This window comes from Musa acuminata, chromosome BXJ3-6 (assembly GCF_036884655.1).
Source record: "Musa acuminata AAA Group cultivar baxijiao chromosome BXJ3-6, Cavendish_Baxijiao_AAA, whole genome shotgun sequence".
Classification (NCBI taxonomy): Eukaryota; Viridiplantae; Streptophyta; class Magnoliopsida; order Zingiberales; family Musaceae; genus Musa; species Musa acuminata.
In genome coordinates this window covers 13,664,830-13,807,250 of record NC_088354.1, presented here as the reverse complement: position 1 = coordinate 13,807,250, position 142,421 = coordinate 13,664,830, and the positions used below count along the sequence as shown (strand labels likewise).

At 37.8% G+C, this 142,421-nt stretch overlaps 10 protein-coding genes and 1 long non-coding RNA gene across 23 annotated transcripts; 7 read left to right on the top strand and 4 right to left on the bottom strand.

Annotated features, from left to right (window-relative positions):
- Window positions 1–22,194: 22,194 nt before the first annotated feature.
- LOC103988135 (protein WVD2-like 7) lies at window positions 22,195–32,185 on the bottom strand. Of its 7 annotated transcripts, none has more exons than XM_009406666.3 (10): window positions 32,012–32,184; window positions 29,488–29,613; window positions 26,961–27,689; window positions 26,150–26,488; window positions 25,575–25,639; window positions 25,380–25,475; window positions 25,083–25,173; window positions 23,132–23,212; window positions 22,573–22,658; window positions 22,195–22,469 (listed from the first exon to the last, which is right to left on the bottom strand). In XM_009406666.3, exons 2-10 carry the CDS (start codon window positions 29,557–29,559, stop codon window positions 22,445–22,447), a joined length of 1,584 nt encoding a protein of 527 aa, XP_009404941.2. In that variant the 5' UTR covers window positions 29,560–29,613; window positions 32,012–32,184; the 3' UTR covers window positions 22,195–22,444. The 7 variants fall into 7 exon arrangements, with proteins under 7 accessions (XP_009404941.2, XP_009404944.2, XP_018683899.2 ...); XM_009406669.3 differs by lacking the exon at window positions 32,012–32,184 and adding an exon at window positions 30,327–30,447; XM_018828354.2 differs by lacking the exon at window positions 32,012–32,184 and adding an exon at window positions 30,411–30,432.
- Window positions 32,186–32,188: 3 nt separating this feature from the next.
- Window positions 32,189–32,776, top strand: LOC135640066 (uncharacterized). Its single transcript, XR_010497146.1, has 3 exons — window positions 32,189–32,427; window positions 32,500–32,601; window positions 32,676–32,776. It is a non-coding gene; the product is annotated as an uncharacterized LOC135640066 (long non-coding RNA).
- Window positions 32,777–33,219: 443 nt separating this feature from the next.
- LOC103988134 (uncharacterized) lies at window positions 33,220–43,210 on the top strand. Of its 3 annotated transcripts, XR_010497804.1 has the most exons (14): window positions 33,220–33,636; window positions 35,233–35,379; window positions 35,550–35,576; window positions 36,026–36,116; window positions 36,518–36,561; window positions 37,043–37,141; window positions 38,054–38,111; window positions 38,199–38,251; window positions 40,164–40,265; window positions 40,603–40,668; window positions 41,580–41,701; window positions 41,782–41,953; window positions 42,295–42,416; window positions 42,868–43,210. XR_010497804.1 is itself a non-coding variant. In XM_009406664.3 (13 exons), exons 1-13 carry the CDS (start codon window positions 33,496–33,498, stop codon window positions 42,364–42,366), a joined length of 1,194 nt encoding a protein of 397 aa, XP_009404939.2. In that variant the 5' UTR covers window positions 33,220–33,495; the 3' UTR covers window positions 42,367–42,627. The 3 variants fall into 3 exon arrangements, 2 of the variants coding, with proteins under 2 accessions (XP_009404939.2, XP_009404940.2); XM_009406664.3 differs by lacking the exon at window positions 42,868–43,210 and having other exon boundaries at window positions 42,295–42,627; XM_009406665.3 differs by lacking the exons at window positions 40,164–40,265; window positions 42,868–43,210 and having other exon boundaries at window positions 42,295–42,627.
- Window positions 43,211–44,936: 1,726 nt separating this feature from the next.
- Window positions 44,937–47,865, bottom strand: LOC135641843 (ras-related protein RABA2a-like). The gene is made up of 2 exons (XM_065157606.1): window positions 47,632–47,865; window positions 44,937–45,563 (listed from the first exon to the last, which is right to left on the bottom strand). Exons 1-2 carry the CDS (start codon window positions 47,821–47,823, stop codon window positions 45,078–45,080), a joined length of 678 nt encoding a protein of 225 aa, XP_065013678.1. The 5' UTR covers window positions 47,824–47,865; the 3' UTR covers window positions 44,937–45,077.
- Window positions 47,866–50,514: 2,649 nt separating this feature from the next.
- LOC103988132 (succinate dehydrogenase subunit 6, mitochondrial) lies at window positions 50,515–54,009 on the top strand. 2 transcript variants are annotated; one of them, XR_010497303.1, is made up of 5 exons: window positions 50,515–50,779; window positions 51,241–51,343; window positions 53,160–53,303; window positions 53,500–53,655; window positions 53,810–54,009. XR_010497303.1 is itself a non-coding variant. In XM_009406661.3 (4 exons), exons 1-4 carry the CDS (start codon window positions 50,585–50,587, stop codon window positions 53,824–53,826), a joined length of 459 nt encoding a protein of 152 aa, XP_009404936.2. In that variant the 5' UTR covers window positions 50,515–50,584; the 3' UTR covers window positions 53,827–54,009. The 2 variants fall into 2 exon arrangements, 1 of the variants encoding a protein (XP_009404936.2); XM_009406661.3 differs by lacking the exon at window positions 53,500–53,655.
- Window positions 54,010–61,262: 7,253 nt separating this feature from the next.
- LOC103988131 (peroxidase 47) lies at window positions 61,263–62,629 on the top strand. Its single transcript, XM_009406659.3, has 4 exons — window positions 61,263–61,511; window positions 61,604–61,792; window positions 61,867–62,029; window positions 62,107–62,629. The coding sequence occupies exons 1-4, from the start codon at window positions 61,308–61,310 to the stop codon at window positions 62,502–62,504; spliced, it is 954 nt and encodes a 317-aa protein (XP_009404934.2). The 5' UTR covers window positions 61,263–61,307; the 3' UTR covers window positions 62,505–62,629.
- Window positions 62,630–63,252: 623 nt separating this feature from the next.
- Window positions 63,253–68,385, top strand: LOC135640538 (fructokinase-2-like). The gene is made up of 5 exons (XM_065155059.1): window positions 63,253–63,592; window positions 66,547–66,957; window positions 67,647–67,781; window positions 67,919–68,035; window positions 68,112–68,385. The coding sequence occupies exons 1-5, from the start codon at window positions 63,401–63,403 to the stop codon at window positions 68,241–68,243; spliced, it is 987 nt and encodes a 328-aa protein (XP_065011131.1). The 5' UTR covers window positions 63,253–63,400; the 3' UTR covers window positions 68,244–68,385.
- A 917-nt stretch (window positions 68,386–69,302) lies between these two features.
- LOC135641508 (guanosine nucleotide diphosphate dissociation inhibitor 2-like) lies at window positions 69,303–78,620 on the bottom strand. Its single transcript, XM_065156884.1, has 13 exons — window positions 78,408–78,620; window positions 76,163–76,225; window positions 75,674–75,757; window positions 73,701–73,808; window positions 73,415–73,587; window positions 72,610–72,721; window positions 71,574–71,654; window positions 71,441–71,503; window positions 71,199–71,300; window positions 70,912–71,036; window positions 70,576–70,786; window positions 70,415–70,489; window positions 69,303–69,612 (listed from the first exon to the last, which is right to left on the bottom strand). Exons 1-13 carry the CDS (start codon window positions 78,492–78,494, stop codon window positions 69,562–69,564), a joined length of 1,335 nt encoding a protein of 444 aa, XP_065012956.1. The 5' UTR covers window positions 78,495–78,620; the 3' UTR covers window positions 69,303–69,561.
- A 7,716-nt stretch (window positions 78,621–86,336) lies between these two features.
- On the top strand, window positions 86,337–91,855 carry LOC103988128 (formin-like protein 1). 2 transcript variants are annotated; one of them, XR_671946.3, is made up of 5 exons: window positions 86,337–88,106; window positions 88,198–88,400; window positions 89,376–89,620; window positions 90,112–90,977; window positions 91,459–91,855. XR_671946.3 is itself a non-coding variant. In XM_009406656.3 (4 exons), exons 1-4 carry the CDS (start codon window positions 86,614–86,616, stop codon window positions 90,922–90,924), a joined length of 2,754 nt encoding a protein of 917 aa, XP_009404931.2. In that variant the 5' UTR covers window positions 86,337–86,613; the 3' UTR covers window positions 90,925–91,392. The 2 variants fall into 2 exon arrangements, 1 of the variants encoding a protein (XP_009404931.2); XM_009406656.3 differs by lacking the exon at window positions 91,459–91,855 and having other exon boundaries at window positions 90,112–91,392.
- Window positions 91,856–92,419: 564 nt separating this feature from the next.
- Window positions 92,420–98,532, bottom strand: LOC135640959 (BTB/POZ and TAZ domain-containing protein 3-like). 3 transcript variants are annotated; one of them, XM_065155852.1, is made up of 7 exons: window positions 98,357–98,532; window positions 97,960–98,034; window positions 95,779–96,148; window positions 94,939–95,069; window positions 94,173–94,479; window positions 93,183–93,496; window positions 92,420–93,096 (listed from the first exon to the last, which is right to left on the bottom strand). In XM_065155852.1, exons 3-7 carry the CDS (start codon window positions 96,100–96,102, stop codon window positions 92,967–92,969), a joined length of 1,206 nt encoding a protein of 401 aa, XP_065011924.1. In that variant the 5' UTR covers window positions 96,103–96,148; window positions 97,960–98,034; window positions 98,357–98,532; the 3' UTR covers window positions 92,420–92,966. The 3 variants fall into 3 exon arrangements, with proteins under 3 accessions (XP_065011924.1, XP_065011923.1, XP_065011925.1); XM_065155851.1 differs by having other exon boundaries at window positions 98,382–98,532; XM_065155853.1 differs by having other exon boundaries at window positions 95,779–96,127; window positions 98,382–98,532.
- Window positions 98,533–108,050: 9,518 nt separating this feature from the next.
- On the top strand, window positions 108,051–110,554 carry LOC135639491 (transcription repressor OFP8-like). The gene has a single exon (XM_065153255.1). It carries the CDS (start codon window positions 108,865–108,867, stop codon window positions 109,513–109,515), a length of 651 nt encoding a protein of 216 aa, XP_065009327.1. The 5' UTR covers window positions 108,051–108,864; the 3' UTR covers window positions 109,516–110,554.
- The last annotated feature ends 31,867 nt before the right edge of the window (window positions 110,555–142,421 follow it).

The following is a 142,421-nucleotide window of genomic DNA, read 5'->3' as shown; positions in this document are numbered from 1 at the left end:
TAATTCAAATAATTATATGATGGGGTGGATGTGACTGTTCTTGGATATCCTTGCAGCTTAGGGTTGTATACCCAAAGGTAACAACACTATTCCATATGGATGGTATCAGTCCTCCATAAATATTCTTGAGTGAATACTAGATATATCAATATTTCACCCAAAGGTGTAATATAGATGATATCAATAGTTCATCAATTTTTGATAAACTCAAAGCATTAATGTTATTCTATATTTTTTGCAGTGGTATTTCCGCATATACATTCATATGCTTCAAGTGTCCCTGTACTCTTTGGATCAAATTATTTATAATGGTTAGAGCATGTGCAATTTACATTGGGTGTATTAGATCTTGATTTAGCATTACTTGTTGAAAAGCCTGCAGACTTGATTGATGAAAGTATTGTAGAACAAGTAAATGAAATGAAGGCTTGGGAAAGATCTGATAGACTTAGTTTAATGTTCATAAGAATGACAATTGCAAATAACATAAAGACTTCATTACCGACTCAACTAGCGCAAAGGAATATTTAAAGGTTATTGAAGACAGATTTAAATCTGCTGATAAGTCATTGGCTGGCAAATCAGTGAAAGAACTGACTATGGCTCAGTATGATGACACTCGAGGAATTCAGGATCATATCCGGTTGACAAAGCTGCAAAACTTAAAACATTAGGTATGAATTTTTCCTCGTGCAATTTATTCTCAATTCTCTTTCTTCTCGGTTTGGCCCATTCAAGATTCACTACAATACAAATAAGGATAAGTGAGACTTGAATGAGTTGACTAGCATGTGTGTTCAGGAAGAATTGAGATTAAGACAGGAAAGTTCACATAATGTCATGACCACTACTCAAGGAGCTGGTAATAAGAAAAGAAAGTTGAAGCATTATCAATCAAAGAAACTTGTCGGGTTTGGAAATGTTAAATAGACTATTGAAAAGAAACTATTTATTGTAAAGTGCTTTTTTTGTGGCAAGAAAAGACACGTGAAGAAGGATTGCATTAAACGTAAGACTTGATTCGAAAAGAAAGGTATTAACTCGACCTTTGTATGTTTCAAATCAAACATTACAGAAGTTCCTTCTAACACTTGGTGGATTGATTTTGGTGCTTCAACTCATGTTACAAATAACATGCATGAATTTATTTCAATTCGAAAACCAAAAGAACATGAAAGATTCATCATTATGGGAAATCGTCTTAAAGCGAAAGTGATATCAATGGGAACTTATCGTTTACGCTTAGAGACGGGTCACTTGATGGATCTTGTTGACACATGTTATGTCCCTACAATTTCTAGAAATTTAGTTTCTCTTTCTAGAATTGATGAGTTAGGATATTGCCTTTCTTTTGGTAGTGGCAAACTCAGTATGTTTTATGATTCAATAAAAGTTGGTTTTGGAATTCTCTGTGATGGTTTGTACAGAATTAATTTGGATCTTGAGTTTGCAAAGACATTAATGACCCTGCAATCAAGTGTTGGATTGAAACGTAGTTTCAATAATGAAAGATCTTCTATATTGTGGCATAGACGATTGAGGCATATCTCCAAAGAAAGAATTGAAAGATTAATGAAGGATAATATTTTAGAACATTTAGACTTCACTGATTTTGATGTTTGTATAGATTGCATTAAGAGAAAGCAAACTAAACATATAAAGAAAAATGCCACAAGAAATAAAGAACTCCTTGAGATTATTCAGACTGATATCTGCGGACTACTCCATATTCGTTGTTTTAGTGGAGAAAAATATTTCATCATATCTGCCATAATGTCATCATACAAATAACATGCATGAATTTATTTCAATTCGGAAACCAAAAGAACATGAAAGATTCATCATTATGGGAAATCGTCTTAAAGCGAAAGTGATATCAATGGGAACTTATCGTTTACGCTTAGAGACGGGTCACTTGATGGATCTTGTTGACACATGTTATGTCCCTACAATTTCTAGAAATTTAGTTTCTCTTTCTAGAATTGATGAGTTAGGATATTATCTTTCTTTTGGTAGTGGCAAACTCAGTATGTTTTATGATTCAATAAAAATTGGTTTTGGAATTCTCTGTGATGGTTTGTACAGAATTAATTTGGATCTTGAGTTTGCAAAGACATTAATGACCCTGCAATCAAGTGTTGGATTGAAACGTAGTTTCAATAATGAAAGATCTTCTATATTGTGGCATAGACGATTGAGGCATATCTCCAAAGAAAGAATTGAAAGATTAATGAAGGATAATATTTTGGAACATTTAGACTTCATTGATTTTGATGTTTGTATAGATTGCATTAAGAGAAAGCAAACTAAACATATAAAGAAAAATGCCACAAGAAGTAAAGAACTCATTGAGATTATTCATATTGATATCTGCGGACTACTCCATATTCGTTGTTTTAGTGGAGAAAAATATTTCATCATATCTGCCATAATGTCATGGCCACTACTCAAGGAGCTGGTAATAAAAAAATATTTCATGCTTCAACTTTCTTTTCTTATTACCAGCTCCTTGAGTAGTGGCCATGACATTATGCGAACTTTTCTACCTAAATCTCAATTCTTCCTGAACACACATGCTAGTCAACTCATTCAAGTCCCACTTATCCTTATTTGTGTTGTAGTGAATCTTAAATGAGCCAAACTGAGAAGAAAGAGAATTGAGAATAAATTGCACGAGGAAAGATTCATCAACATTCATGCCTAATGTTTTAAGTTTTGCAGCTTTGTCAGCCATATTGAGGATATGATCCTGAATTCCTCGAGTGCCATCATATTGAGCCGTAGTCAGTTCTTTCATTAATGTGACAGTCAATGACTTATCAGCAGATTTAAATCTGTCTTCAATAACCTTTAAATATTCCTTTGCACTAGTTGCAGTCGGTAATGAAGTCTTTATGTTATTTGCAATTGTCATTCTTATGAACATTAAACTAAGTCTATCAGATCTTTCCCAAGCCTTCATTTCATTTACTTGTTCTACAGTACTTTCATCAGTCAAGTCTGCATGCTTTTCAACAAGTAATGCTAAATCAAGATCTAATACACCCAGTGTGAATTGCACATGCTCTAACCATTATGAATAATTTGATCCAGATAGTACAGGGACACTAGATGCATAAGAATGTATATGCGGAAGTACCACTGCAATAAAATATCGAATAACATTAATGCTTTGAGTTTGTCAAAAATTGATGAACTATTGATATCATCTATATTACACCTTTGGGTGAAATATTGACATATTTAGTCTTCACTCAAGAATATTTACGGAGAATTGATACCATCCTTGTGGAATAGTGTTGTTACCTTTGAGTATACAATCCTAAACTACAAGGATATCCAAAAACAGTATCATCCTATCCTATCATATAATTATTTGAATTAGATTCTCTTTTGAGATTATTTAAATCTCCTAATTATATGTGTCATTATGAATATTATTTCCTTAATGTCATTTAGGATTAATTCCTTAATATTATTTTATAAGTCATTAGTCTAGGTCACTTTGGTGGCTACAAGACTAATACAATAATATAAAATAAAAAATATCCTATAAATGATAAAACTTTTATTATAATTCATATCACAAAAGTCTATCATCCTAGACCACTTTGGCAGCTACTAGTCAGATAAAACTTAGAGAAATGAATTACAAATAATATTCATCAATTTATTTAATTTTTGCTAAGCAATTCAATAATAAAATAACCATAATAATTATTGAATATTAATGCTAAGTAGTTCAATAATAAATAACAATAATAATTATTAAACATTAATGTTAAATAATTTAATAATAAATAATAATAATAAGTATTAAACATTAATGCTAAGCAATTTAATAATAAATAATAATAATAATTATTGAATATTAATCAGTACAAAAAATCATATGATAATCATGATAACATATAAATCATGCCTTCATGTGAAAAATAAATATTATTTCACAATTTCATATATATACATGTGAATAAATAAATAAAAGTCCAAAAATAATAATTAGAATTTAATTTTATTTATCACATGTAAAATAAATAATTTATATAAATCATGCATTCATGTGAAATGTATACATTATTTCACAATTTCATATATATACATGTGAATAAGCAAATAAAATTCCAAAAACAATAATTGGATTTTAATTTTATTTACCACATGTATAATCAATAATTTATATAAATCATGTATGTGAAAGTTATATATTATTTCACAATTTCATATATATATACATGTGAATAAATAAATAAAAGTCCAAAAATAATAATTGGATTTTAATTTTATTTATCACATGTAAAACCAATAATTCATATGAGAAAACTATAAAGTAAACCATAATTTTTTTTAATCAAAAATTAAATCCAATCAAATAATCAAAAATATAATTATGATTAAAATTAATCATAATTATAATAAATCATATTTATCAATTTATAATTGAGAATATGAATTAAATTTCTCAATTTTGATAAAATCGTAAATATTTGAAATGTTATAAATCAGAAATATGCAAATGACAGAACTGTAATTTTGGCATAAATTAACCTCGAGGGTAAAACCGTAAATATGTTGACAGAACATAACTTGAAATTACGAAATTTACGAGGGTAAAACTGTAATTTTGTAAAAACTAGCCTCGAGGGCAAAATCAGAATTATGCCAAAAACCCTAATCTGCCTTCGCCGCCGCCGTTTGCGAGAGCAACGCTGCCGCTGTTGTCTGCGGCCCGGCCGCCTATACGCGGCTATGGGCTACCGCTTGTACACGGTTGTCAGCGGCAGTTCTAGCTTGCACGCGACCGCTACCGCCACGACGCTGCCGCCGCGGGGCTGCTACTGCTCACGCGTGGCCACTGTCGTTGCGGCGGTTCCTGCCCGCGGGTGGCTGCTGTCAGCGCGCAGCCGCCGCCTGTGCACGGCTTACTCACGCACGGCCGCCACTTGGGCTGTCTGCCTGTGTGTGGCCGACCGTCGCATGGACGGGTTCTGTGATGCCCACATATGGGACAGGTTCTGTGATACCCGCATACGGGACGGGTTCTGTGATGCCCATATACGGGACGGGTTCTGTGATGCGCACGCTACCCGGCGTAGTTGTAGATTCGCAGCGAGGTCGACGGTGACCATTGTTGCTTAGCAATTCTTGAAAGATAAAGGTAATTTTATGCATCGTAAATAAATTTACAGATCTAATATATTTGATCTCAAAAACCGGGCTCTAATACCAATTGAAAACATAAAATATATAATTATGCTATATCTGAAATGCGGAAATAACTTATATGCCAAGATTGAAATCAAGTGTATAGATCTAAATTATTACGATATGTACCTTTTGATGCCATCTCTTCAATCTCGTTTTGATCTGCTATGCACCGTCTTTGATCCAAGATTGTTGTAGGCACCATCTTTAATCCAAATCCGCTACAGAATCTGCAAGGAGTGCAACGAATAGATCCTTTCTCCTCTCTTCCTATCCTTTCACAGGACCCACTTAGATTGATGGATTTTGGGGAGAAAGTGGTTTTGGGGTGAGAAACTGAAATCCCTAACAGAGAGGTACGTCTGTACGTAATGCCAACGCTCTTCCGGCCCCTGTCCTTTTTATAGGCGAGAGCAGAGGGTCTACGATAAGATCTCAGGAGATTTCCTCCCATCAAGGTTATCTCCCGATGAATCGTTCCGTAAGTGGACTTAGTCTATTGGATAAAATATCTGAACGGAACCCAATTAGTTATTATATTATATATCTTATTCAATTATAAAAAGGCCACATAATCTAACATTCTCCCACTTGGCCCATTAATTGATAAGATATAAAAGAGATATTCAAAATCAAAATAACCAAAACAAAATTTGTTTAAAAATAATTTTACCTAATTGGATTTCAAGGAATTTTGAAAAGCATTTTATACAAGACCATGTTTTAAAATAAGTCAATAAGTCCAATAAACACAATAATACTATATTAAGTCCAACTATCAATACGAGTCATAGTGGTTGTATTTCATCAATGTCATACTTCCTTCTATGTACCACAACATTGTTAGTCTTTCCTAATATAGTCCATAATGACCCCTGTAATTTGTATTATCAAGACAATCCTATTATTACATTCAACCATAATATGCATAAACATAAATGTAAACAGGATAGCAGAAACAGATAACTTTAATTAAGCAAGAAGAATGTCAATAATAGCATCTACATAAACATGCATCACCATATCCTTTATGACTTGCTCACAAGCCCCATTCTAAGAACATGTTCTTTGAATATTTTACACTGTAATGCTTTTGTCAATGGATCAGCAATCATCATAGTGGTGCTCAAGTTCTCAATTAACACTTGCTATTTCTGGACTCTTTCTCTAACCACCAAGTACTTTATCTAAATGTGCTTGGAACCACTAGAGTATTTGTCATTCTTAGAGAAGAAAACTACTGTAGTGTTATCACAAAATATCTTCAGCGGCCTGGCAATTGAGTCAACCACACCAAGTCCTGAGATGAAATTTTGCAGCCATAAAGCTTGATTTGTGACCTCAAAGCATGCCACAAATTCAGCTTCCATTGTTGATGATGCAATAAGCGATTGCTTTGCACTTTTCCAAGAAATTGCCCCACCAGCTAACATAAATATAAATCCTGAAGTGGACTTCTTACTATCGAGGCAATTTACAATCGACCATTTTACAATTATTGGGCAATTCAACGAGATCCCAGACACCATTCTGGACCATTGATTTTAACTCTTCTTTCATTGCATCATACCATTTTTCAAAATCGTTACTTTCTCTGGCTTGTGAAAACGATAAGGGGTCTCTTTTTATTCCTATATCATAATTTGATTCTTGTAGATATACCACATAATCATCAGAAATGGTATATTTTCTTTTCCTTTGAGATCTTCGCAAATCTGCCAATTGTGATTGTTCTACAATATCATCAGCGACGACATCAACATCATGTGAGAGTTCTTCGATGTTATTTTGTTGTTCACCCTCATCAATACTCTCATTGATTTAAGGAACAACAATCTCTCGAATAGGAGATGATATAGGAGAATTAACCTGAATCTCCTCGATATCAAAATTAATCCTTCGAGATTTTTCACTTCTACTGATTTCGTCATTTTCTAAGAATTTTGCATTACTAGATTCTACTATTCTCATACTATGATTAGGACAATAAAATTTGTATCCCTTGGATTTTTCTGGATAACCAATAAAATATCCTGAAATAGTTCTTGGATCCAATTTCTTTTCATGTGGATTGAATACTCTTATCTCTACAGGACACCACCAAATATGTAAATGTCTTAGACTAGGCTTTCTACCAGTCCATAACTCAAATGGAGTCGATGAAACTGACTTACTAGGAACCCTGTTCAAGATGTACATAGCTGTCCTAAGAGCTTCACCCCACATCGACTCAGGTACAGTGGAATAACTCATCATGCTCCTAACCATATCCATCAGAGTACGATTTCGCCTTTCAGCAACACCGTTCTGCTGTGGCACACCTGGTAATGCATATTGAGCACAAATACCCCGTTGTTCTAGGAATCTAGCAAAAGGACCAATATTCTGACCAGATCCATCATATCTGCCATAAAATTCACCACCTCTGTCAGATCTGACAATTTTAACTTTTCTATCTAATTGTCTCTCAACCTCATTTATGTATACTTTAAGAGTATCAATGGCTTGAGACTTTTTATGTATTAGATAAATATAGCCATATCTGGACAGATCATCTATAAATGTGATGAAATATTTTTCTCCACTAAAACAAGGAATATAGAGTGGTCCGCAGATATCAGTATGAATAATCTTAAGGAGTTCTTTACTTCTTGTGGCATTTTTCTTTATATGTTTAAGCATTTTTCTTTCGTAATAAGAAAAGAAAGTTGAAGCATTATCAATCAAAGAAACTTGTCGGGTTTGAAAATATTAAACGGACTAATGAAAAGAAAGCATTTATTGTAAAGTGCTTCTTTTGTGGCAAGAAAAGACATGTGAAGAAGGATTGCATTAAACGCAAGACTTGGTTCGAAAAGAAATGTATTAACTCGACCTTTGTGTGTTTCGAATCAAACATTACAGAAGTTCCTTCTAACACTTGGTGGATTGATTCTGGTGCTTCAACTCATGTTACAAATAACATACAGGGATTTCTTTCAATTCGGAAACCAAAAGAACATGAAAGATTCATCATTATGGGAAATCAGTTTAAAGCGAAAGTGATATCAATGGGAACTTATCATCTACGCTTAGAGACAGGTCACTTGATGGATCTTGTTAACACATGTTATATCCCTACAATTTCTAGAAATTTAGTTTCAATTTCTAGAATTGATGAGTTAGGATATTATCTTTCTTTTAGTAGTGACAAACTCAGTATGTTTTATGATTCAATAAAAGTTGGTTCTGGAATTCTCTGTGATGGTTTGTATAGAATTAATTTGGATCTTGAGTTTGCAAAGACATTAATGACCCTGCAATCAAGTGTTGGATTGAAACACAGTTTCAATAATGAAAGATCTTTTATATTGTGGCATAGACGATTGGGGCATATCTCCAAGAAAAGAATTGAAAGATTAGTGAAGGATAATATTTTAAAACATTTAGACTTCACTCATTTTGATGTTTGTATAGATTGCATTAAGGGAAAGCACACTAAACATATAAAGAAAAATGCCACAAGAAGTAAAGAACTCCTTGAGATTATTCATACTAATATCTGCGGACCACTCCATATTCCATGTTTTAGTGGAGAAAAATATTTCATCACATTTATTGATGATCTGTCCAGATATGGCTATGTTTATCAAATACATGAAAAGTCTCAAGTCATTGATACTCTTGAAGTATACATAAATGAGGTTGAAAGATAATTAGATAAAAAAGTTAAAATTATCAGATCGGACAAAGATGGTGAATTTTATGGTAGATATGATGGATCTAGTCAGAATATTGACCCTTTTGCTAGATTCCTAGAATAACGGGGTATTTGTGCTCAATATGCATTGCCAGGTGTGCCACAGCAAAACGGTGTTGCTGAAAGGCGAAATCGTACTCTGATGGATATGGTTAGGAGCATGATGAGTTATTCCTCTGTACTTGAGTCGATGTGGGATGAAGCTCTTAGGACAGCTATGTACATCTTGAACAGAGTTCCTAGTAAGTCAGTTTCATCGACTCCATTTGAGTTATGGGCTGGTAGGAAGCCCAGTCTAAGACTCCATTTAGGGGTATCCTGCAGAGGTAAGAGTATTCAATCCAGATGAAAAGAAATTGGATCTAAGAACTATTTCAGGATATTTTATTGGTTATCAAGAAAAATCCAAGGGATACAGATTTTATTACCCTAATCATAGTATGAGAATAGTAGAATCTGGTAATGCAAAATTCCTAGAAAATGGCGAAATCAATGGGAGTGAAAAATCTTGAAGGATTAATTTTGATATCGAGGAGATTCAGGTTAATTCTCCCATATCATCTCCTATTCGAGAGATTGTTGTTCCTCAAATCAATGAGAGTATTGATGAGGGTGAACAACAAAATAACATCGAAGAACTCTCACATGATGTTGATGTCATCGATGATGATCTTGTAGAACAATCACAATTGGCAGATTTGAGAAGATCTCAAAGGAAAAGAAAATATGTCATTTCTGATGATTATGTGGTATATCTACAAGAATCAAATTATGATATAGGAATAAAAAGAGACCCCTTTACATATTTGGGGGTGTCCTATAGAGATAAGAGTATTCAATTCCAATAAGGGGTCTCTTATTAGGATAGATCTCAAGGATTATTAGGATTGTCTCAGAAAGGATATATTGATCATATCTTGGAAAGATTTAATATGCAGCTTTGCTCAGCCAATGATGTACCTATTACTAGAGGTGAAAAATTCAATCAAAACCAGTGCTCAAGAAATGACTTAGAAAAGAATCAAATGAAGAATATTCCTTATGGGTGTGTAGTTGGAAGTCTATTATATGCTCAAACCTGTACAACACCAGATATCAGTTTTGTAGTTGCAATGTTGGGAAGATACCAAAGCAACCCAAGAATAAAACATTGGAAAGCTGCAAAGAAAGTAATGAGATATCTGCAAGGGACGAAAGATTATATGCTCACATACAGGAGATCAGATCATCTTGAAGTGATAGGATATTCAGATGCCAATTTTGCAAATTACCTCGACAGTAGGAAGTCTACTTCAGGATTTGTATTTATATTAGCTGGTGGGGCAATTTCTTGGAAAAGTGCAAAGCAATCGCTTATTGCATCATCAACAATGGAAGCTGAATTTATGGCATGCTTTGAGGCCACAAATCAAGCTTTATGGCTGCAAAATTTCATCTCGGGACTTGGTGTGGTCGACTCAATTGTCAGGCCGCTGAAGATATTTTGTGATAATACTACAGTAGTTTTCTTCTCTAAGAATGGCAAGTACTCTAGTGGTTCCAAGCACATTGAGATAAAGTACTTGGTGGCTAGAGAAAGAGTCCATAAACAACAAGTGTCAATTGATAACTTGAGCACCACTATGATGATTGCTGATCCATTGACAAAAGTCTTACAGTGTAAAATATTCAAAGAACATGTTCTTAAAATGGGGCTTATGAGCAAGTCATAAAGGATATGGTGATGCATGTTTATGTGGATGTTATTATTGACATTCTTCTTGCTTAATTAAAGTTATATGTTTCTGTTATCCTGTTTACATTTATGTTTATGCATATTACGGTTGAATGTAATAACATGATTGTTTTGACAAGACAAATTACAGGGGCCATTATGGACTATATTAGGAAAGACTAACAATGTTGTGGTACATAGAAGGGATTATAACATTGATGAAATACAACTGCTATGACTCGTATTGATAGTTGGACTTAATATAGTATTATTATGTTTATTGGACTTATTGGCTTATTTTAAAACATGGCCATGTATAAAATACTTTTCAAAAATTCCTTGGAATCCAATTAGGTAAAATTATTTTTAAACAAATTTTGTTTTGTTTATTTTGATTTTGAATATCACTTTAATATCTTATCAATTAATGGGCCAAGTGGGAGAATGTTAGATTATGTGGCGAATAACCTTGATGGGAGGAATTCTCTTGAGATCTCATCGTAGACCCTCTGTTCTCGCCTATAAAAGGACAGGACCTCTAGGGGCTAAAAGAGCGTTGGCATTACGTACAGACGCACCTCTCCATTAGCGATTTCAATTTCTCTCTCCAAAATTCATCAATCGTGGCTATAAGTTATTTCTGTATTTCAGATATAGCATAATTATAAATTTTATGCTTACAATTGTTGCTCCAGCAGGTGAGTGCTCTAGAGTGTAGTACAGGGTGGACTCATAGAGTGTACATTAATACTAACACCAGATAATGAACATCCTCCAATACAAATGAATAAATTACAGGTAATTATATGTTTGTTCCTTGCTATTATCATGTGATTCTTATTTGTTTCTTTTACTGTAGGTTTTCGATAGCTTTTGGTCATTTTAGACAGTTTGGGTGATTTTGAATAACTTTTGATCATTTTGCATAGTCTTTGGGTATTTTTGGAGGGCTATAAATTAATTTGACAGTTCGGTCATTTTGAAAGACTGCAAATTAAATTGGTTGTGTTGTGGAAAAACTCTAAATATTTTGTTCATATTCATATTCCAAGTCTCTTTGACGAATGCATATTTGTGCGGCTCAAAAGCAGTCTCTTCGATGAATGCATATTTGGTGCAGATCAAATGTTCAGATTGAATGTACCAATGTCTATATTCCAGATTTATTGAGATGAATGCTTTGCATTCGTATTTATTCAATTTCATATTCCAGATCAAATGTTCAGATTCAATGCAACAGTGTCATATTCCAGATTTGTTCAGATGAATGCTTTGTATTCCAGATCAAATATTAACATTTGCATGCTTTCATCATATGAATATGTAAATTTGTTCATGCTTTCATATTTCAGACATGTTCATTTGTTCAGATCAAACTATAGCTACATTTGTTCAGTTTTCAGCAACAACAATCATTCAGTGTATACATCCAATTCAAGAATTCAATAATTCTTTCATGGACCATAAGAATTTTTACCCTTTCTTAGATTCACAAAAAGAAAGGATCTCCACGTACCTCCGAATCCAAATAGCAATCAAGAAACCAATAATTTCGTAATAGACGACGAAATTATTCTTCCTATCAAGTGAAAAATGTGAAAGATTATGTATCAATCAAGAAACCATAGACGACGAAATTATGTCTCTCCTCTCTCTCTCTAGAATTTTTTTTTCTTTTTCCTCACGAATGACTATTATAACGTTAAATAATTAATATCTTTAAACAGCGAGATTAGTAACTATGAAATTACCTTGTTATCTTTTTTTTAAGGTCATTTTCTTCACGTGACAAAACATGTGGTATCTTCTGTCGATATAATCGATTGCATGAGGAGAAACAAGATTAATTGTTTCACTTTCATAAGTATAAGAATCATAGTATAATCTTTTAAATGTAAAGATTGTAATTCTAAACATGACTAAGTATAAGAAATAATCTATCATTAACCTCACTTTTAGCTTAGTCAATAATTACGCACAAATGATTTGGTCACGTTCCCAAGCTCATAATAATGTATCTAAAAAGAAATGAGAAAAAATAGTTCACATCGTTAATAAGGTGACATTAAACTTTTTTATATGAATATTCAAGCTCATGAATACAATGGTGATAGAAATACAGAAGATGATGAGTTTCTCCCACATAGTCGAGGAGTAGAGAAAGGTTAAGACAGTTTTGTGCACTTGTGAGAAGAAGAAATGGAGATGGAATGGGAGTGACACAACCAAACACACTGCAAACACAACTAGACTCGAGGAAAAATGAACACTGAACAACTAATTAGAAGTTGACCCAGAGCAAAATAAGAACCAATCCCCCCCAAAAAAGAATCACCATCTTGATCCAAGGATTCTTACCTCTGCAGGAAAATGAAGTCTTATGCTTGCATAGAGAAACCGTGGCCAAATCCATCGGAATGGAAGTATTATTGACTCTTTGTTGAGTTCACCTTTGAACAGACACCAGCTAACTACTAGGATCAATTAATGTCAAATATTTGCATAGACATTGAGTCAGTGAATAGTGAAGTTAGTATCTCCAGGAGGTGAAAGAAAGAAATGCCAAGATATGGCTGTTATGGAGTCCCAACTGGCCTTAGAAAAACCCCATTAAGAATGACAACAATTTCCAGTTTAGAACATGCCCTCGAGTCGTCTATAATATTGTGCCACCGTGGTGATCCCTACCGGTTTCATAATCCATCCAAGCCAGCACAAAGCTCAGTTGATGTTATCACCTTTGTCATACACTCGGAGACCATTTAAAGTTCTGTAAAGGTCCCCACCCACATACCGCAGCTGATAAAAATTTTAAGAATCTCAATGCTATAGAACTGATTTCATCAGTTGCAGAATAAACCCATAAATGTGGACCTGCAGTTTCTTCCTAGTAACTAGGAACTTCTTTAAGAGGAAGCATGGGCCTTGCCGGTGTTGGAGAAAACCCTGAGAGTGAACCAATTTGAAGAGCACCTTGAAAGGACAAGCTGGTCTCATCAAACCATCTGAGCCAGGGGTCTCATCCTTGATCATCATGCGAAAAGATAAGCAACAGAGTTCCTCCGAGTGTCAGGGCAGCTGGTTGGCCACAAGTGAAGCACTGTCTTTCCTCTAAGTCTCTTAGGGCTGTCACGACCCAAGCCTTATGAGCTAACTAGTCTATCAATTTCGTTTGGTCTAAATCACTCACCAAAATATTTAAGCTGAAGTTGATAGTAATACACTCATCAGACCCCTATAAGTCAATCTTAATATTGCCCACTTTCGATATGAGATTAATCAGGGATGTTACAATCGCCCCCACTCAAAGACCCAACATCGTGATGAGTCATCTGACTCCGTCTATGGATAGTCCTTTCCTACTCGAGCTCCCTCACCATGCCCAAATACTAGGTCGGCTCTGATACCAAATATCACGATCCGAGTCTGATGAGCCAATCGACCAATATCACGATCCAAGTCTGATGAGCCAACTGGCCAATAACTCCATTTTGGTCCTTCAACCACGGACCAAAATGCTTAAGCGGGAGTTAACGTAGTACACTCATCAGACCCATATAAGCCAATCATACACATTGCCCACTTCCGATACCAAATCAGACTAATGGGATGTTACAATATCCCCAACTCAATTAGTTGGGCTCTGATACCAAATGTCACGACCCAAGCCTGATGGGCTAACTATCATATCCATTTCGTTTGGTCTAAATCACTGACCAAAATACTTAAGCTAAAGTTAATAGTAATACACTCATCATACTCTTATAAGTCAATCTTAATATTACTCACTTTCGACGTGGGACTAATCTTAATATTAAATTTGTCACATCCCGAATTAATAAAAAGAATAATAAATCGATAATTTATTATCCATAATTTATATAATAAACTCCCTCATTTTCTTTTCATTCGTCTTTTGAATTCAAATAATTGACTTTACGGTAGTAAATATTTTATTAGCTAGAAAAATGACATCTTCTTCATAGGGTCACAAATCTCTTCCACCCAAGCTTTAGATCTATTACATAGTAGTAGATTACTCTGGAAATGAATATAAAATAAAAACACATCAGCAACCACACATGCCGGTAGGAACCTCAGAAAAATCATAAAAATAATATTCAATATTCATGAAATATAAACAAATATCAATAATTCAATATGAAAAATATCTATTCATCATAAAACTTATGCATCAGAAAAATGATGATAATTTCTTGTGTAATAAACAAAATCATGCATCAGCCACATGCAATACATACATAATAACAAAGGCGTACATCACCCAATGGTGCACTCTCCCAACAGCGAATGGAGAGGCATATTCTACGGGTTGGATTCCTCCAAACAGCGGATGAAGATAATCCATATCGCACTCCCAACAACGGATGTAATGGTATCCCTCACCCGCCCAAGTGGGGACACGTTCCTCTCAACAGCGGATGGAGGAACTGTCTAACCATCATGTTTGACGGCTCGTTAATCCCCGAAGGAAATTGCCATACCTGCTCTCGGTACGGATACATAAACATCTATGATCATTCATTTACACTCATACAATCACTCACGCATACATGATTAAATATTATGAGAGACCATACTTGATGTAAATCTACTAGACTATATTCATTAGTGGCTTCGCACTATGATGGGCCCATAGCTCCTTTCACAGGTTGCACTCCCAATGTGAACTACTAGTCTAGTCACATCTACTACATAATACTTATCATATCAATATCATAAACATAGAAAACCAATAATCATTTTCAAACGACATCTTCAGATAAAACCTTTAAATTCATCAAATCATAAAAGCATGAAACATCAATATCTCAATAGTCCTCAATCAATCAAAACCCTAATTGAAATGACTCAATTGATCTAACAGAACCAACATCAAATCCTTATAGAACTGATCTGGAATCACCCTAGACTGGTCTAATTTAGATTTGATTGATCTCGATTAAGTCAAATATGTTTGAATTAGTCGAGTTAGTCTGGAATCACCCTAAACCGGCTTTAACTGATCAAACCTGTTTGATTTAGTCAATTAATGAGCTCAAACCAATAAAGAGGGAGGAAATTGGACTATGTCGTACAATGCTAACCCAAACTGAACCAACCCACCTGAGTCTTGGACGGGTCACATACACTGCATATACCTATTCCACATACACTGCATATACCTGTTCCAAGTACTAGGTTGAGTTGAGGTACAATGGGCTATATAGAAGGAGCGACGATATGTCTAATGCCAATCGCGTAGCTGGGCAAACTTAGCTTCATGAACTAGGCTAAGTCTCACTTATAAGTTGGGCTGAGCCTTACCATTTGAACTAGGCCTTGTTTGGCTCGCGAGTTGTCCTAGACGTATGAGTTGGGGTCGTATCTAACCACATGAACTGGATCGTACCTAGCTGCATGAGCTAGCTAATGCGTGACCATATGGTTGGGTCATACCTTACCATATGAGTTGGGTCATACACGGCTACATGTACTAGATCGTACCTACTCACATGAGTTGACCCATGCCTAGCCACATGGTTGGGTCGTACCTTACCACATGGGCTAAGTCATACATGGCCACATGGACTAGATCGTACCTAGCCACATGGGTTGGGTCATGCCTGGCCACATGGGTTGGGTCGTACCTTGTCATATGGGCTGGCTCTTATCCAACTACATAGGTTGGGTCATGCCAAGTCATATGGGCTAGATTGTACTTGGTCACATGTGCTAGGTTGTACATGACCGTATGGGTTGAGTCAATTCGATCTGATCGATTAACTTGATTCAAGTCAGACCCCAATTAGACTCCTCTTATCAAATTAGATTTCAACATTTAAAATTATTAAAGAAGGACTCAAATCCATTAATAAAAACTTTAAATTCATAATCTTAAATTTAAAACTAATTAAATTCACATATAATTCTTGAAACATAGATATATCTAATTAAATAAATTAAAACTATTATGGTAATCCAAAAATAAGAATTTTAATAACTAAATCAATATTAAAATTTATTTAAACTTAAGAGATCAATATTAATCAAATAATCATTCTAACATCACAAAATGATTATCATTATTTATTAATCATGAATTTGGAAATTAAAACATCATTATGCATAAAAAAATTATAACAATCTCAAGATCAAGATTTCAAAATATAAATCAAAACTAGTTAAAGAGAAAGGATCCTACCTCTTTTCGATTAACCCTTCCTCGATATCATCTTCCTGGGAAGTCCTCTCCTCAATCCTCCCATTGTTAGGCTTAGTGGAGAATGAGGGAGGAGTAGCCCCTTTATATAGGAGAAGATGAGATCTCCCCGAAAGATAAATAATAATTTAATTTAATTTTTAATTTATTTCACTTTTACTTTCATAAAAAAAAATAATATAATATTTATTTCTTATAGTTCACACATAATGTAAACTATTTACTTCATAAATATCAAATCACTCGTTAGGAAATAAATTGATTAATAATTTAATTGATTAGTAAAATTCCTAACTTATTCGTATAATTAGAATTCAAATTTAATTATTTCCTTAACCATAATACACTAGAAGTTAATAATAAAATAATATATCATTCATAATAATTAATTTATGTGAACGGATAAATTATCGGTGATTACAACAAAGGCCAAGAAAACAATCAGCTCAAAAGCCAAGTTGCCTTGGATGAGGAAGGACAGAGAAACTGAGAAGCAGCAACCTAACTGGAAGAGAAAAAATAACTGAGGATACCAGCAAATAGAGACTCCGGAGCAGTCGTTTGTTGATCGCTGAAGACAATACATGCATTCCGATAAACAAGGCATAGCTGATCAGAGCAGCATGAAAATTCCCAAGAAGAATAGTGCTAAACAAGGGATAAGTGCAAACACACTCATCCCCAATCAAAACACCAGCCTCTACAAAGTAGTTTGCCTTATTTGCTCTCCCATCACCCTTCTCCTTGTCGAATAACTTGGGTCCAACAAAAACCACAATAAATTGCATGATGGAAATAGGAAGGCAGAAAAGGAACACATGACCAATGGCCTTTTTGCTCCATCCTTGGTTTAGAGCACCCAACTCCCTCTTCAGCAAAGAGGCACGTAAAAGGAACACAAGAATTAAGAAAATGGAAGGTTCTGAAAACCCAAGGTTGAAGAGGATGTAGAGCTTGCACATATTCCTCTGCCATGTTATGATGGAGAAAAGACTTCCTTTCAGAAAACCTAATCTAGCAATTTCACTTAAGCTCCAGAAAATTGCAACTAGAACAAGAAATATGCAAGTAACCAAGCTGCAGAAAATTTTGTTGCAGTATCCGCACTCGTAAATAGGCAACTTGGTATATGCATCGTATAGCAAGGACATCAAACAGAACAACAAGAGAATTAACCGTCATACCAAATGCATCGGCTCTGAATTTGGCCAGGGGCATCACACGAGACACAGATTCCACGCATGCTCTCACCCAGCATCAGTACTTGACCTACAAATACGAGAACAGTTGATACCTTCAAGAAGGTCTATGATTTTTTTTTTTTTTCTTGTATCTTTCCGCACAAGTAATAAACATTACTTTATTCATCGTTCCTAAATATTTATTACAATTCATTTATTATAATTTATTTATTCATCGAATCATAAATAAAAAAGTAAACATAATGACGTTAACTTCAAGAATCATCCAAGTGGCTCTATCTAGAGGTAGAGGAAGGTCCGCTCTCAACTGGAATCCGATTTAGTACTAGAGGGAGGTTACTCTGAAAATCAAAAACAAAGAAAATTCAGTAACGCTGAGTAGGAATCCCAAAATTCAACTTAAAATGTATACATGATCAAAATTCAATTATCTCATTGGTGTATATCAAATACTCGAAGGAGCACTCTCCCAACAGCGGATGGAGAGGCTTTATCCTATGGGATGAGTTTGTGTTCTCCTAACAGCGGATGGAGGCAAACTCATATCGCACTCCCAATAGCGGATGGAGTGGTGTCCCACACCCGCCAAAGTGGGGACACGTTCCTCCCAACAACGGATGGAGAAACCGTCCAACCGTCATGTCTGACGGCCCGCTAATCCCCGAAGGGAATCGCCCTACCTGCTCTCGGCAGGGAAATAATATAATCTCACACTGATCATGTCCATATTGGGATGAAATAATACATTCAAAACATCTCTTTCAAATATCATCAATATCAAATAATACAAATTAGCCCTCAATTGACTTGAACTCTAGTTCAATCGATTAAATTGAACTCAATTAACTAGAACATAATCGAACCAATCTCTAATCCTTATTTAACTCGTTTGGAACCACCATAGACTAGTATAATTTGAATTAGATTAGGTTCAATTTAGGTTAAACTAACTTGAATAAGTCAATCAATTCGGAATCACCCTGAATTGATCTAGACTAATCAAGTCTAATTTAGTTCAATCAATATTTGGGCTCAAATCCAACAACAATATTGGGCTAGATTGAGTTAGCCCTTCTACTGATCATGTGCATTATACATGATTGAGCATGCATCACACAAAGTTGGCCCAGCCCTAGCCCATGGACTGGTCATGTGCGTCGTATGTGACCACCCATGATGGTTGGGCTGGGTTAGCCTATGGGCCAAGGCTTGACCCGTGGGTTGGACTTGGCCTATGAGAAATTTCATTCCAATTAATATTCAATTTCATATCACAACATATATCCATTAACAACATAAATAAAAACATAATAACATATTAAAAGATAAATAAGGAGAAAAGCTTTAATACAAGGAAATAATATTTGAATAGAAATTATAACACATTAAAAATAGATTGCGAGATAAGTTTTAATACAAGGAAATAACCTTCTAAATTCAAATAGAAATCATGCTTTCAACACATATAAAATTTCAATATATTCTAGTCAAATTTTAAATCATTCAGAATAATATATTTTAAATTTCAGATCAAAGAATATCAAAAAAAGATTTTAGATAATATATTTTAATCTAACAAGATTTTAATCCAGATAAGATTAAAGATGAAATGTAATACCAGAAAATATTATATAAAACATATAAATTTTTAACATATTTAAATCTATAATAAAAATCATAATCATGGATCAAAAAATATTATGAAAACTTTAACTGATTACTTTAATACAAAAATTTTGACATTTAAAGAATTGATACATATTTTTCAAACTACCTCTCGTCAGCAGGATATAACTTCTCGTTCCTTCCGCTGCCAGAACGAAGGAGAGAAATCCCTCCCCTTAAATAGGAGGAGGTGAGCCTCCATTAAAAGAAATATTTTTTTTTCATATTTATTTATTATAGATTATTTCTATTTAATATATTAACAAATATGATCTTATCCTATATGGAAGGCTTAATAGTTATTTTCTAATTTACATTAACAAATAAAAAAAAAATTAAGATTTTCTAAATTACAATGGCAAGTAAGAAAAATAAAATTTAAATCTCAATCTTAAATATTTGATTTGATTACAGTCTACTGATCCAATGCACACTCAATGTCACAACCAATCCGAGGTCCATGATAAGGAAGCCTAATCTTTTGTAAAAATTTCATAAATTGTGTCTAGTTGAAGGATAGAATATTGTGCACTGCACAAGAAGAGTCCCACCAACAACCACGACTTGAACATACAAACTACTTAGAGGAGTCCAGTTGGCTAACCCATAACATACACCTTCAGTCATGGCACCTAAAGAATGCTTAAGCTACTAGGTAAGTACAAAAATCCAAGAAACTTTAACATGATCACATTAAGGACATAAATGGAAAAAAAGAATCCATCCTGCTGAGTCCAATCCTATCATGACACATATACCAGCAAGAACTTTAAAAGCTTCAAAAGCTGGCCAGATGTTATGTAGCTTTAGGTGCATAATCATATGAATTTTTAAGTAACTAGACAACAATCCAGGGTGCTTTACCTCACTGTGACATGAGAAAAAAAAACAGAATATTGGTGTCAAGTCACTTTAAATAAGCAACATAAAACCACCATTTCTCTAACCAAGCAGTAGAATCTTGTATAGGTTTAGCATGATAGCTAACAGAACAATGCAAGTAAAAATGTCCCAAGACAGTGAGATCAACCCAAAAATCAGGTGAAATATCATCACAGCTAATTCGTTTGATGATAACAAAAATGAAGCTACAGCCTGAGAACAACCATACATCTAAACTTCTTCCATGACAAGCAAGTAACATTATTATCTTTATTAAGAAAAGAACTTTCAATTACTTTCCATTTATGCTCTCCTCAACATTTATAATATTTTCTTAACCAAATCGCACTCGCACCCCATACAAATTCCGTAACATGCTCGGTTAGCTTTTACTCGAGAGCACATATACATCGCTCTTTTGGAACTTCCTACCTCAACTACCTCACGTTTTAGAAGTTCTATAGCTCATAAATCTGCAACAGAAACTTCATTGACAGCTCCAAAACTACTTACGATCCAAGAGTTTCGCTCATTTCTCAACCCACAGAGGCGAAAACGCGTACCTTTACAATGTAGGCAAGATACAGAACTCATCACCCACAAAGAAAGAATGAAATCTAGCAAATGAGAAGAGACCACTAAAGGCGAAGGAAAATAACTTTGGCAATACTCTGCAACAGTTAAATTATACGACATACTCGAAGAAAAAAGACGAAAGAAAAGATGAAAAAAGGACGAACCTAGAAAGAGATCAGAGCAACCCGGAGCAATAAAAGGGATGAGAGGGGGAGAACCCTAAACCTCAAACACTCCGGGCCTCTAAGACTGGATCAAACCAGGCGAAGCGGGGCTCGGAAGAGAGCTCGGAGGAAGGGAATCCCGATCTAGCAAGCGGTCGAGGGGATTCGGGCGTGTGGAGGGACGAAGGAATAGCACGAGCGACAGCGAGTCGGAGGTGGGCAGAGGCGAGAGAGTGAGAGAGAGCCGAGGGCGTTGGGTTTGTTGGCGGCAGAGTCCGTCACCAGCTGTCGGATGGCTCGACGTCCGGTTTGGTGTTTTAGGCGGAACGCCAAGCCGAGGTGGCATGTGGCAGTGTTGCTTTTGTCCCGTGGTGGGGAAGCGGGCGTAGTCCCCGTCCGTTGACCGAGTCATTCTCGTAAGAAAAGACAAAATAATATATATTCTGACATCATAAAAATGTCACAAAAATTAAAAAAATAGAAATTACTAACCTAAAGATAAGAGAAAAGATATATTACAAATTAAAGAAATCAAAGTTGAACGCACGTAATTATAAGTTTTACTTTATCGAAGAGAAACGATAAGAAATGTATTTATCCGAATAGTTCTAATCTCGGAGAAATAAATATACTGCACATATACTTATTTGCTGATCTGTCGACAAACTTTAGGCAACGGTTAGTCCCAATAGCAGCGGTACAGTGAGGTCTAGTTTCGATTCTATCCCTGATTAAACTTGAAATGTGCAATTATCAGGTTACCTAAAATTGCATTTTAATTGAAAATTTGATTATACAAGGCGCCAAAACTTAACCATCATAAGTCCGTGTAATCTAATAATGCATAGCCCTTTGAAATCTAAAAATACAGCCATAAACAAGGGTGAGTGGTTCAGCTTACAAGAATCTAGGAGGTCAACAGATGTCTGGTTCATATGGTACAGAAGCAACTTGCACAAATCAAGGACTCAATCCTGGATAAGTGCAAGAGATGCAGTAGGGGCAATGCAGATGCAGGTGATACTTAAAATGTAGTTTACTTCCGTCACAGTTCCGGTCGCTCTAGAAGTCGATTCATCGCCACGGCGGTATCGCTCTCCTGTTGTGAAGAGATGAAAATATCACAAGTCAATCATACAAAAACGAAAATTCAGATATGGTAATAGTGTAGGGAGTTCAGTTTTGGTAAAAGAATGATGCACCTTGTCTTCCTCCCATCGAGTGAAAGATCATCGAGCCCTGGTTTTCTGCCACTGCATGATATATCTGCCTCTCGGGTTGAAAGTACCTGCGATTTTAGGAGAGTGTGAGCTCAGGGCGATACCAGTAATGAGAAACATGGTATGGTAAAGCTGCTCTGTTCAGAAAGAGAATAGTAGGTAGACTAGGTACAACTTCATCTAATTTGAAACAAGCTTTAGCTCATTCGAAAATAAATGTGGATCCTACAACCTAAAACATGGATAGAGATCAGTCCAAGAGTTAGCAAGTCTTAGCCAACCAAATGGAAATTATAAGTTCCACCAATTAAAATTGTGGATCAAAGTAATCTTGGTCTAGAAAAAGTTAGTCTCTAGGATAAAAATTAAAGGGAAGTACTGAATTAAAACATTACAGAATTTTAAGGCTGCACAATCCAATGAAAAAGAAAATGGAAAATGAAGTCCATGATGTGTTGTCCTACAGTTTCTACTACAAGCATCATGATATGGACTAAAAAGAGCATATTATTGATATTTGCTACATTATACAAGTGTTAACCTTCTTAGTTCCCATTCCAGATGTGGAAGGGCCAGTTGTCTTTCCAGTAACTCTTTGAGACTCCCTCATTCTGGCATGTCCCTGTTGGATATTTCAATGAGATTCATCATAATCGATTTGTACAATATGTAAAAGAAATCCATGTTTTATGAAAAGTTCACTTCCAAAGGCTTCAATTATTATACTCTTAAAAGCACTTGAGTTTGGTTACAAGTTTCCAGTGAAATGTTGAGCATCTTAACATGCTCACAAATAGTGATTGTCACTTCATGACATGGTACATGGCAATCCTATTATTTTAACATGCTCACAAACAATAATTGCCACTTCATGGCACAGTACATGTAAGTGCTATCATTTTAACATGCTCATAAATAGTGAGTCACTTTATGGCACAGTACATGGCAGCGTATGGCAGTGCCATTTTGGCCAGTAGGCCCTCCATGCCGGCTGGCAGAATGCATTTATTAAATGTCTTGCATATATGCAATGTCTCTAGACATGTGGACAATGAAATGTTTTATCCCACTGGATTCACAGCAAAAGTTAGTACTCCACAAGAAAGGACTTGAGCATGTTGATGTACGTTTTAAACCTGTAGACACTTCCATTTTAATAAGAAGAATAACTTCTTATTAAAATGAAGCAGATATTGAAACAGAACCACTATTTCAAGATTCTTACAGTGTTACGGTCATGATCAAGAGCAGAAAAAAGTAAATAGGAACCAAAACAAAAATAAGCAACAAATTACTTGTTAAGAAATTTCTGCAAGCCTTTTCCCTATCCATATTCCAGTACAAAAGAAATGAATATCCAACCCACATAGCAGATATCGTAGGTGCAGGGCATAGAACAACTCCAAAATACTTATATCCGAGCAGATTAAGGCAAGCATCAATATGGTAATTTAATATAATTATAATCAAATACTAACAATACCAATATAAGAATTTACTAATTTTTTTCCTTTACTCGAGCAATTAACACCACTCACAAGACTCCAAAGTTACCCTGTGATTCTCTCACAACCTTGCATCACCATTCACATTTGACATGCAATCATCTATTAACTGCATATTGACTATTAAATACTGACCATTTGCATAGCCATCTGGTTTATAGCTCCCATCATGCTACTGGATAATCCACAGTCCCACTACTCTTTATTGCTAAAGCTAGATGGACCCAGAAACCACGGGAGATATCCTTAAAAGTACATCAAATTATTAGGTACAGCTAAACCCAAAAGATCAAAATTATTAGGTTATTGGCCAACACCATCATTAGACTAGCCACTCCCATGTGACAAATAAATAAATCAGATAGAAAATTCAGATGCACCTAGGCCAAGTGCAACTATGTTACAATGATTGTCCTTTGTGTTCACAAGCTTGAATTAACATACTGGAAGTTGACCTCCGTGTTTTGGAAGAAACTAATGTTGAACAGTGAAGAATTTTATTATACCATTACAGAAGCCAATTTGATCACATCAAATCTCAACCTTTTCATTTATTGGAAGTTGGAAAATCGCATTAGACAAAACTACAGAAAGAAGAAAAAAAAAAAAAATTTACCACAAGAAACACCTTCACAGATGATGGTGCTTCTTGTATCTTGTAATTATACTTTCAATCGAACAACGGTTGGTGTTTTTATAAAATCAACAAAAAGAAAGTTCATATACATTTTTCTCTATTACTATGATTATTAGGGAATACATATAGGATTTAAAGTTGCTTCTTTATTCTGGTGCACATAACTAAAACCTCAAAAGGAATTAGGAAAATGAAATGACTGTTCTAAAAAAAGTAACATTCCCAAAAACTGCATGGAAAAGATAGAATAGTAACCAACAGCTTTATGGGGATTAATTTATGTTCTAAATACACGAAATTGATGCAATCTAAACAAAGCAAAGTCAGCAAAACAATTCATTTTTCATTACCTCATTTTCATTGGTTCCTTTGGCAGTTGCAATTTTGTACTCCGTTCCACCATTACATGTCGATTTGTTCCTAGCAGGAAGGTTAACAGACCTGAACGTCCAGATCAAAGGGGGTTTCAGATTCTAAAAAGTCCAGTTAATTAGTGAAAAATTATAAGACAACAAAAACTTACTCAAGTGAGAAATTAAGTTACAACTGAGAAGGGGCAATCTTATGTACCAAAATTGCAGAACTCAGCAAGATACAAAATTTACTAGGTAATATAAAACTCAAAAAGGTTACATAACAATTATCACCTTGACTTGGGTGGCCCAACATGTGACTCAGTTATTTTCGAGCTTGCATACCGACTGTCCACAGCCAAAGGCTTCTTTTTTACTTCTTTTAAGTCCCTAAAATTTAAAGCAGAACAATAAGGAACAATATTTTGAGGATCTAAAGAGCAGGCAGTATCATATTCTGAATATGTTAAAAATATATTTTTTATCAACCTTTTAATTTCTGCTCCTCTTCTGCTAGTTATTTCACTAGTTGCGGACGTTTTCCTCAACATATTCTGTGAAAAAGGAATAAGCATAGACAGACCCAAAATATTGTTACTTTGGAGATGATAAGAGGAAAAAAAAGCTACTCATGCCACTAAGAGAGGACAAAAAGTTCCCTTAGAGATAAATTCAATTCATATGAAAGAATCAGTGAAATTTTACAGCAGATAAGCAAATACATGAAGGTTGATCAACTACTTTTGAAAGAGTATTTATGCCCATTGAATAGTAGTTAAATAACACAAACAAAATATGAGAAATATATACTAGCAAATCATATATACAACTTTAACAAGATTGAAACTTCAATAGTATTTCACTTGAGATGACTAAATCTGTCAAAATTAATCAAAAAAAGCAGCCCAAATCAAATGATAGGAAATAATCAAAACATGTGGAACTTGGACGATCATATCTAGTAGTCATGAACACTAAGCACTGGATGAAACTATCATAAGCACCAAGCACTTGATGAAACTGTGTTATGACAAGCAACATGCTAAACATTGCATGAAATTCACCTGTACACTTAAACCACCCTTAGCATGACTTAGTGATGATGCTTGGTTGTTTAAACTTCCAGGGTCCAGCTTTGCTGCACTTCCTCTACTGTTTGCTCTTCTTTCCATTACAAGAGTAAATGGACCTGGGCTGGTGATATTAGAGCAGGCTTCTGTAAGTGGTGCTTTTGAAGCATTCATGGCAGTCCTAGCATTGCTTTCTATTCTACTAGCTGTACTCTTGCATGGAGTTTGATTGGCCATCTTTTGTGATGGATTTTTTAGTACCTTTGATGGCCGAACCACATTTAACTTAGTTTCCCCCTTCACATTTTGACCATGTCTAACTGCAGCAGAATCCTGAACACAAGAAAAAAGGATAGCCCAATTATATAAAATACAAAGAGAAGAGTGCAATTATTTTGACACACTGTCCAATTTTCATTACTTTGCATATTTGCCTTTGATATTCAAATCTACTTAAATAAAGCTGCAGTTTGGGCTAATGAAAGACAAGTTGGTAGAAAAATAATGACTAGATCAACATAACCTTCCCACAGTAATTGATACTAGATGAATCCATCCAATAGTCTAAATGTCCATGTTAGGTTTCAGGAATGTTCCAACAACAATTCTTAATATCCCATAACAAGTGTATAGTGATCAATAAATCCAACATACACCACTAAACTGATACCTATGATTCATTCAATAGCTTCTTAGCATTTTCTAGAATTTCTTATGCTAATTATTGAAGGGAAATTGTCCAACCTATCTATGTGGAGATTAATGGTCAAAGAAAATAACTGCAGGAGAGCATCTGCCAACACACCTTAACATTAGAAAGTGATTTATTAGCCAAAGATTTTCTTGACTGCAACTGACGAGACTTTGTTTTGGTAGCACTCGATGCTGTCTCTTGTGTAACACTTCTAGACTCAAAATTTGACACGAGGTTCTTATGTTTCTGCAAGGTCTCTTCATTGTCAAGATTGCTGCTACAATTTGATACAATCTCCACATCTCCTGTAAGTGGCAATGAGGATTCTGTTTCCAATGGTTGCACCAGCACAGTGTCAATAGAGGTTTTATCTGGCTCAGTTTCTTGCAAAATTCCTCTTGAAGAAGTAGGATTTTGAAATATCGATTCTGGATCCAAGCATCCTTGTTGAGGTCTATTCCAGTTAATTTCCTGTTCGAAGCTTGGACCAGGTTTCACTTCTTCTGAAGATTGACCAGTGTTTGCTGCGGCATCTCTGGCACTTTCATCTAGTGAAGCTGCTCCATCTTCTTCTCCACTTTGGCTAGAAATACTGCCATCACCACTATAATCCAATGTGAGTTCTGTTTGTTGATTCTGTTGAGCCTTCATAGCTCGAATCCTTCTATAGCGCTCTTCAAAATATGCCTTCTTTTTGGCAACTAACCCATTGAACTTCTCCAGCTCCTCCTGACACCTGTTGTGAACAAACACTGACTTCCTTTCCCATGACAATGATTCAATTGGAAATCTTCCAAAAGAAATGGAACCGTGTTCAAGCATTTGAGACACTGAGGGTTCCTGAAAGAACCAGTAAGCAGTAATTACCTAAAACAATGGTATCCGTAACTTTCTGCAGAATCATAGGAAATATTTTCTATATAGAGAAGAGAAACAATCGCCAACATGACTATGTCATATTTTACTGACCCTTTTTAGGAAAAAAAAAAAACCTAAATAATGGCATGCTCTGTTAATTCCAGCTTTAACATAGGGAGTTGCATGCAATATCTACAAAACTAGAAAAATCCACCAGACCAATTACAAGTAGCCATCAAATACTGCAAGTTTGGCTTCTCAAATTATAAAGTAAGATATGAAGCAGATCTGGATTTATCCTTATTAGGCAACTCAAATGTTCCAAGTAATTTTCACCTGGAAAAAGGAATGGAGTAGTCTGTATTACACATCCTATTTAACATGTTAACTAATTTCAGAATGTTAAATTTGCAGTTTTATATACTGACTACCAAAATGCACAAAATTGTTAGCAAATCTTAAATTTTTAATCACCTTCAATCCATCTAAAACCTTAAGACATTGGACGAAACATGATCTATTAGTTTATGTTGTTAACACTCGCCCTCACATGTGATTGACAAACTGACTCAAACCCAACACTTGGAGATGCATATTTCTTTTCTTAATGTGCGGCATGAATAAGATGTGAACATTGGAACATCCACTCTGATATCATCTTAAAAATTCAATGACAATTATTTTATCCAAAAGTTTAAGCTAATAGATGAGACATGATCTATTTATCGATATTCTTAATAGCAAAAGAGAATGCAAGAAAGGAAAATTTATATTAAAATAATACATAAAAGGAAGAACATATGCTACAAATATCAGCTATGTCAAAATGGTGAACTGATTTTTAAAATTTTCAACCAGCCCACTTAGTCCCCATTGTTTTCCCTTGTGGGAACTTCCATTTCAATTACCCAACGTTTTTTGGGACTAAATCCCCAACATCTGCAATGAAAGAAAAACTCTTGTACAACCTAACAAAGGTCTAATACATGTCATTCTAAGTACAACCAATCTATCTTAACGAACATGTAACCTTTCAAGCTTCGAAAGTTTACAGGAACTCCTTTTTCCTTTTCATTAAATCTTCTGTGCCTGTGGTTATAAGATTTGTTCACAATGCCCACTTTATTTTAGTTCATGATCCCATGGTTCCATTCTTGTTTTTCTTATTTTTAATGCATCATATGTAGTTCCATACTTATGCCAATCACCAATACATTTGTTTGTTACTTTTATTTTAGAATGTTTTCTTATTTCAGCTAATAAAAATTAGTGTATATTTCGTCATCATATTTGTGGATTATGTACATCATGTACTTTGGTTTGTTTTATGGTACCTCAATCACACACTTTACTTATGTTTCTATTTTTTTTTCCAAATTTTGTATTTGATTTTTGTCATTATAAATTATTGCTATATTTATTTTGTACTAAATTCATATCCACAATTAATAGTTATATTAGCACAAATTGAGCACTGTGTTCCTCCTCGTTCCTCGATAAGAAAATTGACCCCCCTTGCTTGTACATAAATGGCAAAAAATATTCACTCTATTTATGACCATCAATAAACATTAATCACTTTTGATACTGTTTGAAATTTGAATACTATTGATAGCATTAGGAATTAAATTTCAAGACAAAAAAGCTACAATATGATATGATGCAGTTGTTCAACGCCATCAGAACAGCAACTGAAGGAAAAATTAACTTAAAGGTGATCAAGAAGGGAAAGAGAGAGAGAGAGAGAGAGAGAGAGAGAGAGAGAGAGAGAGAGAATTACATGAGACTCATCTCCTTCAGGCAATTCCACCTGTGACCAATCTCGGTATGCTTGATCAACATCAGTTGCCATTTGATTACTTGTCAAGTTGAAGAAGTTGCACACCTAACCATGGAAGTTGCACAACTACATAATGGTCAAGAAAGTCAAAACAATCAGTTATTGAACATACAAGAGGAAATTTGAATATGCTGTAGCATCAGAAAAAGAGAATAAAACACTGAATATTGTTGATGGCTAACTCAAACAGTAACTACAAGACAAAAAAATTGTGGGGATGATAAACAAAAACAATTGAAAATTCTGGTCTAACTAGATATTGAAAAATTCTATGCATTATAAACATGTAGCAGAATGCTATAACATTCATGAAAACATCTAATACACTAACACAGATTTTGAAGTAATTGGGAAAATAACAGATCTCCAAATCAATGCAGTTCTTGTTATTTTTTCAAGAAATTGCTTTATTGTTCGTACAAGGTTTCAACACCTTTTCTTCTAACCCTCTCACAACCTTGGGTTCAAACATTCCAACTCTAATCAGTTCATACAGACACCTCAGCCCACCGAGCCACTTCCATCTCACTACCAGGAATCTGAAAATACCACTGCCAAGCCCAAGAACAGGGTATGAACTCAGAATTTTGGAACGCCATTTTCCCACTGAACGACACTTCACTAAGAGCACGAAGTAAAACACACAAAAAAGTGTTCAGCTCCGCCATAAACATGTAAAACCAAGACTCCCAATAGTAAAATAAAGAGAAAAGTATACTATGGAGAGAAGAAGGCACGGACAGGAGCAAGGCAAATCCTAAGCAACAAAAAATCATTACTTCGAACTTCACTAGGAAGAGAAAATAAGAGAAAGGAGGACAGATTGCATTAATTTCTTCTTGTCCGCTCTTCTCTTCTCATACCAAAAAATCAAAAGAACCCGCCCGAGCTGACCCGCAATAAATCAACCGACAAGCCAGTACGTACGAATCCAATAATGATATGGATACTCTACTGTGTTTGTCCACCAGAGTCAATTGTTTAACCAGGAACCCCGCTGAACACGCTACGACGATGATGGATGCGATCCAATGGCAGATAGATAGATTTGGGTTCGATATATGTGGATTTGGATCCGCTAAATGGGTTATCGGATCCATTGGCTACTTTTGTTTTCAGTTCGTGAAGGGCCATGACGGACCTTCCCTAGCGGAAACTGCCGTCTGGCGCCGCAGTAGACCATCATGGCCTGCGAGAGTGGATGGAGTAGAGTTCCTGCGCACCGCTGTCTCCGGCTATTCCCGGAAGTGTATCTTTTGTCCTTGTGTGGAGCAATTGAGGCAGACCACGTGCCGTGATGTATGGGTTGGGCGGACATGACCACACGATGAACAGGAGCGTTGATTTGGCGTTATGTTCCTTGCATAAAGGCACAGCCAAGTTGGTACGCAGCCCACCCTGTGACCACCTTAGCGATAGACTGTAAACAATAGATCCACCTATTTCTATTATTTTTCTAGAAGAAACAGTATGCTTCTTCAAATCATGATCGGGCAAAATTATCATGGCAAACCTTACTTTTAGAAATCTGCCAGAATCGTGTCCCCTTTGCCTCAGTCAGCTTCGTTCATCTTTTCCGGAGTAAAAGCGCCCGTCTGGTCTCCAATCCACTTCCACTAAGATTTGTATAGCTTGATTCCATGTGGACGCATGTGCATCTCAATGGCTGGATAGAAAGACGGGTGCCAGAATAATTTCAATAGAAAAAGTTGCCTAGTGCACGTCTTTTGACGAATCGCATCCTAATTGTGGGTTGGGTGTGGTTCGTAGCACTAGACTGCATCTTTTTCTTGTAAACAGATTTTAACCTTTTTACTCCCTGGCCCACAGAAAGGAAGTGTCTAAGCCCCCCCACATATCATTAACGCATCACCCATCTACCTCGCTTTCATCCTACAGCGGCAGCTCAATCAACCTTCCTCGGCACATCGAACGAGATGAAAAAGCCATCACACAAAAGGTTCACAGGCTTCACCTTACAGCCCACCGTGACAGCTGCGATTCGCCAAATCATCATCCCTTCAGTACTAGTTGTTGGACTTTAGCCATCAAGCGCTACATCAGCCAGAGACTCGTGACGGCACGCTATTACTAGTTACAGGACGACGGATCCGATCGCGTTTCCCCGCTAGAAAAAAACAGACGTTCGCAAGTGGACCGACGGAAACAGATTACGTCGTTTCCCCAAACCCCAGATTCGAACAGCTCACTGAACCGAGTTCATCTCCCAGATCGAAGTGGAAAGGAATGGAGTTCTTGAACCCCTTTTCCCCTAAATCCTACCTCGATTTCGGATACATTTCCACTCATCGAAACGCTCTTTGTTTTCCTTTCCATTTCCTCGAATGTAGTCCTCAAACCAGTTTGAATCCAGCACCAAGTTACCCACCGATTCGAGAACTTTTCGAACAGAGTGAAGGAGGTAAAGCAAGCGACAAGAATGAGAGATCCGGACAACGCGTACCTTCTTGGAGACGTAGGGTGTGATCCGACGAAGAGCACTTGGATCCGAGCCAGGGAGGAGAGATCCACGCAGTCTGCCACCAGAAGAGAGGAAGCAGGAGAGATAATGAGGAGAGCGAAGTGGAATGAAGAGCGTTAAGCGAGCTCGTCCATGGACTCGAGAGCTAATAACACGGATGGGGGGACAGAGAGATCAGGTGAGAGGTTTTTTATGTTTGGCGGAAAGGGAGGAGCAAGGCGGGATCAGAGAAAGGGCGCAGAGATCTGACCGTCGATCTGGATAGGTTCCTGATGTGGGTCGTCGGATCGAAGCTTTGACCAAGAGACGCCCGGTGCGACACTCTGGTTCAACGCATGTGCCTCGTGGCTAATTTATTGTGCTGTATTCCGCGACATCCCCTAATCCTTGTGCGCCCCGTAAGTGTTTCTTTGCCTCGTTGAACTGTCAATAGGCTGGGATCCAAATAAGGTGACACGGTAAATACACAGGGCGAGACTAAATTGTTTCTACTTGAAAATGTTGGCGGCATCAATTGAAATCGAGTCGATTCCGACCGGCCCGGACCGGACCGGACCGGACCGGACGACCAGGTTAGATTAATTTTGACCTTTTTTGTGAAAGTCAATATGGGGTCAAAATTTCCCACTCGAATTGGCATGTTCAGATGTTCCTGAGAGATGGGAGGAACGGTGGGGCAGTCCATCAATCGAGTACGGAGGCAGGATTTGAGTAGGATTGGGCTCACTTCCAAGCCAAGACAGGTTTGGCCTTTTTGCCTCACTTTAGGAATATTAGTAGGATTTTATGTCTATTGCTACGTTCGAGTGGTCAGCTTATTGATGAATTAGGAATAGCAACTCGTACAACCTATATAAAAATTATAAAGTGAAGATTTACTTTTTATTTTTCATTTTAACATTTCTGCGTAGTATTATTATTTTTAATGTCTCCAACTAAACTATCCATTGAAATTGAGTTGCTTTATTTGACTATTTACATTTGATCAATTGTCTCTTTCTATTATTTAGAATCAAATCATTCGTTCAATTTGCAGTCACAGTTAAGATGGTTAGAAATAAAAGAAAATTACTCAATCTAATAATTCAATTATATTTTATATTTTTATAGTATGATCGTTATTAATTTTTTATCATAAAAAAAATACTTTACTAGTAAGTGTCATAAAAAAGGGACGATAAAAATAAAAGAAAAAGGAAAAAGCACCCGTAGAATTGTCGACCAGAAATCGGGGGGAGGCGGACAGTTGTCGGGGACCGCGTCGCACCGGCCACACGCCCCGCCTCGGCGCCTCCGCCGCTCGGCCCATGTCCACAAAAAGAAACCGAGGGAGGGCGTGACCGTGCAGAACACGACGGAACCCTTGAAACCCCCCACGTCCAACGTCCAATCCTTCCGATTTCGGTTTCATCCTCATCCGCAATCCTCAGCATTCCGTGTCGGGAAGCCCTTACACCTCGATCTACATGGCGGGGGTTTCGGATCTTGCGGTGTCGCGCGGGTGGGGGCGGGGCTGGACGGTCGCTGGTGTGGGGAAAGGGTCGGGTGTTCGTGCTATTGCGCTTCTCGATCCGAGCGCTAGATGGAGGGTTCCGGTCCGTCTTCAGGTTGGACTCCGACCTCGAACGAACCCTGTCTTTGTTCTTTTTTGGCTTAATTAGACACGATCTTCCTTTTCGTTTGATAAATTTCCGTTTCAGATGAACTAATAAAACGAAATCGTCATCATTTGTTAATAGAATTATGGTTCTTTACGGACAAAAGTTGTGAACTTGTCGGCTAATTTTGGCTTTCCAACTCTTCCCCTTTCCTATCAGTGATGAAAGTTTGTGTTTACCGTTGGAGCTGCTGCCCCCAAAACTTTCGTCCAGTCTCTTGTTCATGTTTAATTAGGGTCTAAGATTCTGGGTCATTCTTTGATTATCTTTTTTGCAAAATAAAATTAACAATAATTAAGGTATGGAGACTTGCAGTTTCATGTGAAAATTATTTTGTCTATCTAGAAATTTCAGCTGGATGTACTTTAATTCTAAACTTACAGTAATCAATGATATTCGTGTAAATGTTTGCCAAGAATTTGCTCTGATCTTATCTTTTACAATAAGCAATAAGCGTAATGTGTAAAACCGATATTTCAATATATTGTGTTTACTAGGATAACTAGTTGGTGTGTTTTATTTGTCATCCTTCTATTTGTCTTTTAAAACAACAGTTTGGTAATTCTGATGCATGGAAAGTCTGAGTGGTTATTTCATTGGTGATGAACACATTTCATCATAAATCATATTCTAATATTGGCATTGGTAGTGTTGGTACCAAGGAATGCAATTTTGGATTCTGGACTTGCACTTGTTGATTAAGATCCATGTTTATGAGATCTGGTGTAGTTTTACACTGCCATTTGGTGACCTAATGCAAGTCTCCATCGTTTTTATCCAGGATTGGGCCCTAACAACATATATAAAAAAAATTATGTTGTTGAGATGAGAATATTGATGTGGATGTGTGGAGTTACTAAGAAAGATCAGAAAAAAATATTTTTATTCATGAACAATTAGGTATCGTTTTGATCGAGGAGATGGAGTAGTGGTATGAGGAGTGATAAAGGAAGACCTAGAAAGATTTTAGTAGAAACTATAAATAAAGATTTAAGTATTCTTGACTTAACTAAACATATGACTTTTTATAAATTTAAATGACAACAAAAGATCCATGTAGTCAACCTCGAATAATTGAGACTTTCGGCTTTGTTGTGGTTGTTGGACTTGTTCCAGTCAATGACCGGACTGATATTGGTTCAGTCCGCGTGTGTACCAATACATAGTATGTCGGGATGTACCATGGTCCAAGGAGAAAAAGGAAGACGAAAGACAAAGGAGGAGGAAGAGGGTGGACAGACGATAGCATATGATGGTGGTCGAGCAATGAGGAGATGGAGAGGGCCTTTAAAAGATTAAATCCGCAAACTGGACCAGACTGGACTGGTCCAAAATGGGGTGGTCCATGTATTGGTTCATGCTCGAATCGGTAACCTCGAGTCACCAAAGATTGGTCTGGACGAAATCGAGTTTGTTGTTTGATGCAACCTTTTGCTTATTATCATCATCACTGATTAGATGATTGGAAAAGGAGAACTAAATTTGTTTTCGTTACATTGAAGTCTCATTTATTGTCATTTACATTCATATTTTGTTTGGTTGCAGGATTACACATGCCATGTTGGTCGATTTTCTCTACATGATCCAAAGATAAAATATGCTTCATCTCATCAAAGATTACATGCGCGCATGGCGTTAGTTGATGATAAAATTGTTCAGCCACCTAATGTTGTGAAACCTAACTTAGCGCTGGTCAGTAATGAATTTATTAAGATTATGCATTATAATATTTAGAACATCGGAGCTAGCAGTGACATAGGAAACATCATTTTGCGTAAATACATGCAATATATACGATAAAGAATTTCTTATTATTGATCATAACGATTGTTTAACTTGATATTTCTTTTAATCTTATGCAGGCATATGATCTGGTCCAAGGAAGCCTTGTAAGCCAATTGCTAATTCAGTCTCCTATTGTTATGTTAGATGCTTATTTGCTTGTATCTTTGTCCTTGCATTTAATTTTTTGTTGGAGGCCACTACTCCAAATGGTCGAAGTTGATTAAGTCAGACGTAAATTGACTTTACTGCTACGATTCATCTGAAGTTTCAACTGTATATCATTATTAGTTAGTTTTTGTTTATCAAAACAACCATTTGATTCGTTATTCGATCTTCTTATCAATTTGAATTAATTTGTGTGTCTATGTTGTTGCCATATTAACTTATTTGAAAAGTTATGTGTTGTATTCACTTTTATAGTCACTTTTTAAGAGTTTCAAACTAAATTATATGATTTAGTGGAGTTATGTGTTGTATTCTCTTTCTATTTTGGAGTGCCCAGGTGGAATCCTTATTGACTACATAGTTTAAAAACTTACTACTTTTTGTGCAGGTAAGTTGGAATTCTTTTACGGACAAGTCAATACCTGATCCACCAACTGCTGTTCTCCTGCATGGAATTCTTGGTTCCAGGAAGAACTGGGGTGAGTAAGCTACTTAGGCTTACAAGTTGCTGACTTTGTTGATTTGAATTGTTTCTTAAAAGCTACCATAAGATAGTTATCTGCCTATTTCTTTATTGCTTTATTCAGTTTATGAAAGCATGATTTTGTTATCTTGGCCTGGTTATTAGCTATCTTTCATTATTCTTATGCATTTAATTGAAAAAAATAGTGCAATGCTTTCCAGATTTCTTTTTCAGTAATGCCTATGCTTGGAATCCTGAGGCTTTGTAATTTGTCACAAATAACTATTATAGTGTAAAAAAAAATCCATCCAAATATATATATTTATATATCATGATGGTGAAAGTGAAATTAGATGCAAAATTTCATAAGTTATTCTATTCGGTTGATGCTGATGATTTGTGGTTAAAATATTACAGGGTCTTTTGCTAAGAGATTGGCGCAAGAGTTTCCGACGTGGCAGGTATGTCACAAACTACATAAAGCTTGACCAGCCTCGTAGCATCTGTCCACATGTTTGTTGATATCCAAACTCTGACCTAGATAATAGCTCCTCCACTGAGATAATAAGCAGCTGTAGTAAACTTCTCTTTCTTCTTGTTTCTCCATGCCTTTACATGGACCGTTCTTTAGAAATGATTCCTTCCTACATCTAAGTGATACATTATATCATTTTCTGTGAAATTGCTTGTCTTTGCATGTGTTCATAGCTAATGCAAGTCTATGCAGCATAGCATCTCTTTTAACTGTTGCTTGTCTTTTCAACATAAAGTTGAGTATTTAGTTGCATAAAGTTATTTTTTTTTTAATTTTGACAACCTCTAAATAAATATTGGTAGAAACACAAATACCTAATATCCTTGATAGTCCTCAAAGGATGCATCTTATCAATTATTTGTTCTTTTCTTTACACTTCTGTTGTTGCTATACTCTTTTAAATGCAGTTTCTTTTAGTTGACTTGCGTTGCCATGGTGAATCGGCATTGATAAAGAAAAATGGGCCTCATACTGTTGCCTCAGCTGCACTTGACGTTTTAAAGCTTGTAGGTATTTTATAGCCGCCACTTAAATTTTGCACAGGTTATTTTCTGCATTTCACGCACTGTATTCAACTACTTGTTTTTACTTGGCGATATTTAGTATATTTTTATGTCTTCTAAAAGGTTAACCATAGAGATCTAGTGTTGTCATGTCAGAATAATTTTTTTCTGAAAATCCACATAAATGGTAGATGATGATGTACCTGATGAGTGAGCAACTCAGATCCATGGATTTCTGAGGCTTCATACTGTTGCCTCAGCTGCACTTGACGTTTTAAAGCTTGTAGGTATTTTATAGCCGCCACTTAAATTTTGCACAGGTTATTTTCTGCATTTCACGCACTGTATTCAACTACTTGTTTTTACTTGGCGATATTTAGTATATTTTTATGTCTTCTAAAAGGTTAAACATAGAGATCTAGTGTTGTCATGTCAGAATAATTTTTTTCTGAAAATCCACATAAATGGTAGATGATGATGTACCTGATGAGTGAGCAACTCAGATCCATGGATATTGGTCCAACTTATTACTGGCATGCAATAAACCATATTAAGTATGTCAATACTTTAAGCCTTCAATCAAGTCTTTTATATACTTCTTTTTGTTGATATATGCTGTATTTCAATATTATACATTACCAATTAAATCTGAGAGGGTTCAGTATGGTGTAGGAACTTGAGTGTTGATTCCTTGATCCATATAAGTATTGTATCTCAATGGTTATAGTACCAGCAAAATTAGTATCCGAAATTTGTTTTTTTTTATTCTTATTAGATATTAACTATTTGGTGCTTTGCTCTTTTGTTAAGCAATTACTTCTTAAATTTTCTTATTGTTAAATTTAACAAGAAAATTGTTAAATTTTCTTGTTGTTAACTCTTTTTTTATTATCTGATATTTTTATCTCAAAACAGGTTGCACAACTTAGAGTGACACCTCGTGTCTTAGTTGGTCACAGCTTTGGCGGAAAAGGTATTTCTTCACTATTTTGGTTGTTTATTGATGATCATTCAATTTGTGTACTCTAATGTTATTTGCATTATAATTGTCTTCTATCAGTGGCCTTAAGTATGGTAGAACAAGCTGCAAAACCTCTTGCTAGACCTGTCAGGGTAAGATCGTAGTTTACTTGATGCTTGCTTGTAAATATATGTTTATACAATAATAACAACAACAACGAAGCCGTAAGTCTCAACTATTTAGGGTTGGCTACGTGGATTTTTTATCGTCATTGAGATCTGGCAAAAGTCATATACTCAGTTAAGTTTAGAATACTTAAATCTTTATTTATAGTTTCTATTAAGATATTTTTAAGTCTTCCTCTAACTCTTCTCATATCACTAACATTAATTATTTTCACTTCTTCTGATTACCGCATCTAGAGGTCTCATAAACACATGCTCGTACCATCTTAAACGATGTTCTCTCATCTTATGGTATATCGAAGCGATACCTAGTTGTTCAAGAATAAAGGTATTTTTTTTCTTATATTTTCTAATAACTCGATATATCCATCTCAATATTCTCATTTCAGCAACACAAACTTTTTGTATTTGTTGTTTCTTAACTGCCCAACACTTAGATCCATAAAACATTATTGGTCTCACAACTATTTTACAATTTTTTTTTTAATCTTAAGGTATTCGATGATCACACAAGACTCCTAACGCCTCTTAGCATTTTAACCATACGATTTTTTATTCTATGAATAATATCTTCATCGATCTCTTCATCTTGTTGACGATCTAAAATACCTGAAGCTTTTATTCAAAAAGATTTTTTGTCCATTCAACTTAATTATATTTTCTTATATATATATATATATATATATATATAATCACTAAAATTATATTTTTTTATATTTAATTTTAGTCCTACTTAATCTAAAATCTTTAATTTTTAAGACTTGCCACTATAGCTTAAGTTTATAATTAATTCCACTTAAGCGCTCATCAATTAAGACAATATCATCAATATATAACATATGCCAGGAGGTCTATCATATAAGTGACTAGTAAGTTCATTTATTATCAATGTGAAAAACTAGGGACTTAATGTAGATCTTTAATGTAATCTTATGCTAATAGCAAACTCATCAAACACACTCCCTATAGTCTTAACTTTAGTAGCTATTTTCTCATACATATATTTAATAACATTAATATAATTAATAGATACACCTTTCTTTTCTAAAACCCATAATAATAAATCTTTAGGAATCCTATCATATGCTTTTTCTAAGTTAATAAAAATCATATGCAAATCTTTCCTTTTCTCTCTATACTTTTTATTAATTGTCTTAATAAATAAATAGCTTTCATGGTTGATTTTCCAGACATAAAACCAAATTAATTTTTAGAGATATTTATTTTAAGCGTTATCCTACTTTCAATAATTTTTTCCTGAAGTTTTATAGTATGACTCATGAATTTAATTCATCTATAATTTAAACAATTTTGTATGTCACTTTTATTTTTATAAATTGACACAAAAAAGCTCTTTCTTCATTCATCAAACATCCTTCCGAATTTTATAATTTTGTTAAATAAGATAGTTAATTAAGCTACTCTCTTGTCCCTTAAACGTTTCTAGATCTCAATAGGGATAACATCATACCTCATACTCTTTGCTATTTTCATCTTTTTTAATGCGTCTTTTATTTCATTAGCTCTAATTTTATGAGCAAAGCTATAATTATTAAATCTACCACTATTATTTATCGTTAAATCTAAGTCATGTGTGGAATATTCATTAAATAATTTATAAAAATAATTTTCTTTATCTTTCCTTAATCTCATTATCATTAACAAGTACTCCTTGATCTTCTCTTTAATGAATCGAATATTATCTAAGTCCTTATACTTTTTTTCCTTAACTTTGACGATTTGATATATTTCTTTTTCACCATCTTTAGTACCTAATTTATTATAAAAAATATCATAAGTAATTTAGAGCTTAAGTTCTTACCATCAAAGCCATAAGAAAAATACATAATAAGTAAAAAGTTTGACATTATCTTAAAAGGTTTGGGTTCTTGATGCTACTCCCGGGAAGGTTCGAGCTGGAGGAGATGGTGAAGATCATCCTGGAGAATTGATTGCTTTTTTGAGTATGATGCCAAGGCAGGTGTGTTTCTTTGAAAAGAGTTCTTCTCATTGTCCCTAATGCAGAAGAAGTTATTGGTCCTATGCATACTGTTTGTAATTGAATTTTAGGTATACCAGTTTACCAACATATAAAAAATTCAATCATGTTATTGATATTTCTTGGAGCTGGGTTCTTACTTCTTAAAGCTTCTTGGAAGTAAATTCCTAGCTTACCTGTGAACTTCTAGGTTTAAAAATTGCTCACCAGTCCACAAAAATTAATCGATTGCTTTTGTTGTCATGATACAATGTGTTTTCTGTGGATTCTAATTCTTAATTGCAAGATCTGTACACTTTAATGCTTACATGCTTATCAGGTCTCTTCAAAGCAGAATGTTGTAGATGCTCTGATTCAGGAGGGATTTTCTAAAGACATTGCCCGGGTATGAGTAACCTCAATGCTAACTCCCTTAGTTAACTACAGTTTCTTATATAAACTTGTACTCTGGAGCCTTGTATGTTCACACACATTCACCATCAAAATAACAGAGCATGTTGCCAGGATGTTAACTTGTTTTTTTGGTTTTATATGTTAAAATATGGCAATGTGGTTGTATTTTTCGAATGGTTCCTTAGACAAATGCTTCATATTATTCTCTTTCCAAATGGCAAAGACAGTATTAATTTTCGTAATGCCTATGCATTCATTTATTGTTATGTTCAACATGAGGTTATCTTAATGATTGTTGAGGATCTATCTAGATGAAAATTCGAGCATATCACCAATTAAGCTAAGTTTGAATGTGAGAACTTCACTCTTATGTTATAAGAAAACCAACCTAATCTGGATCATTTTCAGGTAAAGATTCAATTTACTAAGTTATTTGACATGATGTGAAGTGTGAAGATTAACACTAAGCATAGCCTGTTATTTCCATGGTGTATGAGAAAAAATTGAAATTGATGCAGATGCCAGTTGATCCAGTTTACTTCTGAATGATGTAACAGCTCTCTAAAAGTACATCAACTTTGGTTGAAGACATGCTTTCTTTCTGTATTTTTTTTTTTCTTGCTTCTCTCAGTACAAATATATTTTTGGTTTTATAGGCTGTGAATTGGTCCTTGTGGCCATAGAGAAACTAGAGTAAACATGCTAAAGCTAGAGTATAAATGAAAATCAAACATCTAGTTGTTACCGTCAGGTATATGCTACACTAGGAGACACCTAGTGTATCTTTAATTGAAATTTTGAATAAAAGGTATAGTTTAAGTATTCTGCTTTGGTTACCGCCATCGGTTTCTAGTTAATGTATCATCCATTGAGCATGATCTTTTTAAAATGTTCTTTTCCTAGTGGATGGCCACAAATCTCCGGCCAGTTAGTCAACCTGGTTCACCATCATCGGGCTTCTCATGGATTTTTGACCTCAAGGGCATTGCTGACATGTACAAGTCCTACGAAGAAACAAATTTATGGTATAGAAACATTGTTTCTAGTTCACACTGTTACATAAATATCATTAGCAATTCCTTATGTCTGATCTACATATTGGCAGGGAAACCGTGGAAAATGTCCCTCGTGGTGTTCATGTGAATTTTTTGAAGGCTGAGAGAAGCTTACATAGATGGGCTCTTGAAGATCTTCGAAGAATTCGTGCTGCAGAAGAATTGGCTGCAGATGAGGGAGCTGGGGTTCAGCTACATGTTCTTGAAGATGCTGGTCACTGGGTATGTTTCCTACATTCTTGTGTCATTATGTTTCTCACCATTGTTATTGATGTGCTGTTGTTTGGGAATGTTCTGCAATTTGTCTGCTAGACAATGAAGAGTAATTGAAAAAAGAAAAAATCCAAAGGTGGAAAATCATCATGAAGGATATTGTTGGTTTTGGTCCCGCGAATGCTGTACATTTATAATGTTCCAAATGAGCTCCACTAGAGTTATCTTCTATCCTAGGCATTTCACGGATCAAGGAATATTCGACGAGAAAATGTTATAGGCATATTTAATCATTAGCATATAGTTAGCAAGTTCCTGTGCACTTGACATGTAATGTTTTTTGCTTTCAGGTGCATGCTGACAACCCTGATGGGCTCTTTAGGATCCTCTCGTCTTCCTTTCTGGGATTGAGAACACAATAGCAGGAACTCACATGATTGTATCAAAATGGTCACCTTGGGGAGCAACACTGGTAGGCTATTAGTATGACTTTTATGAGTTTTCGCATTGACAATGTTTTCCTCATCTGCATGATTTAATTGATTAATATATCTTTTCTTCATCCTTACCTTTTAGTTTGCATTTTGTAACATGTTTGCTACTAATGATAGTTGTTCATTGTATACACACCTTTTTGGTTGGTTCAGAAACAACTTATGATATATTAAATTCCTTTTCGGCCATGCTTCAGCTTGTATCATCTGTAGTTTGAACAGTTTTGTTTGAAGCAATTATTTTGCACCTAAAGCTGAGTACAATTGGGTGATTACTGAATGTGATATCCGCTCTCGATTAATGTAGAACTTCTCTGATGATTTGTTTTTGGAGAAATTGTTACAATATATTGTGTTGTAGCTCATTCAACATTTATCTGTATTTCTTCTGTAAAAGCTCAAGATTATCGATGTTGTTAATTTTTCTAGGTTTTCTAATGCACAAACAAACATGTTGCTCCAAGTACATAATTCCAGAGAGCAGTGATTAGTATCATTATCTGATGGTTGTCATTTGAGACTTCTGCACAATCATGCTTCTAATGCACAAACATGTTGCACCAAGTACATATTTCCAGAGAGAGCAGTGATTAGTATCATTATGTGATGGTTGTCATTTGAGACTGCAGCACAAATATTTCTAATGCACAAACAAACATGTTGCTCCAAGTACATAATTCCAGAGAGCAGTGATTAGTATCATTATCTGATGGTTGTCATTTGAGACTGCAGCACAAATATTTCTAATGCACAAACAAACATGTTGCTCCAAGTACATAATTCCAGAGAGCAGTGATTAGTATCATTATCTGATGGTTGTCATTTGAGACTGCAGCACAAATATTTCTAATGCACAAACAAACATGTTGCTCCAAGTACATAATTCCAGAGAACAGTGATTAGTATCATTATCTGATGGTTGTCATTTGAGACTGCTGCACAAATATTTCTATTGCACAAACAAACATGTTGCTCCAAGTACATACTTCCAGAGAGCAGTGATTAGTATCATTATCTAATGGTTGTCATTTGAGACTGCTGCACAAATATTTCTAATGCACAAACAAACATGTTGCTCCAAGTACATATACTTCCAGAGAGCGGTGATTAGTATCATTATCTGATGGTTGTCACTTGAGACTGCTGCACAAACATGTTTCTAATGCACAAACAAACATGTGTTTCCAAGTACATAATTCCAGAGAGCAGTAATTAGTATAATTATCTGATGGTTGTCATTTGAGACTACTGCACAACAATGCATGATCTCATCAGGGAACGAAATTTATTTGATATGGCTTCTGATGATAGTTTGGTCAATTTATCCTATTATTTCATAGAAAGAGGAGAAGAAACACATGGATGCATGGAACAGAATGGCATCTTGTGGGCTTTAGGCAGGCCAAATACCTAAAGCCTAAATGATAAAGCTAAGACATGACTTTCTTCTCGGATTCACTGTACATTGCTGCATCCCCCATCTGGTGAACTTTGATTCGAATGCTTCGGTCATGATTGCTGTGTTGTAAACTTGGTTTCTAAGAAGAACAACAAACTTGGTTGGCCTAGAACCCGACCAACTCGGCTCAATCCACACTAAATTGTCTAATAAATCTCAAGGAATCGACATGGTGATTGATTTGTGTTTAGATTATGTGATTCCTAATTTAGTCTCTTCAATACTCAAGTTAGATGTGATTCCTAGTTTAGTCTCTTCAACATTAAGTCAGATCCTGAACTCAAGTTAGATGTGATTCCTAATTGAGTCTTTTCAACACTAAGTTAGGTCCTGAAGTGTGACACTAAAGTTAGATCCTGAAGTGACGTACAAGAAAAGGAAAAAAAAAGTAGAGATGAAGAGGATCTAACCTCAATAATTATGATCTAACTGGCTTTTTAAAGTTAGTCCCTTGTGTTTGCTAGTGGTCAGGAATCAATCACGACCGACCATATAACAAACACATGGTAAGAGGAGAAGAACAGCAACACAATAAAGCAAAAGCCCACATTGTAAAATGAAACAATCATCAGTCGGCAACAATGCACAGAATAAAAGTGCACTTACAGGGAATCCGATTCAATAAGCTGAGCCAAAGGATGGGTTTCCGAAGGAATCGCAAGAATATGGGCAAGAAGGTGACAGAGGAGACCATGTGGCAATCGAGTTTAGGGTTTTGTTGAGACGGGTCACACGAAGAGCTCATCTCGTGCTCAACAGCACGAAGATGGTGAGGCCGAGCCTTGACTTGGTTTTACGAATCCAACTGATCTGTCCCACATCAATCCTTGGACCGGGTCTTAAACCCACCAGCTTGTTGAGCCAAGTATGAGCTTTCACTTGCTTAATCCAAACAAACAACAATATCATGATAAAATACCTTAAACATTGGTCTAGTGGTAATGTATCAAACTAACTTATCCATTACGCCACCTTGCTGCTCAAGCATTGCAGGTGGTGTCCCCGACAAGAATTGCTTTATGTTGCTCATCCAAAAGAATTCAACCAAGGCTCACAAGATATAAACCAGCCGTTCCTTACAGATATATCTGGTGAATGATATGACTTCCCATGGGAATTATGAGAGTCTGCAGATTACTAGCATTTGAGCAACACAATCCCTATTAGATTCGTTGTACATCTATGTGGAGCAGCACCTAGTTTGTGTACTGCTTGTATCAGACCCTGAAACCACAATTGTGCTCCCTTCTTTGATTCCTTCTGTAGGAGGCTGAGTTGACGACGCCAAGGACTTCTTACTGATGATCCGATATATCTCCGCGAGAACGATCTGAAAGGCCTTCTCCACGTTTGTGGCCTCGAGCGCAGAGGTCTCGACGAAGGAGAGACCTTCCTTCTCAGCGAAGCTCTGTGCGTCCTCGGAGGCGACGGCACGAAGGTGTTTGAGATCAGTCTTGTTGCCGATGAGCATGACCACGATGTTGGCGTCGGCGTGATCACGCAGCTCCTTGAGCCACCGGTCGACATTCTCGAAGGACTTCGGTTTGGTTACGTCGTAGACGAGCAGTGCACCAAGAGCACCGCGGTAGTAAGCACTGGTAATTGCCCGGTATCGTTCCTGGCCTGCTGTGTCCCATATCTGTGCTTTCACTGTCTTGCCTTCTACCTGAGAAAGGTAAGAAGAGGTGGAAAAAATACCAAGTGAAAAGGATAACATATTGAAGAAATAAAAACAAATAGGCATTCAAACCATCAACATACTATAAAGAATGTAGCTTAAATTTCCATGTGACCTTTCTACATGAAAACATATCTAGAAGATCGATGACTGTCTACAAAAAATAATTCAAGACCAATCCAGTTGCTAAATTATTAACTCTCACTGCTTGTAGCTTTGCTCAACAACTTAATTTATCCTCCATACCCTTCTACATCACCATGATCATTATGAATCATAGTTACTGCAAGAGATGCTAACGAGAAATCAAATAAAACAAAAAATAGTAGTACTACATCAAGAAAGGAATGGTTAGATCAGTGAGGACATTTGAAATGTGCAACAAGCAAAAAAGAAGAAAGATTAGTCGCAAAATCTAAGTACCATTTCACAAGACATATCTTGTTTATTATGATGAGTTACATAACAATGACACACGATTTTTTCTAAAGTAACAAATATGATATTTGTATATGTTAACACCCATATTAATCGATTCACATCTTTGTGAATGTCACTCCCTCTTGAGTTTAGATGTTTGATCCAAAGTTGCAAGGTTAAAATGAAGTCTATATTAGGATTGTTAAACTAGGTTTCAATTAGACAATTTAAATGGACTTTTAAGTGTGTCCATTACTACTTTCATCTAAAACATACCAGAATAAGTGAAAGAAATATAAGGTTCAGCAATTGTTTGTCAAGACCAATTAAAGACTTCCAGGTTCAGCCTTCTCACGAACATTATATGGCATGCAGAGAACTATGAGAACAGAGCAGACTAAAGTATAGATTGGAGAAGGAGAGATGCCAAGATTACTGGCAGACTAACTGCAACTTTCACCATCAAATCAAGACTACCATATTGATTTGTGTATGCTGTAAAAAGTCAAATTATCTTCTAAGATGTGTTAATCTGTTATTTCAAATACTAACAATGAAGATTAGTCAGAGAGAAATCCACATAAAATTTTCAAGTCATGCAGGAAATTAACCAGAGGCAAATACTGACACCAAGCAAAGAGAAAATACTGACTCCTTATGGAGACAGTTCTTTTTGCTGGAAAGGCAAAGGCAGAAAAGCAGAATTGATATGTCAAACCAAAACTTGGGTAAAAGATAACGATCTAGGAAATTTCAAGTATCACAGTAGACATGTCAACCAAATATTTACAAACAATAGGGTCCTAACAAACTAATAGGCAACATTCATTACATAAAAGTACAACCGAGAACTTTATATAAAGAAATGAACTATGTAATCTACCTGATGATTTTCCAAGAAAAAAGAAGAAATCATGCATTGATATTGTAATTCCAGCCACAACCGAGCCACTTGTTTGGATATCTTGGTGGGGGTCTCAGAAGGGTTTACTAGAGATAAAATCCAGAGTAACTACCCATATATCTCAAGAGAAGGAAAAAAAGAAGAACGAGTATCCTGTTTCTTGTCAAATTGTGAATTTTCTGTCTGAAGAGAACCTCCTAGTTTGCAAATTCAATCTCCACATCCATTTACCATCATTTGGCATGTTCGCTTACAGTAAATCTAGGGCTGCTCAATTTTTATGCCAGAATTCAAGTAAATTTATCCATGAAGCTCCACTAGATGACAATGAAATTAAGAGAGAATAGTCAACTTAACAAATCCTTACTATGAAATTAATTCAATTTGAACCATGGCTACTAGAAATACCAATCAAGAGACGAGTTTTGGATTCAAGGAATCAGTATATCCAACTAAGGAACTTCTAATTGAGTCACGGTTACTTTCTGGAAATAACAATCAAAAAACGAGTTTTGGATACAAGAATCAGTAAAATCAGAAAAAGAACCAAAATTTCCATCAAAAGTGGCATGTCTGCATGTTCAGAGTCGGATCAGGCTCAGAGAAACACATACAACTCGGAAAATAAATGAGATAAGAGAACATGTCGCGAGAGAATCATCGAAGCGACGGAGGGACATCAAAGCGGACCCACTTTGCAGCTCGCAGAGGGAATTAGAGAAGGGACTGGACCTGGAGGGTTCGTGTGGCGAATTCGACGCCGATGGTGGACTTGGAGTCGATGGAGAAGTGGTTGCGGGTGAAGCGGGAGAGGAGGTTGGATTTGCCGACGCCGGAGTCGCCGATCAGCACCACCTTGAACAGATAATCGTACTCATCCTCCAGCCCCCCTCGCCTCGCCATCTCCCTCCGTCTGTCCTCCATCTCCGTCGTCGAGGTTCGTTCCGTTGTGCTTCACACGCCATCGGCTTCCAATAAATCTATCTCCCCCAGTCTAACTAACAACCCGCGTGGTGGTTCGACGTCTGGTGGGGCTCGATGTGGGACCCGCCGATCGCTCGTCTGAGAACAAAGCAGGTAGGTGGGAAATAAAAGAGTACCACTCCTGAGATTAGAGCCGTTGACTTATTAAATTGGGACATGATTGGTTACATGATCGATTCCTCCCAATCTACACCACGACGTACGTATGTATGCGTCCACGTATACGCTCGTGTCTATTCATTCAAGTGTTTGCCTCTTTATTTATTTATTGCTGTCGACAAGAGGATATTTTTATCGATTGGCTGCAAGTTGATAATAGTTTTGTTTGCAGAACAATGAATTCTAAAGCTCTAATTCAAGTGTTAATCATGATTTTGCAAGATTCAAAGCTCTAATTCAAGTGTCATGTTTGGATAATGTACAAGAGATACCCGACAAGACAAGGGTTTGGATAGGTGAGGATGATGAACATGAAGATTGAAAGCAGCATGCATTGCTGCAAGTTGGAAAAAGAAAAATCGTAGAAAGCTTCAGTTTCAGTTACTGAAGGCGTCACTACTTCTTGGAGAAAATCTCGACTTTATTAGTTTGAATTGGTGTACCTGTTGATTGATTGATGGTAGTATGATATGTACCGATCCATATTTATTGGTATGGTATGTCGATACCATGAGATTTTGATAAAAAATAATTTTAAAATTTTCTAAAAAATGGATTAAATAATTTTGTACTACATTTCGAACTATCTTTCCGTTGATATTAAATTATCTATAAAAAAATAATTTAAATTATTAGATTATTTATTAAATAATTTAAGTTTTTAGATTCGATAGATATATCTGTTTCTATCAAAAAAAATCAAACTCCATAAATGATAGATCAGGATCTTCGATTTTATGTATCTATATATTAATTTGATATGTTTGTTGGATCCAATTATGAAATTAATCTAACAACATAGTATATTGATACATCGTATATTATTGATGTATTAATATGGTGATAATCATAATTTGATCATCATGATTGTGACATGTATTAATATGAAACATAGAAAATAGTAGAACTTCTATTTCTATAACTGATTTGTTATTTTGTATCATAAAATCAACTATCATGCTTTAAGAAGAATAATCAACTATTACTATAATGTTACTTAGAGAAAAATGATCAACTATCATATCCATGATGTGAATTTTGGATGACATGCATAAAATACTACTTATTGGTTCATGTATCATCCTTAAACTACGTAGACATCGATATCACTGTTATCGTTAGCCGAGATATTATTGTCCACGTCACTACTATACCTCTAGATTGAATGATTATTGAATATGATTGAAAAAATATTTATGTATCTTTGATTTGATAAGTCTTAATCTAACTTAGATGTTAATCCTTCCTAATTAGCCTCACAAGCTTAATTCAATCCATAAATCATAACTTTATGATGTCTTAAGAGAGTATAAATGTGAGAAAAAAAAAAAGGTGAGAAGGAGACAGAGAGTATGAGATAGTGAAACAGGATAAAAGAAGTCGTCTATTGATAACAATTAAAATATAACTATTAGTAACAATTACAAAGAGTCACATTTAAGTCATAATGATTGAAATATAATGATCAAAATGTACATGCTTGTATCTAAATGAGGAAGTTGTTTATGGAGCAAAGTTGTCTTGGGGCTTCTTTAGCTTTCCAGTAGAATTAGTCAAGGCACCGATCTCTTGAAGGTATACAGTGAACGTCCAATGCTGAAGCTGACCAGTTTCGGTTGAAAAGGGAGAGTAATAAATCAGGTGGAGACAATAGAATTGATGATTACTAACAGTTCTTGCATGAAGTGCCAACCTACATCAATCACGAAATCCATCTTCTTCCTCTGTCTGTCTCCAAGACTGCACACATCCTAAAAGTGCAGCATTGGACAAACGTCCTTTGCAGTAACTCTCGATCATTGCCACAAGTGTAGAGATCATTGGATCTGTTAGAACAGCTCACAGGTAGCTGAAAAGAATACTGATGGAGTAGAAAGTCAGCAGACTGTTCTCCATTGTACTGCTTTCTAGTGTTGTAGTTGGGCATCAGATAGTTATCCAACTAGTAATTGCTTCTCATTCCCACTAAGAAGTTGCAGTGACAACATCAGCACCCAAGTCTTCAGTTAATATGATAGAGAGGTTAAGGTTGCCATGACGAGAGAGGGAGAGAGAGAGAGGGAGAGAGAGAGAGAGGATGGCTACTCTTTCTATAGTTGCTTTTTTCTCACTATATATATATATATATATATATATATATATATATATCTTTTGAATTCCGATAATTAATTCAAAAATAAGATTCATAATTTTTTAGCTTCACCCGTCATTCGACTTCTTAATATCTGCACTCCTAAAATTATGCTAATTTTTTATTATTTTTGGATCCGAGTCAGGTCTAAATCCGACCCGATAGTAAAATTTCCGACCCAATTCGACCGATACCATGAAGTCTTACTCACTTTTTTTTCTACCGTGTTCCTATCCGCCTTGTTATTGGATATTTCTATGGCCCCACAAGTGGGCCATTGATTGCGTATGAGCGTTCCGTTACAATGGTTATAACGGGATCAGTCGTACCGTCATTAACCCTCTTCGGCTTCCGAGATCAGCCGACGGAGAGAGACTGAGAAGCGATTGGAAGAAAGAGAGGAGGTAGCTGATGGCTGAAGGCTCAGATTCGTCGGCGATGGGGTTCTTGGGGAGGCACTACGAGGAGGTGAAGGAGCACTGGAAGAATAATTTTGCTTTCTTGGACTACTACAAGAAGACCTTCGGCCGCAGGAAGCCGCTCCCCAAGTGGACCGATGCCGACGTCGAGGAGTTCATCGCCTCCGATCCCGTCTACGGCCCCCAGGTTTCACTTGATCGCTCAATCTCTCCTACCTTTCTTACACTTCTTCTTTTACCCTTTTAGTTCGGCCTGTTTGTTTCCATTCCGTTCTTGTTCTTGCCCGATCTCGTCTCTGGAAGGAGCACTCGGTCGATCGAGATTTTCTTTTTGTTTTAGATATTCACGTTTCCTTTTGTCCATGCCATGATTTGGGTCCTGAGATAGAAAAGGCTTCGATTTTTTTCCCCCTTGATTAGGGTTTAATTTGTTTTTCTATGATCGCAATTGACGAGTTCAGTTATGTAGCTTGTATGATCTTTTATGCACGTTCTTATTTGATGCGCTTTTGTTCGGCAGCTGATGATTAATTTCTCATGTGCCTTTTCCCTCCTTCTTATCTCTTTTTTCCCTTTGATTTCTAACTGCATTTCTCTTTTTTCGGATTGTTCAGTGGTTATCTATATGTTAGTTTTGATTTCTTTCAGTTGAAGGATATAAGGGAATCGAGGAAGTATGCAATTTTTGGAGCTCTACTTGGTGCAGCACATCTAGGTGGAGTTTCCTTGAGATACTCGAAGAGCCCTCATGGTAATATATTCCGTTCTTGCCTAACACTTCCTGGTGACAACATTACTTGGACCTTGAACTACTCGACTCTTTTCATATAAAATTATTCTAAACCTTATAACTCAAAGAATTTCTTATGATTGTTTTGCCATTTGAACCCAAAGAGTATTTAAACCAATCTGAACCAAGGTTTTACAAGTGTGAGTTAACATGTATAGCACATAGGAGAATTTTTATATTTTTATTTGTTAAACAAATTAATGGATTGTAAAAAAATGCTTTAATCTCATGTTCTTTTGAATAGAGTGTCGTAAAAGGCCTATATTAATATTAGTGGACTGTATAATTTATATCCTTGATCTATGCAACCCTATACTTTTGAATTCTTAAGAGTTGAGATAGGTTTCTAACATAAATAGGGTGGGTAATGAAAATTGAGATCTAATGAGATTAAAGAGGAACTTCTAATTAACGGTAATTTCCCCCACTTCCCAGGGATGATGCAACGATGCACCTGACCTGGGGACCTAAGCAAATTATTTGAATTGTACAAAAGTCATTTGCAACATGAAAACATGCGAGGGTGAGAAGAGTTGAAAATATGAGCTATGCGAAGAGAAAAAACAAAAGACTTCTGGGAACTCTTTTAACTCTACATCATCCGGTAATGAGTGGTGTCAAATATTGTATCATCCCAACCGTCTTAAATCAAATGATCTTGTACAAAGAATCCTGCAATCCACGTAGTCAAAATCTCGTCTCACAGCACATCATAACTTCCATAAAGAGTTTTCAAGAATACACACAACCCCCAAATAGAATAAGCCATGTACACTATAATAAGCATATTAAGTTTCATCAGACATGATAACCAAATGTCTTTTGAAATCCAATGCCTTAATTCTGATCTATAAGTTGTATGAAAAATCTCACTGTTTGTTTCTGTAAATCAGCGAAAAATCAGCTTTTGATAATCTAGTCTGGTTTATATTGGCAGCACTTTTCTTCGAAATGCATTTTTAAGCTTTTTGTGCAAGGAAGAGCCCTTCTTTTGTAATGTTGTTTTCAGAAACATGTAGTAATAAGGGATATTATTATGTGACAAATCTAAAAAGGCAGCTTCAGGAGCTGCTAAAAGAAACTTCTTGCTCAAGCTTTTGTGTTTTTGGTGGCATGGCTTGGGTCGATTTCCCATAATGAGCAGAAAGGTCTGTCTATAACCTGATCTTTTACTGACAGGTCATGATTTTTGATATAATCCATTGGCAAAATTTGTTGGTTGGTGGATTGACCACTGCTTTATATGCAAAACTAGTGAAATCCGTGGGTGGGGTATGGTTGGATCAGTCAGATGAATCCCCATAAGACAAATAACTTTGACACAATCCCAACTGTTTTTTTGGTGTGTCATCCAGTCTGACAATTGGGTTTGTCTAAAAATCACTGGTCATATTTATTTCCATAGTCTTACGAGAGGACTTTCATAAGTGTAAACTGATTTAGTACAATTTAATTGATATCAAGATTCAAGAAAACAAGCACATGACCTATCCAGTGACTCAGTCACCTGCATATCAGATCTGCTGCATAATAATTTCTGACGACATGGGATTTTGAATATGAATGTTGCCTTATAATTACATCAAAAAAGTTTTGACATCTGTGAAAGCCTGTAAAAGAAGAAAACATAACTCAACCAAACTTTTTTTCAGATGTTATTTTCCTTGGAACACTTGGTTCTTATGTCATCAAAATATATGGATATGTAAATAATTGGAGCTACCATTATTGTTTTTTTCTGTTTTTTTGTTTTGTTTTATATGGTGAATCGCTGCAGGCTTTGTTTTGGCTACTGGGTTTGGAGCCCTCTGTGGTGGTGTCTTGGGACTGGAAGTTGCTGAACATTGGAAGCAGCTCTACAAGATTGATAAGCAGGCTGCGAATCTCAGGTTCCTTTACTGGTGGGAGGACAAAACTCTAGGTCAGTGATATCCTCTTTGCTTAACATATAAAGTTAATCTGCTAGAAAAGCCTTGTCTACCCAACAAGTGGTCTATTTAACAACTGGGTCCTTTTCTTGGTCCAAAAATTCTTCAAAAGGTAAAAACTATTGGTTGCAATGGTACCTGCAATTATATCATAAAATTGATCTCTAGGATCCCTGGTGTATTTGTCAGGCAAAGTTATCACTGGTACAACCAGAGAAGGTCAAAATTAATACTTGGACAATGGTCTCATGAGGCTGCGGATTGAACGCAGGAAAATACATGCTGTCAAATAGGACCTCATTCTAGTTGAGAGCATTAGCTTTTGGTCCTACCTGCAATAAAATGGTTCACTACTTTTTCTTCCTCTGATTCTGTCCACCATTTTTTATGCTGTCGGTTAATCTTTTTCTTTTACTGACCAATTAATTAATGTGGTTGTCTTAAGTATTTTGCTTAACTATGTTTCTTCTTATTCTTAGACTTCAATGCTCATCTACAGGAAATCAAAGAAACTGATCTTTGCTCAGGCAGCTTAATCTCTTGCTTGTTGAAATCACTTGACGGAGTGAAGCCTTGTCAGAAAGAAGTAGTAAAATAATTTCCCCTTTTCAGAATAAAATAGTAGCTGTGATGTTGACGTCCAGTTAAACTGAGCATTTTTTACATTGAACGAAATTTATATCCTCATGATTCCATTAATGTTCTCCTGGGTAGCTTGCGCATCTATTCTTGGTATGTTGTGTTTGCAAAGAGACTGCTGCAGGCTTCTGGTTTAACTAAAGAGTTCTATCTTCGAATAAGGGTTTCAATTCTTTTAGTTGAGACTATTTCTGGGTCCTATTTCAATATTGTTATTTTTTTTAGTATCATAACCCTTTTTCATAGTTGTTAATTTTTTTTATTTTGACATAATTTTTGGATCATTTGAGATATTAAATTAATAAATGAGTCAAAATGGTTAGAATTAAGATATATAGAATTGACCACCACAATAACACAAACGTATTTAGATTTGAAGTTGTATGTCAAACTCAATACATGTGACTAAAATTTTCAATTATCAACAATGTGAAACTATTTTTGATCATTTTGCAATCTTCATCTCATATTATATTTGCCCGAACTAAACTTGTATCAGAATTCCTTTGGTATTATCTTGTGCACTTCCACTTGTATCGGAACAGCAGTTGAAAGTTTTCCCTCATCACCTCCCATGGAATCTATTCGTCCATATCCCGCCGACACTGCCTTTGGATTATGATCTTCTCTATGATCACTACTGCTGCATCTTTTCATTCTTTGGTTTCTCTGGCCTCCATGGCGCCTATGGCTGACATAGATGCTGTCGTTTCAAACCCGGAAGCATGAGGTGGACCTGCGGTAGGTGAATGCCTTCAACCCCTCCATTGGTTGTAATACATAATTGATATGTACATTGCTAAATCAATTACTTGCTCAATCAATTGATACTTACTGCAATTTCATCACATGGCTGTTGCAAAGTAAAATAAGTAACTTCTTTTGAGGCTAATTATATATTATCTCTTGTATTTAGATCCCTTTAGTATTTTGGTCTTTAAGACTTAAAATTTTATATTGAAATTCTTATAGTTATCATGAGAGTGAAACATTTAATTTCACTTATCTTAACATCATGTTCTAATATCAAAACGATAGATAAAAAAATAATTTTAATATTTTAGTTATATTTTCGATGACGGTGGATGATAGCATTGCTTAAGGCCGCGAGTGGTTGTTGTGGTTATGGTTAGCGAGAATGATGTATTGTTTGGTGAAAACGTTAGGAACTTATACGACTTCTTGTGGGGGGAGGAGGAGGATGAGGGAGAGCTTCGACGAGAGATGAGGCAAAGGGAGAGAAGGATGAGACGACGCATATGCCAATGCTTTTACATTTGTGTTGATGTCGCTTGGGATCGGGAATGCGGTGGTACCAAGCATCACTCATCCTTCTCCTCCTTTTGCATCGCTCATCCTTCTTCTCCCTTTGCAATACTCTGCATCGATGCCGATGCAGATGCCAAGTTGTCACGGACTTAGCTGGTTTTGCCTAAGTCGTGCGGCACCCTTGCGTGTCCGTCCGCAAAGGTCAGCCTCCCCGAAGCCTCCCATTGTCCCTTAGGACCAACAAAAGAGAGAACGGGTTAAAGAGAACACCTCAATCGGGATCCATAAGCAAACATCTCCGAAAAATACTTCATAGACAATGCAAATTACAAACAGACTTTACAAGCTCTGAACAGTTGCACAACAAAGGGTAAAATGGTCCATTACAGATCGAGAATCTCTCGCACGTGTCCACATGACATAACCTTTATTTACAAGCCTAAAGAGGCCACCAACCAAACTAAAATGGGACTATTAAGCCTTCAGCCGCCCCTCTATATGTTGTACAAGGCATGAACATGCCAAAAGACACGGACATATATAAGCATTACATCAAACATCTTGTTTAGAAGTTTGTCCGTGACATTCTCCCCCACTTATTCCTTCGACGTCCTCGTTGAAGCCTTTGTCGACACTGCAACTCCTCGCCTTTGCTGAGTTTTCAATCTTCTGCTCCAGCTACAATGCGCCTCTTGGCTCTCGGCTGCTCTCCGCTGCTATTTTTGAGTAGTCGAACCTTTGATCCGCCATGCTGCATCAACTCACCAATGACTCTGACTCTGGTGTGGGGTTGGTTGAGTTGTGTTGATCATTGTTGATTCCTGCGGATCCCCCAAATGAAGGAAAAGACCATCCTTACTGCGCCAGTCTCTCAAATTCCTCATGCTGCTTGAACTCGGTGGATGTTTGTTGGAGCTTTAACGAGCATCGTCTCACAAACTTCTGAAGTTTTGGGTCCTTCCTCCATAAAATTTGCTCATTGACTCTTCTTTCACTTAGTTGTCACATCCAAGTAGGTTCGCATCACTTCCGCTTTCGATTGGCATTTCGTTGGGAAATGAAGCGGACAATCTACTCTTAGTAGCACTGATCACCGTTGGTGAGGATTTGACAACTATTGTCTTCCATTATCTTCGAAGGGTCTTTGAACTTGTGCAGAGCTCCTCTGCTGGATAGATAAGAGAATTGGGATACTCGGTTTCGCTCGTTCTCTTAAGGGTTGAGAAGGCAAAGGTTACTTGACTTCGCCCGCCTCCTCGAGGTTATACTACATGCATCGAGCTGGTTACTAGCCTTTACCTGCTCTTTGCTCACACTTCTGAAGCACTTGAAGTGTTTGCACTCCTTGCATTGAGTTAGTTACTGTGATTCACCTTCTCAATGCCATCGAACTTCTGGAATGCAGGAAGTTTTCACCCTAACTTGGAGTAATTCTCTCATAGGTTTGGTCGCCTCTGGGATTGTACCGTCTTCTCCATCAACCCTGTCGCCTACTCCACTGAGTAGCAAAGGTACAACACCACGTACTGCTTGCTTCGTTCCTTGGTTATGCACTCTTGCATGACCCGAAGTCCTTCACTTTCGGCTATCTTGATGAGAAGCTCATTGACACCGGTCTTACGAAGTTCCTCGGCCTCTGCCCTTCAGCCTTGTCTCGGTACTTGGAGATTGCCTCTGCATGCTCCACCTCCTCGGCCCCTTTCACGACCAAGCGCTCTCCCTCCATGAGAGCAAGGGATCAATGACTTTCACGGAAGTCCCGCCTCTGCGGTACCATGGCGCTGCCATGCCCATGGCCCTACTATCCGTCGCCTCGCATCTGCATCTCTTTTCTTCACGATCAGTAGATATGCCTCTGTGACACTCCTCTGAGTCCACCTCCATTCTAACTGATGCTTGGTTTTGGGTAGCTAAGTCCCTCTGGACTCGTCGTCGCTTCCTCGCCCCTTTCGACCCCCTGCTTCAACACCTCTGTATTCTCCAAGCAGTCTGTTTGGTCGATGGAAAGACAGACTACAACTCCTATGCATGGCCTCTGCCATCGCGTTGTAGGGTTTGCACCGATTCTGTTCTCCTTAGCTTCCTTGGTAGCAACGTTCGCTTACTCGACCTTGTCCTCTGACTTGCCAGGCTCCCTTAAGCGAATATGAGCTCTGGAGCAGTCCAACTCTCCAGCTGCTTCGATCATACCTTTGCATGATCAAGTCCCTCCCATGGAACTCACTGGTACTTGCATTCGAACTTTTCCCTTGGTGGAACCCAGCCCCCATATGCTGATAACCAAGGTTTTCATCCGATGCAAAATTCGATGCACGCACAGAAGACCCGTCTCTATGGTACCATGGCCTTCACTCCTTGAATCCATAGCCCTTCTTGTCGTCGTGTTGTTCACTGAAGTGGAGCTTCCAGTAGCTCCCGATCATACCTCCATATGATCTAGTCCCTCACGGGACTGTGTCGTGTATATCGCATTGCCACGAATTGTTCCACCATGATCCGCTGCACCATGTCGCCTCCTGGTGACATCTCCATTGCATTCTGATCCTTGTGGGGTGAACTCGAATTGTGAACCCTCCATGTGTGGCCTATGCTAATACATCGCAAGGTCTCCTCCACCTTCGATTTTGTTCGCTCCTTTGGCAATCGACTTTCATCCACCCACTCTTGGGTCACACCTAGATGAAGCACCACTCCAGGACAGTCCGTCGCCTAGTAGCTCCTGAAGTCCACCGACTTCACTGTAATTTGTGCACCATTGTCTGGATCCTGGGCCTCTGCCCCTACCAGCATAATCTCCGCTGCGCACTGCTTCCTTCATGGCAACTTGAATGGCAACACTGTGGCATATTCTTCAAGAGCGCCTGCCTCTGCATCCTCTTGCCCCATGCTAAGGCATTCTGAACCCAACTTCGCCTCCGCAAATTGAGTCGCCTTAGTTCCTCCATCAAATGCTTTTCCGAGATAAGGTGCATGTGCCCAGAAGCTCCCTTCGCCTTTGGCACCATGCAAGATGAGTCCACTCCGTCAGAATAAAGGACCCATGGAACAACATGATCCTACTCTTGCCTTTGCAAGAGTTCATGTCCTTGACCTCTGTCTAAGGAAAGCACTGTGCCTCTGCTCCATGTTCCAACTTCTCTGCTGGCTCCCTTCATGCGGCTTGGGTACTTCACCAAGTTACACCCAAGTTACTCCGCTCCTCGTTTTTGCATTGAGTCGATGGTGGCCCTCGCGCCCACCATTCCACGGGTCAGCCCTCCCTTGAGTCCGATCTCCACATCAACTCCAAATGTGCCTTCATTTAAGTTGCTTTGGGTCGCTCCCCCACTTGATCTCGCAATGCATCCACCAATGTATTCTCACATGATTCTCCATCTGGAGAGCCGGGACTTATCCCTCTTGGATAACTGTCCCATTGGAGCAATATCTCTCTTCGTTTCGGAGACCACCATCCCCTTGGACTACTCCGATCTGCTGAACAAACTATGCATTGTTCTGCCTCCTGCAAACGCACTTGCTAGATTGCGACTCCCCGTCAATACAACCCCCGCTGCACCCCTTAAGGCCTAGCGATATGCTGAACTCGTTGCACACTTCAGCCTCCTACGGACGTATCCTTCACATGCCGAAGAGAAAGTTTCAATGCTCCATGGCGCCGAGTTTCGGTCGCCTTGGGATGGCCACGAACATTCCATCGTCCGCATACAAGCCCATGCATGAGTACCGAATTCTTTGAGTTAGCAATTCCCCTCACCTCTGTGAGCTTTACACAACTCTTTTGATCGCTGAGCAACTCATTCCACCTTGTATGGTCTCATTCTTTACCAAGCGCCTCGCTTGCCTTGAGCACCATCAAGTATGGTTATCAACGTTGAGCCGTAGCTCAAACTCAATCATCCCAACCTTTGTGCGCTCTGCATTCTTCCAAGCTTGTCTGTTCTCGTAGTGCCTCTTGCACGAAGGGTTGGCCATTCCTCTGAATGCCAATCTCAGATGCTCGCTCCTCCGAGCGACTCCTTTTCCCTACATCTCCATGCCCGTTTCCCCCAAACAGTCGCGCGTGTGCTGACTGCCCTAAACGCAGCCCCACTAGGTCCCCCACGTTTGCATGCTAAGTGTTTCTATGAGTGCTTGTCCCGCTCTGATACCATCTGTCACGGACTTAGCTGGTTTTGCCTAAGTCGTGCGGCACCCTTACATGTCCGTCCGCAAAGGTCAGCCTCCCCGAAGCCTCCCATTGTCCCTTAGGACCAACAAAAGAGAGAACGGGTTAGAGAGAACGCCTCAATCGGGATCCACAAGCAAACATCTCCGAAAAACACTTCATAGACAATGTAAATTACAAACAGACTTTACAAGCTCTGAACAGTTGCACAACAAAGGGTAAAATGGTCTATTATAGACCGAGAATCTCTCGCACGTGTCCACATGACACAACCTTTATTTACAAGCCTAAAGAGGCCACCAACCCAACTAAAATGGGACTATTAAGCCTTCAGCCGCCCCTCTACATGCTGTACAAGGCATGAACATGCCAAAAGACACGAACATACATAAGCATTACATCAAATATCTTGTTTAGAAGTTTGTCCGTGACAGAGTGACGCTCTACATTTGTATCTATGTTAGCACCTATGTAGATCCTGAGAGGCCCTTTTGTCACTTTGCATCTACGTCGGCGCCGGTATAGTTATCGAGCGATGTCGACATAGTTGCAAAGCGTCGATATTTGCATCGTTCTCTTTCTCCCTTTCCGCCTCACATCTCATCACCACCTTTTCTTATCCATAACAATCATTTATAGCCCCAACAATGCCATCGTTTATCATCATCGAAAACGTAATTGGAACATTGAAATTATCTTTTTGTCTATCGTTTTCATATCTTTTTTGTATATGCTATATCTTCAGTCAGTAAAACTGATGACGTTAGGATAAATGAAGTTAAATTATTCACTTTCATAAATATAAAAATTTTAGTATAATTTTTTTAAATCTAAAAATCGAAATATTAAAGAGGTGGAAGATAATTTTTTAAATCTCTGGCCGATATGCTAATCTTAATCAGCTTGAATGATATGCTAAGGTGCACGAGTTGAACAATTTGTCAAAGGCAAATACCTTCTTCTTTTTCGGGTTGGGAAAGTCAACACAAAATCGATCCTTTTGCAGACCGACCAAAGCACTATAGATCACAAGTTACATCATGCAGCACCAAGAGTTTTGAGAAGGTGAGATTGCTTCCCCCTTTCTGCTGCTCATCTTAGTCAGACTCCATAACACTGCTCCGTTGATTCACTATCTTAATCGCTGCATCAACACCCTGCAACTCCGCGACGCATCATCGACGGCCAGGTGCCGACAACAAGGCACTCGAGCTTCCTCATTGTGTAGTGGTGGTGTGGCGGCTACCCAAGTTTGAATCCTTCCAACATTTGGAAAATGTCGATAAGCCTGAAGAATACAAGTGCTGCACATTTCTTCCTTCTGCTACTCCCACCAAGGAGATATCTGATAAAGAATGCCATCGTTTGTCTCCTCATGAGTTCAGAGCTTCTGCTCAGGCCTTCATGGCACACACATCTTGTGGCCAATCCAACTTGTCATTGTCATGGTAAGCGTGTCCATCTTTTCCGAAAGAAGAGTGACAGCGAGAGGAGGGGGAATTCTGACCATGGAAACCAGTTGCACTAGCGCCACTTCTGTTGACTTAGGCCTAATCTTCATGTTCTCCTTCCCAAAAGCTTTCCGACATCAGTTGTGCTCCATTCTATAATTCCTCATTCACTACTGCTCTTCTCGAGTGCCTTAAGCTTGAATATTGCTTCCGGACCATGTTGAGAGCAAACAAGTGGAGGTCGGTGATGATGAGGTGCGCATGCACTCTTGCATGCAATTGCGCACCAATGTTGGCACACTATTAGTTGCTTGATTAGATGTGGCACTGAATGCTGCTGCATCGATTGATGATGGAGGATACTATAATCTTGATTCAGTCATATAGTGTGCACATGCTTATAAATACCCAGCTCGTTCATTCACAAAACCTGCAGTAGATCCTTAAGAGTTAACAGATCCAAAGCATAGAAGATGGTTGCTTCCTACGTGGTGGTGTTGTTCCTGCTAATTGAGCTGCTCATCAGTGGTGCAGAGGCTTTAAGTATGGATTACTACATGATGAGCTGCCCTTTCATGGATCAAATAGTGAGGAACACAGTGAATCAAGCTCTGAGACAGGATCCCACTCTGGCTGCGGGGCTTCTGAGACTGCACTTCCATGACTGTTTCGTCCAGGTAAATCATCATGTAGATTCATCTTACTGGTTCTCTCCATTATGCCCCAAGGACACGTATGTTAGCTGTGAATTGCTTTTGGCTGCATGCAGGGATGTGATGCGTCCGTTCTCATCGATTCCACGGAGGATAACACTGCAGAGAAGGACTCTCCTGCAAACCTAAGTTTACGTGGCTATGAGGTCATAGACACGGCAAAGAAATCCATCGAGGATCAATGTCCGGGAGTCGTCTCATGTGCCGATATCGTCGCAGTGGCAGCTAGAGATGCCGTTTTCTGGGTATGTAAGCAAATTTTTTGGCCACCTCTTCATCTTCTCCATCTGTTACTGGCAGCACTGTTCTTGGTTCTCAGGCTGGTGGCCCCTTCTATGAGATCTCGAAAGGGAGAAAGGATGGGAGAAGGTCCAAAATAGAAGACACGGTCAACCTTCCTGCCCCCACCCTCAACAGCACAGCCCTCATCAAGGTGTTTGATCAGCATGGGTTTGATGCACGGGAGCTGGTGGCTTTGTCTGGTATTCACATACGTCTTCAACTGAGATAATGTCATATATCTGATCGATGAAATGCCACCCGTCCTTGTCGTCCCCAGGTGCGCACACTCTGGGCGTTGCGAGGTGTGCGTCGTTCAAGAACCGGCTGAGCAACTTCGACTCCGCCAACGACGTCGACCCGACGCTGGACTCGAGCTTCTCGAGGACGCTGTCGAGAGCGTGCAGCGCCGGCGACGACACGCAGGTGCCGTTCGACAGGACCAGGAACTCCTTCGACACCGGCTACTTCAACGCGCTGCAGAGAGGCATGGGGCTGCTCTCCTCCGACCAAACCCTGTTCACCGACCCTCGCACGCGGCCCGTCGTCAGCGGCTACGCCGCCAACGTGGCCATGTTCTTCCTCGACTTCCAGCAGGCCGTCATCAAGATGGGCTTGCTTGATGTCAAAGATGGCAGCCAAGGAGAGGTTCGGCTCCACTGCCGCAGGGTCAACTGATGCGACTGCCTGAGTTCATGTAACCTTGAGCTGTAGCTGTGTTTGAATACTGTAGTATGAGCGGAAGTTATCTGCATCAAGCTATACTACAGATAGAGACTTACGTATCATACATGCTGTTCTGTTGCACTAATTGCATGCATTTGTGGATGCTGAAAATTCAAGGAAGATGGATATGGAATATGGAAGTGGGATCTTTAGAATCAGCATTCCAGCTATGGAGTGGGAGGCATAGAGCATCTCCTGCACTGCTGAAAAGAAGGTTCAACAAGCTCAGTGCACTGATAGTTCAAACCATATACACAAAAAGGAGAAGAGAACTTGTTCACACGTATGATATGAACATTGATTAACAGTGCTTCACTACATATGGAAACAGTATTGCCATGTGCTTCGATGTCTAATATAACTCTTGCTGAAGAATATATGCTCAGTGGTGTGGAAGCCACTGTGCTGATCGAATGCTCTGCAGTGTTTGCGTTAGCATTTTGAGTTGCAAACAGATAAGGATGAAGCGTATGAAGTCGGAACAAATCATTCTACTCTTCTAATTGAGAAAATGCTAAATTTTGTTTTTACAGACGATAGATAAACAACGGAGATAAGATTCGAACTCCACGGAATGTTATAGTTGGAATATTGATAGTAAGGGAACGATGGATGTCGAATTCCACGGAATGCAGGAATGACATCAAGATAATTCAAGGGTATTCTTTTGGATAATTTCATGCTCAACTAAGACCGTAAGCAAGAACTATCGACTCTCATGATTAGATTTCTCGACTTTGCGTCTTGCTCTCTCTATAAAAGCCCATCTCCACCTTTCTTCTCTATCTTCGTTGGAGATATTCGATAGCTTTAGCTTAGTTTCGTGGGAGAAAGAGGCGGTGGTGGTGATGGGTGAGAAGGAAGGAGGGGAGGCGGGGCTGGTGGTGTCGTTCGGGGAGATGCTGATCGACTTCGTGCCGGACGTGGCGGGGGTGTCTCTGGCGGAGTCGCCGGGCTTCCTGAAGGCACCCGGCGGAGCTCCGGCCAACGTCGCCGTCGCCGTGGCCAGGCTCGGCGGCCGCTCCGCCTTTGTTGGAAAGGTAAACTACCACAGTCCGGTGTCGAAGAGTATAAGCCTATTGCCACCTCGAATCGTCACCTCTCGAAGCTGCTGCTGGATCCTCCGATCTTGATCGGACGGCCGAATGAACCCTCTGTTCTCTGTTTTCCTTGTGCCGTTTGCCCTTGTTTTTCTTTCATCTATTTTACGAGATCAAAGAACTTCAAAGAAGTCATTCTTCTTAATGAATGAAAGAAATATACTTCATGAAAGAAATGAGGAAACTTTCTACTGATGTTTTTTTGTTTTTGGGCCAGTGCTGCTTAAATCAGTTAAACATAAAAGAAATGCTTACAAGATAAAGAAGTCATTTTTCTAATGAAACCATTAATATTAGCAACATTGCATCACATGTTGAGCAGAGTCTATGGAATTGAACAACATGTGTGAGTGATTCCTTATAACACTATAAATTTGAATCTCTCTTTTCCCCTTCCTTTGTAGCTATAAGTTTGGTGTCCATATAATAGCCATTAGTTGATGTTCTCTCTTTGTTATGGTGTCTTGTGATTGCCTAACAAAAGTTTAATATTGTAGTGACAAGCAACTATTCGATATAAGCTACATGATTGAGTCTTTTTGTTTTATAAATCAATAAAAAATCATGTTGACATGAGATCTGATAAAAGTCTTATGATATAACTTGATACAAGCTAATGGTCGAGAAGCTTTCACATAATAATCAGTTGGTGCTCAACTCGACTTTACTTCGATATTTTGAGTTTGGAAGCCTCTACTCAAATTGCCAACAAAGTTGCAGGATTTGATAGAATAATTTGCAAAAACCTTAGGTGGTATGTTTGAATGATGGTAAAGAAACTTCAAAAGGGAAAAGGTTTGGCATCCTTATTCTCTTTTTCCTACTTTACGATTTGAGAATATGAGATGATCTTTTTCTTTTCTTTTTACTGTATTCTTTCCTTTCCCTTCCCTTTTTTGCAAATAATTGTAAGAAGATAATTGTAGAATTATTTGAATTCTACAAACACCGATAATTGTATGAAGATGTAATCATTTTCCTTTCCCTTCCCCATTTTGCAAACGTGAATAAACAAGTAATTGTGATTCTTCAGTTCTACCGGAACAAATGTGGAACAATTTGTTTTCAGTTTTTCTTTATTTGAAGCAACTTCTGTCTGAGCATAGGTTTTACGACAGTCAGCACTGCAAACAAATTAGAGTCACAATGATCAGTTTTTATGCCTTAGCTCCGTGACAATGAGATTTCAAATATAGATTTTTCTCTGTTCTTTTTATGTACATGTAATCTTGAATGACTTATGATCAATATTGATTCCTGTGTCAGTTCCGAGTATATGATGTTAGACCATTGATCAGTAACTGGACCTTCAAAAGAAGCCTCCATTTTCTTTTCTTTTTGCTGTAGTCTTTGTTGCTGATGAGACAGTTTAATTTTAACAGGCCTTTTCACTTTGTTGTTTCTTTTTTTCTCTTGGGCTTTGTATTCATTTCAATTCTTATGAGGTGAATGGGAATATTATTCCTCTTTGTTAAAGAAATATCACACTATAGCATCAAACTGCAGCATTCAATTTTCCTTGCTATGCAGAGTCAGATCCCATCTCCAGTTGTTTATTCGCATCAACTTTATGTTTGATAATTTTTATTTCTTATATTGTTTTTTTGTTGTGTTTGAAAGTTCATGAGTCATTGAAATTCAATTGAGTTCTCACCCGGCTAAAACCCGAGTCAAATTAAGGCTTCGAACTATTCCAGTTTATTCTCTTATTTTTTTACAGATATGAACTTCTAATAAACATTCCTTAATTTTTAGTAGCATGAATGCAAGATTCATATTCTTCCTTAACCTGAGTCAAACTACGGTTTTGAACTATTCTAGTTTATTCATTTTTTTTTCGGATGTGAACTTATGGTAAACATTCCTTAATTTTTAGTAGCATGAACGCAAGGTACATATTCTTTCTTAACCTGAGTCAAACCAAGGTTTTGTACTATTCCATTTTATTCTCTTTTTTTTTTCAGCTATGAATAAACTTCTGGTAAACATTCCTTCAATTTTTTGTTGTGTGAGCACAAGATTCATATTCTTCTTTGACTTTATTGAATAGTCTTCAGAACTAATCACATATGTGCTCTATGTATTTTGATCATTTCCCTAGTTTTCGAATTTAAAAGAAAAACTAGAGAGAATGCTTCTTAGTCTTCCCTTGGAAAATTCGGATGAGGAATCATACAAAAGAAAAAGATAAAGATAAAAAGGAATAACAAGAGAAGCTGGAACAAGGAAAGAAAAGATTCCTAATCTTTACACTATTGCTATATTTCAGTATCATCTTTTAGAAGTTCCATAAATCTGTCAAAACCACTGAATCTGATTCCCCATAGCTGATCAAGAGAGTAGCAGTAGTATTTCTTATCATATTAGAATGAAATAGATTCTTTCCTTCTCTTTTCCAATGCTCTAAATCATTGGTATTAAAAATAGATCCCTTTGTGTCACCCATCTCTAGTCAGCTAGCACTCAGATAAAATCTTTTGCAGATGACCGGCAATAATTTAGGTCTAAATATGCCGTGAAGCAAAATGCTTCACTAATCCCCTTCCAAACTGCTATAACTATCACAACTATAGTTGATGATACAAACTTGTGTGTACTCAAGAGAAGTTGAGAAACAAAAGCAACATAAATAGATTAGTCCAGCCTTCTTCAATGGTGATAATTACTGAATATTGTAGTGAAAATAAAATGAAATGAAGAAGCAGAATCCATTTTTCGAGGGAAGAATTTACTTCTCATCGAAGCTTCCTCTGAGTTGTTTCTACTAGAGAAACATCAGCTATCTGTATTATTCATCGCAAATTTTATTCCATATAGAAATTGAAGTATTTCCAATTCTAAATGTTCAAAGTATGCATAAACATTATAGTCAACTGAGATGCTTACTGTTGCAGTTTGGTGATGATGAGTTTGGGCACATGCTTGTCGACATACTAGAGGAGAACGGGGTGGATATCGATGGCGTGCTGTTCGATCCTCATGCGCGTACTGCTCTAGCCTTCGTCACCCTCAAGAGGAATGGCGAGCGAGAGTTCATGTTTTACCGCAACCCCAGTGCAGATATGCTCCTGACTGAATCAGAGCTGAACCTTTCCCTCATCAAACGTGCTAAGATATTCCACTACGGCTCCATAAGTCTCATCTCTGAGCCCTGCCGATCTGCACATCTTGCCGCCATGCGTGCTGCCAAAGAAGCTGGTGCCCTGCTATCTTATGACCCCAATGCAAGGCTTCCTCTGTGGCCATCGGAGGAGGCTGCTCGTGCTGGCATCAGGAGCATCTGGACTGAAGCTGACTTCATCAAGGTAGTTACTGTATGTGAGAAAAATCTACAAAGGTTTGATCTATACAAGTCTAAACACACATTATATATCAGCTCAGCTATCTAGTTAGATATGTAAGAGGATCAGCCCCCAACCTAAATTCCTTGCAGTAATAAGAATAAAAACAGTAGAATAGACAGAAATTTAACTCTACCTGGTTGTCCAAATTCATCTAAAACCTGGCACAGATAACTATTTTCTTATCTGCATTAACAAGTATAGTAATCAGATTTACGTAGATCAGGCAGGTGCAGGTACTTGAAGTTATTGTTGCCATCCTTATATTGATGATAAATGACAATAAGTAGAGAGTTTGTAAGCTTTTATTGTATTTGTCTCCAAACTCGATTAACAAGTACTTTGATCCTGCTTAAATAGGTTACTTATGGACACTCATAAGCATCTGAATTAATAAAAAGGGTGTATCCAATGCACGAGGCTTCCGTCAATGCAGAGTTTGGAGAGGGTCAATATACGCAGCCTTACTTTTAAATATTTGAAGAGGCTGTTTCCATGACATATATTAACATATATTGATAGTGAATTAGTAGTTAACATATATTAATAGTGGTAAACTGAAACTATGAATATCTTTCACCTTAGAGTAGTAGAACTCAAATATCAATTCTCTGTCTGGCTATTTAGATTAATGAATGGATGGATTATGGCAGATTAGTGACGAAGAGGTGGCTTTTCTAACACAAGATGATCCGCAGAGTGAGGAAGTTGTAATGTCACTGTGGTCTGACGGGTTAAAGCTGATGGTTGTCACTGATGGAGAGAAGGGATGCAGATATTTCACTAAGGTATGCTTTCTTTCAAACCCTCTTCTTGGAACATTGCATCAGCTTTCTTTTTGGCCTTGTAATTGTTGAAACGAATGAATCAAACATGCAAGGGGTTCTCATGTTTGTCTCATACAAAAATTTTTGTGAGCATTTAGGATTTCAAGGGACGGGTTCCAGGATATAGAGTAAACACAGTGGATACTACTGGTGCTGGGGATGCTTTTCTTGGTGCTCTTCTGAACTCCATTGCCAATGACACCTCTCTCTTCCAGGTTTCTTCCTCTTGACCCTCTTAGCTACTCTCAGTCTAGCCTAATTTTGAACTGTATGCACTCTCTCTCTCTCTAGAATGAGGGGAAGCTAAGGGAGGCACTCAAAGTAGCGAACGCTAGCGGAGCAATCTGCACAACCCGGAAAGGAGCAATTCCAGCCCTTCCAACCATGCCAGCGGCCACAGAACTTGTTGCCAAGGGGAAATGAATGAATAAACCAGGTTTATGTTATAGAGAAAATTCTACGGGTTGGTGATATGTAGCGGTCATGGATCTCATCTCTACATGACAAACTTTCTCTTTCAAAGCACAAATAAAGCACTGGTAAGATCAGTGTTAATAGTTCTCTATATTTGGATGACTATATGCTTTTAGACCACAAGGCTTCTTTTAGTGCCTGGCACTGCACAATGCTCTTAACAACTTACACTAAAAAGACATACTAAAATGACAACTGAGAGAAATCATCTTGAAGGTTTATGAATCTGTCATGACAGATTGAGCTGAGATGGAAAGAGTTTTCTGTGTTTCAAGCATGCATTAAGCTAAAACAACTGAGTCCACTTCTAATTGATTCATGAAAATATAGTCATATCATTCCATGAAACCATAAAAAAAATGATTGTGAAGTTTCTTCAGTATTCAGTGGGTGAATACAGTATCTGCAATAACTTACTGAACCTGAATTACTAATAAAAAATATTTCTTCTATAATACGTCAGTTCAAATCTTTATCTATTTTTTATATGCGAAAAAACTTGTTTTATTTTATGGATAAATCTTTTTAAATTGAGTCCTTCATCATGTTTAATTATTAGATTAGTTCTAATATCATTTATCATGATTTGACCCCATGAAATAATAGACTATTAGTTTATTGAGTCTGAATCATTCTTAAATTAATAATAATGCATATACCAAGTCCTGAATCAATCTGTATCTTTAGCCACTTCAAGATGTGAGATTGAATTTAGGAGCGTAATGCATGAAAGATTGCTTAGCATTTATTTCGCTTGCTTGCAAAGGATGGTTCATGTTTCAGTACATGGTGAAAGTATGCTACTATTTGCAGGAAGCATTACCTGTCGATGCTTGCTTACATCAATTTAGATGATAGGTTGCAACAGAGCTGCTAAGCCTGAGATACAAGTGATCTGATGTGACTTCAAATACAATATATGAGTAGGTCTCATGATAGAACACATCACTCCTGAAACGAGAAAAAGAGACCACCAGAGAGCTAAAAACATGACACTTCCACAAGGTCTTTAAAACCGAAACAAGCAACTTGAATTATCCCTTAAATCATGTTCTTGCCCTTGTATGACATTACATTACTCCAATAGAGTAGAAGTTGTAGATGAGTTGTGTTTCTAGTAGGTTTTAGAAAAAAATTCTCAAGTAGCATTTCCACATCAACTATGATAAAGCAACCCAGCTTCGATCGGAATGGTGCAGCATGACAGTCATCTGATGAAAATAACAGAGCTCAATCGAGAAAGATTATCATGGATGAGCTGCGATTGTCATTCTTCAGCAGCACTAGCAGCACTTAGATCCACGCTGAGATCAAGAGTCTGCAATGAAAAAAAGGCTGTAAGAACTAGTTCGACACAATCGCAAAATATATCCATGACGACTTAAGATTAGACTTCAAAATTATGAAATATGAAAGCAACACTGAGCACTCCACAGGAGCTACATAACATCAAGAAAATTTCTAGATATCGAGCTGAAGGGTGAGAACAAGAAGGCCAGAGCATTTGATTTAAAATCCGAGTAGATATCTGGCCAAGAAAAATCCAGAGATATAAATAATAGTTGCAAAGCAGCTTGAAAACTGTGGGTGCTGTCTTTGTTCAGTCATGCCAACGCCTTCTTTTAATGTCACTGGATTTCAAACAACAAACACGGTTAATGTGGCAATAGAGCGAAACGTTGGGGTTTCCTGCACAGCTTATGCCAGCCGCAGGTTTGGACGATACTGTAATCACTTGTCAAACCATGGTCAAGTACCGTGTAGTGTGCATGATATGTGTTGGCATGGCGTCACATTGCATGATATGCACAATGAGCATCATCACACAGACAGCAGCATTTTTTAAGGTGATGGTGTAAGTGATCATGCTAGGCATGATTAATGAAGCCATCATTGAATAGGAAACATGGTTACTCCCATTGGATTAGGGCTTCAAGCACGACCTGTTTGGCCAGTTTGTGATACTGAGGCTTACACTATACATCATCAGGCTAACATCAACATGCCTTCAAGGAGACTAATGCTAGCAACTGTCAACTGGGTACCAAGGCATTAATATCACATAAAGACAAAGACCATGCTCAGAAACTGAAATAAATAGAACAATACAAAACCATTACCTTTCCAGTGATCATGGTATACATGGACAGCACGTCCATGACGGTTGACTCAAAATGGGTTGTAGCATCATAACTCTGCAAATATTGGACTATGTTAACAGGTGGCCAATTTGAGTTGAGAAACACTATGAGGTAACTAAGAATGCATCTTCGACGCTTACAGTTGAGATGAAGCAATTATCCAGCGAGGGTTCGTTGACAGGCTCATATATGTCATAAGTCTCAAAAAATAGCTCATCCACAGGCCCAAGAAGATCAATCCCAGGCTTTAGTTCCACTTCTGGCCTATCAGTCTCAGCTTCTGTTGAGACAAAGGCGATAAACTTCCCTTTGGGGGCAACGTTATGCGAGTAAGAACAACAAAATAGATACCTGTTGAACCACAAGATATGGAATGAAGAAACACAATACACCTTGAACAAAAAGAAAAAAAAGAGAAGACCAAAAAGAATTCTATGCATATGATGTAAAAATTGATATGCTTCTAGATAACATACATGTCAGACTTGCGTCCAAGTTGCTTCTGTGGCAATATAACCTGTGCTGAATGAGACTCATCGGTATTTGGGATCGGATGGCTCATAATGGCAATCGCCCTTGCAACCTTTCCCACCTTCCTAACCTATCCATTGAAAGTTTAGTAAAGATGTTATTGAACTTTGGAAATCTTATCAGCAGCAAATATTCATTCAAGCAGCAGTTCCTTGCACACAGTACAGTCCTGTTAAATTTACCATCAAATATAGAACAATTCCATTTCAATGTGAAAATAATGGAACCTTACCTTGTTTGGTAGGTACGAAGGGTCACAAACAACTTTCTTGCATCGAGCTGTTTCTCCTTCAGATGTCACACCACAAGCTTTTCCTTCCATATCAAATTCGACCTGGACAAGGTTGAGGAATGTTAGCTATGATAAAGCATGAAACTATGGTAATACTACATCAATAAATATGACAGTCTGGTTGTTTTCTGCTTCCATAATCTTTAACACGATGATAAGCATGCAGTGATGCAAATGGCTACCTTGCATTCTAGTTTATTCAACATGTATGTCCCACCATAAACAGCACTAAGGCGCGCAAAAGCCTGTAATTTCAGAAAAAACTCGAGAATCAGAAAAATATTTTCTCAATGTCTAAGAAAGTGAATGACTAACCTGTGGTAACTCCCCTAATCCATACAAAGGGTATATGTATGGTGAGCCTCCTTGGAAACGAGCTAAAGATTCTTCATATAACTGTTACATATAGAAACCAACATTAGTTTTAGCAGCATGCCACAACGAAAAAATAAAAAACCAAGTGAGTTTATGAATGATAATTAGCAGTTCTTGCTTATATACAAGAACAATGATAAAGAAGCACACATGCATTGATATGGAATTGTCTTGACCTGACCTGACCTGAGATGACTAACTCATCAATTTGATAAACTTCGAACTATGTGGTCCAAACTACTTAATCCCAAGTTAACCAACACATCTAACCCTATAGACTTGCTTAATTCTCCTCTTTAATTCAATGTGGGACTAAACTATCAGATCACAATCTCCCCAATCTAAGACTTGATGTCCTCATCAAGATCTTAATATAACCCAGAATCAAACTAATGCATTCGAGGCTCGACCCAATGGTGGCTCCATATGTACCTCCAGCCTCATCCACATGTATCCTCTTTTACTTGTGTCCCTTACCATGTCCAATACTAGATCCATTCGGACACTATTTGTTGAGTCTGCCCTATGAACCAACTCAGTCCTTCCAAATCTGATACAGAACAAGACTACAGTGTACCTAGCAATAACATGACAGATACATGCACATAGTAGATGGGAAGGCCACCAAAGATGAAACTGACAAGATAACGTTGATTGTGTTAAAGAAGCACAAATTATCAGCTGCAAAACCCTCGAAGAGTGGTCTCTATAAGTCAGAATAAACAAGTATAAAAAAGCTTCTGGTTATTGGTTTGTGTTGAATCTGAATGATGAAGAGATTCAAGATATATAGCATAGAGTTTTTGTGGAAGATTGAATACGGATCATTTGTAATACATTTATTAATTCATAAAATAGTAATTTTTACTGTTCAGAAATAAAAATTGAACACACTGTTTACCAGAAGTTGCCCAAATAGAGGACAGTATTTGACTTCTAAAGAATTTTTAAAAAAGTCATCACAAGCAGCATTTACCTTAATCCTTTTCACAGTATCAAGTGCAGGCTCATTTAGATACCGATCATCTCGATGAAGAGCCAAGGCATGGCCAATAAAATCAACAGTGTTATCATCCAAACCATATTTTCTGACCAACAAAAAAAAATTTCATAGTTAATTGCTAGTGGAAGGACTAGAAAGATTGTTGTGATAGAAACAGATAATTGAGCAGATGTTTTATAATAAAACAGACCTAATAATCAAATAATGGAACTCTGGAACAAGGCACTGAAGCAATAATTTTTAACAATGAATAAAAAACCATGATCCAGAAAAAAATATATAGATTTATTGCAAGACAGAGAATGTTATAGCCAAATGTCCATTTATTGATAATAACCATAATGAAAAAAAATGGAAAGGGTTCTATTTAATTTAGAATTGGACTCTTGATTGATTGAATTCTAATTTAGTTATTTTAGGATTTTTGATCCAGTGTAGGAGTCAGTTATACCCTCTATAAATTCCCTAGCAAACCACTCTCTTCTAAATCTTTCTCGTATGTTGAAGAGAGTGTGGCCACATGAAAGGGTATTAGCATTGCCATAAGGAGTTCTCGACCTAGAAATCTTATTTCTTTTCCATTGATTCCCCACATCTTGCATGATTTTTATTTGATTTGTTGATCAAACAATGTTACTGGATTAAGAGAGAATTCTCATTGTTAGATTACCCCTTCTTTTCAACATCTCCTGCACACGTGATGTAGGACGTGTTTGCGATGAAAAGAATTTCCTACCAATGGAATAAAAAATGCAATAAACCATAAGAGAATACCCACAAGATAAATTCTTTTGTCGTCACTCTTGTAAGGTCCAATCCTTCATGCGTTTTTGGATCACTTTCATCATAATTTTGGACATAAATGAAGAATTTTCGAGCTCGCCGCTTCTCAAACAACCCCATCAATGGAGATTTCAATGCCTCCATATCAGTGGCAGGAACCTTGTGGATCTGTTCCAATCACAAAGGAGCAGCAGATGTTGGATGTAAGCTTCTTCAGAAGCCAACAAATGTGAAATTACAACATAATGATGACAGCAGAAAGGAAAAAAGACGAGTGATACCTTTCCCTTATTAAAGACATAGCTCCCATCCACAGCTTTGAAAGACAGATACTTTGTGACATCAGTATGTATAAGTGTGCGTACCAAAGTACCATTAGCCATCATAAACTAGCCACATAAAGATTAATAGGTTACAAGATCAACAACAATAAAAACATGCATGGATCAATAAAATAGTTTGAGCACCAAAAATGATTTCATTGTCTTTATCAAATAATTCCATCAAATAATAAAACATTCCTTAAGAGTTCAAAATTTGGTTAAAATTTTAATTAGTGAAAGTAAGGCTCTAGTACATATGGTCTACTATCTAATATATGAAATAAAAGGAAAATCACCAGCAGAGATAAAGACCAAAAAATAAGATATATTTAGACACGCTTCGTGCATGGATGATAGTCAGAGGCTTCTATTTACAAATTTTATATTGTTCTTGGCCCTAACATATTAGAAGCTATAGCAACCCATACTATGTGATATAAAAATACCCTTGAACAACAGTTCAAGCATCTAAATGCTGAGCCATATTTGTGTAATGCAAACCTTTCAACATTTGTTAAGATTTGTCATACGAATTCTACTCCACCAATGTTTCTTTTTCAGGGAAAACTTCTAACAGATGGCCGAGTGCAGTAGGTTTGCATCAATGCATAGTTTGGGAAGGGTCAATGCATATAACCTTTCCTCAAGTCGAGATGTTTTTGGATAGCGCAAATCCTATTGACTAAAACTTACTTCAAGTTTCTACCATGCTCCACAGATTTACTTTCCCTATCTTCTTGACACTGCTTTTGTAATTTTATAAGCAGCCATTTCTGCACCTAAAGTCTGCTTTTGCCTTTGCATCTTTGAATCAACCTTTGTCTGTGAACATTTTGTTGCTGCATAACTGGATTTGTTCCTTAGTACCACTGATGCACATGACATGCATTCAGAAAATGTCTTATGCTGCTTTTTTCCTTTTATTGTGGGGGTGAGACAAAACAGCAGGCACTGCATTGCTGCTATTTATCATGGAATTTAGACAATTTATCCAAACTATGTGATATAAAGTACAGCTCAAAGTAAAAACTAAATTTCATTATTTAAGCAGTTATTCTGCCCTTTTATCATGATGATGTTCTTTAATAAATGGAAATGAAAAAACTTAAATGATTAGAACTAGTTGATCCCAGAAGCACTAATAATGTGTCTACATGCTGAAAAAGAACCCCCATTATATTGGCAGATCCCACACGTTGGATCAGGTTGAGCTTACACTTACACTCTTGCTTGTTTCCTTATTTTGTGATATAACATTATCTCTTAAATTTTCATGTTTCTTCTACAACCAGCAGCAACATCATCCGAACTAGCCATAATAAAGTGTTTTCTGTCATAAATGTTCTTCTATCATATTAACCATCTAATATTTTGCCACTTCAGAATGGTACTTCTGTAAGGATGCTCTTAAAGGGCATTCAACGTGTGAAAGAAAGTTTGCAAGTGCTTAAGTTCAAAAACCAATACCTTAGCCTTCATCTCTTTTCTATCATAGTCCAGGTTATTCTACTGATGAACCAAAAATTGTATAGGAAACAACATAAGGTATGAACTAAGGCATAATGTGTATGTGTATATATGTAAAAGCAAAAGTTGTTTTTACCTTGTTGAATGATTATGAATATCAGTCCCTTCAGAGACAATCAGTAATATTTAATTAAACGTGTTATAAACAAGATATAGAGGGGAAGCTTTGGCATCATGGTTAGGTTGCTCCCTTCACAAGCAGGGTTAAAGTGGAAAAAGACAAAAAAAAAAAGCCTCCCTGCAAACAGGGGTAAAGATGCATACATTGTCCCTCGAACTTTGCATTGGCATGAATTTCATACATTGTACCACCTTTTCTTTATTCTTTTATTTCATACAAAAACAATGCTAATCTCTGTTGTGATTGTAACACCAAAGCTTAGGGAACGAACAGAGGAACAAACCTTTGGAATCATGTCGACATTGTAATCTCTGCTAGGTCCGAGTTGTGCTGGAGGTTTATCACTACCTCTGAACCTTTTCCAGAGCTACCAAAGAATATAACAATTTATTAAGTACCCGGAAAATGTAAGATATCTAATACCCTATTATTTCTCACTGCAAATACAACTCTAGATTGAAAATAAAAAAAGGGTATTAGACACTGATCACAAAATACATTCAATCTCCTTTTCTTCATGATTTTTTGATACAAAAACAACACCAAATAATAGCTATCTTTTTCTACTTTAAAAGATCTGAAAACCATCATTTGTATTCATCTAAAGGTGAAATGACTTCTCTTTTATCAACTAAAGCTTTCTATCTAGCAAATGTCCATAAGATGAATGAGAGGATTTGAGAAACAATGACAGTGACATATTCAAGCAGGTCCAAATGTTGGACAGGTTTATGATCTAAAGCATTGAATGTAATGAGTTTCAGATTCATGCCTGGATGAGATTAAGTGATGTTGACTCTCCTCCATAATATTCGTTTCTATCCATATGTAGGACCTGTTAACAGATGCGAGTAAATTTGTTTCAGAAAATAATAAAATGATGCTAACAAAAAAAAAACAATGAGAATTTAAAAGCATATCATGATTTCTCAGCAGAAGATCTACACATTTTTACCATACAAAATTTACAAACATAACATTTTTATCAAAAGCTATGCCTAGTATTATCTCAAATCTCTCTGTGAATAACACTGTCTACAATCAGCAGGGTAATTCCAAAACATATGACAATGGATTTCCCAATAACCAGTACGAAAAGAATTTTTGAAAGTGGTTTATGATATTGCACAGATCGACACATAATCAAAGTAACAAGGATTTCCAGTGACATTCAAGTGAGTTGAGCACTAATTATAACAATTTCATTAAAACTCCAATTAGTTTTCTTAGTAGTTCATATGTTTGATGAAAACATTATTCAAATTTTCTTTTAAGAATTCAAGATCCAGTCGAAATGGTCAGGGCCAACTTACTTGAGATTAGACACCACTGTAATCCAAAAACTAACGTACTTAGTTGTGGGCCAAGCCTATCATATGTCACATGACTCTTCCAATCCTTAACAAAATGGGATCATTCTTAGTCCATTTCTTTTTCATTCCATGTCCATGAATATTTTCAACATCTTCCCTTTCATTTGTGGCTTGTTTACCTTTGCCTTTCTCTTGCTCTCAAGGGTTCATACTCATTCATATATTTTGAGCACTATGAAGTGATTTACTCATCTATGTTGACCGTTACGATATGCCTCATCTTTACTCAATCAAGCCACAGCTTGACATGGGTTATCTAATCCATCTGGCTCACTTGATCAACCTAACTTAGCTTCAGTCACTTTCTACAATTTTCGACTCATTCAGCTGTTGTGGCACAACTCATTTTTTTCAGCCTAGACACAGTTAGACATGGGCTATCTAACCCTTAAGGATCACTCGATCAACCTAACTTAGCTTCAGTCACTTTCTACAATTTCCTTCTCATTCAGCTATTGCGATGTGACTCATCTTTGCTTGATCAAACCACATCTTGACTTAAGTTACCTACCCATCTGGTTCACTTGATCAATCCGACTTAACCTCACTCGTTTTCTTCAATTTTTGTTTCATTCAGATCAATTTTTTGTTCATTTGGCTATGACACTATGTTAGAATGTTTTTTAAGATTTCGAGCCCTAGTGGAATTCGTCAAAACTAACACATACGAGATTGAACACCAATACAACTCAAATGCTTAAGCTATTAGATTGTGGGTCGAACCCATTATGTGTCACCTGACTCTGCTAGTTGTTTACAATGTATAACTATTTGTCAGTCCATCTTTTTCATTTCAAACACATGACTTTATTCAACAAACAGGAAGTAAATACAATCATTTGCCAAGAGGGCAATCCTTCGCATAAAAGTAAGCTTGCTCCGTAGCATCGAAATCGAAGAACGAATCTTGATCTCAGAAACAGGATACTAGCCTGCTGATGGGCGTGAGTGGCATTGAAATTGGACGATCAAGTGAAACCCTTAAGAACAAATGAGATCAGGCGACAATAATCCCACTTAAACAATAAAGACAAAGAAACGACGTGTACTTGACATCAAAATTAGAAGCATGGCACTCGGCAGTACACATCATAATTCACCAATCCAAAGTCATTTCTGCGACTTAACGAAACAACAACAGAATAAGCAGAAAGAGGCACCAACCCACATGCGGAAAAGAGTATAAAAGAACATATTATAGAATCTGAAACGCAGGTCGAGACCAAGAAAACAAGAAACGGAAGAACAAAATTTGATCACAGAAACGGAGTCTAGCCAACCGATAGGCGTCGGCAGCATCGATATCGGACGATCGAGTGAAACCCCCGTGAACAAATGAGATGAGGAGACAAAAAATCACACTTAAACAATAAAGTCAAAGAAGCAACATATAGCCCAGACCAAAGTTCGAAGCATCGCACTCAGCGGAACACATCAAGATCCAACCTTTCGGTCAGTTCAGCTACTTAACGAAGCAACACGCAGAAAGAATCACCAACCTATATGCAGAAAAGACCAAAAAAATAAAACAGATTCCAGAATAGGAAACGCAGGTCGAGACCAAGAAAACAAGATCGAAGAAACGGGATCCCAGCCAGCCGATAATCCAAATGAGATCAGGAGAAGGGCGGGTCAAGAGGAGACCTTGAGGCCGTCGACTGAGAGGAGGCCGCTGAGGATGCACTCCTTCAGCCCGGTCCCCAGGACGATCACGTCGTACTCCTCATCCATGGCGAGAACGGGATACCACCGAGGTAGGGCGAGGGCTGGAGATCTATCTGCGAGAGAAAGGGGGGATAAAAGGGAAAAGGAAGGAGACAACAATACGAGAACACAGGGAAATGCCTTCCTCGAGGAGGAAGTCTACCCCGGAGAGGAGTAGATTTTTATATATTTAATAAAAACAATTTTTCTTAGGACAAATAATGTCGGACATAATCCCCCTTTAAATAATTAAAAATTTTCCACACTCTAAATATCAGTATATTTTTTTACGGAATGGTAACTCAGATATTCGTTTTTTTTTTTTATCTATGTGGGTTTTCTTTTTTACTTACATGAAATATTATATTTGATAATTATTATATTTTTTAATTAAATAATTTGTTCATAGACGTTAAAATTCAAGAAAAAACTCTAATTTAATTAATTAATTAATTAATATAAAATTATATATATATAATTAATTATTAAAATTTTAATAATATATTCAAATCATTTTAGGAAAAGATTAAGAGTGTTTTCGTACCATTAAGAAAAAAAGGCACCCATAAGGTAAAAATAAATATGGAGGGCGTCATCGGTCAGAAAAAAAATAAAAAACAACAACCACAGTGAAAGCTTTTTTAATTTTCTTAATAATAATATTATTAATAATAATATTATTATTATATATTCTAAACTTTAATTTAGAGGAATAAACACTACAATCACTTGCTTCCATACATTATTATAATAATAGATCGCTCTCAATATTCAATAAATTTTAGCCAGCTGACATCATCGTTATAAATATTTATAGTTTTATAAGAGAAAATTGGTGGACTCAAAATAGGTTGCATTAATTGTTAATCTAAGCATCAACATCAATCTCGATTAACTTAAATGAGGATTAATTATATATTACTTGTTAGATCTTTTTAGTATCTTCATCTTTAGATTTATAAATTTATATTAACATCTCTATAGACCTCTTTAGCATCTTAATTTTTAAACTTATAAAATATATATTAAAATTTATATAGCTATAAAAGTGAAATAGTTAATTTTATTTATTTTAACATTGTCAATCTTACAAACGAAAGATATAGCACATAATAACATATTTATGAATAATATAAAAATCATGAGTAAAAGGGTAATTTTGATGGTGATAGACGATAACATCATGGATTTACTGTTGTGACAGTGATCGACGAGAATGACGCGGTTTCGACTTTACCAATATCACAAATAGAATAAAAACGATAAATAAAAAGGTAATTTTGATTTGATCTATATATTTCATCAGTAAAATAGATAGTGTAAAAATAAATGAGAATACATGTTTTATTTTATAAAAATTTTAAGATAATTTTTTAAATTTAGATATTGAAATGCTATACAGATTTTAATATAAATTTTTTAAATCTAAGAATCAAAATACTATAATCTTGATCTTTCTTTTTCCTTTTCCTAATAATAAAAATCTTACACTGTTTTATGTTGCATCAAATCAACAAGACCTCAAACTAATTATGATAGTTTAACCTTATAAATTATATATAAGAATGACTGGTTCTTATGTACAATATTTAATGGGAGATCAACATTTATGGGTGACTCTCTCTCTCTCTCTCTCTCTCTCTCTCTCTCTCTCAACACTAAATCTTTCATTTCTCCTATTTCATTCCTTGATCTCGTGAATACATTTCGAGCTGCTTTCATCAAGTGAACGAGTGGAGTTCTATGTACCATATCTGCACAAGATTGAGCTATCTATTAAGGATTTTTTATTATACAAAAATCATGGTTCAATGCATCTTGTGGATCGATTTGGGAACACTTACCTTACCTAACAGGGAGGGAGGCCTCTTGTTCTTAGGAACCTTCATATTTAGAGAATCATTTCAATAAATGAGAGGGAATCTATACCAAAATGACTAAAGGCTTTTCCTTGGCTCCACTGAACAGGTCTGGGTTTGATTAGGTTTATTGGAGATGGGTTTAACATATATATATATATATATATACATATATATATATATAACTAATGTTTTGACATATACATAATGTGCAAAAGATATTGGCTTATTAAGCTCTCCTTCTTTTCTTAATCATTCTGTGAAGTAATATAATTTTTTTTGCTTACAAAAAAGATCTGTACCATCAATGTGCAAAGAAAGCAAATAACAAAGTTTAGAAGACCCATTGTAGAGAAATGAGAACTCCAACATCTAAGATGTCAGCCTTTCCTAATTATCCCCATTTGTTTGAGATAAAAGTCAGCTTGGTGAGTTCATGAAAAACTTGAAGAAGATATAATATGCATTATATGTTAGAACTTCAAAGGAAAATAAGAGGGGATCTAGCTCTAATATATCTTTTCCTTACCTCCCATCTCTAGAATTTTTGGGTGGACTAGTTTCATCCCTACCTTTCCAGTCACAACAGCAACAACAAAAGAAAGCATGTGATTTGAAGAACAGTAGACCTGCCTTCCTATCAAGAGATTGATTCATTGCACACAACTATAAATCAACGCACAACCTATATCAGAATGTAAATGAATAATGTAGTGTTTTCTGGGTTTTCTTGACATTTAAAATATGATAATTACACACAACTATATATCAGTGCACAACTATAAACAAGAGATTGATTTATTACACAAAACTACTAATCAACGCACAATCTATATTTGAGTTTCTTTGGCAGGTTGATAAATTTGTTTTTATTTATTAATATTTTTAAAAGATAAAAAAGTTGAAGTATAAATAGATTTATATCTCAAAGTCTTAACAAAAGGGAGATGCTCTTAGAGTGTTTTTTAATGAAAATAAAGGTTGATAGAAAAAAGTTTTAGGATTTATAAGAGAGAGTACAAAAGATAATTTGAGACTAAGTTTAAATTAACCCAAGATATTTATTCTCTGTATTTTATTATTCTCATATGATAAAAAAAATTTATATTTTTTTATGAATATAAATAAGAAGTGCCAAATCATATAAATTTTGTATGAACTATTTTGAATTTATATTTTATTACTAAGTTATTTTTTTAATATCAAGGACGTCAAGAAGAATCTATCATCGCTGAAGAAAAGGAAGCCCTTCTTCTCTTCCTTGCCTATGAGGGATCTCTAACTTCTCCACGGAAGGCCAACCGGAATGAATGATCATCTTGAAATATTTGTAATAATTTAAATTTGATTAAAATTAGATTAAGTGTTTAAGTTAGATTAAAAATTTATGTTTAATTAGAAGTAGAAAACTATTGATCTGAGGTTATAAATAAGAAAACATTCTGCCGAGAGCAACTTTAGAGTAAATAAAGCTTTTTTTTTTCTTTTTTTATCTTCTCTCTTCTCAATCTCTGATTTTTTCGTCAAAAGATTTCTTCCTCCCAACAGTTCATACATCAATACTGGAGAATTTATGCATACTCTCACCACTGCAGGAAAAGTACAATACTTCGATAGGCATCGTCAACAGATATTTTTGTCACCTCATCGAAATGCATCCTTCATTCACGAGTGTATTGGTTCAAAGATTTAGCTGACTTGACTGACTTTTCTTTATCCATATGTCCTTTTCGGAGTTTTCTTCATGTGTCATATTGATCAATATGATAGTAAGAGAAGTGAATTAGTAATTTCGTAAAAGTCTCAACGATTTAAAAATTCTTCTGATAAAATTGTGGTTCAATCGTTGTGATCTATGTCTAGATTCCTCTTCCGTTGAGGCCATCAGCATCTACTAACGGTCTTCCTTTAATGGGTGAAGATCAATTACCATTTTATACTCTTTCTCATTTTCATAAATTTAGGAGACAATCCTTACAAGCCTCACAACTCTCTTAAATTATCTCAAAACTAGAAAGTAAGGAGGAGAACTTCAACAATTTTACAACCCATGATAACAACCCATTTTCTACTTTAATTCGTGCTCTTTCATGCAAGAATAGTTGGAGTATTTATAGACCCAAAATGATTGTAAAATTAGAGCTAAAAAAGGTTTTATCCCGGGTTTCCTAAGTCCTGACGGTACCACCGCTTGTGTTTGGTGATACCATTGCCCAATCTGATGGTACCATCGTCCAGACTAGCAGTACCACTACCCAGACTAACGGTACCACCGCCTAACACTAGGCGATACCATCGCCCAGACTAGTAGTACTATCACCCATACTGGCGATACCACCACCCAATTTGATGGTACTACCACCTAACACAGTCTCAGAGAATGTATCTTTGAGATTGAGCCTTTGGTAGTGCCATGGCTTTTATCGGTGGTGCCACCGTTTGACCCAACGTTTAGGTCACTGAATGAGCTTTCTCTTAACCCAAAATAACTCCAATTCTAGCCTAATTTGACGATACCACCGTCTAACATAGTCTGGGAGACTATGTTTGGACAGTATCACCGCTTGACACTGGGTGGTACCACCACCCAATTTATTGGTACTATCTCTTGACACAATCTCAGAGATTGTGTTTTGGAGGCTGAACCTCTAACGGTGCCACTACCTAGCCCAATATTTGGGTCACTGAATGGACCTTTCTCTTAGTCCAAAAATAATCCCAATTCGGGCCCAATTGACTTAATTACATTCTAAACTAACTCAATTACAACTAAAATTATTTCAATCTAGACAATTATTACAAAATATTAATCATATGTTGTTCGATATGTCATTGGTTCATCGGTGCTTCATCCAATCTTTCGGCGCATCGTCCTCTTTTACGGCCTTTTGCCCAATCGGCATGTTGACCTCCGTAACTCTGATATTCTTGGCGCAACGTTTGCTCTTCTAGGCCCGATGCCCGAACTCATGGCACGAAACCTTCTACCGACACGTCGACCGATCCTTTGACTCGACGTCTAATCTTATGACATGTTCCACTCCGACTCAATATTGATTCTTCGTGTCTCTTCTTGATCTAAAGCTAATCCTGCGTCATTCAAAACGTAGATTAGATTATAACATTATCAATTGGTTTCATCGTTATGAGATTCCACACAAAATAAGAAAGAAAGTAAAAAAAAAAGGGAAAAAGAGAAACGGAAGAAGATTTGGAATTCTCACTTTCACAAATTCTAATATGTCTTCATTTACTAGTTTTCACATATTCTAATATGTCTCATTTACTAGTTTGAGATTTTTGATTTATATAAATAGTGACAAAATATAAGAAAATCTGTTGGTTCAATTTCACATATATGGATGTATTTTTATGTTAGAAATTATAAATATATTATGATATTTCTTAATAATTTAAGTTTTTAAGATTATTGATTACCTAATAAAATATTTTATCTCACCCAGAATTTTGGTGATTATTTCCGAACACCAATATGGAGCAGCATCTCCGAATATGGAAAACGAAGAGAAAGGAAGAAGAGACGCTTGCAAACAATATATCATGGAGCGATGGGACGTTTAAAAGCAAAGAAACGAGCAAATCGGATGACTCAAAATAGGATGGTCTGAATAGTAGTTGGTATGGACTGGTCGGGAAACATTAAATTGGCAAAATATATGCAATTGTTTGTTTAAAATGTGCTGAATTATGCATGCAAATAAATAATCATGCTGTCAGGCTTTGAAATAATTCTGAAAGCTCGGGAGACAGTAAGAAGTGCTCTTTGCTGGATTACCACCATGGGAATGAATCAGCTTGCAGTCTGGTCCTAAAGTTCCAGTCCATTTAGAACCAAAGCTGACAAGAACATCATCAGATCATCATGGAGGAACCAATTCCTCTGGTGTTCGATTTGCATGTTGCAATGAAATGAATCAAACAAGTGCAGATAGCATAGCTTTTTCCCCCCTACAGCAGCAGAGGATCACCTTATCTTGCTGATAAAGCTTTAGATTGACTGGCTGACCTTTTGCTTTCCAGATTGTCACTGTGCCTCATCATCTACATCACAAAACAAATTAAAAGGAAAATAAAAGGAAAACGGAACCAGAAAGTTCTTTTGTACATAATCATATTCCATATGTTTTGCTCATGCCTGTGACTGCATTAGATTTTATACAGCTTCAGAGCTCCAGGAATCATATACTCGGCCATTCTCTCATGATAAAAGCAAACCTGTGAAAGGAAAGCACCAAAAAATAGGCAGCAAAGCCAATTTACATATCCTTGGGATCACCTTTAATGATATGGTCAGGGACCTTTTAGACACAGGTATGATCTCTTCATATGGGTCATGAGAATCCTTCTACTTTTCTGGAAAACAAGCAGTGCAGATGCAATAACAAATTTGAACTGTGATCAAGTTCTCTAGTGCATTACCACTCATAGCTTTCTTGCATCAGAGAGTCATGTCACATAATGAACACTTGAGAATTTGATGCAAGTATCAGCATGCAAAGGAATGATCATGTAAATAATACATGCTCAAAGTATCGGATACATTAATGCTACAGTCTCAGGAGACGCAATGTGATTGTGACATTTGAATGCTAGTTGTTGTTTGTATGGAACCATTAATAAAACCTGAACTAACTGTACATGTCAAGTGTTCTTCCTGTCAGGTGTTTCAGCAGTCATTTACTCTCTGAAACGTGCATTTGCTCCTTCTTGTCTCCATCATTACTGAATTGTTCTACTTAGATTTCATGTGTTATCAGGATCTTACCTTTAATTAATCTGGAGCTTTCTTTACACTACAGCAACTTAATAGGAAGTCTCTGCTTGATGTTTAGTTTCCTAATTACATTTAGTGCAATTGCTTTCATGTCACACATCACATGATTTCTCAGTAGGGAACAGAGGATTTGACCTAAATGTAGGACCTCATGCATCTGAGTTCTTCATGGACACTTGAGATTTATTATCACATTTTTCAGTCACTATCATTTCATCTAAAACATTAAGTATATTAATAAAAAAATTTGTATCGGTTAATATTCTTAACATTTTCTCCTCTCTTATTGTCCAACAATATATTGATGTCAAGAAATTTGCTCGAACGATTGAGATTGATCATTTTTTTCTCTAATGTATCGTAAATCTTTCCTTGTGATACCATCTTAAATTCTTAATCGAGCTTCCTAATATCCAAAAATTTAACAAGATTAACCAAGAGAAAAAAAAAAAAACATCTTCTGAGAGTGTTATGATAAATTAGTCAAAATAGTGGCTATAAATAAGGAGCACAGAAGAACAACTGCTACAGAGCCTCTATTATTGATCCTATAACATGTTATAAGATTTGACTGTAACCCTAAAGACCAGAAAGTGCATGTGGGAAGTGGAAGCACTTGATTGAGCCACAAGCATCATTCATTTTTGTATGCATATGGGTGATGGAGGATGAAATATCATATGCATATGAGTGATTGTGTCGGCAATGAGCTACACTCGGGTCAACAATTTTGTTAGGTCAATGTTTCCATGCATACGGGCAGTATTGTGGCACATGAAACCTGTCGAAGCCCACTAAAAGGCTAACTCACAGAAACAGAGTTAGGAGAACTCACTCAAATTCACTCAAGCTCACTCGAGCTCGCCCAAATGAAATGGACGATCGAGGATGGACGTGATCACTGATGAACGGTTGAGATGAGAAACGGTGGGGGATGGACGGCTGAGATGGAGAATCGGCCCCGTTCGAGCTTGAGACGACGACGCAGCGGTGAACGCACCGGCATTTTAAGCCGCATTGATGACGACAAGAACTACACAACGGCTATCGCCGTCGCCTCCTCTTCCTTCCTCGCTCCTCATCTTTCCAAGATCCAAATCTTCAATTGGCAACTAATAGGAATCATCAAGAAGCCGACCATGGTCTTAAGATATTAGCTCTTCGGTAGACCACTGCACATGAGTACCCCACCCGTAATCTAATATCTGATGAGGATCCAAGACACAAGTCCACTTCATTATGAGCTGCTTCCTCCATGCACGTAGCCTCAGTAAAACCACCACGCCACCGCACTGCTTCTTCCTCTTTACCGTAGACTCGTACTTCTCTACTCAGGCACAGCCAGCGCAGACAAACACGTTGCGCTGAGAACATGCCATAAACAAAGCACTCCCCGCGGCCCTGTCTTCTTCCCCCTTCTATCTTCCCTTCTCTTTGTTGGCTTCTTTTCAGGGCGAGGTAAACCACAATCGCGTCACCTTCTCCCTCCACAATGCCATCAACACCCTCCGCTGCATCATCATCATCACCGGAGGTAGTAGCAGCAGCAGCAGCTGTAGCTCCTTTTTCCGTCCGCAACAGAAGGGCACTGCACGTGCCTTTCTTCCCTCTTCCTTCCCCTCCTCCGGCTGAGTCGCTCCCCAAGAATCCCTCGTCCTCCTCCACCCCCTTCTTCCCTTTCTACCCCTCCACTCCGCCGCCGCCTCCTCCCCCGCAGCCCACCTTCCCTGCCAACATATCCTCCCTCACCTTCCCCGGCTCCCGCTCCGCCCCTCCCCACCGCCACAGCTCCGTGGTCGTCGCCGCCGTCCTCCTCCCCCTCCTCGCCCTCGGCCTTCTCGCCGCAGCGGGCGTCGCGTTCCTCCTCCACCGCCGCCGGCGCCTCCTCCCCGATCCCTACTCCGACAAGGACGACGCCCGTTCAGACTCCCACCGTCTGTTCCCCGACGACTCCGCCGCGTCCGACCGCGGACCCGAGGCGCCCCCCTCCGTCGCAGCGTTCTCCGACTTCATCTACCTCGGCACCCCCGCGGACGCTCGCCGCGACGACTACGGCAAAGATGCCGGCCGCCCCGCCGCGGACCCGATGGACGGATCGTCCGAGCGGAAGATGGGCTCCCCTGAGCTCCGTCCTCTCCCGCCGCTGCCGCGGCAGTTCCGGCATGGGCACGGGAATGGGGAGACGGGGACCTCGTCGGAGGAGGAGTTCTATTCGCCGCGGTTGTCCTCGGCAGGGAGGGGAAGCCCTGGGAGGGGGATTGGCGGGCAAATGTCGAGCCCCCGGCGGACGTTCCCGGCGGCGTTGGACAATTGTGGGTCTCGGAGCTCGACGATGAGCACGCCATCGTACCCAACCTCGATCATGGCCTCGTCTCCTCAATCATCACCGGTGGCTTCGTCGCCGCGCGTGGGATCAAGCCCCGGCCATTCCTTCGGCGGATCTTTGAAGTCCAGATCTGAAAGGAACTTGACCGGAAGTCTCGTGTTCGCACCTCCACCGCCTCCACCACCACCTCCCCCGCCGCCTCCCCTTCGGCCTCTAACACCTTCACCTCCAAAGCGGAAACCCCCTTCGCCTTCGCCACCGTCCTTCCCAGCGGAGAAAGAATTCGAAGGAAGGGCGGAAGCTTCTGATCTCGCAGGACCGACTCCGGAGTCCCCGATGACGCCTGGGCACTTCTCTCGGAATCCATTCGTCGTTCGTACTCCGCCGGCGCCACCGCCACCGCCTCCTCCCCCACCACCACTGGTTGGGTACTGGGAGAGCCGGATTCGGAAGCCGCCAGTTATTTTGCCGCACAAGCAAGTAGGAGTCAAGAATTCCTCAGCATCGGTTTACCCCGCAGATTCGAGGGGGAATTCAGATGAGATGGAGAAGAACGAGGAAACCCGTCGCCGAAAGTTGAAGCCTTTACACTGGGATAAGGTCCAGGCGAGATCCAACCGAGCGATGGTGTGGGATCAGCTACAATCTAGCTCCTTCCAGTGAGATCCTTGAACATGGTTTTGTGTTCATCACCATAGCATTTCTCTTTGAATGGCCTTTTTCATTGAATGCTAGTTGATGAATCTACAGGGTGAATGAGGAAATGATTGAGACTCTGTTTGTTTCCAATGCAACCGATGCCAAACCGAAGGAGACCAACAAGCAACAGCTACTTCCTTTGCAGACACAGGCGAACGACAAGGTGCTTGATCCGAAGAAGTCTCAGAACATTGCTATTCTACTGAGAGCATTAAATGTGACCAAGGAGGAAGTGTGTGAAGCCCTAGTGGAAGGTGAAATCTTTTTACCTCAAGTTCAATTTGGTCTATGCATTTTCTGTCTTTGAGTGGAGTAAAACTTCCATTTCCAATGCTTTTTCTTGGTTCATTGTTGAAGTTCAAGTAGTAGTAAGCTAGCAGGGTGGTTCTTTCATGTTGTTCCTCCATTAGTATTTGAGTCTTTGTGCTAAAAACTTCCAATTTATTATTTTTCATTGATCATAACATGATGCTTAGTACTGAAAATGTAGAACAGTCTATATGAATTCATGCATACAACTCATCCACAGCCAGAGAGCAATGATTTAAGATGAGTGAAATTCTCCTAAGAAGTGATCCTGAAGTTCTCATTTTTGAGATCTTCCATTCCTGGTAGAGGAATGCTAACTACTTGCCGGCCGGGAGCTGTATGAGCATAGAGTAGAGCGGGGCTTGGCTTGGCTATCGTTCATGACTTAGTATAGAAATATATCCTCAATGCTTCCTTCCCGATATCAGAGCATACAGAACTGGCTCTTCACTTTAGAGGCTTTTGATCCCAAAAATAACTTGATCATTTTATTAATTATTTAAATATCAAAATTCTACAAAGCATCGTAAAAAATGAAACGAAGAAGATATATGTGTTTGATATGATGCTCTTTATTTATACACGTAAGGAGGGAGGATTTTCCTCAACAGAGCAACGATATTTCCTCGTATAGGTGGAGAAATCTCAACTGCTATCAGAAATCTTAGCTGTTATCACATACAATTATCGGTGTGCTATGAATGGAGCTAGCAATTTGAATTGTTTGTGTCTCATAGTATGTTTCTTCCATTATGGTCTTCTGACCATTATAAATGTGTTTGTGTCCTGATACAAAATATTCAGAGTTATCATTCAAATAGCTTGCAACCAGAATTTGAGGAAGTTCTCTGTCGCTTGTCTGTTGTGATATTTCGTGACACCTTTCTCCATTATTTTCTAACGATGATTGCTGAAAGCAGGTAATGCTGATAGCTTAGGAACTGAACTGCTGGAGACCTTGCTAAAGATGGCTCCTAGCAAGGAAGAAGAACATAAATTGAAAGACTATAAGAATGATTCGCCATTCAAGCTTGGCACGGCAGAGAAGTTTCTTAAAGCATTGCTAGATATACCATTTGCATTTAAAAGAGTTGACGCAATGCTGTACGTAGCCAATTTTGATTCAGAGGTCAATTTCCTCAACAAGTCCTTTGAAACTCTTGAGGTAAATGCTTAACCTTTACTAGTTGTTTCTTTATCTACAATAATGTTGTTGCTGCTGGATATTAATACGATAAATTCGATCAACGTGATTGATGGAACATCGGTAAAATCTGAACATGATTTTTGTTTTCCATTATAAGGATCTTGCTCTTCTCTACCTAAAATGTGTCTGCAATTCAATACTTAGCAAGTAGAAATAAGTTGTTGTGTGTTACCATACCTGTGCTTGTAGGTAGTAAAATCCTGAAACCTATTTTTTGTTTACCTTGGCTCTTCAAGTTTCCCAAATTTAAGATTTTCTTGGAAGAATATACAAAAGTTTTGCAATCCAAAAATTTAACAAGCGAATTGCGGATCTTCGATTTAGTTGTTTCGAGTGCTGTATCATAAAATTCATGATTGCTATATGAAAATCACTTGTATAAATGATCTAATTTAGCCAATAGAGAATGCTGATGAAATTCTCATGATTGCTGGATTTGCAATTACCAGGCCGCCTGTGAAGAACTGCGGAGCAGCAGGTTGTTTATCAAGCTTCTCGAGGCTGTACTAAAGACTGGCAACCGCATGAATGTGGGTACAAATCGAGGCGATGCACATGCCTTCAAGCTTGACACACTGCTCAAGCTAGTTGATGTCAAAGGCACCGACGGCAAGACGACCCTTCTGCACTTTGTTGTCCAGGAGATCATCAAATCAGAAGGTTCCCGCCTTTCTGCCTCCAACAATTCAGCTACGAAAACACAGGCAAATACTTTACGAGATGAAGTAGAGTGCAGGAAGCTTGGTCTCCAAGTTGTCGCTGGCCTAGGGGGTGAGCTGAGCAACGTAAAGAAGGCAGCTGCAATGGATTCTGATGTACTCAGCAGCTATGTCTTGAAACTAGCTGGAGGAATAGGAAAGATCAATGAGGTCTTAAGATTGAATGGAGCATCTGGTTCTGAGGAGAACAGCCAGAGATTCCGTAATGCCATGAATCAGTTTCTAGAGAGGGCAGAGGATGACATTATAAAGGTGCAGGCTCAGGAGAGTGTTGCATTGTCTCTGGTCAAGGAAATAACCGAGTATTTCCATGGGAACTCAGCCAGAGAAGAAGCTCATCCTTTCAGAATTTTCATGGTGGTCAGAGATTTTCTAGCCATCCTTGATCAGGTCTGCAAGGAGGTTGGAAGAATAAATGAACGCACCATTGTCAGCTCAGCACGGCAGTTCCCGGTGCCTGTGAACCCTACTTTACCACATGTATTCCCGATTCATGCATCGAGACCTGAAGGCTCGGATGAGGAGAGCTCATTGTCATCATAGATCTTTTTACGAGTTTTCGACTAGAAGTGCAGCAAACATGGAATCTATTCCAGGTTATTTATAATTCTTTGTGTTCTTAGAATACTAATTTAAGATTCTTTTTTTTGTATTACTATTTTTTCTCTCCTATGTACACACAAAGGAAATCTAGAATAGGAAAAAATAAATTTGGTTTCCCTTCACTTGCATTCTGCAAATCTATGTTCAAAGATTATTTCTCTGAGATATAGGCAAGTAGTAGCAAACTGCAGGAAAGTGCTGTGTATCAATTCTGTGTCTGAAGTCATCAGAGATCTTACTCCATTCTTATATGAGGAATTGTAAACATGATGTTTTTGCAACTATTCGTATAGAATGAGATGGTGAATCTTTCAGTTGGATCGTCCCTTGAGTTCCATTATGATTACACGTAACACTTGCAAAGCTTTATACAAGTAGGATGATTAAACATCATAGTATGGAAGCTTCAACATGATTTCAGTCATTTCTTTGTGGCCTCTGAGAAAGATTGGCTGTGTGGTAATCTTTTGGTAGGTTGTAGCTGTGGGGACGAGCCACACATGGCATTGGAATGCACGCTGGGAACGATAGGTAGTAGTGAAGTATCCAAAGGCTTTCGAGAGAAGCTTTGAAAGCTACAGCAGCTATAGAGCTTGAAGCCAACCTGTACATGAAGAAGAGAAGGAGACAAATGTCTATTTTTGTTTTCTTGGCAAAGAAAATTTATTAGGACTTCAATGTTCTACAAAAATACCATGAGAGATCTGTATACAATATATCAGACAGAGATATGGAGGGGAAGATTCTACCCAAAGAAAGATTAGATTTATCTGGTCTAGCTTTACAAGCAACCCAATTGGCAGCTTGATTGCACTCTCTGAAACAATGTAAAACTGTGTATGAAGTCAGATTGTTAAGTACGGAATCAATCTTTGTTATAAGGAGACAAATTTCTTTGCCATTGAATCCTAAGAGTATTACTCATCCTGCAATAAAGAAACAATGTTGAAGCCACAATGTTTTCCATGGATCCTGTTATTGGTAAGAGTATATAGAAGAATAGATGTTGATTTTACTCCACCCAGAAGATGGTATTTTCTGGGTTTTTGCCATTGAATCCTAATAGTATTACTTATCCTGCAATAAAGAGACAATGTTGAAGCCACAATCTTTTTCACGGATCCTATTATTAGAGTATTATGGAAGAAAAGATGGAAAGAATCCAATTCGATTCCACATGTACAAAGGAAGGACTGAAGGAAGAATCATGTAACACGAAGAACAAAAAGGAAGAATCCCATTCATGTGCTTGGTGATTGCCTTTCTTCCCATCAAACATCATGACATACAAAGTATCAATAACCTGATCTCAGAAATCATTTACCTGCTTCCTGAACTCTTGTTTGGGAGGAAGTTGGGAAGCAAATGCATGGTCACAAAAATGACTTCCAAGTTGGAAGTAGATTATGTTTGATATCTCTGCCCTTTAGGTACAAACACAAGGTCAAATAGGTTGTGTTTAATATTCTTTCATCAAAATGTAACAACATCCTAACTAGACCTACTGAGATATGTTTGATATCACTGCCCATTAGGTACAAACACAAGGTGAAATAGGCTGTGTTTCATATTCTTTCATGGAGATGTAACAACATCCTAACTAGACCTACTGAGACAAGTTCCAATATCCCAAAACTGCCTAACCCCAACTTGTTATCTGCTGACAAGCATCGGAGTTACGATAGATCAACTACTCAACTACTTTGTGAGGTCCCATTCAGTGATGAGACAAAAGAACAGGGGAAGAGACATCTATAAAACTAGTCTTCTACTCCACTTATGGGCTTTATTCTTGTTTGTCACAGTGACAACCATGCAGATTCTTTTTATTCTTCTATATCAAGTTCCTGATTGAGGAGGCTGATTCTGACTTCTGAAGAATTCGTGGTAAATGACATGTCTTGACTCAGATACAGATCCCACTCTTTGCTGTCATCTCCGACACTACTCGACTCCATCCTCGTCACTCCAGCTCCAGTGTCTTAGCCTAGCAGCAGTCTCCGTGCCAAGATGGAGTTGATCGTGCCTTTTGCTGCCATTATCTTGCTCACTAGCAGTTTCCATTTGAATTCCTCCCTTTTGCTCAGGGATTTCATCTTATCCTTGAAATGACTGCCAGTACAAGATGATGTTATAAAAATATTTATGCGGTTAATTTATAAGGAATAAAACATCATTGTTATTGATGAGCAGCAAACCTGCAGAGAGGAACCTTGCACAAGTCTGGCTCTGAACACATCTGGGAGTGGAGCCTAAGAATCTGCCACATTCTCTTGCAGTGCATGCAACCTCCTGGGACTCGAATTCTGCAGCCTTTGAAGTGCCGAACTAGCGACTCAATCCCCTTGCATGCTGCATATTTGCAGGTGGTTTTGCTGTCCTTCGGCATCTTGTCGTGGGGCCCGATCGTCCTACACCCATCTCTGCATATGTGCAAGAGAGCCTCCATTGCCTCATACAGTTGCATGTACACCTTCCTTTCCTCCATCTTTTTCAGTCTATCCCGCCTTTTCTGCATCATGCCAATATACAATCAGTTTAGCTGTGTCAACAAGACAATGGTTGGGTTGGGGATCCAACTATTCAGCTTTTATCACCCCATTTTGTAGACAGATAATTGACATGTGAAACAATTGGTGGATAAACATATCCCCTTACCGATAAAAACAAAAAGATAAAGAATAAAAGAAAGAGAAATGGCATAAACATATGATATCGAATCCATATCCAAATTCTGAATGTAAGTAGCTGATGAAGGCCATTCTAGGATTCAAACATCTTTAGCATGAAAACAAACAGCTCTAGTAGAAGTATGAATAATCAAAGTACCATTTTGTTCTTAAGAGCCCTGCAACTACTGTTAAGGTCATATTGCATGGAACTATTGGAAACATGCTAAATTCTGCACTCTTGTTTTCAAAACGAACATTCAGAAGGATTCCAACCCAGAACCTCTTCATGATTTCATGAAGAAGAGGAAATCAATCACCTGATGGATAACTTCTGCCAGTACTTTGTGTTATTAAAACAAACTTGAACCAATTTTAATACATATACTGCTAGCAATGGAGAAACAAATAGATCATTGTCAGATGCTTAGCAGGATAAGACACCAAAAGAAAAAAAGGCATGCAACAGCATTTAACACAGCAACTCTAAAATGGAACAACAGGAGAGAAAGAACTTACGGAGTCCTCCCCCACAAGAGACTCCAGAAGCTCCTGCTCTAGACTGGGATTTGCTTGCTTCATTGCTTTCCATCCATCAGATAACGAGATGGCCTTAAAATCATTAAGAATCATTTTGGTACAAGAAAGTGAGAGTCGAGGTGCATCGCATAGTCTAGCTAGCTGAAGCACATCCACGACATTCTCTTCAGTCAAAACCTCCTGCTCTATTAGCTTGATGCAAGTCCTTTTCAGGGAAGGGATTGCAAATGCATGTGACAGGACAAGCAAGTGAAGAGCAAAGTTCTTCATCAAATCAGGTTCACAGCTGCATAATGAATTTAAAAGTGAGATCCAGAGGTCATGTATAAAATTTTAGTAAGAAAAAAGAAATACGAAAACCAACCATAGTGCTTAACTTTTACTTCAGACCATTATTTTCAGCTTGGATATCACAGATAACTATCGGTCAATTTTCAAACGTAAAAAATAATAAACGAAAAGAAAACAAGAAAAACCTAAATACCAGAAATGATGCGACATCATGTGAATGATTCTCATGTATATTCACCTTCTCATCTGTATGAAGCATGATACTGCTTGTTTACTAACATTAAGTAATCAGGAGCAACTTATCACAACTATTCCATCCTTGTGGAAGCATGGACAGTTACAAGTTCCGAAAGGAACATTTATGTGACACCAATGACAATGAAGGCAGCAAAAAACAAGAATCCAGACATAATTGCAGAGGAATAAAGAGAAAAGGAAAGTGTTGCAGTAATACCATGAAGAGTAGAGAAATCGGATAAATGCACGGGCAGCTTCTGAAGGCACACCTTCTATTGTGATTTTTCTAAACCCTTTAATGACTCTTGCTTGTTCCAATAAATTTCTCAGAACAGGAGATGAGATTCCCTGTCCAATACACCAATCAGTGCATACAATTTAATATTCAAAACTTAACTAATAGTGTGTTAGCAAACTAAGCAACTTGTTTTCTCCCCTTCATGTAAACAACCCCCTCACTTTTCTTTGTTTACATGCCTTCTCCAGTTTGGAGTCAAATTTTCTTTCAGTGGGTTACTGTATAGGCCAACTAGAAGACACTAATAATGAGCCCCATGGACAAGACAAACTTTCAACAATTTATCAACAAATATTTAAATATCAAAGTTAATCACTTAATGTTCTGAGGTAACTTTTTTCTCAAAAGAAAAAGAAAGAAATAAAGGTGGAAAAAGTTCACAAAAAAAGGAAAAGAGTTATGAGATATTTGTTACTGTTTCCATATCAGAATCAACTTCCACGATATCTGAAACAAAACATGCATAATTATGTCTTGATCCTTTCCAAGGACATCCTTTTGTCTTTATCGTGCTGACACCTAATTATCACAATTAATTAAGAGAACCACCGTATTCTTAATACATGTTGACTTTGTCAGTATCTGATTCTCATTAAAAGAATTTCAATATCTTGTTAAATTTCTAAACTCACTTATAATTTTACCTTGATCAAAGTGAATTGGTTCATACTTCAGTTTCTAATATCACGGAAGTGCTTATTCTGATATATTGACAAAGTAATATCATGCCAATAAAAACCAGGACTGTAGTGTACTCACAAGAATGCTTGTGTGTGCCAAAATTATGTCCTTGTCTTCAGTAAGAACATGGACATCAGCACCATATCCTTCGTAGAAGAGTTTGTCCCAAGCTATCCTTGTTTCATCAGGGACATAAGTGTCATCCTTCAAACTTCTAGAGCATTTTCTTGCACCATAAGAAGATCCATGGACTGGAGGTGGTTGTGGAACACTACGACCACTATTTAATTGATGTGATCTGCATGCATCTGGCACATTAAAAGTTTTGTATGAAGTGCTGGCCATTGGTAAAGATTGCTCATTCGAGAAGCATTGTGGCAGATCCAGCTCAAGGTAAGCCATTGACTTTGTTCTTCTCGGACTTCTCCTGAGATGTGCAATATAAGATCTGAAAAAATTCAAGTTGTGTCTGTCAAGATATTCTGCCCTTGCATGATAGAAAATTAAGTTTCTAACATCATGCAAGATCAGAAGGTTATTGTGAAAATAAATATTAAATAAAAATATTTCAACAATCATGCTGAACAGGAATCTACAAAATTATAAATCCACATAATTAAAATTTATCAAAAATAAACAAGTAATCTCAAATCAATTTAAACAAAGTCATGCATCAATCATAACAAAATAGATCAAACATATAAAATTATCATGCCGATAACATGTTTATTATCACATTGTAATAAATCGAATACCTGATGGTGCACTTGTGCAACAATGGGCGGAGAGGTTTTCCTTTATGGCATAAGTCCTTTATTCTCCTGACAACGGATAACTTATATCGTACTCCCAATAGCAATCAGAATGATGTACCACCCCATCAAGATGGTGATACATTTTTCCTAATAACAACTAGTAATGAATGGAGAAATCGTCTAACCATCTTGTTTGATAGTCTGATAATCTTCTAAAAAAATCACCCTACTAATATGGATTATATGAAACAATATCCACACACACACACATGTAGACGTGTCAAAAATATCATGATAGATTATACTTTGTTTATGGCATGAGAGACCCAGTACAATGGTGATTCCAAACAGTTATGGCTGCATTGGGCATTGTTAAGAGTGATTTGAAAATATGAAAATCTTCAAATATGATTTACTTTTTCTTGTCAAGATACAAAATTAAAGTAACATTTACAAATAATCTAAGTTGATATATGAAGACATGAACATAATGAAAAACATTAAATATGGTTTATTGAGTTTTATGTTATGATTCAAAATAATTAAATTAACAGTAAAAAATAATTTAATTTGATGCAAAATAAAAAAAAATAAATAAATTAATATTAACAACCCTACATAATTCTTCTTTTAAATTAAAAATCCAACATTAATCAATATCAAAATTTTATGAAATATTAAACAACTAGAAATCAATCAAATATTTTAAAATTTAGACTAGAAGAAAAAGGTGGAGAACATACATTTTAAAGCTAAGGTTAATGAAAAACAATCCTCCCTGGTGGTCAAATCCCTGTCAGCCAAGTTTAAGATGAGAATAGGAGTCCACTCTCGGGTTTATAAAGGGGATGTGGATTTATAATGAGGTAGGGCCATATAATTCCATTTAAGTTTTTTTTTAATATAAAGTAATTAGGTTATTTTTATAAGAATCTTCAAAAGTACGAAATATTTTAATTGTTAAAGCATATTCCTTTTGAGAGCATATAAGGTTAGGAAGAAAATAATAATAATAAAATGGAAAATTACTTATGACATATTAATTCAGGAAGCAAAAATGGTTAAGATGATTATATGGTGCATTTGGAAACACATTTACATCTGTATGTCCATTTGGAGAAAGAGATTTGAGTGAATGTACAATTGTGAAATGCTTTGAATATTTGGTAAACAAACTATATCTCAAATCAGCATTAACGTAAGTGTTGTTTGGTAAAATTATATTTTAAAAATTCATTGAATATTATGTGATAAATTCACCCTTCTAATATTTTTAATATCTATTCAAAAGTGAATATATATTTTTTATTCAAATTAATAGGTAAATAGATAAAATAAATAAATGAACAAATGTAATCTTACAAAAAATTTAGAAAAAAAATTTGTATGGTGTAGCAGACTTGTGAGATCACAATAAATACTAACAATTTTTGGATCTAATACTGTTGCAAGTGAACCAAGAATTAAGACCGAATTCCAGGGCCAAAGAAAGTATTTTTCTCACCACAGAGAGCTATTAATGTGTATGCCAAGTGCTAGCTAGTGATATACACCAGCAGAAACCCCTTCGCCCTGCCGCCTGCAAATGATCAAAAGGGAAAGTTCAATGTCAACGTTGGGAATGAACATTGAGAGTAACAGAGCATCTCTTTCCCACAGACTGTAACAATGCTATTAGAATATTAGAATACTGCTAAAATCCCTAGTCTACAAGCAAGAACAAATATTTAGGAAAGTGAACGGGATGATAATAGTAATAGCATATAAAATCCGTGAATATATCTTCTGATATATCAGACTGGAATCAAAGACAGAATCATCGGATCAAAAATAAGCTCTTAGAGAGGAGATTCATTTTCCTCACAAGAAAGGAAAGATCAAGAAAGAACAAGAAAACACACCTATAACCGAGAGAGGCAAGCTCACCTCGAGTTGCTCCTCGCGCTAGATTCACGAAGACCGACGTACGCGATGCATGCGCGACAACAGTGGAAAAGATTCACAAGTGGATCGAAGGGCAGGTTGAGGTGGGGGAGGAAGACAAAGAGGTGGGGGACGTGGGGCGTGGGAAGGCGGCGGACCATCACGTGCGACGAGGACAAGCAGGCGGTATGAGACGCGTTAAAGGCGTCGAAGCCACGGCAGGTGACTGCCACGTTTGCCATGTCGTCGTAATCGAAGCACGTTCGATGGCAGATATTTAATTTAATTCTTACTATTAATATTAAATATTTAATACTAATTGAGTCAATAATTTAATAACAACATCTTAAATATCATTCTACTGGTGATTTATTACATTCACATAATATATTTAAAAACATGCTAATCCCGTTTCGTCACTTATAATAATAATAATAATAATAATAATAATAATAATAATAATAATAATAATCTGATATTAAAAAATTAAAAATTTATTTGTCCACAATAATTTTATTGATTGATGAAGAATTAGCTTGATGAAGAATCGACAATTAGCTATCATTTCGAGCTAATTATAAATTATTTTTTATAATTAATTATTTTTAATATTTTAATATTTATATTTTAAAATTTTTATTGAGATATATATATTTAGAATGTAAAAAAATATTTAATCAAATTTCTTTTCACATTATCAATTCTATTAACGAAAATATTATAGAATTTATCATTGAGTATGTGTTGAGCCTATTTCACTTCGATTTATCACTGAAAATATTAAGAACAGAATTAACGATGTGAGCAAAATTAAAGTAAATATTTTACTTTCATAAATATAAAATTTTTAATATAATTTTTAAAAATATATAGATTGAGATACTAAAAATAATTACATTAGCTAATTTATAATTAGTCTTATCACTACTTTTTGTTGTTTATGTTTTCATCGAACCAGTACTACTCAAAGCTAACAGTGTCCTCTTTCTTTCTTCATCTGCTTATTGTTTCTTTCTTTGATGGACTGGTGAGAATATTCAAAGCGTTGTTGATGGAGAAGGTAGATCGTCGTGGGTGATAAAGGTCGTGCAGGCCTTCGTCATGTTTTGGCTGCGAGCGGCAATATATAGAAATCAAGCACCTAAAGTAGCCACCACCCCTCTTTAGTGTTGCGTTTCTTTTTCCTCTGCCTGTGTCTTTGCCAACGTCGGAGTCGGCCACACATTGTTTTCGCACTCGAGAATGTATTGATAAGGAGAAAGAGAGGCTGAGGCCTATCATTTGCTTGAAGGGGAGCCTCTCATTGACATTGCCATGCTATGTCTTCACCAAGTTGTGCGTCTGTAGAGAACTCACTTACCCGTCCACTGGAATCGGGTTGCAGGACGTCACGCGCCGCAGGTCATGTCCTGCTGCAAGAATGTGAAGGGGACTGCCACAAGAGATATGAACCCAATCCAGCAATTCTAGGTAGACTAGCGTTGTGTCTTATGGTCATCTTCTACTTTGGTTCGATAACCATTCGGTAAACATCGTCGTAATGGGCAGAACGAAGTAGTAAAAGCAGCATTAGCTGTGTGCTACAACTGGTGAATTTATTTCGGATATAAGAAAGTGGTTTCAGTCTGTCCTATTGGAATATATTTATTCTCCTTTTTCTCAATTCGAATTTCTACTTTTGATGCTTAATTTTATTTTGTCTAGCATCAAGGAAGCTAAATCCACAATATTTTATTTTTTTAGAAAAGAAATCATGGAATAAGAGTTTCTATTTTTTATGAAGCGTTTATGAAACGTTGAACATTTTTAGCTATAGTAAAGAGTCAATCTCAAGCTCCAACCTATTATTACATGCTTCAAGCTTGATAGCCAAGACCACGAGTGGCTGTTCTTCCTTAACTTTGACATCTCATGCACAAGAATCAAAGAAAACTGCTAGCTTTTTGTTCATATAAACCCTTAGGTCTGCGAATTTGCACTCTTGGAACTTTCTAATTCAGAATTTGTGCAAGGTGGCGAAGGTGTCCTTATGTTTCTGCATTGCTCTGTTATTGCGTTATCTGCGTGTAGTTCGTGTGCTGGTCATCGATTTCAGGTCTCAAGGCTCTGCTACTGTTCATGCTTACGATCGAAAGAGAAGACCACATGCATGCTTTTCTGCTGCACCAAAGTTAGCATTTCATCAAATCAAGCTGCAAACTCACGAGATCACGCAGGTAATGGCAGTATTGTGCGTGTCCATAATGTTGGGCTGGCAGCCCAAAGTGGGTTGAGCCCATGGTGGGCTTTATCAGCCCACAATCCACACCCCTTTGATCTAATCCTAGATCAATATAAGGGGGGGGTGTGGGGGCTACGTTTTAGACGCAGAAAAGAGGTAGAAAAAGGCAGCAACGTGGGCAGCAACGTTGACATCCTCGTAGCAACAAAGAGAGAAGAACAAGACAGAAAAACAAGAGAAAGAAAGGGAAGAAGACAAGGACAACGCAGAGAGACTGTTGTCATTCATCTAGCAGTGTTCTTATCTCAGGTTAGATCAAATCTACAGTAGACTCTTACTGTGATTACTTGGGGAGGTTTTAGATATTGTGGGCAGTGACGTGATTCTTATATCCCAGTTATTCTCTTGTGGTTGTTGCTAGGGTTTTGGGCAAGAGATTGAGATTTGTATATTCATTATTCTCATAGTGGATTATCTCTAGTTTGCCCCGTGGTTTTTACCCTTCACATTGAAGGGGTTTTCCACGTATATCTTGGTGTTCTGTTTGATTGTGTTTCCATTTTATTCCGCTGCGTATTATGGTTTTCTAGTATTTGTTCATATACAAAGGTTATTCCTCTTTATATCCCCATCAACTGGTATCAGAGCGGGATTTTGGTGATTTATTTTTTGTATTTGAACATGGAGGCCAATAATGTTTCTTGCATGATTAGTTTGAATGGAAACAATTGAATGATATGGAAACCAAGAATGGAAGATCTCTTGTATTGCAAAGATTTGTATGGACCTTTGCAAGAGGATAATGCAAAACCTACAACTATGACAGATGATGAGTGGAAGAGGTTAGATCGAAAAACAATTGGGTTTATTAGACAGTGGCTTGATGATAGTGTCTTTCACCATGTTTCTACTGAAATTTCTGCATATTCTCTTTGGAAAAAATTGGAAAGTCTCTATGAAAGAAAAACAGCCGGCAACAATGCTTTTTTGATCAGAAAACTTGTGAACCTAAAATATAGAGAGGGTGCTTCTATTGCTGAGCATTTGAATGAAATGCAGAGTATTACTAACCAGTTATCCTCTATGAAAATATCTCTTGATGATGAGTTGCAGGCATTGTTACTTCTCAGTTCATTACCAGAAAGTTAGGAGACACTAGTGGTTTCCCTTAGTAATTCTGCGCCAGATGGTATTATCACTATGAGTCAAGTAACAAGCAGTTTGTTGAATGAGGAGTTGAGAAGAAAGAGTTCGACAATATCTCAGAATGATTCACAGGCACTTATCTCAGAGAACAGAGGAAGGTCAAAGTCTAGAAGCAGTTCACGTATGGATAGGAGCAAGTCAAGATCAAGAAAAGATATTGTTTGCTATAACTGTGGTGAGAAAGGACATTACAAGAACCAATGTAAGCAACCTAAGAAGAACAAGAAAAAGGGAAAAGAAGTGGAGTCTACAGAGTCAAAGGATAATACTACAGCTACAGTGCAGGGTGGTGATTATTTGATTTTGTCTCCTTCTGATGATATTTTTTCTTATGTGTGTCAGGATCTTGAGTGGGTGATTGACACAGGTGCTTCTTATCATGCTACACCTCGGAGAGAGTTTTTTGTTACATACAGGTCTGGAAACTTTGGTGTTGTCAAGATGGGCAACTATGGCACAGCAGACATCATTGGCATGGGTGATATTCATTTAAAGACCAACCTTGGCTGCAAGTTGGTACTTAAGGATGTGAGGCATGTGGTTGACTTGAGGCTGAATTTAATTTCAGTTGGAAGACTAGATGATGAAGAGTATGAAAGCATATTTCACAAAGGGCAATGGAAGCTCAGTAAGGGTTCTCTTGTTATAGCTAGTGGAAAGAAATGTCATACTTTGTATAGGTTGCAGGCTAAAGCTTATGGTGAGCAGTTAAATGCTACAGAGAAAGACTTCAGTATGGAGTTGTGGCATAGGCGATTGGGACACATGAGCGAGAAGGGGCTGCAAGCTCTTTCCAAGAGAGAGGTATTACCAGATCTCAGAGGTATACATCTGAACCCTTGTATTGATTGTTTGGCTGGTAAACAACATAGAGTTTCATTTGCTAGTGCTGCTTTGTCTAGAAAAATGCATGCCTTAGACCGTGTTTATACAGATGTATGTGATCATTTGAGGACAAAAACTCCTAGTGGATCTGTTGATGTTGTTGGTATAAGTGGTGCACTTTATTTTGTCACTTTTATAGATGATTTTTCCAGGAAAGTTTGGGCTTATGCTTTGAAGACCAAAGATCAGGTTTTTAATGTCTTCAAAGAGTTTCATGCCAGGGTTGAAAGGGAGACAGAAAGGAAATTGAAATGCATAAGATCAGATAATGGTGGTGAGTATACGGGATTGTTTAATGACTATTGCAGGTCACATGAGATCCAACATGAGATGACAATTCCTGGTACACCTCAGCATAATGCAATTGCAGAGAGGATGAACCACACCATCATGGAAAAGATCAGATATATGCTTTCACAGGCCAAGCTACCCAAAAGGTTTTGGGATGAGGCTTTGAGGACTGTAGTTGATGTGATCAACTTATCACCATGTACAGCCCTAGATGGTGATGTTGCAGAGCATGTATGGTCAGGGAAAGATGTTTCATACAGGCATTTGAGAGTGTTTGGTTGTCGTGCATTTGCACATGTTCCAGATAATGAGAGGTCCAAGTTGGATGGTAAGTCTAAAGAATGTATTTTTCTTGGTTACTCACATGATCAGTTTGGTTACAGGCTTTGGGATCCAGAAAAGCAGAAGGTGTTCAAGAGCAGAGATGTAGTCTTCTTTGAGGATCAAACCTTTGAGGATTTGAAGAAGAAGGCATCAGTCAAGACTTCTGCAGAAGGATTAGCATATTGTGACCCAGTTATTTCTCCAGTATATCAGGGTGATGGGGGAGATGTGCAGGAAAATAGTGTAGAGCCTGATGTTGATTTACCTGTAGGACATGTTGAGCAAGAAGAAGTAGGAGAGCAAGTTCCCGCAGAACCTCAGTTGAGAAGATCTTCTAGACAACGTCAACCTTCCAGAAGATACTCTACAGATGAGTATGTGATGCTTACTGATGCAGGTGAACCAGAGAGTTACCAGGAAGCAGTTGAGAGTGAGCAGAAAGAGAAGTGGTTAGTTGCTATGCAGGAAGAGATGGATGCTCTTCAGAAGAACCACACTTATGATTTGGTGCTGCTACCAAATGGAATGAAGGCCTTGAAGAACAAGTGGGTTTTTAGGTTGAAGACTCAAGAATATTGTTCTCAACCAAAGTACAAAGCTAGATTGGTTGTGAAAGCTTTGGTCAAAAGAAAGGTATTGACTTTGAAGAGATATTTTCTCCTGTTGTTAAAATGTCTTCTATTCGTGTTGCTCTTGGTATTGCTGCTAGCCAGGACTTAGAGGTTGAGCAGTTAGATGTGAAGACAGCTTTCCTTCATGGTGATTTGGAGGAGGAAATTTATATGGAGCAACCAGAAGGCTTCAAAGTCAAAGGTAAAGATAATTTTGTCTGCAAGTTGAAGAAGAGCTTGTATGGGCTAAAGCAAGCTCCAAGACAGTGGTACAGAAAGTTTGATTCATTTATGACAGAAAATGGATACAAAAGAACGACTTCAGATCATTATGTGTACATCAAATGGTTTGGTGAGGATTTTATTATTCTCTTACTTTATGTTGATGACATGCTTATTCTTGGGAAAGATATGTCTAAAATTGACAGGTTGAAGAAGGAACTGAGTGAGTCTTTTCCAATGAAGGACATGGGGCCAGCAAAGCAAATACTAGGCATGCAGATTTCTCGTGACAGGAAAAACAAGAAGATTTGGTTGTCACAGAAGAAATACATCGAGAAGGTATTGGAAAGATTCAGTATGAGCAATGCAAAACCAGTTGGTTCTCCTCTTGCAGGTCACTTCAAGTTGTGCTCAGAACAGAGTCCGTCAAGTGATGAGGAGAAGGAGAAAATGCAAAAGGTTCCTTATGCTTCAGCAGTTGGAAGTTTAATGTATGCAATGGTATGTACGAGGCCAGACATCGCATATGCAGTGGGTGTTACTAGCAGATTTCTTGCAAATCCAGGCAAAGAGCACTGGGCAGCAGTGAAGTGGATTTTTAGATATCTCAAAGGGAGCTCTAAGGTTTGTTTAAGCTTTGGAGGTGGACCACCTATGTTGACAGGTTACATAGATGCAGATATGGCAAGAGATATAGATACGAGGAAGTCCACTTTAGGTTATGTACTTACTTTTGCAGGGGGAGCTGTGTCATGGCAATCCAGGTTACAAAGGTGTATTGCTCTCTCCACCACAGAAGCAGAATATATTGCTGCTACAGAGGTATGCAAAGAAATGTTATGGATGAAAAAATTCTTACAAGAATTGGGGCTGAAACAGGAAAATTATGTGGTGCATTGTGACAGCCAGAGTGCCATCCATTTGTGTAAGAACTCAATGTTTCATTCCAAGTCAAAACATATAGATGTCAGATACCACTGGATTCGAAATGTATTTGAAGAGAAGCAGTTGCAGCTTTAGAAAATGCATACAGATGACAACGGAGCAGACATGTTAACGAAGACCTTACCAAAAGAAAGACAGGAGATATGCCGACAGTTGGTCGGCATGGCTTCACATTGAGGAGTCATGGGACAGCCTCCCTTATGGGCTGAAGGGGGAGGTTGTTGGGCTGGCAGCCCAAAGTGGGTTTAGCCCATGGTGGGCTTTATCAGCCCACAACCCACACCCCTTTGACCTAACCCTAGATCAATATAAGGGGGGTGTGGGGGCTGCGTTTTAGACGCAGAAAAGAGGCAGAAAAAGGCAGCAACGTGGGCAGCAACGTTGACATCCTCGTAGCAACAAAGAGAGAAGAACAAGGTAGAAAAACAAGAGAAAGAAAGGGAAGAAGATAAGGACAACGCAGAGAGACTGTTCTCATTCATCTAGCAGTGTTCTCATCTCAGGTTAGATCAAATCTACAGTAAACTCTTGTTGTGATTACTTGGGGAGGTTTTAGATATTGTGGGCAGTGACGTGATCCTTGTATCTCAGTTATTCTCTTGTGGTTGTTGCTAGGGTTTTGAGCAAGAAATTGAGATTTGTATATTCATTATTCTCATAGTGGATTATCTCTAGTTTGCCCCGTGGTTTTTACCCTTCACATTGAAGGGGTTTTCCACGTATATCTTGGTGTTCTGTTTGATTGTGTTTCCATTTTATTCCGCTGCGTATTATGGTCTTCTAGTATTTGTTCATATACAAAGGTTATTCCTCTTTATATCCCCATCACATAAGACCCACCCATCACCAGCAGCACTGCAGAAATGTTACACATAGGTTATCCATTTGAGCTGCGGGGTGCTGCTTGCTGCCTCTCCTCCCCTTCCATCAGGGTAAGGCTTCCCATGTATTGAATCTAGCATTTACATTATCTATTTGTACTGTCACAGCATGAGATTGGTTGCAGTGGAACCTGAAGCTTGTGACATTGATTTGCACCTCCTGCTGCTGCTGGGGAGGGGCATTACCCACCCATCAGCAGCAGCACTGCAGAAATGTTACACATAGGTTCTCCATTTGAGCTGCGGGCTGCTGCTTGCTGCCTCTCCTCCCCTTCCATCAGGGTAAGGCTTCTCATGTGTTGAATCTTGATAGGGGTAAAAAACTGACTTGACATAACACCCCGGATTTGACGTAATACATCCACCCACGTCGGACGCCCCACTACGAGCATTAACGACGACGCGACACGCACCCACGTGCATAACCGATGCGGCACACTGCCCCAGTACGAGCATTAACGACGACGCGACACGCACCCACACCCACCGTACCCGAACAGACCCCCTCGGCTGACCCCTCGTGGCCGGCCGAGGCAGGCGAAGGCACTGACACCCCCATACCCTGCGGCAGCTCGGCTCACCACGCAACGCCCGCAACGACGACTGACGCCATCAGAGGTACGGTCCTGCTCCTGCTGACGGCCCGTCAGGTAACAGCAAACCCCCTTTACAAATGCCCCCCGGCTCCCAACACCAGGGGGATCTCTCACTCAATACTATTCCTCTCGCATCTAACTTGATCGTCGGAGGGGTCGGGCCGCGCCACCGACCCGACCTGTGCGCAGGTACTCGATCGACGCTAAGCCTCTCCGACAAGGCGGAGTTTCACGGCCAGGTCCCCCACATCCGCCACCTCAGGACCTCTCGGAGTGCCACGTCTGATCCAAGCCATTTGGAGCCCTGATCCAGCCACGTTGACCCTAAAGTCACGGCTAAAAAGTTACTTACCGTAACAAATCTAGCATTTACATTATCTATTCGTGCTGTCACAGCATGAGATTGGTTGCAGTGGAAACTGAAGCTTGTGACATTGATTTGCACCTGCTGCTGCTGGGGAGGGGCATTCATTTGGTCCAGAAATTTGACTGGTCATGGTCAATGCTCTTTATATCTGCAATCAATGAGATGATTCTACTTGAGTATATCTCCACCAAGTTTCATATGGTCTCCAAACCAGACTCTGCCATTTCCTAGTTAGAGCTGAATTCACTTATTGCTTTCCCCTCAGTATTAATATCTTTGAATCCTCACATTTCCTAATGTTAAAGTGCATTTCTTCCATGGCTACTGTTGTTTCCGATGAGAAGCAGACTGCAGACCACTAATTTCTTCAGTAAAGACCGCAGCTGTTCCAATAATTTAGATCATTCTTCTATGCACAGTTGGATTATTTTGACTGCAGAGAATTGAATTTTCTCTCTTCTCAGTAAAATAAAATACCAAAGTGCTCGAGGTTATGGAATTGCAGTCTCTCTTCTCTCTTCTCTCTTCTGTCACGCCTGCAGTCGTAGATCACATGCGGTTTACCAGATGCATCTACTTGCATGAATAATATAATCAGATGGTCATGGCTGCAGATAATTGATCTCATAGTTTACTCGCATTGCAACTACAGGTCATTGGAGATGACGATGGCAGATGCACAGCTGCTAAGCTGGATCAAAGCAAAGAAAAAACGAGTTCCATGAAGCTTCCATTCCATGGATTCGTACTCCATTGGCAGGCCACAGGAGCATGCACTTCTTTTCTATGATTCTGGGGGCTGTGCTATAAACAAAGACAGCATAGTCTTGTTCATTTCTTACATTTAGTGTCCCTAGATTCTTGTATGAATACATATATATTTTCCCAAACATAACTTCATGGTCTTGAAGGTGCTTCCCGTGAAAGGATATAGCACCCACCTGCAACCTTAAATTTCAAGCACAGACCTTGTAGGTTCTGCATGAATCTATCTTCACCCGCATCAACAGTACAAGTGGGGGTTGTTTGTTCCAGGATTCAAACCTCGCATTCAATTCCTCGTATTTCAATTCACAGGGAACTTAGCAGTCCGGTATTCCCAAAATTTCCATCTCATTAAGATGCCCATGATGTCCGTTGGGTCAAATTATACAGGAAGCCAGCAGGGAGGAGCCCTTTGTTCACATTGGCCAATTAATCCTAGCTTTTCTTCGGAGGTCACCAGGGGCTCACAACTCAATCCCCTCCCCGTTGTGCTGCTTAAAGCTAAGCCTTCTTCGTCCCAAAGCAAACAAAACCACCACGACGGCTCCAACCAAAAGGCAAAAGCTTCGTCCAACTAAAATCCCCCTGTCCCTTGTCTCCTTCCAACTTCCCCCACTTCCTCCTCCTCTTCTGGTCTCCCCGTCTACCCAGCTTTCTATAAGACCCACTCGCTTACGGAGCTCAGTTATCTTTCTACCTCCTCTCCTGTGTCCCAAATACTACTTTTCACCTCTTTCTCTGGAGTATTTTCTTCGCCTGCGTGCCCTTCTCCTTCTTCCTCTTGTTCCCAGTTTGCTCTGTTTCCTTCATCACCAACACCTTTGTTAACGTTGCTACCTCCATTTCCATCTATCTGCTTCTTTAGTGTTTTTAGACTGCAAAAGGTTCCGTTCTACCAACAAAATCCGAAGCTTATCTCTCCGTGTGCTCCCCCCTGTTTCGATGAAAACGTAGATCTACCATTCCTATAGTTGTCAACCACCCCACCAAGATTCGAGCTTTTCCCCTTATTTCCTTTCTCAGCTCCTTTCGACTTGGAAAAATCAAATCTTTTGGGTTTTTGCCATCGCCGAGACCTCTCTTTACACACAAAACCCAAACTTGTTGTGCCTTATCGCTTCTCCGGCCGCTGCAGACCCATAAAAATAAAAATCCCGTATTTCGCGTTCTCGATGCCTTCCGGGCGGAGAAGGTTCGTGGTGCGGCATCCGGTGGTGGTTGACATCGGCTGCAGCTGCCGGCGGCCGAAGCTCCCATCTTTCTTCTCCTTCTCATCGAAACCCAAGTTGTCGAGGACCCCCAGCCTCCTCTCTCCTTCGACCACCACTTCACACTGGGAAACCAGCCTCACTGCCACCACCACCGCCACAGTCGCCAACTCCTCCTCTTCTCCTTCCCGATACGGCGGCTCCACCTCCTCGCCGTCTTCAGCGTTCTGCCCGCCGGAGAGCCCGAAGTGGGCGGCCGCTAGGGAGCACTGGAAGCCGAACAAGAAGAAGAACAAGTGCGATGCATCCGGGACGCCGAGGAAGGGGGTGGTGGAGAGTAGCGTGGCGGTGGTGAAGGAGTCGTCGGACCCGTACCTGGACTTCCGGGACTCGATGCTGCAGATGATCGTGGAGATGGAGATCTACGCGTGGGAAGATGTACGCGAACTTCTCCACCGCTTTCTCGCCCTCAACGCCCCCCGCCATCACCACCTCATCCTCCGCGCCTTCGCCGAGATCTGGAACGGCTTAGTCTCGCCCACTTCCCCCTCGCCGCGCCCCTCCGCCTCTGCCTCTGCTTCTGCTTCCGCGCCTCGCCGCTCCCGTCGGCGGTGATCGCACGCGACCCAGAAAAGACAAGAGTTGAGATCTTGTCACCACCTTGTGCCACGTGGAAAATCAGAGGGTACCTCCACCGGGTGGTGATAGGATCTCAAAGTTCCTCGTCTCTTTTAACCTATCTTTTGTCTCCTCTTCTTACGTTCCGTCTCAGAATCAAGAACGCCTTATGGTGTAATGCTTTCTCCTCTCTTACTCCGCCAATTAAAAATCTGGTTGGCTTTTCGTGTGTTAGGAACTGCATCAACTTTTCGTACTCCATACGTTGAGTTATGATCCATCGGCATGAACTTTTCACGCACTGACCATGGATTTTCAAGCTAAATCTGTTCTTTGGGACTTCGTCGATCACAGTAATGTTTTCTTGTTCTTGAGCACTGGAAATTGTCAGCTATAAGCTTTCAACCCTGGAGAATGCAATCAGTGGAGAAACACACGAGAGAAAGCAGTGGGAGCGTCACAGATCCCATGATTCATGAGATATGCGAACTTGCACCTAATGTCCATTAATTGCCCACCTTTTGGCCTCACGAAGAACCCTGTGAGACCTCCCCCACAGCTCAGTTCTGAGTTCAGTATTTACGCATAAATTGTTTTCCCCTACCGTTGTGCCATTAAACATATGCACAGAAATATTATGACTCACTACTTGACGAGAGTAATAATGACGATAAGACTCGGGTTGACGTCAGATGACGTTTCGTGCCTCTGTTAATCTGACAGTACCGAGTCAACACGGATCGGAATGCCGACCGAGACACATTAACATCCTGCTCAGGCTCGATCCTTCACGCCACTCCAATGTCGATGCCAGACTGTCACGGACAAACTTCTAAATAAGGTGTTTGATGCAATGCATATGTGTGTCCGTGTCTTTTGGCATGTTCATGCCTTGTACAACATGTAGAGGGGTGGCCGAAGGCTTATGGTCCTATTTTAATAGGGTTGGTGGCCTCTTTAGGCTTGTAAATAAAGTTTGTGTCATGTGGACACGTGCGAGAGATTCTCGGTCTGTAATGGACCATTTTACCTTTTGTTGTGCAACTGTTCAGAGCTTGTAAAGTCTGTTTGTAATTTGCATTGCATATGAAGTGTTTTTCGGAGATGTTTGCTTGTGGATCCCGATTGAGGCGTTCTCTTTAACCCGTTCTCTCTTTTGTTGGTCCTAAGGGACAATGGGAGACTTCGGGGAAGCTGACCTTTGCGGACGGACGTGCGAGGGTACCGCACGACTTAGGCAAACCCAGCTAAGTCCATGACAGATGGTATCAGAGCGGGACAAGCACTCATAGAAACACTTAGCATGCAAACGTGGGGGACCTAGCGGGGCTGCGTCGAGGGCAGTCAGCACACGCGCGCCCGTTTGGGGGAAAAATGGACATGGAGATGTAGGGAAAAGAGTCGCTCAAAGGAGCGGGCTTCTGACATTGGCATTCAGAGGAATGGCCAACCCTTCGCGCAAGAGGCACCACGAGAACAGACAAACTTGGAAGAATGCGGAGCGCACAAAGGTTGGGATGGCTGAGTTTGAGCTACGGCTCAACGTTGACAACTATACTTGATGGTGCTCAAGGCAAGCGAGGCGCTTGGCAAAGGATGAGACCATGCAAAGTGGAATGAGTTGCTCAACGACTGAAAGAGTTGTGCAAAGCTCACAAAGGTGAGGGGAATTGCTAACTCGAAGAATTCGGTACTCATGCATGGGCTTGTATGCGAACGATGGAATGTTCGTGGCCATCCCAAGGCAGCCGAGACTCGGCGCCATGGAGCATGAAAACTTTCTCTTCGGCATGCGAAGGATACGTCCGTGGGAGGCTGAAGGGTGCAGCGAGTTCAGCATGTTGCTAGACCTTGAGTGGTGTAGCGGGGGCTGTATTTACATGGAGTCGCAATTTAGCAAGTGCGTTTGCAGGAGGCAGAACAGTGCACAGTTTGTTCAGCAGATCGGAGTAGTCCAAGGGGATGGTGGTCTCCAAAATGAAGAGAGATGTTGCTCCAACGGGACAGTTATCCAGGAGAGATAAGTCTCGGCTCTCCAGAGGGAGAATCATGTGAGACGGACTTCACATGTTGAGGAGGAGTACCTCAACAAACAACAACTCCACGAAGCTCGACGGACTGAGCAAGCGGCGGGGAGTCGTTGCATGATCTCGCTCGAGAGAATGCATTGGTGGATGCATTGCGAGATCAAGTGGGGGAGCGACCTAAAGCAACTCAAACGAAGGCACACTTGGAGTCGATATGGAGATCAGACTCAAGGGAGGGCTGACCCATGGAATGGTGGGCGCGAGGGCCACCATCGACTCAATGCAGAAGCGAGGAGTGGAGCAACTTGGGTGTAACTTGGCGAAGTACCCAAGCCGCATGAAGGGAGCCAGCATAGAAGTTGGAACATGGAGCAGAGGCACAGTGCTTTCCTTAGATAGAGGTCAAGGACATGAACTCTTGCGGAGGCAAGAGTAGGATTGTGTTGTTCCATGGGTCCTTCATTCTGACAGAGCGGACTCATCTTGCATGGTGCCAAAGACGAAGGGAGCTTCTAGGCACATGCACCTTATCTCGGGAAAGCATTTGATGGAGGAACTAAGGCGACTCAATTTGCAGAGGTGAAGTTGGGTTCAGAAGGCCTTAGCATGGGGCAAGAGGATGCAGAGGCAGGTACTCTTGAAGAATATGCCACAGTGTTGCCAGGCAAGTTGCTAGACAGGAAGCGGTGCGCAGCGGAGATTGTGCTGGTAGGGGCAGAGGCCCAGGATCCAGACAATGGTGCACAAATTACAGCGAAGTCGGTGGACTTCGGGAGCTACTAGGCGACGGACTATCCTAGAGCGGTGCTTCATCTAGGTGTGACCCAAGAGTGGGTGGATGAAGGTCGATTGCCAAAGGAGCGAACAAAATCGAAGGTGGAAGAGACCCTGCAATGTATTGGCAGAGGCCACACATGGAGGGTTCACAATTCGAGTTTCTACCACAAGGATCAGAATGCAATGGAGATGTCACCAGGAGGTGACATGGTGCAGCGGATCGTGGTGGAACAGTTCGTGGCAATGCGATACACACAATCTAGCCCCGTGAGGGACTAGATCATATGGAGGTATGATCGGGAGCTACTGGGAGCTCCACTTCGGTGAACAACACGACGGCAAGAAGGGCTATGGGTTCAAGGAGTGAAGGCCATGGTACCGCAGAGGTGGGTCTTCCGTGCGTGCATCGAATCTTGCATCGGATGAAAACCTTGGTCATCAGCATATGGGGGCTGTGTTCCATCAAGGGAAAAGTTTGAATGCAAGTACCAGTGGGTCCCATGGGAGGGACTTGATCATGCAGAGGTATGATCGAAGCAGCTGGAGAGTTGGACTGCTCCAGAGCTCATATTCGCTTAAGGGAGCCCGACAAGTCAGAGGACAAGGTCGAGTAAGCGAACGTTGCTACCAAGGAAGCTAAGGAGAACAGAATCGGTGCAAACCCTATAATGCAATGGTAGAGGCCATGCATAGGAGTTGCAGTCTGTCTTTCCATCGACCAAACAGTCTGCTTGGAGAACACAGAGGTGTTGAAGCAGGGGGTCGAAAGGGGCGAGGAAGCGACGACGAGTCCAGAGGGACTTAGCTACCCAAAATCAAGCATCAGTTAGAATGGAGGTGGACTCAGAGGAGTGCCACGGAGACATATCTACTGATCGTGAAGAAAAGGGATGCAGATGCGAGGTGACAGATAGTAGGGCCATGGGCATGGCAGCGCCATGGTACCGCAGAGGCGGGACTTCCGTGAAAGTCATTGATCCCTTGCCCTCATGGAGGGAGAGCGCTTGGTCGTGAAAGGGGCCAAGGAGGTGGAGCATACAGAGGCAATCTCCAAGTACCGAGACAAGGCTGAAGGGCAGAGGCCAAGAAACTTCGTAAGACCGGTGTCAACAAGTTTCTCATCAAGATAGCCATAAGTGAAGGACTTCGGGTCATGCAAGAGTGCACGACCAAGGAACGAAGCAGGCAGTACGCGGTGCTGTACCTTTGCTACTCAGTGGAGTAGGCGGCAGGGTTGATGGAGAAGACGGTACAATCCCAAAGGCGACCTCATCTATCAGAGAATTACTCCAAGTTGGGGTGGAAACTTCCTGCATTCCAGAAGTTCAATGGCATTGAGAAGGTGAATCACAGTAACTAACTCAACGCAAGGAGTGCAAACACTTCAAGTGCTTCAGAAGTGTGAGCAAAGAGTAGGCGAAGGCTAGTAACCAGCTCGATGCATGAAGTACAACCTCGAGGAGGCGGGCGAAGTCAAGTAACCTTTGCCTTCTCAACTCCTAAGAGAATGGGCGAAACCGAGTACCCCAATTCTCTTATCTATCCAGCAGAGGAGCTCTGCACAAGTTCAAAGACCCTTCGAAGATAATGGAAGATAATAGTTGTCAAATCCTCACCAACGGTGATCAGTGCTACTGAGAGTAGATTGTCCGCTTCATTTCCCAACGAAATGCCAATCGAAAGCGGAAGTGATGCGAACCTACTTGGATGTGACAACTAGCTGAAAGAAGAGTCAATGAGCAGATTTTGTGGAGGAAGGACCCAAAACTTCAGAAGTTTGCGAGACGATGCTCGTTAAAGCTCCAACAAGCATCCACCCAGTTTAAGCAGCATGAGGAACTTTTGAGAGATTGACGTAGTAAGGATGGTCTTTTCCTTCATCTGGGAGATACGTAGGAATCAACAAGGATTAACACAACTCAGCCAACCCCACACCAGAGTCAGAGTCATTGGTGAGTTGAAGCAGTATGGCGGATCAAAGGTTTGACTACTCAAAAACAGCAGCGGAGAGCAGCTGGGAGCCAGGAGGCGCATTGCAGCTGGAGCGGAAGATTGAAGACTCAGCAAAGGCGAAGAGTTGCAGTGTTCACAAAGGCTTCGACGAGGACGTCGAAGGGATAAGTGGGGGAGAATGTCACGGACAAACTTCTAAATAAGGTGTTTGATGCAATGCATATGTGTGTCCGTGTCTTTTGGCATGTTCATGCCTTGTACAACATATAGAGGGGCGGTCGAAGGTTTATGGTCCTATTTTAGTAGGGTTGGTGGCCTCTTTAGGCTTGTAAATAAAGTTTGTGTCATATGGACATGTGCGAGAGATTCTCGGTCTATAATGGACCATTTTACCCTTTGTTGTGCAACTGTTCAGAGCTTGTAAAGTCTGTTTGTAATTTGCATTGCCTATGAAGTGTTTTTCGGAGATGTTTGCTTGTGGATCCCGATTGAGGCGTTCTCTTTAACCCGTTCTCTCTTTTGTTGGTCCTAAGGGACAATGGGAGGCTTCGGGGAGGCTGACCTTTGCGGACGGACGCACGAGGGTGCCGCATGACTTAGGCAAAACCAGCTAAGTCCGTGACAAGACGTTACTAGGAGTACGATCCTGCTCTCCGCGAGCGAGCACATTGGGCAACGGTAACCTTCACTATAAAAACCCTTGTGCTTCGAGAAAAAAAGGGAGGACAACAAGAAAACCCCCTGCGACTATTCACTAACTTGATCGTCGGAGGGGTCGGGCCGAGCTCTCCCAACCCGACCTATGTACAGGTGCGAAGACGGAGGCCTCCCACTAAACGCCCAAGCGAGGAGCCCCCTCCCGAAGGAAACGATGGCCCCTTTGCGATCGGACCATCGTAGTCGGTCTTCTGTAGTCTCAAGGGTAATCCCAGGAAGATCCCCTATCATTCGAACCCGAACCAAGTTGCGTCGACCCCGTGACCACGGCTTAAAATTGTTTACACCAACACTACTGGACCTAAAATTGATGTTGAACATAAAGCGACTGTTGAAGCAGTAGAACTTTAGAGGGGCCAAAAGCCTAAGCAGACGACGCGTTGAATGTGTGATCAACCATGGCAAGAAAATTAACTGGGTAGTGAACGCAGTGCTCTGTTCTCCCCCCAGCGACTGTGAACAGTACTGTCTTCATAAAATATCATGCACTTCAACGCTTTCCAAGACCAATAGAAGTAACGCAAAATTTCATCAGAGATGTCAGACATTGTAATCATCAAAATTTCTCACACACCGTGGAGCACAGGAAATTTTCTTGGATTGAGGATAGTCATTATGGACCCTCTTAATGGAGAAGCAATCTTATTACCACCGTACACCAGTTTTCCGGGGCAAGGAAGTCACGAGTATTCAATGCCATCTGAATCGGATGGTTGTGATCACCCAGGTGGTCAAAATCGTGCTGCATCTACAGAACTGAGGCATGGAATATAGAAATGGACAAACCTTCCACAGATAGCTTCCTTGAGCACTGAAACAGTACAGATAAGAATCGGCCTACTGATTTGTAATCGGCCTACTGGCCTCCTGCAAGTTAAGGTTGAGCCGATCCATGCACACATCGAGTAAACAATGTGTGCAAGATTTATCGAGTTGCTTGTGGTGGATAAAACATAAGGCCGCTTAAATAACAAACTACTCATTTTCACTTCAACTTTGTCCTACTCATAAAGTCAGCTGGTTTTCTCTCATTCATCACCTATTATGCCTAACAACAACTGTCTCGTAAAAGAAAAAAAATTGAGTTTTTTTTACCTCTAAAAGGCAAAAAGAAAAGTCAGGTTAGATTTCTCATTTTTCATTCTCTATGATTTAAGATGTAAAGAATATAAAGTTATCATTCTATATTTATCTCTATTATGATTTTCTATTATGTCCTCATAAAATTAAACTTATATTAAGGATATTAATATTGATCTAATATAATAATTGATATGTCTAGAGACTTTGTGAGAGAGTCTAATGGTTGGATAAAAGTATAGATATGAGAAACACGTAGTTAATATCTGATAACTTTGAACTCTAATAAAGTAAAAGTAAATAGTAATATGTTTCATGCACGAGTGAAATACTAGATTGATGCATATGTAAGTGACACCAATATTATCACAATATATTATAGGAGTTGATTGAGAGGTGATAATAAGTGCGTGGAGCAAATTGGTGACCTAGTTGAGTTATGTAATGGTGGTGGCGATGACTTGGTATTCAGCTTCAACGGTGGATCTTGTGATTGCATTATATTTCTTGAAGCTCCAACTAATTATATTTGCTCTAAGAAAGACAATATAGGTTGAGAAGACGTTCTATCATCATTATTGCCTATTTAATCAACATCAGTAAAGGCATGGAGATGATGTGATAAGTGTTTACGAAGAAAAAGTCCATGATTAAGAGTCACTTTGAGATATCATATGACAAGTTTTAGCATAGACCAATATGTGGTAGATGGTCGATACATAAATTGTGATGGTTTGTTGATTATAAATGAGATGTCTGGACATGTGAAAGATAAATACTATAAAGAACTAAGTACTTGTCAGTATTGTGTGAGATCTATAGTTTGCCATCATATAATTTAAGTGATTCAACGGTAAAGAGTGGAGTGGTGACTTTTTTGGTATTATGCATATTTGTATTTGATAATAGATCTTGAATATACTTCTTTTGAGATAAGAAAAGTCCACAAGATATGAACATTGCTTTCACTTCCGAAAAGTAGCTTAAGGTTCCTGGATCTTTAATGGGGAATCAATTTATTAATTACTTAAGGAATTACTTGATCTCCATAGGATTATTTCTTGTAATGATAATATCATCCACATAAACTAGTAGATATATAATAATTTTTTTTTTATATCATAAATATAAAGAGGTGTCAAACTTAGAGTTGATGAAGTCAACTGATGTAAAAAACGAGCCAAGTTTAGTATACTAGGATTTTGGAGCTTGGGGAAGTCATATAGTTTTTTATATTTTACAAGCATGACTTGGATATTAAGGGTGGCTAAAGCTAGGAGGTTACTGTATAAAAATATTTTTAGTTAAGGTCTTATGTAAGAAAGCATTGTTAATATCTAGTTGGCATATATGCTAGTTTTAAATGATAGTTACACTTAGGAAAAGTCAGAATATTATTAGTTTAACAATTGAACTAAATGTTTCTATGAGTTGGTGGAGAAGTAAATGAAGAAGTTATAGAGGGAGTGAGGTATTACTGAACTGAAATGATTATGGAGTGTAGATCTAGAGGAGAGTTGTTGATTGATATAGTGAGATGTGTGTTTAAGGTGTACTTATATAAATTCAGTGATATATGGTTGTTATATAGCTCATATTACTAAAAGTGCAATGAAGATGATGTAATACAAAGACCTTCTGAGTTTATAGATCATAGCATTGAAAAACATTATGGTCAAGATGCAAGGCTTAGATCTTGGTATTGACTTGTGTAAAGCGTAGGGGTGTAGCTAGGGATAACATAAACAATCAAATACTTTAAGTTTTTGAAGATTTTAGATTTTATAAAATAGTTTTTCAAAGTTTAACTAATGTTGTAGGATTGGGATGAACATATAATTAATAAGGTATATTGCAGTTTGAAAGGCTGCTCACTAAAAAGCTAATGACATAGAGGTTTGGTGTAAAAGGATAAGACCAGTTTCAACTATATGTCGATCAATAGAGGCAACTAATTGAAATGTGTGTGGTGGTAACTTGAGATGTTGTATACCACATGATGAGAGGTAAGTTGTTAGAACTTGTGGAATGCTTAAACATAGGAGTCCATCAATGATCTACTTTGCTATCAATTGAGTAGAGCTGAGCAATTGTAGAGGGTCATTAGAGGAGGTAGATCCAATCTATGACCAATATGATCATGGAATGGATCAGATTAACAAGATAAAGCAGATCTATTATAGAGTAGATCTGTTCCCTCTCGATCATGATTGTTCTTCTTGTGATAGCAACACCCCGATGGCTATGATAGAGTCACACAGAAAGGGGCAACAAGGACGATGACTGCATTCACAACTTAGCAAATTCAGTGACGAAGGATTGAGAAGTGTCATCCTTTAGGGAGGCAAGTGATAGTGGGTCGATGACTATGCCAGCTGTGAGCACATCCAATGACGTTGGAGGGGGGGAGCATCGACGGTAGGGGGAGGCGAGCGATGGAAGGGGTGAATGGCAATAGAGGGGCTCGTCGTTCAACGATTGTGACTATAGCTAGTAGAGTCAGTAAAGATTAGAGAGTTTTTTATGGCTCTTACTTCAGTTTCAGGAGATCTTAGATTTACATATCTAGGATCTAGAATTTGTCAATCGGGGCAGATTAGTGAGAAGAAGATGACACCATAATTTCTTGAGTAGATCAATGAGAATACTTTTGATGAGGAAATAAAGCTTGATCCCCAATGATGCTACGCTAGTGTGATCTTCCCAAATAGAGTAGTGAGTAAAGAATAACATCGAGGTAACTTTGATGAAGAACAAGAGAATAATAAGAGGAGAAAGCCTTGCTTAGAAGCAAGGAGACTCTAATACCATGTAGAATAGAGGAATATGTTGTACAAAGGATTTATTTTATTCATTGAGGTAATGTGTGTTTATACAAGTTTTGAGGGAGAGATTTTTCTTAATCATGCACTCAAATTATGTAATCAAATCAATCATTCAAATTTGTAATTGATTATCAAATTATAGATTGATTGAGTCTATAAGGAATGCAAAGATTGATATATTAAGACATTATGAGAAAGACATATCAAGTTGCATTAACGTAAACTATATTAGGTTAGAGAGAAAGATTTCCTCTATTAAGATCAGTTAGTTATGAGAGATTTCCTTAACAAATTGTGAAAATTTTATCTTATTTTTTATCATATCCCCGTAAGATTGAGCTCCTATCAAGGATGCCGATCTTAGACCAATGCAATGAAAATATTTTATGGGCGATAGGCTTTGTGAGAGAGTCTACTAGTTGATCAATTGCATGTACATAAAAAACTCATAGTTAATGTTTGACAACTTGGTCTTGAATGAAGTAGAATTTGATAGTAATGTGTTTCATGTGCGAGTGGAACATTGGATTAGCACATAGGTATGTAGCTCCGACATTATTATAATATATTATAGGAGTGAGAGTGGAGTTGATATCAAGTTCCTTTAGTAGATTTATGACCTAGTTGAGTTTCATAGTAGCTGTGGCGACGGCTCGATATTCAACTTCAATTTAGTATATTTATTACAATACTGTTTTTTACTTCTTTGAACTCCAATTAATTGGATGTGTAAGGAAGATAATATACCTTGACGTAGATGTTTTATTATCAATATTCTCTACCCAATTAGCATCAATAATAGTTGGGTATATTGTGATTAAGAGGAAAGATTTCTTCTATCAAGATCAATTACTTAAGAGATATTTCCTCAATAAGTTGTGAAAATCTTATCTTATCTTCTATCAATAATCATATCTCTATTTCTAACTTCACCAATGTTGTTTGCTTGTATAAAATATGAATACCTCATGAGTTTCTCTAGGATCCATTAGCTTTTAATACTAATTCAAGTCAACTAGAATTCGTAGGTTCCTCAAGGATCCATTTGCTTATTTCAGGCCAATTTCAACCTTTAACCCTAATTTACTTTAATTTTAGCCTTCAACCAAATTTTAACTCGTATGCTCGTTTCAACCAATTTGTATGCACTTATTTTATGATTTAAAATATATCAAAGATGTATACTTTGAGATTATCTTAACTAAAGCATTATACATTTACTTAATCAAATGATTAGTCCATTACTCAACATCAAAATATGAAGTCAATAAAGGATACCTTGAATCATCGCATAGAAAGCTTGGCCTCCTACTAGCAAACCATTAATTCATGTTTACTTCCCTTGGGACATACTCCATTGATCATGAGATGGATAATGCAATCATTACGATATTTGTCGAAAATCTCTTCACATGTAATAGGGCTAGTAGCAAGCAAAAAAAACTTTACTGCCCCACTAGACATTGGTTAAAAATATGGCTCATTAGCGCGTCATTGCAGCATAAGACTATAACTCTGCCATAAGTATTTCTTGCCTTCTTTGAAGATCTACAATCAATATTGCATAAGGGCAATTCAAGTCCTACGGAAGAAGATTAGGAGGTTTGCCTTTGGTCCTTTCAATTCAAGTGAATTTAAGATATTTTTCTAAATTAAGCGTCCTATGACCTTTGCATAGGTTGGTATCTCTAAAAAGAAAACTTCATAGTAGATGTATGAAGGAAGATCTTAGAGTTTTTAAATGTCAATTGCGACTATGTATAAAGAAAAACAAGAAACTCTGTTTGTATTCAGCTATCGTCCTGTTTAATTATTTTTTTAGAAACTCCTTCAATTTCTAGAGATGTAATAATGTTAATAGTTACTATTCATATAAGATGTCCTCAAATATTTGCCAAGTCACAATGCCATAATTAATTTTCAATATTCGACATTGCATATTCCATCATAAATTAACTTTTTCTTCACGAATGAAAGAGAAAATGATGATTTTCTACTCTCTTGTACAATCTATGTTGGTGATGCATAAGAGAGATTAACTATTCCCTCTATTTTGATGATTTATTTATGAGAAAATATTATATGATATATAGTGATGTATCTACTTTGATGTATTTTAATGAAGAATGAGAGGATAGTGGCTGGTTCATTTGTAAAAGGAACTATCCTATGGTGATTTAGAGTTGGTAACTAACTTTATTTATATATAAACTTTATGATACTATCTTTATATTCAAACTTCTAAAATCATTATAAGTGCCTAAAGTATATCTTCATGTAAAAGAATTATATATGAGACAAGAAAAATGATTTAATTTTCTAAAAAAATTATCATTTATCAATTATCATTATAGGAGTGGTAATATGGTTGATGCTTAGAGTAGGAAGTCATCAAACATTGTAGCCCATTTAAATATTTCGAGAGCTTTCATGATTACAAACTTTGTAGACATAAAACTTGAATTATTGAGTGGATATAAATGTTTTCCAGCTTGTTTGGTGATACTATCATTTTTGGTAGAGAAATTAAAACCAGAAGGGAGATGTATATATATAAACTATAGATACAGATATTACTCATAATTTAAGATAAGAATTTCAGCAATTGAAGGATGGTTCCTTTAGATTCTATTATCAAATTTGTGTTCTAGAAAGTTACCCAAGAAAGATGCAACAATTAAAGCAATCCTATTTGTCCAAATTTATCATTCATCCTAGGATACTTGTGGTAAGAGATGAGGAGATACATAGTCGAATATATTTTTAAGGATTTGGTTTGTCAACGAATAAAGATTGAGCACCGATACTTATCGAAATATTACAGAATATGTTGATTGTTAAATGAAAATGGGGAGCAAGTTACTATCAATTTGATGTTAGGTAAACCTAAAATCCAAAAAAGGACATGATAGAATTTTGGCACGTGGATTATCTTTTTTAAGTTCACCCATTTTTTTTTCTATTAATCATAGTTATTCATTGGATAAACCAACTATATTACTTATTAGAGAAGTCATTTGATGCAATGGTATTTTCAATGATATTATATCTAATATAGTTCCGAGATTCAATACAAATAGACGATTAATTTGAAAGGATAATACAAATATTACAAAATCTTAGATTTTTAGTAGTTGAGATAAATATATGCATATAAAACATATTTCGTTATTCAAAAGGTTCATTTTAAACCTTCTTGAGGATCTATCAGAGACTATAAATAGCTTAAAGTTGATAGAATGAATCTAGAATTTAAGGCTAGAGATCAAAAAAAATTATGAGATTTGATGTGAGGATAAATGACATCCAATATTTGTGGGCCCTTTTCAAATCTTATAAAAGATCATATCTCCGACTAATTGATTGGCCTTACATCCAACAATTATAGATCTCCATGATATATTTCATATCTGGATGCTTAAGAAATATTTTATGGATCCATTTTATGTTCACTCATGTCAATCATTGTAGTTGGTAGATGGTGCCTCTTATGTAGGGTAGCTGATCAAAATTTGGGAAAGGAAGTAACATCGTATAGAAAACCACTTGGGAAAGAGATGAAGATATCAAAGAATAGAGTCTGCTTTGTTTTTTTTTTTCATAATGTAAATCTTGGGGATCAATGTTTTAAGATAACGAATATAATCACCATATTTTTTTAGTTCCTAAAATAGAAATTCTATAATTAGAACTTTACCATATGAGCATAATTGAATTCCTAATATATGTATTTTAAAATGAAAATTTATTGTTCAACCATTAATAATATTTCCATTATTGAATATGCAAATATAAAATAACATAATAATTTAATTAAACATTAAATATAAAAATAAAAATTAAGGTTTTTACCTTTATTGAGATCCTCCCTCTTATCCTATTAAACCAATCAGATTCTTAATATTTATTTTAATAACGATCGTGAAGACTCTAGGGGCGATAAGAGTCGAGCGAGGAAGGTGGTTGATCATCAACTGAGGAGAATAGTAAGTCATCCATTATTTATTTATGAATTTTAGATATTATTTGATAGTAGATTCTCAAAAGAAACCGAGATGTAGGAAGTAAATTTTAGATTTTATAATGTTATCAAATTGCCTCGAATTGCTTATGAATTTTGAATGTTATTTAGTGGTAGATTTTCCAAATCAATCGAGATACATGGTGTAAATTTTATAACTTACAAAGTTATGTAATCACCTTTAATCATGATTAGTAAAAGTTGAATTAATAAATTTCATAAAAGTTCATGATTTTTTAAAGCATGTCAAATACTTTTTGAAGTTTATGTTGCATTAGATTAAATTTAATTTTTTTTTATCAATCCTAGTTTAATGGTGTTATGACACATTATGAAAATTTGTATTCTCATATGAAAAATTAGATAAATTATTCACTTAATTTTGGATTAAAAAATAGATTTGTAGGCCACTATTGGATTCAGTCCGATCAACCGTAGCTTAGTTTGGGCTTGGGTTTAGCTTGGACCCAACCTAGCTCAAGTCAGGATAGTTTACTAGAGCGAAACAAACCCAATACAAGTCAAATCCGACCTAGTGTGACCCTAGTTGGAATCAAACCCAACTTGATCCAAGTCCACTCTAACACATCAATGGGATAGGCAACTAGTGTAGCTTGAAGCTTATGGCCTGGTTCAACTTAGTCCCCAGGACTTGTGGTGCATGCCCTTTGTCACTAACTAAACTAAATCTCGGTTTAAGTCATTTTTATACCAATTTAAATTAATTAAAGCTGGTCTTGGTCTTGAGTGATTCTAAACTATCTCAATTCAATTTTTGGTCTAGTTAGTTTGACTTGGGCTTAATTTAGTGTGATTTTGACCCAAAATTTTATTGGTTCAATCGTGGGTTATAGTGGATTTGACACCTCTCTCTATCTTCTTATTTGACGATTGCTTTTTGTATTTTATGTTGTGACTTTTAAAAATCATTAACAAATTCCAAGTTTAATTGGGATATGAGAAAAGTGATAATATGATGTATACGATGATAATTGAGAACATCAATTTTCAACTAAGAGGTAAGTTGACCAATCGCAAGTTGCATGATTCTAGATGGTTCTTTCATTTATTATCAGAGGGAATGTGTCCTCACTTTGACGAGTGAGAAATATTACTTCATCCGCTACATTATGATATCAGTTTTCTTCGTTTAAGAATAAAGAGCTCATCTGCTTGGTTAAGATATAGAAAGTACACTATATATCAATATGATTTATGATAATAAATACCATATGATTTGACTTTGGATGACATTATGATTTCCTGACTTTTTATTTATAAATTTGAATATGTGATTTATATTTATAAGGTTTTTCTTACTTAGCATAATTGTTGATATATAATTATATATTTATTTTTAAAGTATCCGGTACTAGATATACAAGATCTTTCTTTATCTCTAGGCAGTGCTGTTACAAAGTTGTAGCTTTCTCCACTCATTGTTGAGGTTGATGTTACTTGATGGTTTTATTTTGAGAAAGACATTTTTAATTTAAGGTTTTGAATAAAATTGCTTTGACTTTTTAAATGCTATGGATAAATTACTAACCTCAACTTGGATCGAATCTATAATTGTATGGCACTCAAACTCTAGTCCTTGCATTTTCTTTAATTGTAGGATACCTTCGTTCCTATTTTTACAAAGCATCGAATAAGCCAAACGAGAGATTTCAAGTGCTTGTGCGGATAACATGAACTCGTGGTTAAGCTGTGGATGTGGAAAGGACTCCAATCCCAATGTCATTCTTTCTTATCTGACCGAGTAATCCTTCTCTTCCTTACGTCAAACTCTTATTTTCGTTCAATTTCCATAGCACTTACGATTTCATGTTCTCCTAATTCCTGTGAATCTCTGTCGGAGATATAAGTGCTCACTTTTCCATCTTCCATTCATGAGGTGTGGTGTGGATAATTTGCAGTCGATCTGCGAGTGCAAAGAACAAGAAGGAACGGAAAGAAAAGGGCATCACCAAATATATTTCTATAGATATCATAGAATCAGTGTTGATGCAAATGAACCCCAAGGATGCTGTGCGCCTAAGCACCGTATGCAAAGAATGGAAAGACACAACCCCACAGTGTGATCCAACAATGAGCAAAACTCCGTGGTTGCTCAATGTGGCCAATTCTAACTACTTCCTTCACAGCACAGTTTACAATGATATGTCATTCACGATCAAAATCCATGACATTCTCCCTAAAAAGTTGCATAACTGGGGCTGCTTTCATGGTTGGTTGGTACTCGAGCATCACAGGTTCTCTCTATATAATCCTTTCACACGGGTGCGGTTGGATCTCCCACGCCACAAGCACGGAATCATGGATTTCCGTTATATGTCATCAGCTCCGACGAATCCTGATTGCGTCGTTCTTGTTTTTCACATCAATGAACTTTATATTTGGAGGCCGGGCGATAAGACATGGACCATAGAGAGAAACATGAATGTGATTGATTATAGGTCGATCATGAACTTTCAAGGGAAATTCTATGCTTTAGATTATTATACTGGAAACTTAGTATGTTTTGGAGTCACTCCGTTTCGAATCAAGATTATGGATGTGCCAACACCCAAGGAATTTTTTAGAGTATCACGCAATCGGATCTATTTGGTTGAATCTTGCGGGGAGTTGTTGTTGGTTTGCTTGATTTGCAGCCTCAAGAACCCGAAAGTCTACATGTTTCGACTCGATTTCGAGAACAAGACTTGGATCAGGATAAAGAGTTTGGGTGATCGAACATTATTTTTGAGTGGTAGTCATTTTGACCAACATGGTATCTCGGTCTCGGCTCGTGAAACTGGATGCATTAGGAATTGTATACATCTCATTGATTGGTTGTCAAAATGTGTTTACATCATGCGAAATCGTAAGATCAGAAGAATATACAAAGAACTACAAAATGGTTGCATCCCGCTATGGATTACTCCGAGTAAATGTTGAAACAGAAAACAACAGCTGTTGTATTAGTTAGTCATAGAGGTTTAGATAATTTTAGAGTTTATATTTCTTTGGAAGCAAAAAGAGCAAATGAGAGCTATCAATGGACTTTTGTGTCAATTGATGATTGACTATGTTTTATTTTATGAACTTTTATTTTCTTCCACATACCATGTTTGGGAGGTGCACATGTGTGCTAATAGATATCCAACTCCTAATTGTTAATGATCATATTACAACTCTAAATCATGATCCAAGTCTGTTGGAAAAAAAATACGACAAAGAAGAGGATAAAAAGCACTATGGAAACAAATAACAAACACAAGATCAAGAATACTTTAGGAAAGATATTTAGGCTTGAAACGTGTATAAACACTTTCCTAAAAACGATATTTGCACCCTCTTCTCAATAAGATTGCTCTGGGTTTGATGCAAATAGTTTTAGTGGATATGACAAGCCTTTAGAAGATCTGTATTGAGCAAACAATAAAGAATCTTCAGAGAGGAATTAGAGAATGTCTAACTCAATCACTTGGAGAGTAAAGAAGAAGAGCATGAAAGAGTTGTCCTTGTAATTTACCCTCAAATAGCTATTTATAGATATTTTATCAAAAGACACAACCTTTGAAAATTAACTATTTTCTCAAAAGACACAACCTTTGAAATTATAACTATTTTCTCAAAAGACACAACCTTTGAAAAATAACTACCAAAAAATAAAAGAAAACACCTTTTCAAATAAATCTTTTGAAAAGAAATTCTTTTTTTTTTCTTTTTAATTTGAACAATTTATAACAATCCCCCACTTGTTCAAATTTAAAATTTTCTCCAAGTGATTAAATAGTATTTATGAATAAAGTAATATATCTTTCGATTTGAATATTACCTTAGTGTAAGCATCACAAAGTGAAGTCGAAATCCCAAATAGCATAAAAGCTTTGAATTTGTTATTCCTCATGACAACACCAGTGATACCACACACATAAATACAACATTCTTGTATTACTCATAAAATCTCGCTTAGCCCTAATATGGCCCTGGGCTCATCCAAGTTCATGAACTTTTATGAGAGAAACTCCAACTCTCAATCGAAGCGGCACCACTTCTAAGTTCATATAGGTGAAGTTCTTATAGTATCTTTGTCACTCTTTGAGATACTTGTCCTAACTTGACTGAACTTCATTAAGAGTATAATTAACTCAACCCTCATTCGGTGACAACCAGCACTTTAACATCTTTAGATGGGACTCATAAAATATTTTAAAGTGCTGAACCACTCCACATATCAATGACTTGTTCTTACCCTTTGAACTCTTCATTACTTATTTCATAATGTTGAGTAGGGTTGCTATCATTGGTGGATCTTTTATTCAAGGAGTTTTAGCCCCATCCATTTTGATGTTGATCTTACAACTTCTCTTGTAAGAGGTTTGGTGAATGGATCAGCCAAATTCTCACTTGTTTTCACAAATGTGAGTGAAATAATCCCACTCTTGATTAATTTCCTCACATAATCATGTCTAAGACTTATATGTCTTGACTTTCCATTATATATTTCACTATATGCACGAGCTAAAGTGGCTTGACTATCACAAAGTATAGAAATTGAATTCACACTCTTAGAAGTCAATGGAATTTCTAATAGAAAGTCCCTCAACCATTCAGCCTCCTTTCCTGCATCTGCTAGAGCAACAAATTCCGATTCCATAGTTGAGTGAGTTATACACGTTTGTTTCTTGCTCTTCCAAGAAACAGCGCCACCTCCCAAGGTGAACACCCAACCAGTAGTGGATTTGTTATCTCCAAAACTCGATATCCAACTTGCGTCAGTATATCCTTCTAAAATAGCAGGAAATTTTGAGTATTGTAGGCCATAATCTTTGGTTCATTTAAGGTACCCAAGAACTCTTTCAATAGCCTTCCAATGCTCTACATTTGGATTGCTAGTAAATCTACTCAATTTACTAACTGCAAATGCTATATCAGGTCTTGTGCACTGCGTTGCATACATAAGACTTCCTAAAGCACTTGAATATTCTAATTGAGCCACTGTTCTTCCAACATTCTTGACTAATTTGATACTTGGGTCAAATGGGGTATTTGCTTCTTTGATTTTTAAGTGACTGAATTTCTCCGGTACTTTCTCTATGTAATGAGTTTGACTCAAAACATATCCCCCACTATTTCTTTTTACCTTGATACCTAGTATAGTATCAACTTGCCCAAGATCTTTCATCTTAAATGTTGAAGATAGAAACCTCTTTGTTTCTATAATACCTTTTATGTTGTTGCTCACTATTAGCATATCATCAACATAAAGGCAAACTATCACTATATAGTCATCACAAGTTTTGAGATAAACACATTTATCTGCAATATTATGAACAAATCCATTAGAAAGAATTATTGCATCAAATTTCTCATGCCATTGTTTTGGAGCCTGCTTTAAACCATACAATGACTTAATAAGTTTACACACTTTATGTTCATTTCCCGGTAGAACAAAACCTTCGGGTTGTTCCATATATACCTCCTCATCGAGGTCTCCATTTAGAAATGCCATTTTGACATTCATTTGATGAACATAAAGATTAAAAATTGATGCTAAAGCAAAAATAATTCTAATAGATGTGATCCTAGCCATAGGAGCATATGTGTCAAAATAATCTATTCCTTCTTTTTGTCGAAATCCTTTAGCAATTAACCTTGCTTTGAACGTTTGGAGAGTACCATTTGTATGATATTTCCTACAAAATATCCATCTACAACTAATAGGTTTTGAGGCAAAAGGTAAATCGATAAGTTCCCAAGTATGGTTTGACATAATAGAATTCATCTCATCATTAATAGCATCTTTCCAAAAAGCAGCATCACGAGAAGCCATAGCTTCTTTAAATGTTTTAGGATCATCTTCCACTTGTAAAACAAGAGGAATTATTTTTAATACTCTCTCATTAGTTCCTTCTACAAGGTAAAAAGAAATACTTTGAGAATCAATCTCATCCGATCTTAATGTTTTTGCTTTTCGTACACGAGTGCTTCTCCTTAATTCATAAGATTGCTCTCCAACCTCTTGTGAACTTGATTGATGTCCAATCAAAGGAATTTTAGGTTGCTCACCAACCTTTTGAGATTTCTTCACTAGTGACTCTTCACTAGTTGGAGGATGAACATTATTACTAGAAGTCAATAAATGTTCAAAGAACTCCATATCTCGAGATTCTATTATGATATTAGACTCCAAATTAAGAAGTCTATATGCTTTGCTATTTGAGGCATAGCCTATAAATGCACATTTGATTCCTCTAGGTCCCAATTTTGTCCTTTGAGGATTAGTATTCTTACAATATTCAAGACACCCCCATACTTTAAAATAACCAATGTTAGGTTGTCTTCCTTTCCATAACTCATATGGAGAGATCTTATTCTTTTTAGAGGGAATTCTATTTAAGATATGACATGCAGCCAATAAAGCTTCTCCCCACAAATTATAAGATAATTTAGTATGCAACAACATAGCATTAATCATCTCTAGATAAGTTCTATTTTTTCTTTCTGCTAATCCATTTTGCTCAGGTGTTCTAGGTGCTGAACATTCATGAATTATGCCATGTTGTTCACAAAACAAGTTAAATTCATTAGGAAAGTATTCTCCTCCTCTATCACTTCTTAAAGCTTTAATTTTCTTCCCCAATTGATTTTCAACTTCTGCTTTATATGCCTTAAAAGCATTAAAAACATCATTTTTATGTTTCAATAAATACACATATGTGAATCTAGACATATCATCTATAAAAGTAATAAAATATCTATTACCTCCTCTCGTTAATATGCCATTTAATTCACATATATCAGAATGTATTAAATCTAACAAATTAGTATATCTTTTAACACTTTTGAAGGGTTTCTTCATCATCTTTGATTTAACACAAATTTCACATTTATTAAGATCATCAAAATGATAATTTATTAAGCCACACTTAACCATTCTTCTAATCATGCTAATTACAATATGTGCTAATCTATCATGCCATAACGAATAAGAATCAACAATATAAATAGAAGCAACATCTTTATTAACTTTAGAATCATTGTCAATAATAGATAATTTGACCATTCCCTCAGCGGAATAGCTTTTTCCAACAAAAGTTCCGTTACAGGATAGAATTAATTTCCCGGATTCAAATACAGATTTAATTCCAGGTTTGCTAAGGAGATTCCCACTCACTAAATTTCTACTCATATCTGGTACATGAAGAACATTAGTAAGAGTGACTTTCTTACCTGAAGTGAAAGTGAGTTCCACATTTCCCTTGCCAATCACCTTAGAACGAACTTCATTTCCCATTTGAATCTCTTGCCCTTCTGTGACTTCTTTGTAAGTCTTGAAGAGTCCCTTATCATAGCAAACATGGACGGTAGCATAAGTATCGTACCACCAACCAGAAACCTTGCCAAATATGGCATTCACTTCGCTCACCGTAGCGATTATATTATCATCTCCCTCAACGGAGTTGACTTTTTGTTTCTGGCCTTTTTTAAATCTGCAATCCCTAGCAAAATGACCAGGTTTTCCACAAACAAAACAGCCTCCACTCCGTGGCTTCTTAAATTTTCTTTGATCCCTTTTGGGGCCAAAATGATTCTCCTTGTTTTATTTGCTTTTGTTGGAATTCTTAGGCTGATTCACAACATTTGCTTTTATATTGCAAAAAGAGTTCTCACTCTTATCTCTCATCCTCGATTCCTCCTCGATTCGAAGATGTTTTTGAATTTTCTCCAAAGTGATATCTTTGGAGTTATGCAAAATCTTCTTCCTATACCCTTTCCAAGATGAAGGCAACTTGGCTATTACAGCCCCTACTTGAAAAGGTTCAGGAAGTTCAATTTTTTCAGCCTTCAATTGATTAACAATGACCTGCAACTCATGTACTTGTGCCAAGATTGACTTGCCATCCACAAACTTGTAATCAAAATATTTAGAAATTAAAAATTTCTTTGTACCTTCTTCCTCGGCATGATATTTGAATTCCAAAGCATTCCAAATTACTTTTGCAGATGTTCCACCGTATAAAGATCATAAAGTCGGTCCGAAAGAGCATTGAGAATGTGTCCTCTACACATGACTTCATCTTCATTTCTTTTCTTTTGTTCAGCCTTGATTTCATCGGTGTCATCGTCGGTTGGATCAGGAATTGGTTGAAGATTTGGATCAAGCACATAGAAGATCTTCAAAGCAGTCAACATGAACTTCATCTTGTCTTGCCAACGGGTAAAATTTGTTCCATCAAAACGATCCAAACGAACAAAATCTTGATTCAATAATTTGATGGTATTTGTAGCCTCCATAGTGAATTTGAATAAACTCACAAGATATCATTTTTAGATTGTTGGGAAAAAAGATACGACAAAGAAGAGGATAAAAAGCACTATGGAAACAAATAACAAACACAAGATCAAGAATACTTTAGGAAAGATATTTAGGCTTGAAACGTGTATAAACACTTTCCTAAAAACGATATTTGCACCCTCTTCTCAATAAGATTGCTCTGGGTTTGATGCAAATAGTTTTAGTGGATATGACAAGCCTTTAGAAGATCTGTATTGAGCAAACAATAAAGAATCTTCAGAGAGGAATTAGAGAATGTCTAACTCAATCACTTGGAGAGTAAAGAAGAAGAGCATGAAAGAGTTGTCCTTGTAATTTACCCTCAAATAGCTATTTATAGATATTTTCTCAAAAGACACAACCTTTGAAAATTAACTATTTTCTCAAAAGACACAACCTTTGAAATTATAACTATTTTCTCAAAAGACACAACCTTTGAAAAATAACTACCAAAAAATAAAAGAAAACACCTTTTCAAATAAATCTTTTGAAAAGAAATTCTTTTTTTTTTCTTTTTAATTTGAACAATTTATAACAATCCCCCACTTGTTCAAATTTAAAATTTTCTCCAAGTGATTAAATAGTATTTATGAATAAAGTAATATATCTTTCGATTTGAATATTACCTTAGTGTAAGCATCACAAAGTGAAGTCGAAATCCCAAATAGCCTAAAAGCTTTGAATTTGTTATTCCTCATGACAACACCAGTGATACCACACACATAAATACAACATTCTTGTATTACTCATAAAATCTCGCTTAGCCCTAATATGGCCCTGGGCTCATCCAAGTTCATGAACTTTTATGAGAGAAACTCCAACTCTCAATCGAAGCGGCACCACTTCTAAGTTCATATAGGTGAAGTTCTTATAGTATCTTTGTCACTCTTTGAGATACTTGTCCTAACTTGACTGAACTTCATTAAGAGTATAATTAACTCAACCCTCATTCGGTGACAACCAGCACTTTAACATCTTTAGATGGGACTCATAAAATATTTTAAAGTGCTGAACCACTCCACATATCAATGACTTGTTCTTACCCTTTGAACTCTTCATTACTTATTTCATAATGTTGAGTAGGGTTGCTATCATTGGTGGATCTTTTATTCAAGGAGTTTTAGCCCCATCCATTTTGATGTTGATCTTACAACTTCTCTTGTAAGAGGTTTGGTGAATGGATCAGCCAAATTCTCACTTGTTTTCACAAATGTGAGTGAAATAATCCCACTCTTGATTAATTTCCTCACATAATCATGTCTAAGACTTATATGTCTTGACTTTCCATTATATATTTCACTATATGCACGAGCTAAAGTGGCTTGACTATCACAAAGTATAGAAATTGAATTCACACTCTTAGAAGTCAATGGAATTTCTAATAGAAAGTCCCTCAACCATTCAGCCTCCTTTCCTGCATCTGCTAGAGCAACAAATTCCGATTCCATAGTTGAGTGAGTTATACACGTTTGTTTCTTGCTCTTCCAAGAAACAGCGCCACCTCCCAAGGTGAACACCCAACCAGTAGTGGATTTGTTATCTCCAAAACTCGATATCCAACTTGCGTCAGTATATCCTTCTAAAATAGCAGGAAATTTTGAGTATTGTAGGCCATAATCTTTGGTTCATTTAAGGTACCCAAGAACTCTTTTAATAGCCTTCCAATGCTCTACATTTGGATTGCTAGTAAATCTACTCAATTTACTAACTGCAAATGCTATATCAGGTCTTGTGCACTGCGTTGCATACATAAGACTTCCTAAAGCACTTGAATATTCTAATTGAGCTACTGTTCTTCCAACATTCTTGACTAATTTGATACTTGGGTCAAATGGGGTATTTGCTTCTTTGATTTTTAAGTGACTGAATTTCTCCGGTACTTTCTCTATGTAATGAGTTTGACTCAAAACATATCCCCCACTATTTCTTTTTACCTTGATACCTAGTATAGTATCAACTTGCCCAAGATCTTTCATCTTAAATGTTGAAGATAGAAACCTCTTTGTTTCTATAATACCTTTTATGTTGTTGCTCACTATTAGCATATCATCAACATAAAGGCAAACTATCACTATATAGTCATCACAAGTTTTGAGATAAACACATTTATCTGCAATATTATGAACAAATCCATTAGAAAGAATTATTGCATCAAATTTCTCATGCCATTGTTTTGGAGCCTGCTTTAAACCATACAATGACTTAATAAGTTTACACACTTTATGTTCATTTCCCGGTAGAACAAAACCTTCGGGTTGTTCCATATATACCTCCTCATCGAGGTCTCCATTTAGAAATGCCATTTTGACATTCATTTGATGAACATAAAGATTAAAAATTGATGCTAAAGCAAAAATAATTCTAATAGATGTGATCCTAGCCATAGGAGCATATGTGTCAAAATAATCTATTCCTTCTTTTTGTCGAAATCCTTTAGCAACTAACCTTGCTTTGAACGTTTGGAGAGTACCATTTGTATGATATTTCCTACAAAATATCCATCTACAACTAATAGGTTTTGAGGCAAAAGGTAAATCGATAAGTTCCCAAGTATGGTTTGACATAATAGAATTCATCTCATCATTAATAGCATCTTTCCAAAAAGCAGCATCACGAGAAGCCATAGCTTCTTTAAATGTTTTAGGATCATCTTCCACTTGTAAAACAAGAGGAATTATTTTTAATACTCTCTCATTAGTTCCTTCTACAAGGTAAAAAGAAATACTTTGAGAATCAATCTCATCCGATCTTAATGTTTTTGCTTTTCGTACACGAGTGCTTCTCCTTAATTCATAAGATTGCTCTCCAACCTCTTGTGAACTTGATTGATGTCCAATCAAAGGAATTTTAGGTTGCTCACCAACCTTTTGAGATTTCTTCACTAGTGACTCTTCACTAGTTGGAGGATGAACATTATTACTAGAAGTCAATAAATGTTCAAAGAACTCCATATCTCGAGATTCTATTATGATATTAGACTCCAAATTAAGAAGTCTATATGCTTTGCTATTTGAGGCATAGCCTATAAATGCACATTTGATTCCTCTAGGTCCCAATTTTGTCCTTTGAGGATCATTATTCTTACAATATTCAAGACACCCCCATACTTTAAAATAACCAATGTTAGGTTGTCTTCCTTTCCATAACTCATATGGAGAGATCTTATTCTTTTTAGAGGGAATTCTATTTAAGATATGACATGCAGCCAATAAAGCTTCTCCCCACAAATTATAAGATAATTTAGTATGCAACAACATAGCATTAATCATCTCTAGATAAGTTCTATTTTTTCTTTCTGCTAATCCATTTTGCTCAGGTGTTCTAGGTGCTGAACATTCATGAATTATGCCATGTTGTTCACAAAACAAGTTAAATTCATTAGGAAAGTATTCTCCTCCTCTATCACTTCTTAAAGCTTTAATTTTCTTCCCCAATTGATTTTCAACTTCTGCTTTATATGCCTTAAAAGCATTAAAAACATCATTTTTATGTTTCAATAAATACACATATGTGAATCTAGACATATCATCTATAAAAGTAATAAAATATCTATTACCTCCTCTCGTTAATATGCCATTTAATTCACATATATCAGAATGTATTAAATCTAACAAATTAGTATATCTTTTAACACTTTTGAAGGGTTTCTTCATCATCTTTGATTTAACACAAATTTCACATTTATTAAGATCATCAAAATGATAATTTATTAAGCCACACTTAACCATTCTTCTAATCATGCTAATTACAATATGTGCTAATCTATCATGCCATAACGAATAAGAATCAACAATATAAATAGAAGCAACATCTTTATTAACTTTAGAATCATTGTCAATAATAGATAATTTGACCATTCCCTCAGCGGAATAGCTTTTTCCAACAAAAGTTCCGTTACGGGATAGAATTAATTTCCCGGATTCAAATACAGATTTAATTCCAGGTTTGCTAAGGAGATTCCCACTCACTAAATTTCTACTCATATCTGGTACATGAAGAACATTAGTAAGAGTGACTTTCTTACCTGAAGTGAAAGTGAGTTCCACATTTCCCTTGCCAATCACCTTAGAACGAACTTCATTTCCCATTTGAATCTCTTGCCCTTCTGTGACTTCTTTGTAAGTCTTGAAGAGTCCCTTATCATAGCAAACATGGACGGTAGCATAAGTATCGTACCACCAACCAGAAACCTTGCCAAATATGGCATTCACTTCGCTCACCGTAGCGATTATATTATCATCTCCCTCAACGGAGTTGACTTTTTGTTTCTGGCCTTTTTTAAATCTGCAATCCCTAGCAAAATGACCAGGTTTTCCACAAACAAAACAGCCTCCACTCCGTGGCTTCTTAAATTTTCTTTGATCCCTTTTGGGGCCAAAATGATTCTCCTTGTTTTATTTGCTTTTGTTGGAATTCTTAGGCTGATTCACAACATTTGCTTTTATATTGCAAAAAGAGTTCTCACTCTTATCTCTCATCCTCGATTCCTCCTCGATTCGAAGATGTTTTTGAATTTTCTCCAAAGTGATATCTTTGGAGTTATGCAAAATCTTCTTCCTATACCCTTTCCAAGATGAAGGCAACTTGGCTATTACAGCCCCTACTTGAAAAGGTTCAGGAAGTTCAATTTTTTCAGCCTTCAATTGATTAACAATGACCTGCAACTCATGTACTTGTGCCAAGATTGACTTGCCATCCACAAACTTGTAATCAAAATATTTAGAAATTAAAAATTTCTTTGTACCTTCTTCCTCGGCATGATATTTGAATTCCAAAGCATTCCAAATTACTTTTGCAGATGTTCCACCGTATAAAGATCATAAAGTCGGTCCGAAAGAGCATTGAGAATGTGTCCTCTACACATGACTTCATCTTCATTTCTTTTCTTTTGTTCAGCCTTGATTTCATCGGTGTCATCGTCGGTTGGATCAGGAATTGGTTGAAGATTTGGATCAAGCACATAGAAGATCTTCAAAGCAGTCAACATGAACTTCATCTTGTCTTGCCAACGGGTAAAATTTGTTCCATCAAAACGATCCAAACGAACAAAATCTTGATTCAATAATTTGATGGTATTTGTAGCCTCCATAGTGAATTTGAATAAACTCACAAGATATCATTTTTAGATTGTTGGGAAAAAAGATACGACAAAGAAGAGGATAAAAAGCACTATGGAAACAAATAACAAACACAAGATCAAGAATACTTTAGGAAAGATATTTAGGCTTGAAACGTGTATAAACACTTTCCTAAAAACGATATTTGCACCCTCTTCTCAATAAGATTGCTCTGGGTTTGATGCAAATAGTTTTAGTGGATATGACAAGCCTTTAGAAGATCTGTATTGAGCAAACAATAAAGAATCTTCAGAGAGGAATTAGAGAATGTCTAACTCAATCACTTGGAGAGTAAAGAAGAAGAGCATGAAAAAGTTGTCCTTGTAATTTACCCTCAAATAGCTATTTATAGATATTTTCTCAAAAGACACAACCTTTGAAAATTAACTATTTTCTCAAAAGACACAACCTTTGAAATTATAACTATTTTATCAAAAGACACAACCTTTGAAAAATAACTACCAAAAAATAAAAGAAAACACCTTTTCAAATAAATCTTTTGAAAAGAAATTCTTTTTTTTTTTCTTTTTAATTTGAACAATTTATAACAATGAAAAGAAATTCTGTGTAAGTTAATAAAAATGAAGAACGATTCAAAATTCATCTTAGCCTAAGGGCATGGAGTTTCTATCTACTCACAAGAATTAATGCAGCTCTCACTAAGAGACATCCATCTCTACCTGTTGAACTTGGTAAGCTGAGAAAGGATATCTTAGACAAAGGCTGATGATAAATCTGTTCCCTTATTTGCAAATGTTTTCCTTTTAATTTCAGTTCTATTACAAATTAATGACAATACCATAGCTATTTAATTTAAATTAGCGTATCACATTTGGTATATGTTTACAGGAATCCCATAAGATGGACAATAAACTCTCTATACAACGACACTCCGTATATGAATAAAAAGAATTCAAATATGATAATTTCATCTTTCAATTTGTTCTAACCAAAATTAATCTAAATTGTACCACCAACCTAGTTAAGGGGTACCATCATTTGAATTGAACGATGATATCTTGTTTTAACCTAATAAGAGCCTAAACTAAAATAGTCTATACACTAGCCATTGTAACCTATACCTGTGTTGGCCTAATAAAGATTTATTTTTATCACAATAGCAACTTGATTACAGCCTAAATTGTTGATCAAAGTTCTGACTAATTCTTTGACTTGTCAACTAATCATGCGACACATCATCCCATCTATTAATAAATTATCTTATCTTTCTAACATGAGGATAGTTGATTGATTCTTTCAATCCTTTAACATGATTTTTTATTTTCAAGCATGATGATTAATTTTATAGTAGCTCATGGAAGTATCTCTTATATCACTTGACTTAGCAGAAGATTTAATAGAGATATCTTAATTCATGATTTTAGATGTGTTTTAATATAAAATGAGAGGATGAAAACTTAGATTGTTAAAACCTCATGCAACACAAAATTTCATCAGAGATGTCAGACATTGTTATCATCAAAATTTCTCACACATTCGAGCACAGGAAAATTTTCTTCGATTGAGGACAGCCATAATGGACCTCTTGATTGAGAAGCAATCTTATTCCCACCCTACACCAGTTTCCAAGGCAAGGAATTCATCGAAGAGAGCGTTCAATGCCATCTGAATCAGATGGTTGTGATCACCAAGGTGGTCAAAATCGTGCTGCGTTTACGGAGCCGAGGCATGGAATATAGAAATGGGCAAAACTAGTTTCGCAGTAGCTTCCTTGAGCACTGAAACAGTGGAGGCTTTTGAAGCTTCACTTTTTCCTGATGCAGACAAGAATCTAATTTGTAATGGCCTCCTGTCCTCCTGCATGTTGAGGTTGAGAATATCCATGCACGCATTGATTGAACAATGGATTCATGTGCAAGATTTATCAAACATAATGCTGCTCAAATAACACACTACTCCTTTCCTCAAAAGTCAGCTGGTTCTCTCTCTCTCTCTCTCTCTCTCATTCATCATCTGTGATTCCTAACAACAACAGCTGTGTCATAGAATAATAGAAGTTGAGTTCCTTTTTCTTTTTCTTTGGGTGAAAAGAGAAGCCTCCCTTCTAACCTGATAAGTAGAGTTCCTTTTTCTTTTTCTTTTTCTATGACACAACAACAGCTGTGTCATAGAATAATAGAAGTTGAGTTCCTTTTTCAGTTTCTCGTTCCTGATAAGTAGATGTTGAGGAAAATTCTCCCTTCTAACCTGTATAAAAGGAAGGGGGATATGTTAATAACAATCAACTTCTTCTACAACTTGTTTATCTATTTATTTTCTAATATGGTATCAGAGCCGTTCCTCCTTGGCGACAACAGTATCGCCGTGTGTTAGCCAAGCGGCCACAGTAACACGCTGCCTCAAGCGGAGTCATTGAAGAAGCACAAGACACGGATTCAGAGCCAGTGCTAACGAGCACCGTCTTGGCTCTGCTCATCCACTTCTTCTCTTCCTTCATCACCGGTCTTGCTTTTCTTCGCCGGCCTTGCTCCCTCTCCTATTTGCTGCCTACTACAGATACTCTCCGTCGCCGTCACGCAAGGAGGAAAACATTCTCTCACTGCCTCCTCAATAGCGGTGAACGGCGAACAGTGGTGTCTTCCTCGCTTCCCGGCCAGCAGCAGTCGCAACTGCTGCATCTTCCTCTACCGCAGTAGCTTTCGCTGCCGCTTCCCTCTACACAATGGCGCCTCCTTAACGGCGGTGTCCTCCTCCTCAATAGTGACGAACGGCGAACGACGGTGTCTTCCTCGCTCAGTCTTCCTTGCTTAACGACGGCTGTCGCGTCTTCCTCCTTCGCTGTCGCGGCCGCTTCCCAGCCAGCAGCAGCCGCAACCGCTGCATCTTCCTTCCTCTACCGCAGCAGCTTTCGCTGCCGCTTTTCTCTATACATCTAATTGCTGCAGATTTCTCTCACTGCAGTTTCCTTGAGTAACGCTGCAGATTTTCGTGGCCATTTTCCAACGAACCGCAGTCTTGAGTACCGCTGCAGTTTTCGCAGCAACTTCCGGCGAACTGCAGCCTCTACAATCTGCTGCAGCAAGCAGCAATCCACAGCAGCGAACCACAGTCTTGAGTACCGCTGCAGTTTTCGCGGCCATCTTCCGGCGAACTGCAGCCTCTACAATCTGCTGCAGCAAGCAGCAATCCACAGCAGCTGCCGACAGCTTTGGGCACTGTTATAGATTGCCCAATCTGCTGCAGCAATCTATAGCAGCAGCCCCCTCCCTCATTCTCCACCTTGTGTGACTTGAGTATCACACAAGGTTCGCTGCATCTCTTCTACAAAAAAAAAAAAAAACACGAAGAGAGAAAAAAAAAATGTCTTCGTTCACTTCTTCTGATGTTTCAGTTCCTGTAGGGACTCCCACTTCTTGTTCTTCTACAGGGCTTATCTCCATCAATGCTGCCACGCTGATACCCTTTAAGTTATCAAAGGGTGGCAACTATGCGTCCTAGCGAGCTCAATTTTCTAATATTTTATTTGGATACGACTTGTTAGGTTACATTGATGGCTCTTTCAGTTGTCCTCCGGCCATGCTCAACATCCCCGGCGATCCCAGTCCAGTACCCAATCCAGCTCACAAACTGTGGCTACGTCAAGATCGTCTCATCCTCCAAGCTATTCAAGCTTCAGTTGCTGGATCCGTTGCTCCCTTGATATCTTCATGTGTGACAGTTGCTGATGCATGGTCTACACTGCAAACCACCCTGGCAAATCATTCACGTACTCGCAAGCTCAGTCTTCTATCCAAGCTTATGGTGACAAAACAAGAGGGAAGTACTATCTCTGATTATCTACAACATATCAAGGTTATCATTGATGACTTGGCCTTGATAGGTCATTCCCTATGTGACGAAGAGGTTGTCATTCATACCCTCAATGGTCTCGACACCGACTACAAGGAATTGGCTGCTGCAATTCGGGCACGCGACTCGCCAGTCTCTTTTGAAGATCTCTATGATAAACTGACTAACTACGAGATGTATTTGAAGCGTGCGAACAAACTGACTGGATCAACTGTCACTGCTCAAGTCAGTCACAAGTCTAAACGGAAGAGCACTCGGTACTCGCCGAACATCACCCAAGGTTTGGCTAATGCGCCTCTTGATTCTGTGAGTTCCATGCAACACCCCTCCTATCCTCCTAGTCATCACTTCTCGCAAAGTGGCAACTCCAGCCATCATCCGTCTTAGCGTCCTGCCCTACCGAGCCATCAAAGACGGGTCGTTTGCCAACTATGTGACAAAGTCGGCCACTCCGCTAAAGTTTGCCGGTCTCGTCCCCGCCTCCCTGCTCCGTCACACTGGCCTCAGGCAAATCTCCTAACTTCTCTGACACCTAGCCAGTCCAATCGGATTGTCGACTCTGGTGCCTCTCATCACATCACCGCTGATCTTCAGAATTTGTCTCTTCACAATCCCTATGGCGGCGATGAAGATATCATCATCAGTGATGGTAAAGGACTTCCTATAACTTATACTGGTTCCACAACGCTTAATTCTGATTCTAATACATTTACCCTCGATGATGTTTTATGCGCCCCTCATATTAAACACAATCTCATTTCTGTTTCTCAATTTTGCAAACATAACAATACTTCCATTTAATTCTTTCCTTATTCATTTCTTGTTAAGGACTTGAGCACGGGGGCATCATTGGTCCAAGGCCTGAATAAAGACAACATTTACGAATGGCCGTCAGCCTCTCGAATAACCCAGCCCATTGTTCATTCTTCTGTTGTGGCTCCAATTGATGTGTGGCATCGTCGGCTTGGTCATCCCTCGTCCTTTATTCAGTAGAAATTATTATCTCGTCACTCTCTTCCTCTTTTTAAGTCCACTAATTCTATGATGCATTGTGATGCTTGTCTTAGTAATAAGAGTCATCGACAGCCTTTTGGCTCATCTTCCATTTCCTCCTCTAAACCTTTTGAAATTATATATACTGATGTTTGGGGTCCTACTCTAATCTTATCTTTTGATAAGTTTCGATTTTATGTTATTTTTGTAGATCACTTCTCTAAGTACACATGGATATATCCTCTTTCCCATAAATATGACGTTTCTCGCATTTTTTCCACTTTCCAGAAGTTGGTCGAAAACTATTTTCAGTCTACCATTAAAACAGTCTACTCTGATGGTGGTGGTGAATATCAAGCCCTAGCATCCCATCTCTCAACTTGTGACATTCAACACCTCAAGTCTCCCCTATATACTCCTCAACAAATTGGTTCTGCCGAACGCAAACATCGGCATATAGTAGAAACTGGACTCACACTTCTACATCAAGCTTCCATGCCTTCAACTTTTCGGACAACAGCCTTTCAAACTGCTGTCTACCTAATTAATCGAATGCCTACACTAGTTCTACAATACCAATCCCCCTTTGACACACTATTTCACAAACCCCCTAACCTTCGTAAACTCCGAGTGTTCGGTTGTTTATGTTATCCTTGGTTACGTCCATATGCCTCTCATAAGTTAACATCCCGATCTACTCCTTGTGTCTTTATTGGTTACTCACTTGAACATAATGCTTCCCGCTGGTATAATCTCCACACTCATAAAATCTTAATATCACGTCACGTTGTCTTTGTTGAGTCTAACTTTCCTTTCAAAACCCTTCCATATCCTGGAATACAGACCACTTCACTATCTCACTGGAGCATACCTTCGGACCAATCGAACGAGCCTCCCATGACTTCGTCTACTTCCTCCCCTCCTGATCCGCACTATATCACTCTAGTTCAACACTTGCCCGTTTCCTCTATTCCTACTCCACTCCATTCTTCTCCAATTGATGGGGCAATATGTTCCAAAACACAACCATCCTCTTTACCTCCTTCTTGCCCAAGTGCCCCTGACGTGTCTCCACTTGACCCGACTTGTGCCACAGATCCTCACCCAACATCACCTCCCAATCCTGTCGTCTCTAATCATCCTATGACCACTCGCTCTAAGCATGGTATTTTTAAACCTCGTCAGGTACTTAACCTACAAGCTATCATGGATTCCTCATCCCCCAACGTTGAACCCACCACCTTCACTCAAGCCCAA

Bases quoted from the DNA above. Each gene is read 5' to 3' on its own strand.
- LOC135640959 (XM_065155852.1), bottom strand. From the start codon at position 96,102: ATGGCTTACCTTGAGCTGGATCTGCCACAATGCTTCTCGAATGAGCAA. The intron at 95,070-95,778 runs GTGAGTACACTA...TGTATTGGACAG, and splicing joins TGGCACACACAAGCATTCTT to GGAATCTCATCTCCTGTTCT. The intron at 93,497-94,172 runs GTAAGTTCTTTC...GGCATGATGCAG, and splicing joins CTCTTGTGGGGGAGGACTCC to AAAAGGCGGGATAGACTGAA.
- LOC103988134 (XM_009406664.3), top strand. From the start codon at position 33,496: ATGGCGGGGGTTTCGGATCTTGCGGTGTCGCGCGGGTGGGGGCGGGGC. The intron at 33,637-35,232 runs GTTGGACTCCGA...GTTTGGTTGCAG, and splicing joins GGGTTCCGGTCCGTCTTCAG to GATTACACATGCCATGTTGG. The intron at 38,112-38,198 runs GTATTTCTTCAC...GTCTTCTATCAG, and splicing joins TCACAGCTTTGGCGGAAAAG to TGGCCTTAAGTATGGTAGAA.
- LOC103988131 (XM_009406659.3), top strand. From the start codon at position 61,308: ATGGTTGCTTCCTACGTGGTGGTGTTGTTCCTGCTAATTGAGCTGCTC. The intron at 61,512-61,603 runs GTAAATCATCAT...GGCTGCATGCAG, and splicing joins TCCATGACTGTTTCGTCCAG to GGATGTGATGCGTCCGTTCT. The intron at 61,793-61,866 runs GTATGTAAGCAA...CTTGGTTCTCAG, and splicing joins CTAGAGATGCCGTTTTCTGG to GCTGGTGGCCCCTTCTATGA.
- LOC103988132 (XM_009406661.3), top strand. From the start codon at position 50,585: ATGGCTGAAGGCTCAGATTCGTCGGCGATGGGGTTCTTGGGGAGGCAC. The intron at 50,780-51,240 runs GTTTCACTTGAT...GATTTCTTTCAG, and splicing joins ATCCCGTCTACGGCCCCCAG to TTGAAGGATATAAGGGAATC. The intron at 51,344-53,159 runs GTAATATATTCC...GAATCGCTGCAG, and splicing joins ATACTCGAAGAGCCCTCATG to GCTTTGTTTTGGCTACTGGG.
- LOC103988128 (XM_009406656.3), top strand. From the start codon at position 86,614: ATGCCATCAACACCCTCCGCTGCATCATCATCATCACCGGAGGTAGTA. The intron at 88,107-88,197 runs GTGAGATCCTTG...ATGAATCTACAG, and splicing joins CTACAATCTAGCTCCTTCCA to GGTGAATGAGGAAATGATTG. The intron at 89,621-90,111 runs GTAAATGCTTAA...TGCAATTACCAG, and splicing joins AGTCCTTTGAAACTCTTGAG to GCCGCCTGTGAAGAACTGCG.
- LOC135639491 (XM_065153255.1), top strand. From the start codon at position 108,865: ATGCCTTCCGGGCGGAGAAGGTTCGTGGTGCGGCATCCGGTGGTGGTT.
- LOC135640538 (XM_065155059.1), top strand. From the start codon at position 63,401: ATGGGTGAGAAGGAAGGAGGGGAGGCGGGGCTGGTGGTGTCGTTCGGG. The intron at 67,782-67,918 runs GTATGCTTTCTT...GTGAGCATTTAG, and splicing joins GATGCAGATATTTCACTAAG to GATTTCAAGGGACGGGTTCC. The intron at 68,036-68,111 runs GTTTCTTCCTCT...CTCTCTCTCTAG, and splicing joins ATGACACCTCTCTCTTCCAG to AATGAGGGGAAGCTAAGGGA.
- LOC135641508 (XM_065156884.1), bottom strand. From the start codon at position 78,494: ATGGATGAGGAGTACGACGTGATCGTCCTGGGGACCGGGCTGAAGGAG. The intron at 71,504-71,573 runs GTTAGTCATTCA...CTGAAATTACAG, and splicing joins GATTAGGGGAGTTACCACAG to GCTTTTGCGCGCCTTAGTGC. The intron at 71,037-71,198 runs GTAAGGTTCCAT...TTCAATGGATAG, and splicing joins CTTCGTACCTACCAAACAAG to GTTAGGAAGGTGGGAAAGGT.
- LOC103988135 (XM_009406666.3), bottom strand. From the start codon at position 29,559: ATGGCAACTGATGTTGATCAAGCATACCGAGATTGGTCACAGGTGGAA. The intron at 27,690-29,487 runs GTAATTCTCTCT...TGGTTCTTTCAG, and splicing joins CTGAAGGAGATGAGTCTCAT to GAACCCTCAGTGTCTCAAAT. The intron at 25,476-25,574 runs GTTGATAAAAAA...TTTAAATTTTAG, and splicing joins AGAGGAGCAGAAATTAAAAG to GGACTTAAAAGAAGTAAAAA.
- LOC135641843 (XM_065157606.1), bottom strand. From the start codon at position 47,823: ATGGAGGACAGACGGAGGGAGATGGCGAGGCGAGGGGGGCTGGAGGAT. The intron at 45,564-47,631 runs GTCCAGTCCCTT...TACCTTTCTCAG, and splicing joins TCGCCACACGAACCCTCCAG to GTAGAAGGCAAGACAGTGAA.